Raw genomic sequence first — 144,179 nt, 5'->3', positions numbered from 1 at the left:
AAGATCCCACATAGGAGATTAGTGGGCAAATTTAGGGCACATGGTATTGGAGGGTAGAGTGCTGACATGGATAGAGAAGTGGTTGGCAGACAGGAAATAAAGAGTAGGGATTAACGGGTCCCTTTCAGAATAGCAGGCAGTGACTAGTGGGGTACTGCAAGACTCGGTGATGGGACCGCAGCTATTTACAATAGGATGAAGGGATTCAAAGTAACATCAGCAAATTTGCAGATGACACAAAGCTGGGTGGCAGTGTGAACAGTGAGGAGGATGCTATGAGAATGCAGGGTGACTTGGACAGGTTGGGGGAGTGGGCAGATGCATGGCAGATGAAGTGAGGTTATCCACTTTGGTAGCAAAAACAGGAAGGCAGATTACTACCTAAATGGAGTCAAGTTGGGGAAAGTGGAAGCACAACGGGATCTGGGGGTCCTTGTACATCAGTCTACGAAAGTAAGCATGCAGGTACAGCAGGCAGTGAAGAAAGCGAATGGCATGTTGGCCTTTATAACAAGAGGAATCGAATATAGGAGCAAAGAGGTCCTTCTGCAGTTGTACAGAGCCCTAGTGAGACCACACCTGGAGTATTGTGTGTAGTTTGGGTCCCCTAATTTGAGGAAGGACATTCTTGCTGTTGAGGGAGTGCAGCATAGGTTTACAAGGTTAATTCCCGGGATGGTGGGACTGTCATATGCTGAGAGAATGGAGCAGCTGGGCTTGTACTCTCTGAAGGATGAGATGATATCTCATTGAAACATACAAGATTGTTAAGGGCTTGGACACGCTAGAGGCAGGAAACATGTTCCCGATGATGGGGAGTCCGGAACCAGGGGCCACAGTTTAAGAATAAGGAGTAAGCCATTTAGAACGGAGACGAGGAAACACTTTTTCTCACAGTGGTGAGTCTGTGGAATTCTCTGCCTCAGAGGGTGGCGGAGGCAGGTTCTCTGGATGCTTTCAAGAGAGCTAGATAGGGCTCTTAAAAATAGCGGAGTCAGGGGATATGGGGAGAAGGCAGGAACGGGGTACTGATTGGGGATGATCAGCCATGATCACATTGAATGGCAGTGCTGGCTCGAAGGGCCGAATGGCCTACTCCTGCACCTATTATCTATTGTTTATACTCCTCCCCCTTTCCCCACACCGATATTAAACTTCTCAGGTAAATGACAAGTTTCTTCCCATCCACAAATACAATATTATGTGCACTTAAAAATCAACTCGGAAGGAGCAATCTCAGATTAGGTTAATTTGTTTCACTCAATCCAGTTATTCAACTCACTGGCCAAGAGTATCATTAAACCGAGGATCCAGTTCGATGTGGTATTTCTTGAGGTAGTCAAACAATTCATCAGTTCCTAAAACCTTGGCGATGCGAACAAGCTAGAAGAAAGAAAAGTCGAATGTATCTTAATGGGCACTCATTCACAACAGGATATTGTGATCCATTCATTGATTTTTCTTTAAACAAAGTCACAAGGTCAAGCCTACGTTCACTTTTACTACACTTGAGCATTAATTAATTTTGAAAATTATTAATATTGATTTTTAAGACCTGGATTATACGACTTGAACACAACTCCCATCATTGAGTCAGTACTTGATTCGGAAATCAGACCCAATGCTTTCATTTGGAGAACAGCAAACTTCTTGTTCACTCATGTCTTGAGCAATAAGCAAGTTTGGTATTCCGAAAAACGCAAGGAATCATGGGATTTGTCAAAGGTCACTCCCGATAAACATTCCCGGCAACTGTGCTCCTGCATGTGTAAAGACCTGCGTTTCATCCGTGGTCAGGATTGAACCCGGGTCTCTGGCACTGTTGAATTGCTGCTGGACCGCCCCCTCCGAGTGTCCCACCCTGTTCAGGGCGGCCGGAGATATCCGAGGTGATCCTGGACTGACGGTACATCGGCCGTGGAGTGGAGTTAGCTCGTCTTCTCCGCGCTGGGTGTAAGGCTGGGCCGCCGTTGTCCCGGCCGGTGTCCCGTCAGTCCAGGGTCACCCCGGACATCTCCGACCGCCCCTAGACAGGATGGGACACTCGGGAGAGGACAGTCCAGCAGCAATTCAACAGCGCTTGCAGCACCGGAGACTCTGGTTTGATCCTGACTATGGATGAAATGCAGGTCTGTATACATGCAGTAACAATATTTATCGCGAGTGACCTATGTGACCTGGGCTTGCGTAGTCGGAATAACTAACTCGCTCATACCTCCCTCCATTAGGTAACCAGTTATTCAATGCAGAGATATTCTGAAGATCAGTATGATGTTAGATCAAAAAGTAGGCCAGTTAATTCTAGATTATCTTATTAGTTTCCAAGAAGTTTCCAACGAGACTACCTGCAATTCTGGATTTGATATGATACTAACATTAGCAGTTCAATATTGTGCACATTAACTGTTGACTTAGAATGGAAGAATCTCTGAAATCACAAGATCCAACTCATAATATTGAAAGCACAATTAAATATTTAAGCATTTGCAAAACCATGTGCATGTTGACATTTGAAGCGACAATGGAGAATGTTTAAGGCAGGTGTCAAGTCAGTTTACATAGACATTGGGTTCTATAGCAATGGGTCTCTGCTGACATTGGCTTTGAACAGGTCAGATCAAATAGCCAGGGGTGTCCTGACAGTATAGGAACACATCTGCAGTCAATAATGCTCTAGCCTTTTCTATCCCCTCACATTTTATGTTGAGATTTCACATGTGATTTTTCTTTTGCATATTAAATACTGATATACAATATAAATAACGTAAATAGTTTTATCTTAAATGCACCATTGAGAAGAAATGCACATGCACCAATGAAAAATCATAATGCAAAAATGTAGCATGTGCGCTTTTACATAATTAATGTGGCATGACCCTTGAAATTCTAATATTCCATTTTAATGCTGTCTATTCTGCAAATCAATGTGTCTACCCCATTAGATTATGAGAGTGGAAGAAATCTCTCAATCCCTAATGGCACAACCAGAAATTAATGTGGTCTTTTCAGCATCAATTCTTTGCTTTGTTGATTTTTTATTATTCGTAGCAAAGTGGATCTTTAGCTGCATCACTATTTAGCATATTTCAATCGGATACAAAGCATGTTCAGTCGCACCCCTGACAGAAAATTGCTTCACTTACAGTGCCATCCATAATGTTTGGGACAAAGACCCATCATTTATTTATTTTCCACAATTTGAGATTTGTAATAGATCAAAACATGTGGTTAAAGTGCACATTGTCAGATTTTAATAAAGGTTATTTTTATACATTTTGGTTTCACATGTAGAAATGACAGCTGTGTTAATACATAGTCACCCCCCCCCCCCCCCCCCCCCACCCCAGGGCACCATCATGTTTGGGACACATGGGTTTACAGGTATTTGTAATTGCTCAGTTGTGTTTAATTGCCTCCTCGATGCAGGTATAAGAGAGCTCTCAGCACCTGGTCTTTCCTCCAATCTTTCCATCACTTTTGGAACCTATTATTGCTGTTTATCAACATGAGGACCAAAGTTGTGCCAATGAAAATCAAAGAAGCCATTATGAGACTGAGAAACAAGAATAAAACGGCTAGAGACATCAGTATTTGTAACTGTTTGGAGCTCATTGCCTCCTCGATGCAGGTATAAGAGAGCTCTCAGCACCTGGTCTTTCCTCCAATCTTTCCATCACTTTTGGAACCTATTATTGCTATTTATCAACATGAGGACCAAAGTTGTGCCAATGAAAATCAAAGAAGCCATTATGAGACTGAGAAACAAGAATAAAACGGCTAGAGACATCAGTCAAACTTTAGGCTTACCAAAATCAACTGTTTGGAGCATCATTATGAAGAAGGAGAGTATTGGTGAGCTTACTAATCGCAAAGGGATTGACAGGCCAAGGAAGACTTCCACAGCTGACGACAGAAGAATGCTGTCTATAAATAAAGAAAAATCCCCTAACACCTGTCCAACAGATGAGAAACACTCTTCAGGTGTGGATTTGTCAAAAACCACTGTCTATAGAAGACTTCATGAACAGAAATACGGAGTATACACTGCAAGATGCAAACCACTGGCTAGCCGCAAAAATAGGATGGTCAGGTTACAGTTTGCCAAAAGTACTTAAAAGAGCAACCACAGTTCTGGAAAAGGGTCTTGTGGACAGATGAGACAATGATTAACATATCAGAGTGATGGCAAGAGCAAAGTATGGAGGAGAGAAGGAACTGCCCAAGATGCAAAGCATACCACCTTATCTGTGAAACACGGTGATGGGGGTGTTATGGCCTGGGCATGTATGGCTGCTGAAGGTACTGGCTCACATATCTTCATTGATGATACAACTGCTGATGGTAGTAGCATACAGTGCATTCAGAAAGTATTCAGACCCATTCACTTTTTCCACATTTTGTCATGTTACATCCTTATTCTAAAATGGGTTAAATTCATTTTTTTATCATCAATCTACACACAATATCACATAATAAAAAAGCTTAAACAGGTGTTTAGAAATTTTTGCAAAATAATTAAAAACAAATAACTGAAATATCACATTTACATAAGTATTCAGACCCTTTACGCAGTACTTTGTTGAGGCACCTTAGGCAGTGATTACAGCCTCAAGTGGGTATGACACTACAAACTTGGCACACCTGCATTTGGGTAATTTCTCCTATTCTTCTTTGCAGATCCTCTCAAGCTCTGTCAAGTTGGATGGGAAACGTCGATGCACAACTATTTTCAGGTCCCTTCAGAGATGTTTTATCGGGTTCAAGTCCGGCTCTGGCTGGGCCACTCAAGGACATTCAGACTTGTCACAAAGTCACTCCTGCATTGTCTTGGCTGTGTGCTATGGGTCGTTGTCCTGTTGGAAGGTGAACCTCCACCCCAGTCTGAGGTCCTGAACGCTCTGGAACAGATTTTCGTCAAGGATCTCTCTGTACTTTGCTCCGTTCATCTTTCTCTCGATCCTGACTAGTCTCCCAATCCCTGCTGCTATAAAAACATCCCCACAGCTCTGGTGGACTCCAAACAAGTTGTAGAAACATCTCAAGGATAATCAATGGTCAGATTTTCCTAGGGGATGGGAGTGAAACGGCCTTGGAGCCTTTCTGACGGTGTTGTGGTTAGCAGTGGTCCAAGCTCTCCCCCCGGGGCCACACGGTGTTGTCGTACGGAAATAGTCGTCGGTGTCCGCCTGCGGTGGAATGGAAAGAGCCGAACTCCCGGGGAAGGTAGAAGATGGGCGGCATGAGATCGTCAGGGCTCAGGTCCGGCGAGCAGGAACGGTGGAGGAAAGCATCTTGATATTTCAGGATGCACCGAAGCTCAATTTTGAGGGTCTGAATACTTATGTAAATGTGATATTTCAGTTATTTCTTTTTAATTATTTTGCAAACATTTCTAAATACCTGTTTTCACTTTTTTATTATGGGGTATTGTGTCCAGATTAATGATCAAAAAATGAATTTAATCAATTCTTAGAATAAGGCTGCAATGGAACAAAATGTGGAAAAAGTGAAGGGGTCTGAATATTTTCTGAATGCACTGTAATTAATTCTGAAGTGTATAGACACATCCTATCAGCTCGTTCAAATAAATGCCTCAAAACTCATTGGCCGGCGGTTCATTCTACAGCAAGACAATGATCCCAAACATACTGCTAAAGCAACAAAGGAGCGAGGCAAAGCTAAAAAATGGTCAATTCTTGAGTGGCCAAGTCAATCACCCAAAGCTAAAAAATGGTCAATTCTTGAGTGGCCAAGTCAATCACCCAATCTGAACCAAATTGAGCATGACTTTTATATGCCGAAGAGAAAACTGAAGGGGACTAGCCCCCAAAACATGCATAAGCTAAAGATGGCTGCAATACAGGCCTGGCAGAGCATCACCAGAGAAGACACCCAGCAACTGGTGATGTCCATGAATCGTAGACTTCAAGCAGTCATTGCATGCAAAGGATATGTAATAAAATACTAAACATTATTACTTGCATTTACATGACATTGCTGTGTCCCAAACATTATGGTGTCCTGAAATGGGGGGAACCATGTATAAACACTACTGTAATTTCTACGTGTTGAAACCAAAATGTATAAAAATGGTCTTTATTAAAATCTGGACAATGTGCACTTTAACCACATGTGATTTTTTTTCTATTACAACTCTCAAATTGTGGAGTACAGCAGCAAATAAATAAATGATGGGTCTTTGGCCCAAACATTATGGAGAGCACTGTATGTCACATTTAAAGAAAACTCATGCTTTGCAATTTTGTGTTTTACTTATCCAGGCACAACAACATGTCCGCAAGGATAACCAAACCCAAAACTCACTGAGCAACAGTCAATTCAGGCTTTAATTTAGCAAATTTCCCGTGGAAATTAGAACACATTTCTTTAGAACTATCATGTAGGACCCAAGTTTAAGGTGAGATTCATTACTGAATTCTTCAATGCAACTTTCAATAATGTGGTTCAGTTTCCCAACAATGCTATACTTCACATTGAGAAATGTTTTAAATGCCAGTTACTCAAGATGAACAAGCAATTGCCCAGAAAGTACAGAAGCCATCATTAATTCAGGAAGGTTCCATTAAATCATGGGTATTTGTAATGCCTACTGAAATTGTCAACACAAGTCACACTCAAGACTCTGAAGAGAGAGAAAAGAAAGAAGGGGAAAAAAATCAAAAAAAAAATCGCACGGATAAGGCAATGAAAAAAAAATTGCACCGTTTCTCAAGCTGATCAGAGACCTACATCATCACTCTTACAATCTGTGAAGCAGATCACCTGAAATCACAGAACTTACCACAATAAAGTTCATGAAGCAAGAGACTCATATTCCACTTGGGTAGATTACTGTAGCCGACAGTATGAACAATGAATTCCACAATTTGGGGTAACTTCTTACAACCACCCCCTCCCTCTTTCTCTCCCTCATCTCCCTCACATGCCCCACTTGCATCACATGCCCCACTTGCATCTCACATGCCCCACTCAGACTTGCATCTATTGCTCCCCACCTACATTCCTTCAACTGGCATCATAATTCACAACTCTTCAATCCTTTTGTCTCACACCTTTGTTTTCATCTCTGGCCTTTGACCAACCATCTGCCTATCAGAAACCCCATTGTCTGTCTTCACCTATTAAATGCCCGGCTGTGTTTCTCTCCCCCCCTCCTTCCTCTCTTCTAACCTTCTCTTCTTTTGGATCATTAAAACCTTTCACCACTACCTCAGCCAGCGTTAATAATATTTGTCAAGTTTCCACTGTTTGAGACGTTCCATTTGTTGTCTTCATTCCCCCTCCTTCTCAGAAAGTTAAAATATTTGTTTTTTTAATTTTTTCTAGTTCTAATGAAATTAACAATTTCTCTCACTACAGAACTACCCATCTTGAGATATATTTCCAGCATTTTCTGTTTTCAACAAAACCCTACCTGATCATAATTATCATGTCCATGGAAGAAAGGCTCCTTGCGGAATATCATGCTGGCCAACATGCATCCCAGACTCCACATGTCCAGACTGTAATCGTACATCTGGAAAAAGAAAATGCAGATTAGGGTACTGAGCAGACAAAATGCATTCAAAACAACAGCATTTGGCATGACATGGGTGTTGTATGTGGTTCAATAGATATTTTTTTAATCCAACGTGTCCAATCAAGCACAAAGTTCATCTGCAAATTTTAACTAAATTATAATTATAAAAGAATGCATTTACAATGTTTCTAAATTACCTTCTTTCACAAACAGCACATTATAGAAGCACACAACTTTACAACAAAGCCCTTTTCTTTATTCATGCCAATAAGCAATAGGCAATAGACAATAGGTGCAGGAGTAGGCCATTTGGCCCTTCGAGCCAGCACCGCCATTCAATGTGATCATGGCTGATCATCCCCAATCAGTACCTCGTTCCTGCCTTCTCCCCATATCCCCGAACTCCCCTATCTTTAAGAGCTGTATCTAGATCTCTCTTGAAAGTATCCAGAGAACCGGCCTCCACCGAGGCAGATAATTCCACAGACACAACTCTCTGTGAGAAAAAGTGTTTCCTCGTCTCCGTTCTAAATGGCTTACCCCTTATTCTTAAACTGTGGCCCCTGGTTCTGTACTCCCCCAACATCGGGAACATGTTTCCTGCCTCTAGCGTGTCCAAACCCTTAATAATCTTCTATGTTTCAAAAAGATTCCCTCTCATCCTTCTAATCTCCAGAGTATACAAACCCAGCCCCTCCATTCTCTCAGCATATGACAGCCCCGCCATCCCAGGAATTAACCTTGTAAACCTACGCTGCACTCCCTCAATAGCAAGAATGTCCTTCCTCAAATTAGAGGACCAAAACTGCACACAATACTCCAGGTATGGTCTTACTAGGGCCCAATGCAACTGCAGAAGGACCTCTTTGCTCCTATACTCGACTTTTCTTGTTATAAAGGCCAACATGACATTCGCTTTCTTCACTGCCTGCTGTACCTGCATGCTTACTTTCATTGACTGATTAACAAGGACCCCCAGATCCCATTGTACTTCCTTTTTCCCACAACTTGACCCCATTTAGATAGTAATCTGCCTTCCTGTTTTTGCTACCAAAGTGGATAATCTCACATTTATCCACATTAAACTGCATCTGCTATGCACCTGCCCATTCATCCAACCTGTCCAAGTCACCCTGCATTCTCATAGCATGCTCCTCACAGTTCACACTGCCACACAGCTTTGTGTCATCTCCAAATTTGCTAATGTTACTTTGAATCCCTTCATCTAAATCATTGATGTATATTGTAAATAGCTGCGGTCCCATCACCGAGCCTTGCGGTACCCACTAGTCACTGCCTGCTATTCTGAAAGGGACCCGTTAATCCCTACTCTTTGTTTCCTGCCTGCCAACCAATATCCATGTCAGCACTCTACCCCCAATACCATGTGCCCTAATTTTGCCCACTAATCTCCTATGCCATTCCCTATAATTTGTTGAAGAATCAAATTAATTTTATTAATTAGCCCCTTGACATGCAGATTAGATGCCCTGTTTTAGGATGGCAAAGTTTAAATTAATGATGAAGAAACAATTTCACTTTTACCAGAAAAAAAACCAAGTTTCATTTTAAATGCAATTAGATTTTCTTTAAATCTGGAGAAAAGCCGCTGCCAAGAAAATGATAAGGAAAGTCACTGGGACAGCTCTCAAAATACTTCAGGCAAAATATCAGGGGGGGGGTCGAGGGGAAAGGTGATATTTGGAATGAGGAGCCAAAACAAAAAAAGAGGACCATGGTATAAAAAGAGTTGTTGACCTACACACCCCCCACTACCGATCCTTATAAAATGTAATCTACAAATCACTTTGTTTCTGATTGTACCTGGTAGTCAACTAGCAGCTCGGGACCTTTAAAATATCTGGAGGCCACTCTAACATTGTACTCCTGTTCAGGATGGTAAAACTCAGCCAGTCCCCAGTCAATTAACCGAAGCTGTGAAATAAATGAGACAGTTAAGTATCAGGTAATGTGCTGGAAATGTATTAGTGTTCTTCATATGAAAAGCCAAATATATGGAGAAACAAATATTCACTGGATGGAGCTATGATTCTTTAAGATGACATACATATATAGAGTACCCTCCATTATGTTTGGGACAAAGACTCATCATTTATTTATTTGCCCCTGTACTCCACAATTTGAGATTTGTAATAGAGAAAAATCACATGTGGTTAAAGTGCTTAGAATTATAATGTGTTTAATATTTTGTTGCATATCCTTTGCATGCAATGACTGCTTGAATTCTGTGATCCATGGATATCACCAGTTGCTGGGTATCTTCTCTGGCGATGCTCTGCAAGGCCTGTATTGCAGCCATCTTCAGCGTATGCTTGTTTTGAGGGCTGGTCGCCTTCAGTTTTCTCTTCAGCATATAAAAGGGATGCTCAATTGAGTTCAGATCGGGTGATTGACTTGGCCACTCCAGAATTGACCATTTTTTAGCTGTGAAAAACTCCTTTGTTGCTTTAGCAGTATGTTTCGGATCATTGTCTTGCTGTAGAATGAACCACATGCCAATGAGTTTTGAGACATTAGTTTGATCTTGAGCAGATAGGATGTGTCATACACTTCAGAATTCATTATGATACTACCATCAGCAGTTGTATCATCAATGAAGATATGTGAGCCAGTACCTTCAGCAGCCATACATGCCCAGGCCATAACACCCCCACCACAGTGTTTCACAGATATGAGGTGGTATGCTTTGGATCTTGGACAGTTCCTTCTCTCCTCTATACTTTGCTCTTGTCATCAATCTGATACAAGTTAATCTTCATCTCATCTGTCCACAAGAACCTTTTCCAGAAGTGTGGCTGCTCTTTTAAGTAATTCTTGGCAAACTGTAACCCGGCCATCCTATGTTTGTGGCTAACCAGTGGTTTACATCTTGCAGTGTAGCCTCCATGAAGCCTTTTTGTTCATGAAGTCATCTGCAGACAGTGGACATTGACAAATCCACACCTGACTTCTGAGGAGTGTTTCTGATCTGTCGGACAGATGTTGGGGTATTTTCTTTATTATAGAGATAATTCTTCTGTCTTCAGCTGAGGAGGTCTTCCTAGTCCTGCCAATCCCATTGCGATTAGTAAACTCACCAGTGCTCTCTTTCTTCTTAATAATATTCCAAGCAGTTGATTTTGGTAAGCCTAAGGTTTGGCTGATGTCTCCAACAGTTTTATTCTTGTTTCTCAGTCTCATAATTGCTTCTTTAACTTTCATTGGCACAACTTCCTCACGTTGATAAACAGCAATAAACATTTCCAAAAGTGATGGAAAGACAGGAGGAAAGACTAGGTGCTGAGAGCTCTCGAATAGCTTTATTAAGGAGGCAATTAAACACACCTGAGCAATTAAAAATGCTTGTGAAGCCATGTGTCCCAAACTTTATGGTGCCCTGAAATGGGGGGGACTATGTATAAACACAGCTGTAATTTTTACATGGTGAAACCAAAATGTATTAAAAAAATTCCCTTTAATAAAATCTGACAATGTACACTTTAACCACATGTGATTTTTTTCTATTGCAAATCTCAAATTGTGGAGTACAGAGGCAAGTAAATAAATGATGGGTCTTTGTCCCAAACATTATGGAGCCCGCTGTATGTATGCACAACATAAAGGGCACAACAGACTTCGTAACTTCAAAAATGAAGATGACCTTTCATATTTCAAATCAATGATTTCCCAATCATTTTCCAAAATGAGCTTCACAGCATGATTGGGACTTTACACAGGAATGGAGCAGGTCTAAGTTTCAGAGAAAGTAATTTCGACAAAAATTGAGGGGAAAGATCATGTCTACACATCAACAGCAAGAAAACATTCTCAAAGCATCTAAAATATAATATTTACAAACAAATATTAATTCGCCTGTAGCAAAGTTACGAACAAATAATAACCCTAATGTACTTCCACACAATCAGTTCAGAATTTCAACACTGAAATAATAGTATGTTTTCACGTCGCTAACAATAGAAGATTCCACTCAGAAATAGCACTGACAACAGCAGTCACCTCCCAATTTGATGTTGCAGAAATGTAATCAAGTACTAACATTATAAAAAGTTGAACTGGTTTTTTAAAAAATTGCAGAGTGCTAAAAATGCTTACGTTGCTACTTGAGGTCTGCACATTTTTGTTCCCCTAAGAAACCCATTTAAAAACTTGTTTTACTTTAAATTATATTTCATCTGAAGCTTTGTATAAATGTTCTGACAACAGCTTAATGCCCTTAAATTAAGAGCCACGCTATATACAATTTTTGCAAAAAAAGCATTCGGTTATTACCTTACAGGATATCATTTAGAATAAGGATTTGCAGGTCTCATTTATTATCCTGCAGCTTGCCCACTAGTACCATAAAACCACTAAAGCAGCCAACCTGCAGTCACTCATACCTTTCTCTGGGCATGGTCGATCATCACATTGTGTGGCTTCACATCTCTGTGCATAATACCCATACTGTGGCAGTAATCCAACGCCTATGGGGAAAACAAAAGTTATGCAATGAGTATATTTTCATGCCTTTATTCATTGTTTCTCTACCCCCATTCTTCCACAAGGTATCAAAGACAGCATGCTCCATGTACCTAGTTGGTCACCAGCTGCTCGGAACAGCCACCCTGAGCAACCAATCCTTAGAATGGAATAGTTGTCTTCCAATTATCAAAATGAAAAAGTAGTGCAGATGGAAACACAAAACAAAAAAAGCATCTTCTGGAATTGCTGTGACTTGTGACACTATCCCTCTTCATTATACAACATACAAATTCCCTTAAAGTTTACTTTAATTAAATCTAACCACACAAAAGAGACAACATTGTGGTCTGTTGTTGGACATTATTGTTAAATTAGAAAGGAGACAGTCCCTTTAATATCATTAGCAATCATATTGTTCCTAAACATTTTGTCCAGTGGAAAAAAACAGTGCATTTACTTTCCCTGGTGTGAGGAAAGCACCACATTCCTAAATTGGCAGAGGGCAGGGAAGAGGAGCATCTGCTCTCAGCCTGACCTCCAGATGAAGCACCTAATGGTTTATCCAGAAGTGAGAGGCCTGCCACCACCTGAATGTCAATCACTAGCTGGACACCCACCAAGTGATGCAAACATTGGTGTGGGAGAAGCCTGGTGGCCACGGCAATCTCTGTACAGAATTATTTCCTGCCAAAGAATCATCAGTGAAGGGTAGTGGCGGGGAGGGCACTGACACAGCAAGGATGACCTAAAAAGGGAACAAAAGCAAAGAGAAGCTAAAATTCATAATCAATAAACACCATTCAATTGACTAACTGGAAGAACTTAAGGCTTCCAACTCACCTTGAGAATTTCATACATGTAGAACCGGATGTCATAATCCACCAAGATCTGATACAGTTGCTAGACAAAGAGAGAGAAAAAGGGTGGGAGGGTGGAATGGAATTGGAGGAAAATTCAGCATGAGTGAGTAAAAGGCTGTACACAAATGCAGACCAAACAGAAATATCATTAAATACAATAACTGCTTTGATTACATGTATACAAATCTGCAAGCTCACCTTGAAATCAGTGTTATCGATGTGCTCAAAAACAAGAGCTGGAGTTCTCGACTGTGGAAAGAACAAGATTACAATTTAAGATAGAACATATGTCAGAAACTGCCAGCAATCATAACTTCATTACCTACCACAAAACATATCAACAGGAAATGCTGTAGCCAATGAGGTTTGTAATGTCAGTGGCCACCAAGTTAACCACTGTGAAGTAGAGGTTAAAAATACATTTTCATAAAGTCACATTGAGGCTGTTGCATGTTGTCAAGTCTATGACTGTTCCCTTTAATCAACTGCACGATGGATTCTCTCAGCCCGAGGTGCTCCACAATTCCCAGGATTATGAAAATGATTCATTGTTCCCAAAACAAGCTGCTAGTTAATACCAAAAAACAGCCCAAGATGCTCCTTCCTTATTGCTGCATAAAAGCTGTGCTCCATGTCCAGTACCATCTTTCCTTACTACCCCCATCAGCCATAGCCAAAACTGACCTGCATAATCTTTTAAGCAGTATGCCAGTATACAAAATATAATGCATCATTTTGTTCCTGAACATTAATAAGTTTAGAAGAAATGGCAGAAATCATAACTTGGACATGGGAAGAAAAAGCCGAAGACACAGCCTCTCAGTTTCCCTCACGTTCCGCAAAATTATCAAGTTGGGCTGAAACAGCTCCTGTTGAATATAGTTGGATTGCTAAGATCCTAAGGAACAGATTTGTCAAGGACAAAATATGGATTGCTAGGGCAGGAGGGGGCTGCAGTGGTAAGGTTCACAAAGGGGCATGATTACTTATGGCTCTAGTTTACTATGTGCATGTGAGTTTTTTTGGGCATGCCATCTTTAAAAAGCTCAAATCATTTCAGAATACATTACATACCAACGAATGGGGCAAGTGTATTTTGAAATCTCGAGCTGTCAGGTAGAAGCTACAGTAGAAATTGGTAGTGCAAGGGTTGTGGATTTTGTCAAAGGGAAGACATGACTTGTGCAGCAAGTAATCATATCATGTTTACAACTTGGCAGCTTGACAAACACTATTAGCATTGAATAGTGAGGTCAGTGCTTATAAAACAATAAAATTAAAGCTTCAGAGATTGAACATGTTTAAAACAATCCTGGGATCAATTAAAAGATAAGGCTATTTTATCTTATCTCACAGTGAATTAACATATTATTATATGATCCAATATAGTAGCACTTTTACACACAGCAACAAACAGCGAGAGATTAGCCAATCTATTTTTGGTAGGGTTAATTGAGTGAGGATTACATAAGTGAATAATCACATGTACCTTTGGTTATTAACGAAGGAATGTTAAAATCTGGTGCCAGCACAGTGGTGCAGCAGTAGAGTTTCTGCATTACAGCGACGGAGACCTAGGATCCAGGCGATGTCTGTATGGAGTTTGTATGATCTACCTGTGACTGTGGGTTTTCTCTGGGTGCTCGTTTCCTCCCAAATTCCAAAGATGTGCAGGTTTGTAGGTTAATTGGCTTCTGTAAATTGTCCCTAGTGCTTCGGACTAGTGCTAGTGTACAGGTGATCACTGGTGGGTGTGGACTTGGTGGGCAGAGGGAGGGCCCGTTTCCATATGTAGGAAAGAACTGCAGATAGTGGTTTAAATCGAAGGTAGAAACAATATGCTGGAGTAACTCAGCGGGTCAAGCAGCAGCTCTGGAGAGGAATCTGTGATGTTTCGGGTCGAGACCCTGCTTCAGAACCTGTCCTATCTTTAAATTAAAACTAAATCCATCCAACTGAACCAGAATACACATCCTAGTTTGCCAAATATTTTGCCAAACGAAGATAGGAATAGCACTGCTTCAGAACGTCAGCTCAGATCCATATCGTTAAGTGCTAGTGTGGGAGGGAAACACGTTTTGTAACTTTGAGGAGAGTGCAGTATCAACTGAGCCACTCTAATCTCAGCAAACATGCACTTCCTTAATGTTTGATGGTAAGGCATACTTTAAATCTAGAGAACATACCAACACTGCTACTCACCACAGGGTCCTTTACCACATCCAGCAGCTTGATAATGTTGGGACCCCCACGAAGGTTTTCCAGTATCTTGATTTCTCGCTTTATTTTCTTTTTTTTCACAGGCTGTAAAGTTATAACATCTTTTGAAAACTATCAGTTGCACGAAGAGAGACCGAGATATTACTCTGAGGGTAGTGACAATTATTGACAATATTTTCAAAGATAGCAAGGTGCAAATAAGTAAGACAAAAGTCTGCACTTCTTTGCTTGTATATTTCAAGCCCTATCGTATATTAACTAAGAGGCAGAAAAGCAACCTGCAGCACACAAACTTGTAACAAAATTGCCAGCAGTTATGTCGTGCGACAGACACAATTTATTCTCTGACCCAGAGTAACCTACAAATCTGCCATGCCGTCCTTCTCAAATAAGGCTCCATATAATCTGTGTCCAATCGAGCGTAATCATGGCTTGATTCTGCTGTATCAATTGGCATAGGATAAATAAGGTCAAAGTACTCAAAACAAATGGTGCCTGGGGAATCGAGTTTCATGGAGCACCTATACCACTATAGGGGTAAATGAGCGCTGTTCCACTGCAATGGGCTTCACTCAAGTTTGGCTGTGACCAGTGTTCCAGCAAACCAAATAAAGGGCTAAAGATCAGGCTCTGGTGAGGGAAAATTTGGAAAGTCAGAAGAGGCAGAGAAGCAAAATTATGATAACCAGAATCTGTCAGGGGCAATGCGACGAACACAAGAGTTAACTTCCAACTAGCATCCGGGCAGGGAATGTTAGGAAATTGACAAACATAGCTCTTTATCTGAATGCGCACAGCATTCCTAACAATATGGACAAATTAACAACACAAATAGAAATAAACACAGGCTTAAGGCCATGGTAGCAAATTGAATGTAACTGGGAATTCAAAAATTCCAGGATTGTTACATTTCAGAAGCAACAGAAGGGAGGTAACCCAGAATTAAATAATGTGGTAAAGCAAAAAGGGAAGGATATTAGCTCAGAAAATTAATTAGGACACGCAACTTGGGTGTAGCTAAGAAAAAAACAAGGGGTGAGGGGAAAACATTGGTAGGAGTCATGCATGGAGTTTCCTTCACTCCTCTCTCATCCTGCCCTCACCACCCCAACTCAAAATACTTGTATTGTAAGGCTTTGCATACACCAGAAAATTAGAAGTAACACCTCAACCTAATATGTAATCTGGGCAAACAAAATCAGCATTGTTAAATGTATAAAATATATAAAAGAATGATATTCTTGATCTGCATACCAAGGAACCAACATTGAAACTGACGATTTTATCTGTTGTTGTGTAATAAAAAAAGGTTAATAATCAATCACATTCACAATAATACTTTATTAGCCAAGTATGTTTTGCAACATACGAGAAATTTCATTTGTCAAGTCAGTCATACAAATAAAAAGCAACGGAACACACAAAACACATTAACATAAACATCCATCGCAATGATTCCTCAACATTCCTCACTGTGATGGAAGGCGAAAAAAAGTTCAATCTCTTCCCTTTGCTCTCCCGCGGTCGGGTGCCTCGAGCCCTCCATTGATGGGATGATCTTGACTCGCGTTACCGGCGGCGGGCCCTCCGCTTGAGGCAAATCAGCTCCCCCGTGCCGGGGCTGGTCGAACCTTCCGCGATGTTGGAGCTCCCGACATCCATGGCCTCTCCCGATACTGCGAGCTCCTGATGTAAAGTCCGCAGGCCATGGTTGGAGCGATCCCAGGCAAGGTATCGACTCCGATGCATGTCCACGCCCCGCGGTGGGGCCCAAGGTCAGAAAAAAATAGTGTGGGCGGTTGCCAATCCCCGACAGGAGTAGGTCCGAGGGTCATCGTCTGCTTGTCTCTGAAGACCGGGAACCGGAAGAGGGAGCGAGACGAGCCAACAGATGCTGGACAAAGAGCCGGTCGGAGGAGGTCTAACCTGCACCTTCAACTGTCAGCTGTCGGAGGCAGTGCTGCCTGGGGCACGAAGGCTGAAAGGCCAGAGGAGAGGGACGGCCCACTGTACGAGGGGAGAGGCAGTCAGGCTAAGGACAAGCCGCGCACGGAGAGGCCGTGCCGCTAAGAACAAAGAAGGACCATTGGTACTTTGAGTACTTAGTAACTTTGATGACACTAGATACATGGTGTCTCTGTGTACTTTGTGCATTGTATGCAAAAATCCAAAGAATTTCACTGTACCTAGGTACATGTGACAATAAAGTATCATTAAAACATTGAAAGGGAGACCTGGTTGTCCTTGAACACAATTCAATGGAAAGTTGCCACATGGGTAAAGTGAGCGATTCGGAAGTCAAACTGTATGCTAGTCCTTGTTGCAATAAAAAAAGACAATTTGCTCTAGCTTTGAGAGTTAAAAGCGTGATATTGAGCTCTAGTGAGATAAAATCTGGAATGCATGCAGGTCTGTTCGCTTAAGAATATACTTGCAAGAGGGACCACAGCAACGCTTCATCAGATTGATTCCTGGGAGATGTGTCATACGAGGAGAGATTAAACTGAGCCTATACTTAAAGATGGACAATCTCATTGAGATGAAAAACATGCTTACAGGGCCTGAAGAGCATATGCAGAGTTAGCATTTCTCTTAACTGGGGTGTTTAGAACTAAGAAACATTCTCAAAATAAAGGGGTGGCCATTCAGGGGGGGAAATGAGATGAAATTTCTTCATACCAACTGTAATCAGATAGGCAGCATGTACATGATTATATGGATTAACCAAGTCCACACAGCTGCACCACATCTTTGCAAACCAGGATTGTAGTTATTTCAACTGCTGTGCTGATCCCTGGAAGCCCCATGCAATTAAAATATCACAGTATTACAAAGAGTAGTTAATAACTTTGGTTTATATAAGAGTGCCGAGTTTAAACAGCTATTTATAATAAATTGTCTGTGGATTCCTGGTGAAAGAAGGTCACCAATATCTCCAAGTACATTTTCTAAAGATATAATAGTGACAGCATTAATAAACAATTAGCTGAAGACAAAAAGCCAGTTCTTAATATGTATAAAGTACATGGTAATTACAACGAGGAAGCTGAAATTATATAACCAGGCTGGTTTTCATAGGGGTGCTAAATCTGACTGATGCAAGTAAACCTGCTACTTCCAGCTGCATTATTCATTTCATTTGTCAACCATTTGATGACTCACACATGAACCAATTTCCACAGCATTTAAACAACAGTCATAATCCTGTTCAATAGCAAAACTATGAAAATAGAATAGTTTTTGTACAAAAGTGATCAGAATTAATCGACTTATACCCATGTTTATTTTGGACACATCCGTGAAACTAACTCAAAACATTCAGGACTTCTTGATAATTCAAGGAAAATGGCCCATTGTTACATTGCCAATAAGCATCAGGTGCTAACAGATCTTAGCCAGAAACATTATTCAGCTGCACCTCAGTGCATAAGGCTGAATGAGAGATCACATGAAAGTAAATGGCAGAGTAATACTAATGGGATTGTTCCAAGAGACAACAGATGTGTTGGGCCAAGTGGCTTCCCCCTATGTTGGAAGAAAATGAGAATGGGAAATAAATCCCCTCCAATGATGATCAAGGAACTGCAGGTCAGGTAGCATCTCTGGTGATGTTTCGAATCGACACTCTTCTTCAGTCATGTCAAGAGTATTTTATTATCAATATGTCCCAAAATGGAACAATTAAATTGTTACTTGCATCACAACAGATATGTAAACACAGTATTGCAAAATAACACACACAAAATATATATATTTTATATATACACACACATATATACACACACATATATACATATACGTGTGTGTGTGTGTGTGTGTGTGTGTGTGTGTGTGTGTGTGTGTGTGTGTGTGTGTGTGTGTGTTTTTCTACTTACGTGAAAACACCACGCAGTAGCACTTAAATTTTTACATATTCTGACTCGCATTTTTCCCCTCCGCGCATTAATCAGGTTCACTTAAGATGTCATGCTACATTTCAACGCCACGCTGGAATGTTCTGGAAACCAACCCCCCACCCCGCCTGCCTGGCTCAGTCGCACTGAAGATGTGGCCTCACTCTGGTCGTCCCACGGCCTCGCTCAGGTCCACGCCCACCCGCCACCTCGCTCAGGACCACGCCCGTCCGGAGCCTCGCTCGGGTCCTCAGGTCCATGCCCACCCACGGCCTCTGCCTCCGTCCCTCACACGGTACGGTGCTCCCTCCTCACCACCCCTCCCCCCCTCAGCGCGATGCTCCCTCCTCACCACCCTTGCCTCCCTCCACGCGCCACTCCCTCCTCACCGCCCTTCCCTCACACATACTTCCCATCGCGGACCAAATATGCCTTGAAAGTAATAAGGCCAACTCTCAACACCATGGTAAAGGAATTCAATCCCACTTATACACCCAGCTGTTGATAAAGTTATTCAAGGTCATTTTCCAACTTCACATTCCTGACAACAGCTCAGAAACTATAGCGACTTCAATGCACATAGTTCTGAAATTTGTTCTGAGCAAGAGAAGGACCAACATTGCAAAGTCATAAAGTTATCCCTTCAACACACCCCACCCCCCTACCCCCGCTCCTCACCCACAACCCCCCCCCCCCCCCCCCCCACACACACACACAACCCCGCCCACAAACCCCCCCCCCCCACCCCACCACACACCCCCTTGTCCCCCATAACCCCCGCGATGCGTTGGAGGAACGGGTGAGTGCTGGAATATTGCGTTGGGGGAGCAGACCTAACGGGTCTGCACTTGGCCTTGTATATAATAAAACAAATTATAATAGTGCAAAGGCAAAAATAATGTCCTTTAAGTCGATGTAGTTCGGAGCTTATTTGGACGCTGTAGTGTTTAATAGCCTGATAGCTGTAGGGTAGAAGCTGCTCTTAAACCACGTATAATTTCTTCCTGATAGGAATGAAACGAGAGTGTGACCAGGGTGGTGTGGGTCTCTGATGATGCTTCCTGTTTCAGCCAGTGACTCGTTTAAATCCCTTTGATGGTGGGGAGGTTAGTACCCATGATGGACTAGACAGTGTTTACCACATTTTGCGATCATCTTCGTTCCTGGGTGTTCAAGTTGCTAAACCAGGCCGTGATGCAAATAGTCAATAAATGCTCCCTACCGTACACCTGTAAAGGTTCAAGAGAGTATTCGTTGGCATACCAAATCACCTCAATATCCTCAGGAAGGCAAAGATGGGGTTTTTCATGATTGTATCAATATGCTGGGTGTCCAGGTCAAATCTTTAGAGATATGCACATCCAGGAATGCGAGATCTTGACTCTCTCCACCACCATCCGTCAACGAATACAGGTTTGTGAATCGTCGTCTTTCCTCTTCCAAAGTCCACAATCAGTTCTTGGTCTTACTGACACCGACAGCATTTGGTCAGTCGATCGATTTACCTCCTGTACTCTGAATCATCATTATCTGTAATTCGTCCAACACTGGTTTTGTCAGTGAACTTGAAGATAGACTTCGAACTGTGTCCAGCTACACAGTCGTTGAATATGAAGTGAAGAGAGCAGGAGGCTGTGCACACTGTCTTGAAGTGCTATGATGGTTATCAAGGTGGAAGTGTTGCTCCCAATTTGTACACATTGCGGTCTGTTGAAGAGGAAGTTGAGGATCCAGTTGCAGAGGGATGCGCAGAGATCCAGTTCCCCAAGCTTGGTAACCAGCATGGAGGGGATGATGGTGTTGAACACTGAGTTGTAATCGATGAACAACAGCGTGACGTATGTATTTTTATTGTCCGTGGTCCAGTGCCAGTGAGATCGCATCCTCCGTTGACCTGTTGTGGCAGTAGGCATATTGCAGTGGGTCCAGGTTCTTGCTGAGGTAGGTGTAGATATGTTGCATAACCAACCTCTCAAAGCACTTCATCACCACGGACATTAGTGCCATCAGTCAGTAGTAATTGAAGCATGTCACTTTACTATTCTTGGGCACCAGTATTATTGATATCCTTTTAAAGCAAGTGAAAACCTCAGAACTTAGCAATGAGAGATTGACGATGTCCACAAAAAGTCCAGCCAGTTTGTCTGCATGGGTTTTAAGTACACGACCAAGTATACCATCTGGTCCAGGCGTTTTTCAAGGATTCAACCTCCTGAAGGATCTTCTGACGTCAGCCTGAGTGTGTAATACCATTGGGGGCTTAGGAAGACACATCAGCATTCTCCCATTCAAAGCATATGTAAAAAGCATTTAAAAAGGACCCGACCCGTAATGTCACCTATCCATGTTTTTAAATGTTTACAATTTATCTTCTCATCTATAAGAAGACACCGAGAGACTACAAGTGTTGAAATCTGAAGCAAAAAGAAACAAGCTGCTGGAGGTACTCAGCAGGTCAGGCAGCACTTGATATTGAACTTGACATTTCATCTTTACACAAACAACCGGCTGTACGTTTCCCTCCCGAGTTGCTGTTTCACCTAATGAATTCCTCCAGCGGCTTTTTTTTTAACTTCTAACCTATAACCTCAACCATTGTTTAAGGCGAAATATTTGTCAGAGAGTTCCTTACAATTTTCTCAGTGCTTTAAAATTCACATTGCAACATTTTTCAATTTTTCAATGAAAATACATAATTCCTAAATTTCCAGTAGGTGGTCACTTGATCTAGAATAAAGCTTCCCACACAATCTAGCCACTGCAGAGAAGATTCCAATGTCTCCTACAGTGCCTGCAATCAGGCATCATTCCAACAAGTCTGATGATTAAATTCTAGGTAACTACAGATCGAAAAATTCCCAAACTACCACCCCAGGCATGAAATGCACATTTTAATTAATATTTAATATATATTTCACGTAGCCCAAAAGTAAAAGATGGGAACACACTTTATTAAATAGTAGTTGAAACAGCAAGTAAATAATATTCCAAATACCTTGGTTTATTTAATTTAAGACTTCATAATCCACATATAAAACTCTCTCTTTTGGGAGAAGAAAACATATACTGCATGAAACAAAGGTCATTTGTCAGTTTAATTCACAAATACTTGAGATATTTGTCAATTCTGTTTTACGGAAGACCGTAAAACAGCATAGCCAGTTGGCATGCACTTGCACATTTGAGGATGGGAGAGTTGCAAGAAATGGGACCCTTCATCAGAACAGTAACCTAATTGTTGATTTACGTCTCTCTCCATTAGCACTAGCATTGTTTCTTCCATTATTTTACGAAAATAAACTTTTTTTTGTGGCGCATTGGTACTTTGTTCAATGTGTTACAAATGGGTTTGTAATGCATGAAACATGGAGTTTCCATTACTTTCATGAACAGATGGGCCAGACAGTATTGAAAAAGTACAGATGTCTGCTATCTTATGCAAAGGCACTGTACTTTAAAAAGTACCGTACTTTAAAATAGAGTTGGGTTAGATTTACAGACAATAGTTACTTAGAACTATTTTACAAGACTCCAATTCTGCCTCATTTTCGCACTCTTTCCTATTACATAGAAACATAAAAAATCATGGCTGATCATCCAAAATCAGTATCCCATTCCTGCTTTTTTCCCCATATCCTTTGATTCCCTTAGCCACAAGAGCTAAATCTAACTGTCTCTTGAAAACATCCAGTGAATGTGGCAGATAACTCTAGATTCACAACTCTCTGGGTAAAATCGTTTTTCCTCATCTCAGTCCTAAATCGCCTATCCCTTATTCTTAAACTGTGAGCCCTGGTTCTGGACTGCCCCAACACCGGGAACATTTTTACTGCATGTACCCTGTCCAATCCGCTAAGAATATTATATGTTTTCTACAAATCCCCCTCGCATCCTAAATTCCAGTGAATACAAGCCCAGTCGACCCGCTCTTCCATCATATGTCACAAACGCCATCCCGGGAATTAACCTGGTGAACCTACACTGCACTCTCTCAATAGCAATAATGTCCTTCCTCAAATTAGGAGACCAAAATTGCACACAATACCTCAGGTGCAATCTCACCAGGGCCCTGTACAACTGCAGTAGGACCTCCTTGCTCCTAAACTCAAATCCTCTCGCAATGGCCAACATACCATAGGCTTTCTTCACTGACTGATGTACCTGTCATTCTGAAAAGGACCTGTTAATTCCTACTCTTTGCTTCCGTCTGCCAACCAGTTCTCTATCCATGTCAATACTCTACCCCCAATACCATGTGCTCCAATTTTGCACACTAATCTCTTATGTGGGACCTTGTTTTTGAAAGTCCAGATACACCACATCCATTGGCTCTTCTTTATCCATTCTACTTGTTACATCCTCAAAAAATTCCAAAAGTCAAGCATAATTTCCCCTTCATAAATCCATGTTGACTTTGACAGATCCGGTCACTGCTTTCCAAATGCACTGCTATAACATCTTTAATAATTGACTCCAGCATCTTCCCCACTACCGCTAAGGCTAAAGGGCCTGTCCTACTTGGGCGACCTAAGCTGCGAGTTTAGAAGAGCTTGCCCTGGACTCAAACTCACAGCATGATCGACACGTGGTCCTAGGTCGTATGAGGTGGCTGGAACTCTCCTTCATGCTCGAGGGAGGTTCTCACCTACTTGTGGCCTCAGCTAGGTCGCGGAAAATATTTCAGGATATTGAAACATTTTCTGCGAGTAAAATTTGGTCGACTTTGGTCTTTTTCACTCTTAGTGCAGTGGAGTGGGGTCGCTATTTACTTACAAGCACTCGAGGGCAGCCATAGGCAATCTCCTTCGCTGACCAGCCATTTTGATTGGCTCATTGGAATTTCACGACCTAGGAAGACCTACTGGTAGGTAAAATGCCCGCTGAACTTTATTAAACTTCTTAAAAGTGTCTGCACTCCTTCTCCCCCCCTTCTCCTCCTCTCTCCCCCCCCCCCCCCTCCCTTCTGTCTCCCTTCTCTTTCCCCCCCCCCCACCGCAGCGACCATACTGAGGCTGCGACTAGTTCCCAGAATGCGGGAACTCCTCGCGATCATGAAAGAGACTCACCAGAGACCACCAGCGAATATGTGGCGATCATGTGGTGAGCGCAGAAGTCTCCTGCACTCACCTAAAAAGTTGCCTGAGTGGGACTGGTCCTTTAGACAAGACACAACAATTTTATCTCACAGAAAGAGAAACACAAAATGCGAAGTGAACAAAAAATAGATACATCGCCATTTGAACTGATCTGAACTGGTAAAATGAAGAAAGCATTAACTTTTCCTTTTGATCTCTCCTTCAACCAATCGCTAGGATCGTTAAATGGTTTTGTGCACTGCTAATTTAAAAGACTTCCCACTGCGATCTCAATTAACCTACTACAGTGCATGCCGTGTTGCCCAATGCCACTCCACATTTGTTCTGCATCCTATAATCAGTTGAAAAACATTCTTCTGATGGAGTCAATTGTTCACTGTGGGGTGGCTCCACAGGTGACCGATGCACCCTACTATCTAACATCGCTCAATCATGTGAACCTTCAGTGAATGCCAACAGGCTAAACACTCGGGCGAAGGAGGATCAAACCACACCTCAATTCTATATTTCTTCACACTGCAGCCAAAACTATTCAAACCCTTTGTCTCTTCACCTCAGACCCACAAGACCAGTCATGATGTTTCTTATTGCCCTACATGCTGAGAGCTCTATCATTATATATTGATTAAAAACCATTAGTTTTGCTTTTGGCCCCATTTGCTTTCCAAGCAATAAATAGTAGTCAGAAATAGAAGTTTCATTATTCAAGAAAAATGCACCGCTTTCTACTGGACTGGTGTCATTGTCAAACTGAATCTCCCTTCACCACATTAAATAATAGACATCTGCCAAGACTTATCTCAGATTCAAATATTAGTTACCTTATTGTTTAGATGAGCATTGCAATATATCCAAGTCTGCTGGTTTGTGATGGAGTGGACTACAAGGATAGAGGGAGATTTAACAAAGTTGGAAGTACAATGGAAAATGAAATAACTTTGGAAAATCAAGGCTATTCATTTTGGCAGGAAGCACAGGAAAACTATGTTGGTAATCCTCAAACCATAACTAACATTCATGTACAGCAAGCAATTAGAAAGACAAATGGTATCAGACAGGAGTTGCTATCATCAAGATATCTAAGATGCTGCTGAGGAAGTGAATGCAAAAGCCCGTTTCCTCAGACCGTGGCATCTATAATTGGAGTCAATTGTCATTGGAAAAGAGTCTGCATTTCCAATCTGAAATGGAGCAATTTCTTTATCCGGAGCAATTCATCTTTGGAATTTTATTGCCTCATTGGACTGTAGCTGCTTGGTCATTAAACTTATTCGACACAAAGATGAAGGCATTTTGGACTCCAAGCGAATCAAAGAATAAGAAATAGCAGACAAATGGCAGAAACAGTATATTATTAGTCACAATCTTATTGAACAGAATTAACACAATGGGTTGTATACCAATTCCTGCTCCCATTTATTTTGTGACCGACATAAAAACAATTTGATCCACAGCAAACCAAACTAAACTGCCCCTGCTTGTTTACTCTAAATACAATTAATGCAAGCATGAATACTTATCCTATCTGTCCACCTCAGTTTCAAGTTATTAAAATTCAGCAATACCCAGCCTCCAAACCTAGATTTATAAATGTGAAATTATTAGATTGTGATAACTCTGAAGATTTAAAGACCAAGAATGGAACCAACATATACTTATGCAAAAATGCCCTGCAAGATATATACGGCCAATAAATACTGGAATGCATGGTCAGAAAAGAGAAACTGAACACAAAAAGCTGATACTCACCTTCAGTATTTTGACAACCGTTTTCTCATTGTTCGTTATGTTAATAGCCTCAAATACTTCACTATACTTCCCACGGCCAAGTTTTCGCACCAACTGGTAATCATCCTGGTTACTGTAGCAAAGCAAAAGGATAAACAGGTTTTATTCCTTGATTGCCTGCAACATGCTGAGCATTTGTCAATCTCTATTCATGGTTGATTAGTCAAAGATAACAAGGGAAAGTATTCAGCAACTAATGTCTTTGGCCTACAATTCAACATTCCCCTGCCCCTACGCACCACCTCCTCACCATGCCCACCAACATATCTTTACCACAGGCATGCAGAAACATCTCGTACATCATTGGTACAGTTCATATTCCCAAGAAATAGGAGATTTACTTTATTATCCTAGCTTCACAGCACACAGCACATACCTCAGTCCTCTATCTTACAAATGCTGCTGCTGTATGGTTACTTGTCCTCCAATGAGGTTGCAAGTTAAAGCTACCATTCATCACAACATAAAGATGGCATTGGAAAGAACACTTTAGAGTTTAGAAAAAGACAGTGCAACGTGCACATTCTAATAGATATTTCACTCTACACAAGTGAGCCAACAATTTCAGCCAAATGTACCCATCTTCCTACATTCCTTCTCCCTGCCATTTTTCCTTTACTGATCCAGCAAAACTCTGAATGTTGACATTGCAAAATATGTTTAAGAGCTCTCTCCTGCTCCCATTTCAGAATTTATTTTATATTAAAACATTTTAAACACACCGTGGCCTACGATTTGTTGAAGCTGTTTTAACCAGCTCTGCAGATCCTTCCCACACATTTCATCTACTGAAGCTGTTTGTAGCTCCTTCTCTGGCAAGAAGCTATCAATTGCACTGCAGTTGAACACTCAGAAGATGCACTGAATTTAAGTAATTGCACTCAAATGTGAAGTATTATCTGCAGTGTCAGTGGGCCACAGCTCCAATGCCAGTATGTGAATGGACGGCAGGGGACCTTCACGTTTATTCAGTCCCCACTTCCACCAGAACATTACGCAGTGTAAGCTGGTCAAAAATTCCCGTCGCCGTTTTGGGACTTTGCCGAGTCAGGAAGGGTGGCAAGTTTCTCTTCTATTCAAACAATATAACTCCTGCCTCATGTACCCACCAGTCTTTGAAGACATAACATAGTGGAATGGATTATTTTGGGCCAAAAATAAACTTGAAAGCTTCCCCTACAAGTGAGTTCAAGGATGAGATAATGGTGACAATGATGCAGTTGGTTGAGCCAACCTCAATCATCGATCCTCACTCCTATACTGTTTGCGTGGAATTTGCACATTCTTTGTGATCACCTGGGTTTCCTCCGGGTGCTCCAGTTTCCTTCCACATCCCAAAGATATGCGGAATTATAGATTAATTAATCTCTCTAAAATTACCCCAATATGTTGCGAGTGGATTTGAAAGTGGGATTACATCGACCTATTTTGAATGTTTAATTGATGGGCAGTATGGACCCAATGGGCCCGTTTCCATACTGTATCTGAAATTTAAAGCAATACAATAATTTACCTTAGATAGACACAAAATGCTGGAGTAACTCAGTGGGATAGGCAGGGACAATTTACCTTCTTGGGGAGGAGAAAATGGGAGGAAGAAATCCAGGAATGACTTCTTATGTCACTTCTTGCAACATTTCTCTCAGAGAGAAATAAGACAAAAAAATCTGCCATGTCTGGACATGATAACAAGGGTGTGAAGTAATCTGAAGCTTTAAATGAGCAGGACAGAGATTAACTCCATTTTAACATTTTGTAGTGTAACATATAGACAGCACTAACAAATCTCAGCTTGTATGAATTTGACATATAAACTTTGCACCAGTTCTTAATATTTCCTTAACATTTTTCAAAACAACTAACATCTTGGTGCATTATGCTCAACAGAATCATTTTGAATGCAGATGATGGATTAGCAGAAGGCACGATCCATGTCCAAACCCCCCCAAAAAACACTGATCTCAATTAAAAAATGGTGAACTCAATCCAGAACAGGTAGAATTTACTGTGGGGTTTACTCAACAGTATGGTTATGCACTCTCTCAAGTGAAACCCCATGTCACTGGCCTTTGGAATGAGCACAGGAAAGCATAGTCTCCTTCCTTGTAGGCAACTCCTCATGATTGAGGATGTCTTGCCTCACTCCATTTCTATGCATCCTGAGCCAGCTGACCATGCGAGGGATCCAGACTCTGCTACAGCATAAAAGGTCTTTTTCAATGCGATTCTGCTTGCACCTAAACACAAAAGTTCTGTGCCATTCCAAAGGCTTCCAGCATGCTGAGCAGCCACTGGTCAGCTAATCTCACAAGTAGGTGAAGAGGTTGTATATTTACAAGGAGGCTCTGACAACATTCCAAAATATTTTCTCTCCTTATGGTAATCTTTCGGTGTGATACTGCTCCGAGGAGCTGTTTAAGGAATTTGGCATCTGGCACGTGAACCATGTAGCCTGCCCACATGTGGCGGCCAAGTATAATTCAAGCTTTGATGTCGAGGCATAGCCTGATGAAAATCACATTTTGCTTAATCTGGATTTGGACGATTTTATAAAATCCAGAAAGCATTCCCATTAGGTCTTTGTTGCGCTTGGCACACGAGGCCTACAAGGGCTGTTGACCATGTACTAGGTTTAAGGTCTTCATCTTCAAATGTCTTTTCTCCACCACAGGTTATACAGAGGAGTTTCACTACATTTGCTGAGGGGTAAATACAGAGATTGAAAAGGTCCATGTTTCAAAGGGTTACCATGGAATTTTTCCAACAATGTTATGAATTGGAAGCAGGTGGGTAGGGAAACAATTTTGTGTGTTTCAGGGAACATGTCAATAATGACTTTGGGCTCGACTTCAAACCCAAGTATTATCCATGAAGTGGAGTTCATTGACCAAAGTTAGAGCATGCTTAGTTCTGAAGTGGAGATACAGTGCTAGATTGATAAAGTAGTTGAAAAGGCCTGATGTCATCAATTAAATAACAAGGCTTTCATTGCACTAACTATCACAGGAAGTTTAAAACCTGAAGAACTTCAGGTCACAAATTCACAGCTTTTCTATGGGTTTTAGATGCCATAATCGCCATCATCTTCAATGGGAAAGATTTATTTCAAGAGTCCTCCTCAATCACTTCCATCAAATAGCCAACCGCTACTACAGAGCTTTTGTCGGAGCATTTCAGTATTCTAGTACCTGAAAATCAGTATTTTGCTGAGGAAATCGGTATTTTTACGCGGTGCCATTTTACTGAAATTGTTTTTATATTTTATATACAGTCATACCCCATGTAAGAGTACAAGAATGCATAACGTTGCTACAAATTGACACGTCTTCTATGCACCTTACTTGACAGTGCATTCATTAGCCTTATCTTTGTCTACTGATGTTTGAACAGCTGCTTCCTGCTTTTAGCACCAGATGATGATGTAGAAGCCATTTAGGAAGCCTCCCTCTCCCTCCTTCCTGTCTCTCCCTCCCTCTCTCCTTTTTTTTCTGCCTCCTTCCCCTCTCCATCCTCTCCCTCCTTCTCCTACTCCTCCCCACCCCTCCCTCTCCCCACCCCTCCCTCTCCCCACCCCTCCCACTATCCACTTGAGCCCACCCACCATTCTGTAAAATCAAGGCCAATCCCAATGTAACTGCAATCCCAATGGTAACCTTTCACCACTAGGCTTATCCAGAATTCCACCACTGCCTGAATAATAATCAAAGGCTCAACTTCCACTGAGAAAGAGAATTCCAAAGACTCATTGTTATACGAGAATTTTCCTGAACAGTCTGTGACCCGCAGCACTGTGGCCATAACGCTATGTGTAAAGCCCATAGCGCTCCAGCCGGTAGTGCTATATTTAGAACCCACAGCGTTTTGTTTAAATTCCCACGTGTTAAACTGACATCGCTCTGAAGAAGGGTTTTGGCCCGAAACGTTGCCTATTTCCTTCGTTCCATAGATGCTGCTGCACCCGCTGAGTTTCTCCAGCATTTTTGTGTACCTTCGCTCTGTTTAAACCTGGAGCGGGACAGGCAGCGACTCTGGAGAGAAGGAATGGGTGACGTTTCTGGTCGAGACCCTTCTTCAGACTGAACTGAACTTCGTATTCAAAATCCGTATTTAACAACACAAAATCGAACATCAGTATTCTAATCGCATTTCCGTACGAAATACAGAAAATCCGTACTTTTTAGAAAATAGAAAAGAAAATAGGTGCAGGAGGCCATTCGGCCCTTCGAGCCACTCGGCAGCTCTGCTATTATAATATGGATTCCCTATATCAAAAAAACAATGAACACGATCTTCAACATACAACAAGAAAAATTGAAGAAGCACCAATAATTATTCATTACTTTTAACTTTAGGGACTCCTGTGACTGAGCTGAACAAGAGGGTGGAGAATCCTTCTCAAATTTGTCTCCATTCTACATCTGTTACACTTTTTATATAACTATATATATTTTTTGTTATTTATTGTGGTGTTTTACAGAGTACATATCTGCAGTGCTGCTGCAAGTAAGAATTTCATTGTTTAGGATATGATCATAAAACACTTGATGCCATGCAAGCCATGCTACTATCCAAAAGATTCAACAAATAACTAATCCCAACACACATTAAAATCAAGGCTGTGCCACTGCACAAATTATTTTCTCAATTTTTCTCACCAAAATATTTTACCTCACCTTCCATTTGCTTCCAACTCAAGTAGAGCTAACCCACAAAATAAAAGGGAAACTGCTCTACCTTCACCATTTCCACTCTAATACTATGGTTTCAGTACAAACCAGCCTTTGCAAAAACAAATCACCTATACAGAACAAAGGTAGACAAAAATTCTGGAGAAACAGCGGGTGAGGCAACAACTATGGAGAGAAGGAAATAGGCAACGTTTCGGGTCGAAACCCTGAAGAAGGGTATCGACCCGAAACGTTGCCTATGTCCTTCACTCCATAGATGCTGCCTCACCCGCCGAGTTCCTCCAGCATTTGTCTACCTTCGATTTTCCAGCATCTGCAGTTCCTTCTTAAACACCTATACAGAACAATGTACTTTGACTTCAAAAGGAATCTGCACTCTTTCAATGCAGATTCATGAAAACATTGGCTCTTGAAGAAAATTTTGCGATAAAGTCCATACGACTTTGTTCAGATTCACAAAAATGTGACGGTTTTGATCTTTTTGCCTCCAGACAATTCTGACAAAAGTCAGTCTTTCATGGCTCAAGAAAAACCATCTCTACTTAAAGTTTGTATTCATACAGCCCTTGTACATTTGAAGTGCTGTTTTTTAGTGACAGGAGAGCAAACAATTTACACATGGCATGAGAACAATTAACAGGTAATCTGTTTTAAGATATTGGTGAATGCATATCCAGAAGAGCTTTGCCAGCTATTTTTGAAATCATGCTATGTACCTTTACACCCATCTGCAAGGGAAGATGAAGCCTTGTTTTTACCTCTCAATTTTGGGCCTTTCCCAGGGAAGATTAGATTTGTTTCACTGGGAATGCAGTGATAATTCACTGAGATATATTGTGTGCATGGCCGTGTGTGTGTTTGTCTCAAAAGAAGGCGCAAACCATTTCAGAATGAAGCAAGCAAAAATGTATTAGACAGAGTGACTAATTTTTGGAGTTCAGATTGCTGTATAAGCCCATAAGACCAAAATGATCGACTGCTGTATATTGGCGAAATCAAGGGATTAGTGTAGGGGATGAAAATGGGGCAGAGGTAGATCAGCCATGATTTTGTTGAATATTAGCAGTTTCAAGATTTCTGACCAGGCTACTCCCACTTCCATTTCTTATATTCATCAGAACAATGGCACCTGTGAGTAGCAGCCATGTACCCAAGGACTTAAACCACAAACTTGTAAAAAGAATGCTATATTAAGAACAAATTACATCTAGGAGGGACGAGAATGGGTTTTGATGCAGGGTAAAAGCACAAGCCAATGTCAAATCTGCATTTAATGCTGTGGGACATTCTAAAACATTTCACAAGCGTAAAGCGACATGGAATTAAAATAGCAGAATATTGCATCTTACTTTTTAAAGCACTAATGTTTCAGGAAACTGCATCACTCAATTATCTTTACCATGACACTAGAAAGTTCACCTTTAAATAGAAACAGGAGGGAGCACTCCAAGCAGAAACTTAATGATAACCATCACTTTTTCTAGTGCAGTGGTACACATTTCTAATGAGATCTCAGGCAGCAGATGGAACACCATAATTACCATTATGCTTTGGATCACAGATAGGAAAAATATCAAGCTAGACTATTTGTGGCCGCTAGTTATTAACCACTGCCCAAAGATCCCAGCGGATTGGAGACAGATTATTCTTGTGGACAAAAAGGTGCCGATACACAGCTTTAATAAATATATGCGTCTCGTGGTTGAAAAACAAAATAATGACATTTAACTTAAAGGTACTGGCACATAACATTAAAAAACCCACTGCTTTCTTCTGTCAAAATGATGATAAACACCGACCGTGAACAAAATGAATAGTCCTTGGAACTGGTGCTCAGAACTGCTGGCTCCAATCATGATAATTCAATTTATTAGACCAGGCCTTTAAGAGGGAGCAGAAAATTGAGAACAACAAATCTGATTGTAAACAGAACACTGATATTGGTTGCAGAGTATTATTGTTTTGATTCCATTGGAGGGAGTGGAGTGATGGAACAAAAGAGGTGAATGTCCGCATTGTTTACCAAACATTTTTATTAAAACTCCTTAGGACAGGAGAGAGAAGGAAAGTATACTGCAGATCATGAATATTCCAGTCACAGAGTTAACGCTGGTAAGTATTTATGCACCACTGAATTTATAAACTCTAAACTCCAGGTGCTTGAAGTACACAGCAACAAAGTCAAGGCAGGAATGTGCTACTCCCTACACCATTCTGAGTTATGCTGACGAAGGACTTTAAGAACTGGTGCTGCTAATTAGTGCACTTTCCATTGAATATGGGACTACCGACTGTCTTACAAACTAACATGCAAGTTTCAAATCCACACTAAATAAATAGAAACATAAAAAATAGGTGCAGGAGGAGGCCATTCGGCTCTTCGAGCTAGCACCACCATTCATTGTGATCATTGTTGATCGTCCCCAATCAATAACCCGTGCCTGCCTTCTCCCCATATCCCTTGATTCCACTAGCCCCTAGAGCTCTTATCTAACTCTCTCTTAAATCCATCCAGTCTTTAAGCCCCCACTGTCCTCTGTGGCAGAGAACTCCACAAATTCACAACTCTCTTGGTGAAAAAGATTTTTCTCACCTCAATCTTAAATGGCTTCCCCTTTATTCTAAGACTGTGGCCCCTGGTTCTGGACTTGCCCAACCTTGGGAACATTTTTCCTGCATCTAGTATGTCCAGTCCTTTTATAATTGTATATGTATCTATAAGATCCCCAACATCCTTCTAAACGCCAGTGAATACAAGCCTAGTCTTTTCAATCTTTCTTCATATGACAGTGCTGCCATCACAGGGATCAATCTCGTGAACCTACGCTGCACTGCCTCAATCAAAAGGATGTCCTTCCTCAAATTAGGAGACCAAAACTGTACACAATACTCCAGATGTGGTCCCACCAGAGCCCTATACAACTGCAGAAGAACCTCTTTACTCCTATACTGAAATCCTCTTGATATGAAGGCCGACATTCCATTACCTTTCTTCACTGCCTACTGGACCTGCACGCCAACTTTCAGTGACTGGTGTACAAGGACGCCCAGGTCTCACTGCACCTCCCCCTTACCTAACCTAACCGCATTGAGAAAATAATCTGCCCCCTTGTTTTTGCTGCCAAAGTGGATAACCTCTCATTTATCTACATTATTCTGCATCTGCCACGCATCTGCCCACTCACTCAACCCTGTCCAGGTCACCCTGTAACCTCCTAACATTCTCTTCACAATTCACACTGCCACACAGCTTTGTGTGATATGTCAATTTGAGATAATTTTCAATCACTTACTGGTATGTGCCCATGTGATTAAAGTACCCATCCCTGGCAGCCTCAAAGCTCAAATTGATTTAGTATACAATGCCTTTAAAATTATTAACCATTTCATCCCTATCTCAAGAGCTCAAAGCAACTGGATATGTGGTTCAATACGATCAAAATAAATTATCTCTGTTACTTAACTATTTTCCACACATTGCGTAAAGATAAACAACAACTTTAACTACCACATTTAGCCCAAGATACTTCAAAGCAACAGACAAAGATTGGCAGTGCCAATTTATAATGCCAGGGCGATTTTAGGACAGGTGACTAAAAGCTTTGACAAAGGCAAGTTTTAAGCAGGTTTTTAAAAGAGAAGTAAAGGTTTTTAGGAAAGTAAGAAGAATGAAAGGAATTCTCCAAGGAATTATTCTATTGATCAGATTAGAAAGGGAAAGATCTGAAGATGAGGCTGATTTAAAAATCATGTTGCTGGTTAATCAGGAATCATTCCAGGATAATGAGCACAGGGTGACGGAGAGTAAGATAGTACAGGTTAAAATATCCAACTTTTGGATGTGCTTACGTCTATGGGTAATTACTGGGATCTTCAAAATAAGCTAATACTCAAGTAGATTCACAACAGATATGGAGGATGATCAAGCAGAAGCAAGGAAGCTACCTTAACGCAGGAGAAAGGTGTGAAGATTTGACAGAAATCAACTTTCAATTTAATTGACCTGTGGAATGGAAAATGAAAATGCACACGGGAGGCATTATTGTGTTAGCATTTAATGTTTTTTTTATTAATTCCAATATTCCCTATGTATGAAAGCACTATTATAAAAGGGTTTTAAATATGCCACGCAGTCTGGCTTAGGGACTGCAATTGGCTCAGCATCAGCATGAAACGTATCATTCACTATTCCTGTCACATGACTACCAAGCGTTCACATCCAAGGCTTTTCAGTTTAATCATGACAATAAAACCAGATCTAAAAACAGTCCACCTCAACTCTAATTCCCTTTGTTTGTAATTATTGCAAGCCACTGTGACAATAAATGTCACTGGAGCATGAGATTGCTTCACACCCTCCCTTGCTCTGGCTGTTCAGCAGTTGTGCTTTTAAAAAGCAGGAATTCTATGGCGGAACTACTCTGCATACATTTTACAAATTCCCTCAAGGGAGTTTTCTGTTATTCTGAATGCAGTCTCGAGGTTTATTTTCAAACTATAGAACCATGATACTTTATCATGAAACTCGTGCATATCATGTTTAAGAACACAAGAAACAGGAGCAGGAATAGCTTGGAGACGTTACTAAGAGCAATCGGTGACAAATGCTGAGCTTGCTCTGTCATCAAGGTTGTGACGATGCAGTTTCTTGCAAAGTCCACGTAAACCTTGAATTGCTTAACCACAAAAATACATTGATCGGCATTTTGAATGAACAACAGTATTGTGAAGCAAGTTTCCTTTCAATTAATAATAAATTATTCTCCCAAAACATTAATCTTCCTCTCTGCGATGAACAGCCAGGGATTTCCAACATTTTATTTTAGACTTCACAGCACTGGCATCTTTGCAGTTTTCTGCTTTTACTGCCTTTAAACAGTTCTTCATAAAAACATTATTTTTAATTTCATTAATCAAACCCAATTCTACAAAACTGAATCCATGTAATTTAATTGAATGATAAGAGCATTTTGGTTTAATTTAGCATTGAAGGTGAACATCACCTGATGCCTTGGTATCTGTAAATAGCATCTCACTTAGAAATTATGGGTTCAGCCCCTTCCAAGTAACAACAATGTGGATATGGTGAAGTGTGGATATGGTGAAGAATCTAATGAAAAAAAACCTCCAAAATGTTGGAAATCTAAAATAAAACAGAAGCAGCAGGGAATACTTAACATGTCAGGCTGCAGCTGTGGGAAGAGAAAGGGTTAACGTTCCTGTTGAAAACCACTTATCAGAACCAGCAACATTAACATAGTTTCCCTTCCCACAGGTGGAGCCTGACCTGCTAACTATTCCCTACATTTTCTGTTTTACGTTGAATAAAATCTTAAACCAAGATCATTCCAGTAGATATAAAGGATTCAAGATCCTCTGTTTGGAGTAACAGATGTCCTAGCTGACATTTCTCGCCATTAACTGCTAAAAAGATAGGTAATTTGTCTTTTGGTTCCTTATAGTACGTTCCAAAGTTTGACGTTGGCCTTTAAAATTTTGGCATCCTGCCAAAAATGAACCACAAAAACTGTGACAAAATGCAGCAGCAAATTAATATAAACATCAATCATTCACTGGTTCTTAACATTTCCTCAATTTGAATTTTACTTTTTTGTTGTCCTTTATTTTATTCTCCTGGGAAATTATGAAATACCTTTAGTTATTGGCATGAGTATTTATTGATCAAGAATCCTCTCTGGAATTTCAAAGTTCTACAATCATTCCCGTTAGCTTCATTCCTCTAGCAAGTGTACAAAAAGTACAGAGTAGGATGTCTTTTGGCCCAGCCAGTTCTACCTAGAACTATAGTTCCACCAGAGCTTCTTAATCTAGAGTTTATGCCTCCACCTTGGCTACAATCTAATTTGTTCAAGTTTATACCATGTCCCCTCATCCTATGGTTGTGTTTTAACTTGCATTTGAGATTCAAGTTTCCATTACACTAAGCATCCCGACAACTCAAACATATTTTTAGACTGCTTAAATGTACACATTTCCCCACTATTTTCCTTACAATAGTCTAATCGTACGAGGGATGGACAGTATAGTCCCTTCTTCACCCCAATTTCAAAGTTGGAATTCAAGTCTTTGAGATTCTGTGTCTGGTACTGAATAATACCCCAGTTTATCTGCAGATTAACTTTATAACATCACCACTCCATAAGTATGACCTTCAATTGATAGTGTACCTTATTCAAGATACCACAAAATCCTGCCCAATTTGTACTCGATTCCCTGCAAGATTTGACATGCTGAGTTGAACCTATTATTACCAAATCACCTGGCTTCTCCCTGAGAAGATCTCATTCAATAGGCACACATCCACCCCAGTGTAAAATATCATGCATGTTGAGCAAATTTGTATTTTATCACTCGAGTAGCTACAAAGCAGGTACACATAAGCCCTGCACTAATTAGTAACTGGCTACCGAAAGGTCAAAAGTGGAGGAGAAACGAATTCAATGCTCCTCCTGCCAGCAACAGGAAGAAAATCAAAATGCACAGTGATCACAAATGCTCCATGCCAAATAACCCAAAAAAAGTAAAAGATAATTATTTGGCCTGAGGGAGGTGAAGAAGCAGAGGAATTTAGGAATAGAATTCCACAGCATGGTGTCCAGATGGCTAAAAGCATGTCAACAATGAGGAGAGAGGGGATGAACTGGAGACCAAATTGCATGCAAAGGGAAGGAATGATGCGAGCTGGAAAGAATTTAATAAAGTGAGGACATCAAAAAAAATTAATGGCAAGAATAAAAAACATTTTGGGCATTAGGAGAAAAAGGAAATATCATACATCAACACTGACAGATGAACAGGACTTGGAATATTGTAGCACCAAATATTTGCCCACATTCCATGCAAAGGTTTTACTGAAAGATCTATGGATCCTTACGCTGTTCTTTAAAGGTACATCTCAAAATCAGACACAAGAACCTTTAAGAAAAATCCACCCGAGTGATAGGTTTCCCACTCCCAAGTGCAGACAATTTGAATGGGGGGGTGTTACCATTGCTTGAACAGCTACTGCACCCAAAGTGCTTGAATACATAAAGACCATAAGTGTGCCCAAGATATCAAGCCAATCTATATTTCACAGCAACAAATAATGCAGGAAGTACCAATCTTAATTTTTTCCTTTTGTAGAAAAGAACCTTAAGTTGATGATAGAATTTGAAAGAAAAATTAATTCCTCACTTTATTCAACTCAGGTACGTCTTGAATACTCATACAGTCAGGCTAATCAATTTTGCTGGAATTCCTGCTTTAGTCAAACCCTACCTTTTTCTTACACAGTAACAAGACTTGGCAAGTATTTGTAAATCAATTGACAAGATCATTTTTTATCTCATTAGAAAGTTCTAAACCTTGAGCAAATGTTCTTTTTTTTAATGTAGCCTCATTCACAAATATGAAAAACAGATATTTGTTTTCTCCTTTTTGGCCATTTGAGTGGCCATCGTGAATGCAAAATGGTGATATTGCACTACCAATTACTTAATCAAGTGTAATCAACAAGCATGCCATGACTTTCCCAAAAAAAGGAATTGCCGTACACACCTAAGGTGAGGAATTTAGGCAGAGAGGGGCAAGTGTTTGAGGATAAAGGCCAATGTTAAGTTTTCTGTACTTTGGCCAGCTCGGGATACTTTGTACATTGATCTAGTCTTACAGGACTATGTGAAACAACATAGGAAGCAGCCTCATCCTAGTGTTAACCCTATTTCACTAACCTCAATAAACCACCAAGTAACCACATCTGGAATATTGGCTTCATCAATATTTTGATAAACAAGATACTTAAATATCAAACAGTATCCTATATACTAAATGGCATGATCAGAACTCATAGAACATTCTGCTTTTAAAAATACGAAGTTCATAAAAAGGGTGTGGTTCAAATTACTTACACTACACCATTAATGACTGCAAAGATAAGTGCAAACACCAACCAACAAATGGATTTATGATGTTTGACAATTCATAATAAAGGATTGAAATCATATGATATGATGCGGAGATTTCAGAAATTAGTCAAATTCATTACTCAAGAGGTTCCAACAAATATTGATAACCCAACAACGGCTCATTCCTTTGGGAACATACTTTAGATAAATCCACTCTGCACAAATTGTTATTACCTACATTTCTACACATTCCTATACACATTTCCACACCTCTGCTTTCCACGTTCTTGTTTATATATAGACCAGTATTAATCCATCCTATAGATGACTATTCGTCCTATAAATAGATGTCAACGTATTCAAATAATATTAACATAATTACTACGCGTATGTCTCTTACCCCCATTCAGGAACGTGCAACTCGTAGTCCCAGTATTCGCGGGGTTTCAGGCTGTTTACCTCGGCATACACGCGGGCCCTGCTCCCGGTAGCCGGACCCGGCATGACAGAGCCAGGGCTCAGCTCAGGGATAAAGGGGCGAAATCCCCAGCGGGGTACCGCGGGGGTGAGAGACAGGACGCACTGCCACCGCACACACCGACTATCAGGAGCCAGGCCCGGCCACAACCCGCGCACCACCTCCTGGGATAACTTCAGCAAAGGGGTCCGGGGAGCCAGCGAAAGGTTCGCCGGGGCGGGGTAGGTAGGAAAAGACCCAGGCAACTAGAGCGGGCCCCGGCTAGGGAAGGTAAGCAATGCCCAAGCAGCTGTGCAGGCCAAGCGGGGCGGAAGGCCGACGATAACGATGCCAAGATAGGACCGCCAGGGAGAGGCCCGCTGCGACGGAAACTGTTCGACCGGGTGCAGCAGCAAGAAACCGGTCGCAAGCCCGGTGTGTCAGCGAGAAGAGACCGAGGGCCGGGCGCCCGCGGCAGCGGCTCCTAGCGGCGCCCAGGTGTATCCAGGAGGCTCTCCAGCCACAGTGCTGCCTAGCGGCACCTGACTAAAATGCCGACGACAGCGGTCCTCTAATGGCGTCACACTCAACCCGCCATATACGCCGCTGCACACTCCAGTGAGCAGCGCTACCTAGGGGTACCAGACAGCAGCAGTGGCGGCTAGCGCTCATGTGGATAAATGTGAGGTTATCCACTTTGGTGGCAAGAATAGGAAGGGAGATTATTATCTGAATGGTGTCAGATTAGGAGACAGGAGGTGCAACGAGACATGGGTGTGCTTGTACATCAGTCACTGAAAGTAAGCATGCTGGCACAGTAGGCAATGAAGAAAGCTAATGGCATGTTGGCCTTCATTGCGAGAGGATTTGAGTTTAGGAGCAAGGAGGTCCTACTGCAGTTGTACAGGGCCCTGATGAGACTGCACATGGAGTATTGTGTGCAGTTCTGCTCTCCTAATTTGACAAAGCACATTATTGCTATTGAGGGAGTGCAACGTAGGTTCACTAGGTTAATTCCCGGAATGGCGGGACTGAAATATAATGAAAGAATCGGTCGGCTGAGCTTGTATTTGCTGGAATTTAGAAGGAAGAGAGGGGATCTTATAGAAACATATAAAATCCTTAGAGGATTGGACAGGGTAGATGCAGGAAAAATGTTCCCGATGTTGGGGGAGTCCAGAACCAAGGGTCACAGTTTGAGAAGAAGGGATAGGTGATTTAGGACTGAGATGAGGAAAAACCTTTTCTCCCAGGGAGTTGTGAATCTGGAATTATCTGCCACAGAAGGCAATGCAGGCAAATTCACTGGATGTTTATTAGATACATTTAGATTTAGCTCTTAGAGCTAAGTGAATCAAGGGATATGGGGGTAAACGCCAGAACGGGGTACTGATTTTTGGATGATCAACCATGATATTGAATTTCGGTGCTGGCTTGAAGGGCTGAATGACCTACTCCTGCACCTATTTTCTATGTTTCCATAACGCAATTCTAAAAAGGTAATCTAGAACTCTGATAACATAATCTAGATGGACTAAATGGCTCTGTGATTGCAAATTCCACATGTTCACCACCCTGCCAGTGAAAATATTTCTACTTCACAGTGCTCACTCACTTGCCCTGTAGTCACATGATTTAGGGAAGTACCCCCCCTTCCTATCAATCTCTAACAGTCAAAAATGTGTAGGTTTCAAATAGAATCCCTCTCATTCCTTTAAACTATAAACAAGCCTAATCTCTCCTCGTGTAGCAATTGTGCCATCCCTGGAATCTGACTGGTGAACTTCCACTGCATTCCCTCCATAACAAGAATATCCTCCATCAGATAAGGAGAACAAATTGCACACAATGCTCAAAGTATAATCTCACCAAGGACCTGGATAAGTGTAAAGACGTCCTTGATCCTATACTCAAATATTCCCATCATAACTGCTTGATGCATCTTTAGGTTTGTTTACACTGACTGGTGTACAAGGTCATCCAAGTCTCCTTGAACATCAACAGTTAAATAATACACTGGTTTTCTATTTTCCTGCTGAAATAGATAACTTGACATTTATCTATGTTATACTGCATCTACTATGTTTTTGCCCAATTGCTCCGTCCAAGCCATCACAAAGCCTTTTTGCGTCCTCCTCACAGTTCAAAATCCCACCCAGGTTAATGTTTTTTAAATATTACATTATGTTTTCATGGTCATATAATGTGGAAACGCCCTTTGGCCCAAGTTGCCCAGACCAACAAACATGTCCCATTTACACTAGTCCCACCTACCTGTGTTTGGCCCACATCCCTCTAAACCTGTCCTATCCATGTACCTGTCCAAATGTTTCTTAAACCTTCTGATAGTACCTGCCTCAACTACTTCCTGCAGCAGCTCGTTCCATATACCCACCACTTACCACTGAGTACCAAGCACTCAATCCTAATGTACCTCACCTAATCGTCATCCCCAAGAAAGACCTATTAATTCCTACCACCTGTTTCTTGTTTTACCATCAGTTTTCTATCATGCCAATACATTACCCTAATCCCATTCACTTTAATTTCACAAACTAATCTTTTATGTAGGATTTTATCAAAGGCTTTCTGAAAGTATAAGTACACTATATCCACTTGTTCACCCTTATCGACCCATTACATCCTCAAAAAACAATCCGGTAGGTATACTAAACACAATTTCTCTTCCTGATATCCGTTGACCTTCTCTAATTCTGTCGATATTATTCTTGATAGTAGCCTCCAGCATTCACTGCACTACTGATGAAAAGCCAACTAGACTGTTGTTTTCTTTCTCCACTTTTTTTTAAAATAAAATGGCATTACAATTACCACTCTCCAAATTGTGAGAATGATTCTATATTCTAGGAATTCTGGGAAATGAAAACCAATGCATCCACAGTTTACCAAGTTACCTTTTATTTCAAAAATAAACTTTATTTGTAATTTAAAAATATATACATAACAAAAACAACATAAATCTCTAAACACATTCTGTATGCTCTCTTTATACATTAAATATTGCTAGTTTTATACCCAATGGTGCTAGCACCCCCTCTTTTTCCTAACACTAAACACTACTGCCACACGTGGATCCGTGGGCTGATATCCGTTCCCTTGTTTGAGGGGTGTAATCTTTGGACAGCCCCCCAAAGTCCAATATTGTGGTCCTTTCATACAGAGCCTCTGAATTGGTTGTACCAAGCTTCAATGTGTTCCTCAGCATGCACTCCTGCAGGGTGGAATGAGCGAATTGGCATCATTCCCTTCTGGGTATCTCACTGTGCTGAAAGACCAACAACCTTCAGATCGTCTTTCACCGAACTAATGGTCTTCTATCAGCACCTATGTCCGCCGCTGCATATGTCCCTGGGTACAGCCCGTAAATCAGAAAGTCTTTACTCTCTGCTACACAAATGCTTGGGATGAACTACGACAAGGATCCTTGCATCTTTTGCCAAAACCACATTCACAAGAATCCCCAAAGATGGGTCCCATTGCCCTCATCTACAAGCAGAACGGGGAGCAGGATAAAATTATACAGCAAAAGATTGGAGACCAACTCTAAAATGTGGAATGTATGATTCTCTCCAAGGCCATCATCTGGTCTGCTAGGTCAAGTCCCAACATGTCATGTGCCTGCTGGGGTGGGGCGGCCGACCCAGTCCCCAGCAGTCCGTCTGTCTTTTGTGCCTTTTGTCCCGTGGTAGTTTTTTTTTTTGGGGGTCTGTGTGGTGTGTGTGCGACTCACGTCCCAGTGTGTGTGTGCAGTGTGTGTGTGTGTGTGTGTATGTGTGTGTGTGTGTGTGTGTGTGTGTGTGTGTGTGTGTGTGTGTGTGTGGGTGGTGGGGTGGGGGGGGGGGGGGGGGGGGGGGGGGGGTGGACTTTTAAAATCTTTCCCCTGCACGGAGAACCCGACCTTTCCCTGTCGGGTCTCCGTTGCCGTTGGGGCTGCAACGTGGAGCGGCCTCCAGCAGGAACGTCCTGGGGCTCCAGTCGCGGAGCTGCAGAGCTACTCACCGTCGTAGAGCTGGCCGAGTCCGGAGCGGGAGGAGCGGTGGTGGCGCGCTGCTGCGACCCGACCCTCGGTGATTCGGAGGCTTACCGCAGGTCTTGTGGACGGTGATATCGGGAGCCCGCGGGTCCCTGCTGGGAGACCGCTTTTCGGGGCTTCCGCAACAGCGACTTCTCCCGCCCGAGTAGTGGGGTCAAGGATGACCTGGAGCGGGGCCTTACATCATCGCCCGGCGCGGCTTCAACGGCTGCGGGACTTTGCCAGCGCCCGCCGGGGGCTCCAACAACAAGACCCGAAGCGCGGTCTTGCATCACCTGGCGCGGCGTTAATGGCCGCGGGACAATTGTCATCGCCCGCCGGGGCCTCTGACTTTGACTCTGACATGGGGGGAAGAGAGAAGTGCAGGGGAGAGATAAGTTTTTTTTGCCTTCCATCACAGCGAGGAGGAGATGCGCTGTGATGGATGTCTGTGTAAATTGTGTTGTGTCTTGGGTCTTTTTTTCCTGTATGTATGACTGTAGAAACAACATTTCACTTGAGTCTCTATGAGGTTCAAGTGACAAATAAATTGTGTTGTGTATTGTGTATTGTGGCGTCGAGGATGACACTAGGTTCGGCAATGACCACACCGACACTCGCCGTAGGGTGAACTCACATGATATATTTATTCACAGGGAAAATAAATTACAGGAACATTTGGGGGGCACTGTCCCTTGTCATTAGGGTCCCTTGTTGTCAGTATGCGGCTGTCCCTTGTCGTCAGTATGCGGTGATCTCGACTTGTCCCAGCAGCTCAGTCCTGGTCTTGAAGGAGGAGGCTTGGCAATCTCAGGCTTCTCCCTGCAGTTCATCTTCGCCTCGAGAGGGGGGAAGCTGACAGTCCCAGGCTTATCCTGGAAACTCAGCTTTGTGGCGTGAAGAGGTGCTGCTGGCGGTCTCTGGATTATCCTGGTGGCTCACTCTTTGCCTCAGTGTGTGGGCCCAGTTCCTCCATGTACGTGAGCAAGAAGAAGCACTGGTGTCTCAGGCTTAGAATCATAGTCCGAGTGATAAAGTCAGAGTGGTACAACATGGAAACAGGCCCTTCGGACCAACTTGCCCACACCGGCCAATATGTCCCAGCCACACTAGTCCCAACTGACTGTGTTTGGTCCATATCCCTCCAAACTTGTCCTATCCATGTACCCATCTAACTGTTTCTTAAACATTGGGATAGTCTTTGCCTCAACTACCTCCTCTGGCAGCTTGCTCCATAACCCCACCACTCTTTGTGTGAAAAAGTTATGCCTCGGATTCTTATTAAATCTATTCACCTTCACCTTAAACCTATGTCGTTCCTCGATTCACCTACTCTGGGCAAGAGACTCTGTGCATCAACCCGATCTATTTCTCTCATGAATTTCTCTCATACATTTCTCATGAATTTATGAATCTAAAAGATCACCCCTCATCTTTCTGCGCTCCCAGCCTACTCAACCTCTCCCTATAGCTCAGATCCTCTGGTCCTGGCAACATCCTCATAAAACTTCTCTGTACCCTTTACAGTTGTACAACATCTTTCCTATAACAAGGTGCCAAGAACTGAACACTATGTGGCCTCACTAACGGCTCATACAACTGCAACATGACCTCCCAACTTCTATACTCAATACCCTGACTGATGAAGGCCAATGTGCCAAAAGCCTTTTTTGATAACCGTATCTATCTGCAACTCCACCTTCAAGGAATCATGCACCTGTACCCTCGATCCTCTGGTCTACAACACTCCCCAGAGCCCTGCCACTCACTGCCGCTTACCCCGGCTACACAGTCTTAGCCTCAGTAGAACCACTGGCTGTCTAGGGCTTCTTCCTGGCAGACCAGTCTTGACCATCTGGTGCCACTGGTCGTCTCAGGTTTGTCTCAGTCACTCAATCTTCCTTGAACCTGTGACGGGAACACAGCTAGCAGGGAGGCGCCCCACATTCTCTCCTTTCCTGTCCCTTCCGTCCGTCCCTTCCCTGCCTCCCCCTCCCTACTCTCGTCCTTCCTCTACTCTCATCCTTCCTCTCCTACTTCCTCTCCCCACTTCTCTACTTTCTCCACTTCCTCTCCCTTCTCTCTCTCTCTCCCCCCTCCCCCCCCCCCTCTGGCTAGAATGCTTGGGTTTTATAGGGAGTAGGCTGACAAGGTTCGGGTGGCCAAACCAATGTCAGCTAATTGGTCCCAGCTTTTACCAATGATGCTGGGGATTGGCCTCTACTGGCCTGTCGGCCAGAGATTGGGATCAGGAAAAACTGACAGCCTTGCATTGCTCAGTGATGTCATTGTCTATGTACAGTATAGAGGGGTGGATGTCGGCCTGGTTTGCTTGTACCAGGCGAAAGCCTTTGACAGGACGTCACACTTGTATATGGGGGGCTCTCCAAAATGGGCTTTGTGGTGGGAAACAATGGTCATTGGTTGAGGAATTTCAAATGTAATTATACATTGGTCAATCATCAGTGAACATACATACCCATAACCTTATGATAGAAGGAAAGTGCTATCGGTATACACTGCCTTAGGAAAACACATAGAGCAGTACAGCATTGGAAAAGGCCCTTTGGTCCACAATGTTCGTGCTGAACACTACGCCAAGTTAAAGTAATCTCATATTGCTACATGGGATCTGTATCCCTCCATTCCTTGCAACCTTCACCACAAAATGATTAAGGGCAATAACTATATGGGAACACTGCCAGCTTCAGGTTCCTCTTCAAGTCATGCACCATCAACACTTATTATTGTTCTTGATTGTCTTTCGGTCGAGCTCCGGAAATCCCAACCAAGCAATACTTTAGGGGTACCTTCACCAGAAGTATATATCTATTATATATGTACCTTTTAATTCATCCATCATTTTGTAATGGGTTACTAATGGGTTAGTGATAGCACCCTATTGTTTATTTTCAAAGTTTTGGATTCAAGCACCATTCCAGATTTGGGAATATTATCTCAGTGAAACTTCAGTAGATCACTCAGACACCGTTGCATTGTTGGAGAAGGTTTTTTGTTGACATTAAATAGAGGCCACGATTGTCATTCTTAGTGTGTGCAAAATGAAGCATGCACATTTCAACAAAATATTGGTGTTTTTTTATTTTATTGTTGTTTTGTGGATTTTGCTTTGTTTAAAACTGGTGAGTGTGTTTGATCCATTACAGTACTGAGCATACAAAAACACATTTCATTAGTGGCAATACACTGGTAATATTCAATTTTATCTGGTGTATAATTAAATTAATATCAATTTAACTAATTTGTTACATTTTATATACTAAAATACACCGGTATTCTCAATTTCATCAAATATTCTTATGCATAATGTTCTTTATATTAATGCACATAATTTAGGGATTACAGCCCTGAAATTTTCCCACAATGCTTACAATTAAACATAATGTAACTACTTATTCAACTACATAAATTAATCAATCTGGTATTGTTTGTCTGATCAATCTCATTTTCTGACTCACCCTAAACGACGCCAAAGCTGATCATCAAGCACATATAAGAGTCTCGCATTTAGGCTATATCCACTGCTCTTCAGGTATTCTACTTCAATGCGTAATGAGAAAAGAAAGAAAACTGGTAATTCTGTGCTAGTTTTTGTAACATTTACTATCAGTTTGGAATTCACAAACAAAAATAATCAGACAGAGAATTAATTAACCCCCAATGACTTTAGCTTTTAATTAACTTTATGATGTCCCTATTGACACCAATTAAGCACCGTGTTCTAAAGAAACAGGCCAGTCTATACACAGACTAAACATAGCAGTAGAATACGGCATTATACTTTGTGATACAATGCATTTGTCCTTACATAATTATTATTCTGTCAACTTAATATTGCCATCGCCAGAGGGAATCTTCTGGGACTGAAATATAAACAGAAAATGCAATTTTAAAAATTTATGTTGAGTGATTTTATCCAGTATGTTGCTAGATCTTATAAATGAGAAAGGTCAAGATTTCCATTCAGTTGCTTGCTGCGTTAATTAATCTGAGATGGGTGACAGCTCCACAATCTAGTCAGGGGAGCTGGTACTCATCCAGTTGGAAGCATATTTTATCATTCTACGATATCGCTCCATACAACCTCAGGCCTCTTCAATCACCATTCCCTCCTCAGTTACATTTCCATGAAACTCACTTTCTGCTATCCCACTCTTCTCTCTAACTACCTCTGCTGTTCAACTCCATTTCATTGTCTCCATGCACAGTGGCGGACTGGGTCTAAAAATATTGGTTGCCAGGAAACAAAGGGGGCCCACTTCATCAGGGGCCCACTTGCCATCGGGCAAGCTGACACCCTGTCCAGTCCGCCAATGTCCATGCACCCCAAAATCATAAATGCTAGGTATCATCTTAAAAAAAAAAGACCAGATTGAAAACTTCCTTCTTCACCATACCAAGTAACTTTATTTTCTTGGAAATATCTGTTAATTTCCATGGCTTTATGCGAATTCTGTAAATGTATCTTTCCCCCCACCCAATACTTCATGGTAAAACATACTAAAGATTGTGAAATACATAGCATCATACTTTTTGTCTATTATGTTCACCCAATCATGTAGATTTCCTGGGCGTGAATCCTAACATTCTAACTCCAGAGACAATGGTGGTGGTACCTTTAAACCAAGAATGATACCAGTATAAATTTCTTAATCACTTGACTTCTCCACCCCAATGAATTTTGATATCTCAGTTTTCACATTCTATTAATTCAAAATCTAAAATACTACTACCCAAACCCTGGTTTGTGGTACATCTCATTTGCTCATCTACCAATCCTCAATTATCGATAGTGTACTCGGAGTACCAATGTACACCCTTGTCCTCGCTTACAAATCTAGCCATATCCTACTATGTGATGTTTGTACCCCATTCTGAGCACATCCAGATTCTGGACTTTTTGCATCTTCCATTATGTTCCTGTATTTCTCTTTGATGGTTCCATCTTTCTACTTAAAATGCAGCCAGCACATTTTGAGAAAAGACTTCTCCTACCGCAACAATGTAATTTTGTTCCAACACACACTTTCTTCTTTTGCCTTCCATTCCCACATTTACAGATTGTTCATTGTTGACACTGAAGCGGCGCTTGCTGGCATACGCAGAGATCGAACCCGGCATTTGGAAGCCGCGGTCACGTGACTCGGGAGGGGCCGCTTGTTTTGCGCGGTTTTTACTTGCGCGTGTTAGTTCAGTATTGACCACCGTTGTGGGCAGACATGTCCGAAGAACCTGTAAACTGGAAATCGAACTTTTGAATAAAGATCTGTTGAAAACTCCAGTAGTCGTTTCTCAGACCGCCAAAACATCAAGAATAGGCATGAAGTATTTCCCCTTGTATAATAATACAGCACAGCTTTGAATAGATAACAATTTCAGTTGTAATGCTGACTCTCCAACACAAAGCCATATATCAAACAGAATTCACTCCAAATCGATCACGGTAAAGTTAAAACCCATCATTTTTGGTTCCATTTCTTCCCATGCCTTTCACAATCATATAACTACAATTAGTTTCACCTGCATTCAATACATTAGAAATTTGAAAACATAAAAAAGGCCTGGGAAATATTTCCAGGTTCAATTCATTAACTCAGCTAAAAGAACTCTTCCTTTGAGTAAACAAAATATCTGCACACTCGAGATCCCATGTTCTGAAGATGAACATGAGAGTGCGTTTCAATGTCCGAGAAGCAGTGGCAGATTTCAAAAGGTAGCCATTGAGTTGGCTGTGTGAGCGCATTTCAATGTCAGAGAAACAGTGGAAGATTTCAAAAGATGCTGCTGCTCTTATCGAGTTCCTCCAGCAATTTGTGATTAGCTCAAGATTCCAGCATCTGCAGTTTATTGTATATACATCACTATGTTCCCCAGCACAAGATTCCAAACAGATCCAGAACCAACTACCTTCACCAAGGGCCAGATGTGGCTCCCTCTTATTGTCTCAGTGACCCTCCGTTGCTGAAGCATTATATGAGCAGCATGGAGTGGTGGAGCAGTGATGAAGGACACCAACAGCATTGCCAGATCAGGCTGACTCCTACTCATCAACCCAGTTGACGCAGCTGCCAGCAGGACTTCAAGGCTAAGATAAGACTCCATATCTTTATAAGAATTTGGCGATTCATTGTATACCGCCTCAGCGAAGTCTACTATTCTTATACTAGAAACATAGAAAAATAGGTGCTGGAGTAGGCCATTCAGCCCTTTGAGCCAGCACCGCCATTCGATATGATCATAGACAATAGGTGCAGGAGTAGGCCATTTGGCCCTTCAAGCCAGCACCGCTATTCAATTTGATCATGGCTGATCATCCCCAATCAGTACCCCGTTCCTGCCTTCTCCCTATATCCCCTGACTCCGCTATTTTTAAGAGCCCTATCTAGCTCACTATTGAAAGTATCCAGAGAACCTGCCTCCACCACCCTCTGAGGCAGAGAATTCCACTCTCACCACTCTCTTGAGAAAAAGTGTTTCCTCGTCTCTGTTCTAAATGGCTTACTCCTTATTCTTAAACTGTGGCCCCTGGTTCTGGACTCCCTAACATCGGGAACATGTTTCCTGCCTCTAGCGTGTCCAAACCCTTAACAATCTTATATGTTTCAATGAGATATCCTCTCATCCTTCTAAACTCCAGAGTGTATAAGCCCAGCTGCTCCATTCTCTTAGCATACGACAGCCACGCCATCCCGGGAATTAACCTTGTAAACCTATGCTGCACTCCCTCAATAGCAAGAATGTCCTTCTTCAAATTAGGGGACCAAAACTGCACACAATACTCCAGGTGTGGTCTCACTAGGGTTCTGTACAACTGCAGAAGGTCCTCTTTGCTCCTATATTCAATTCCTCTTGTTTTAAAGGCCAACATGCCAATTAAGAGGGAGTTAGATGTGGCCCTTGTGGCTAAGGGGATCAGGGGGTATGGAGAGAAGGCAGGTACGGGATACTGAGTTGGATGATCAGCCATGATCATATTGAATGGCGGTGCAGGCTCGAAGGGCCGAATGGCCTACTCCTGCACCTAATTTCTATGTTTCTATGTTTCTATGTTTCACTTTCTTCACTGCCTGCTGTACCTGCATGCTTACTTTCATAGACTGATGTACAAGGACCCCCAGATCCCGTTGTACTTCCGCTTTTCCCAACTTGACGCCATTTAGATAGTAATCTGCATTCCTGTTTTTGCTACCAAAGTGGATAACCTCACATTTATCCACATTAAACTTCATCTGCCATGCATCTGCCCACTCTCCCAACCTGTCCAAGTCACCCTGCATTCTCATAGCATCCTCCTCACAGTTCACACTGCCACCCAGCTTTGTGTAATCTGCAAATTTGCTAAAGTTACTTTGAATCCCTTCATCCAAATCATTGATGTATATTGTAAATAGCTGCGGTCCCAGCACCGAGCCTTGCGGTACCCCACTACTCACTGCCTGCCATTCTGAAAGGGACCAGTTAATCCCTACTCTTTGTTTCCTGTCTGCCAGCCACTTCTCTATCCATGTCAGCACTCTACCCCCAATACCATGTGCCCTAATTTTGCCCACTAATCTCCTATGTGGGACCTTATCAAATGCTTTCTGAAAGTCCAGTGGCTCTCCCGTCCATTTTCCTAGTTACATCTTCAAAAGCCATGATCATAGCTGATCATCTAAAAACAGTACCCCATTCCTGCTTTTTCCTCATATCTCTTGATTTCTTCATCCCTAAAAGCTAAATCTAACTCTCTCTTGAAAAGTGAGTTTCTGCAAAATTACAGCTACTGCACTTTTTGTACATTTATGATTGTGCTTTGTATGGTATGATTTTACTGATTTATATGCAAAGCAAAGAATTTCACGATACAAGTGACAATAAACATACCATTGAACCATATCCTCAGAATCATGAACGTTAGTCATAAATTCATACACCAAAACAGGTCATTCAGCCCAACAAATCCAGTGTATTACACCAGGTATCCATTCACACTAATCCTACACCAATCCCAATCCATTGTCCCCACATTCCACTCAAGGTCGATACTCAGTGATCGCCAGTTAAAATATTTATCTGATCATTGCCAGATTGTGGTTTATGGGACCCTTTTTTGTATCGTGCGTTCAACTATTCACTGGATGTATTCAGGAATCAAGGGATACGGGGGGAAAGCAGGACGGGGTACTGATTTTGGATGATCAGCCATGATCATATTGATTGGCAATGCTGGCTCGAATGGCCTATTCCTGTACCTATTTTCTGTTTCTATTCCATGGTCTGTGAAGGGGCAACCTGGGGTCATCAAATATGAAGAACATTCCTTCCAATCTAAACATAGAAAATAGGTGCAGGAGTAGGTATACTTGCATTATTCACGCTAATTTTAGAAAACATCTCGCTACGTAATATAAATTCATTAAATTCCTGGTTTTACCCCTTCTTCTTCTTGCGTATGGCGTGCACAGCCTAAAGTTGTAGGACAACGTGTTCTATTTGATCTTATTTGACTGTGCACACCGGGTTGATTGCATTTGTCGAAACAGGGTGGACCACGTGAAGGTTGCAATCTCCCACCCCGGTTTTACTCCTGAAGGAAGTACATAATATGAGCTAACTACAGCGAAGCCTCCGCCGCCGGGAGACGCTCCGCGCCTGACTGGAACATTCTTTGGGCGGGAGTTAGAACGGTTACGCCTGCGCAGTCAGCGCCCGACGGTTTCCAAGGCAACGGCCGAAAACACTTGCAGCTCCGGGGAAACATGGCGGGCATTATGGACACGGATAGTCTCGGTACAGTGAGTGACATTCACAAGGTCCAAAATATCCACCAGCTGAGCGACGAGGGGCTCATGGAGTTAATGGATGAAATAAGGTAGTCTGGAAACTTTACGTTAAAGTATTAAATCTGATAATTCGTGCGACGCCTGGCTGGGTTCCGGCGCCGATGTGCTGGCGATCCTTCTCTCAAATGTCGGGCCATCTCTCAACGTAGCACAATATAGTGCTCAACATGCTGGAAATGTGAAATGAATCACACATGTGGGGAACGTCTGGCACGTCAGGCAGTAATTCTGTTGGGATTCCACAGATGTTGCCTGACCTAAACAGTACAAGATACCTCTGAGAAATGGCGACGGAGAAAAGGTTGTTCATTAACAATGGTTCAATGGTGCGCATTGTCACCTGTGACATTATTTTTGCATAGATCACACATGCACGAGTCGCCATATTTTGGCACAATTTACAAAAGGTTCAGAGTCCGGTCTACGCGCTCGATGTACTTATCACATTTAGTGCACATGAACAGTACACATGAACACTGCCATTCAATAAGATGATCGCAAATGTGATTGTTATCTCAACCATCAAACCGCAGTAACTTTTCACGCCTTACTTATCAAGGTTCCAAGTCATAAAAATATTGCTTCCTCCGTTTTTGCAGAAATGAAAAGCCTGTCAAGGCAAGTTTATTCGTCACATACACATACGAGATGTGCAGTGAAATGAAAAGTGACAATGCTCGCGGACTTTGTGCAAAAAGACAAACAAACAAACAACCAAACATACTACAAACAGAATGGAACAGAATAAGTTAAAAAGGAACATGAAAGTTAAAAACACACACAATTTTCGCGGAGCTGCCATAACGGCGACTGGACAGGGCCGCGTCGTTTTTTTTCTTCTACTTTGCTGTGTAGGACAACAACCCATTATTATGAAGATAGACACAAAATGTTGGAGTAACTCAGCTGGACATGTAGCATATCTCTGGAGAGAAGGAATGGGTGATGTTTCAGGTTGAGACCCTTTTTCAGAAATGTCACCCATTCCTTCTCTCCAGAGATGTTGCCTGTCCTACTCCAACATGTTGTGTCTATCTTCGGGTGTAAACCAGCAGTTCCTTCCTACTCATTATTATGGATGGTTGACTTAAGGGCAGGAAATAAAAAACTAGAAATAAATTGTTTTACTTATCACTGGACCCTTAACTCTTTGCAGACGCTATTAATTAGCAAACAGCATGTCATGATAGAATAGAATAGAATAGTTTATTTATTGTCATTGTAACATGAACCATGTACAACGAAATTTAAAAATGTCAGCCAGTCAGTGCACCATTCAAACATTTCTAAAAGCTAACGATACATACAAGGTAAAATATTAAAAGATAAACAACTAAAATAAATATCACGAAAATAGCACGCATAAACACCCAACCCTCCATCCTTCTGTCGATTTCACAGTGTACCACAGTCCCTTAGTATGTCTCGCCCCTGCGTTCCTTGGCGGCTACATTTAGTGCTTTTATAGCAGTGGGGTAAAAACTGTTTTTTAGTCTGTTCGTCCTTGTCCTTGTAGATCTGTACCGTCTGCCTGACGGCAACAGTTCAAACAGGGAGTGTCCGGGGTGGGAAATGTCCTTTATGATACTCTGGGATTTTTTGGTGCAGCGGGAACTGTGTAAGTCCTCCAAGGTAAGGAGAGGGCAGCCGACAATCCTCTGGGCGTTGTCAATGGCCCTCTGGAGCGCTTTCCTCTGAGCCGCTGTGCAGCTGGTGTACCACACGCATACACAGTATGTTAGTATGCTCTCAATGGAGCACCGATAAAAGGACAGCAGCAGTCTCTGAGTGATGTTATTCTTCCTGAGCACCCTCAGGAAGTGCAGTCTCTGCTGGACCTTTTTCAGCAGCGCAGTGGTGTTCACGCTCCACGTCAGGTCCTCCTCAATATGGATTCCCAGGAAGCGGAAATCCGCCACCCTCTCCACACAGTCCCCTCTGATAGTCAATGGTACCATGTCCGTTTTATTCTTCCTAAAGTCTATTATTAATTCCTTTGTCTTTAAGGTGTTGAGGAGCAGGTTATTTTCTTCACACCACACTGTCAGCTGCTCCACCTCATCCCGGTAGGCGTACTCGTCCCCCCCGGAGATGAGTCCCACCACCGTAGTGTCATCCCCAAATTTGACAATGGTGTTGCTGTGGTGGGCGGGGGTGCAGTCATGTGTGTAGATGGTGTAGAGCAGGGGGCTCAGTACGCAGCCCTGTGGAGAGCCGGTACTGAGGCTGAGGGCCGTGGATGTGTGATGGCCCACTCTGACTCTCTGGCTGCGACCCGACAGGAAGCTATTTATCCACGTACAGGTGGAGTGTGGAAGTCCCAAGTCCCCCCAGTTTGTCCACCAGTTTGTGGGGAAGGATGGTATTAAAAGCAGAGCTTTTCAAGTTTGCTGATAATACACAATCAGATGGAAAAATGAGCTATGAATAAGATATCAGAAATCTACAACGAGATATAGACAAGTGAACGAGAAAGGCATTCAGAAGATAATGTAACCTATTTTACCAAGGAGATGTCTGCACATCACTCATTGAATAGCAGTAGCCACTTGGTGACAATTGATGAGGCAACTTAAATGAGTTTGGCAGGTTGCGTAACTGACCATAATGAATGCTGATGACATTTCTAATATTTCTAGTGCTGATGGAATGTCTAGTATTTGACATTTCCACCCTGGGAAAAATGTTCTGATTATCTAACCTATCTATAATTTTCTAAACATGTATCAGCCTCAATCAGCCTCTGTTGTTCCAGATAAAATACAATCCATGCTTGACCAATTTATCCTTATAGCTTGTACCCTCTAATCCAGGTAGAGTCTTGGAAAAGCTTTTCTGTGCCCTTTCCAAAGCCTTCATATCCTTCCAGTAATGGGGCATCCAGATCTGCACACAATAATCCAGATGCGGCCTAACCAAAGTTACATAAAGCACTAATATGACTTCCTGACATATACACACTGCCCGAACAAAGAAGGCAAATATACCATATGTTATCTTTACCACTCTATCTACTTGTGTTGCCACTTTCATGGAGCTATGGACCCCGATCCCCAATGGGTCATCAAAGACCCCTCACACCCCAACCATGGACTGTTTGCCCTCCTCCCATCAGGGAGGTGGTACAGGTGCCTCAGGTCACGTACTAGTAGGATGAGGAACAGCTTCTACAACAACACAATCATACTGCTGAACTCGGAGTCCCGACGATAGATTTCTCTGGTCCCTCCGTCCCCATTGTTTAATTATTCCGTATTTCCTGATTATTCTGTATCTTCCCTCTTTCTATTTTTTTTTGTTTTCTTCATGTACAACTACTACGGACTGACGCAAAACTGCATTTCGTTGTACTGATACTTGTATTTGTGCGATGACATTAAAGTTGAATTGAATTGAATTGACATCATTGCTTTAAAGGTTTTTCCATTGACTATCCAAATCTCCCAAGTTTGTCCAATTTCTGCCTATGGTTAGTATCCTTTAATCCAGCTAACATCATGGTAAAGCGGTTCTAGACGCAAAATGCTAGAGTAACTCAGCGGGACAGACAGCATCTCTGAAGAGATGGAATGGGTGATGTTTCGGGTCAGACTCTTATTCAGACTGATAAACCTGTATAATTCCTGTAAATTATCAATCAATTAACTGTGAGTGGTTCATTTTGTTATACTGTAGTTTATTTCCTGGAATAAGATGTGTAGTAACTTATAATATATTGCCCATCTGTCTACAATAATATATTTTTTGCCTTTAATTCAGTGTTTCCAATGTAGCCATGCAGAGAGAGAATGTAATGTTTGAGAAGTACTATGACCGCATGGTTCCCAAGGAAGAGGTTGAAGAACTTCAAATTGTGTCACAGGACGTTGCACAACTGGCACAGGTTGTACTCTTGCCACACCATTAATGCTTCCACAATAGCTTCTGAAGTTTAGAGTAGAATGAAATTAATCTTTCAAATATCTTTGACACATAAAATGTTTATGTAGGGCTCCTGTGTGGCAGCATAGTGGTAGCTGTCTTTTTCCTTTATTTTGTAAAAATAATCATACTTTCCAGTGAAGATGGAAAGGAAATTAGCTCCAAGGTTACTAGAGCTCTAAGTGATTCAGCTGAAAAGGGATTGAATTGGAACAGGACCTAGCAGACAATGGGTCCAACTGAAGTTAACGGTAGATGATATTAACAAGTGTGAGGAAGATTCTGAAACTGGGCTACACTCAGATCAGTTGTATTTCACAATTGCTCTTTTTTTAAATCATATGAATACTTAAACCTAAACGGGGACTAGAATTTAAATAACACAGTTATACCTTAAGAGCAGATGGGGTGGAGGTTGTTATTAGATAACATAAAGGCAGCAAAGAACCTAACTTACTGTGAATAGCTAATCGGTACTCCAATCAACCCTCAAGCTCTTGATAATAGGTTTAATAGATGTGTATTTTATTTTCTCCTGGTATGCTTTTGATTACATTTTTATAACTATCTATCACATAAAACTAGTGACTGTCATTGATTGTAACTGAATTTGTGAATTGAGGTTTGAGTTGCCAAAAGTTCTTGATATGTTTGCAACATAGTTTCTGAGGCCGTGGACTGGACTGTGTCTGCGATTCCATTCCAGTTATGGTGCGTTCACAGTGGGCAATAACAATCTAACACCAAGTAAGAGTTTTCCCAGTGAGCAACAGGAAAACTCATAAATGAGCTAGATCAGGGCACTTTTATACAGCATTTGTTTGCTGGTTTTTGAAGTCTGGGAGAATTCAAATTGTAGCTTCTTTTTGCCAAATAAATTAAATCTACAACAGGCAGTTGTAGAAAAGATATGCAGAAAACAGTGATCGCATATTTTTATTATGAATTGAAAAGTTCATAACTCAAATATTTAACTTTTGGTCTTTGGTGAATTTTGTAGAGCCGTACAAGACATCGATCTAGGTCTCGTATTTCAACAATTGAACGCCTTTTGACCTTAACGGCAGACCAAAAGTGCACCATTGCATATAGAGAATTAGAGGAAACAAAAGAAATGTTAGCAAAGCTGAGACATGATTCAAGCCACACGGTCCGGAATCTACAGGTAAGAAGCAACGAATGCCACCCTTTCAGGCTTCGGATATTGACGACTTGACTCTAACTGGATAATGTAGGCAGTTAGTACTAGTTTTTAAGTAGTCATACTTTTGCAATGGAAGGATGCCATTGCTCAATGAGGCTGTTGTTTTATAATTTTCACAAAAATATGTAGAATCATGGAATGTAATTCTAAACCACATGCAAAATTTCTAGAATACCATGTAATATGAATGAGAATGACCATATTCCAATTGGTATGACTGCTTGATGGAGGAGGAACAATCTGTTTGCTATGTCAGTTATTATTATCATCATGCAATGAATCATATAATAATTGCATAGTAGGAGGCTTATTGGCCCAGTGAGCCAATACTGGCTCATTGAAGGACAGTCCAGTCAGCCACATTCCTATGTTCCACCCCTGCGACCGCCCAAGCTTCCCTGAAATTTCCTTTTAAAATCTTCTTCAGCCACTTCCATGGCAATTGGATTCAAAACCATTACCATTCACTCACTTGAAGTCCTTCCTCACACCCTTTCCCGTATCTCAAGACCAAATTCTTAAACATGTGTCTCCCTACTCCTTGCACCATGGTTACAGCCCATATCTTTTGTCTGCCGTGATATCTGACATAATTTTATACCACATTGAAATCTCTCGTCAACAAAAAGCTTTCAGTAATGTTTTTTGTAAATATCGCATAAGACTAGTGATTTTCGTTGACCGGAAATTAATTTGTAAACTGAAGTTTGAGATGCCAATAGTCCCTCATACAATTGCCATGTTTTGTGAAGCTTTGTGTGTCTATAATTCCATTTCTGTTATGTTGGGCCAGCTTCTCCAATCTAACATTGTGGCTAAAATGTCATACCAGGAACCATTCTAGTAAATTTCCGCCTCAGTCTCTTATGTGTAAATTGTGTGTATGTCTGTAGGAAATTGTCTTTGTTTGTATGGGTGTGGAAACGGAATTTCGTTTGAGCCTCACTGAGGCTCAAATGACAATAAATGGTATTGTATTGTATATTGTAAAAATCTTCAAATTGTTCTCAAAATGTTATGAACAGAAATGAAAGCAATACTTCTGTTATCCCCTAATCAGTTGTATATAAAGGTTCAGCATATGGGTTTAGATAGATATGGGCCAAATGCAGGCAGATAGGATTAGCATAGTCTAGAATCTTGGTCGGCATTGATTAATTAGCTTGAAGGGCCTGAATCCATACCTACTTCTGTCCGTTAACTGTCAACTACCATTTTTTCTGCCATTTTCCTAATCTGTTTTAATTCATTGGTACGCACTATGATGCCATATCTCATTTGCTGTATCTCTAAGTATTTTTAAAAACTAGTTTACTGACCTAATATATGAAAAATAACAATTGATGACAACTTGCTATTTTCTATCCTTAAGTCATTTTTTGTTTCTAGCTGGTAGTGACTCTACTATTCTATGTATTTGTGTTATTAAGCAGTCTTTTACGTGGAAATTTCTTGTGTGCTTTCCAAAAATCCATATGGATAACATGCCTTCATCCATGTCTGATAATTTTTACCCCATCAGTTAACTCTGATATCTCATCTCTACAAATACTTTGTCAGCAGAACTTTTAAAAAATTTTCAAGAAGAGGTAGATGTACTCTTGATATTTTTAACAGAATAAAAAGTTACTGTGGGTAGGTAGGCATACATATTTGTGGTTAAAATCAGATCAGCCATGATCTAATTAAATGGCAGAGCAGGCTTGAGGAGTCAAGTGGCCTACAATTCAGACATTTTTCCACTTCTTTTCCCTTTACTTAGATATTATCCAAAATTCTACACATCTTGCAAACCTCACACATTCTCTGCAGTTTTACTACTCTGTCTAACTATTTGGAAACCTGCAGAATACACCAAATGTAATTCCACCCTATTGTGTCACTTAACTCTAACCAAGTAGATTCTATCCATGAAAGCGCATCCTTTTCATCAATACATTGCACTAGGCAAGAATATGTCAAGCAAAATAAGAATCAAGAGAACAATAAAATATGCCATTGATTTATTGCATTTTATGCTATCACCCAAAATCAAGCCAATGTTAATCCTGGCCAAATTGGAGAGGCTAGGACACTACAATTGAGTAAAGGCTTCGGGCTGCTAGGCCATTTGGTCAATTTAAAAGTGCTCTCTGTACAAATAGGACAAGCTGCAGAATGGTGCCAGTTTGTCTAGAGCCTAGATCAGAGCTGCAGGAAGAGAATGGGAACATCTGCAGAACCTGACAATTAGGTGCAAAATGCATAGAATGGATTGGATGAATGCAAATCATCCATACACATTGTAAATAATGTTGCAAAGCTTTACTTTGCTGGATGTTGATTGGATTAAGTATTGAGCCTTGTCTGGTTTTCTTGCATATCAGGGCACATGTTGCGATGTTCGTTTCCTCTGAGAAACACTGTTTGAATACAATGTATTAGCCACTGTATTATTGGGTTAGGGAAATGTTTGTCATGTATGGGGTTAATCGATATCTGTTATTGGATGGTAAAGAGACCACCCCCATGTGGTTCGGCTCCTCAAGATCTGGGGACCTATAAAAGTCTTCTACCACGAGGTCCTGTGTCGATCTTCTGGGATCTACGGTCGCTTACCTCCGTCATTAAGCCCGGCTGGCCAGACAAGCACTACAACGTTCCGCTGCCAGCCCGGCCTTTCTTTGCTGTCCGTGATGAGGTAGTGCTGCAGGATGGCATTGTTTTAAAAGGACACAAGGCTGTGGTCCCTGCTTAGCTGTGCAACAAGTATTTTAACGCTGTCCATGCAGGGCACCCAGGCGCTGAAGCTACTGTCCTATGGTCAAGAAGCATGTATTACTGACCTGGCATGGCTGACTACATCACCGAGAATGTGGCATCCTGTGCAGTGTGCAACATTTTGGCACCTCACCAACAAAAGCAACCACTTCTTTCACATCCAGTTCCTGCACTCCCGTGGTCTACAGTGGCAGCTGACATATTTGAGTGGCATGGCAAGCAGTACCTGGTACTCGTCGATTCTTATTCAGGAAGGTTTGACATTGATTTTCTCAGCAGAGCCACTTCTTGCGGGGTGGATTCGAAGTTATCTCACCATTTTCCAGTCCACGGATCTCCGGATAGACTGTTAACTGACAACGGTAGTCAATTCACCAGCCAACACTTCAGGGAGTTTACCACACGCTGGAATTTTCGCCACATTACTAACAGCCCTGAATATCCACAGTCGAATGGCTGGCTGAGCGGGCTGTCAAGAGTGCCAAACAGCTCATGGAACGTTCACACAGAGCTAGTTCCGACGTGTGCAACTTATGCAACATCTCCGGTGACCACATTTTGGGTTCACATGCTCAACATTTATTTCGAGGCAAACCCGTGCCACGGTGCCTGTGGCGGATCAGGCATTGATCCCACAGGTGGTTCCACCTGAGGAGATTCAGTGCAGATTACAACAAAAGCGTGACATTCAAAAACAATGTTTGACAAAACAAGTAGGCCACTGCCACCATTGACAAAGAGGCAGGTGGTTCGTTTACAGACCGACAAAGGCCATGACCGTATTGGTGTGATTTCTGGAGTTGCTTCTGAGCCACGCTTGTATATGGGCAGTGCCAATGGTGGCACATACATGCATTACAGACAACATATCCTGCCTGTAAACGAGCCAGTTCCACCTCCATATTATCCAGACCATACAAGTGTACTTCCATCTGTGTCTAGCGGCACTCCTCCGCCTATACCAGCACAACAACCCACCCCTACCACGGCTCGTCTGCCAGTGACGACTTCGCCTACCCCACCCCCACTGTCTCCTGTTTCCTCTCCGGGATTGCTGGTTCAGTCTCCCTCACCTGTGAAGCCACCTGCTCTGTCCCCGGGGGGAAAGAATGGAGATGGTCTTTATCGTACATGTGATGGTCGTGTTTGCAAGCCGGTTGAGAAGTACCCGGGCTATGTTTGGCTTTCCTCCAGTTTATTATCAATTGCTATGCATGCTTTACTTAGTTAATGGTTTTGTACTGATGTTAATTCTTTAAGAGGGAGGATGTAGATCAGTGTCATTCATGTTATGAGTCATACTTTGTAGTTATGCCCACTAGGTTTACAGTAACCCTCCCTGCCTGGTTCCCACATTATTAGAGAAACGTGCTAGCATGAAGTTACCGATGCTGTAATCTTAATAAAGTATTTGGACCTTTACCACGGTGTAAGGCTTCAATTATTTGAACAGCAACATCACAACAGATTGGGACCCTTCTTCAAACAGATTGAGGGGGGGGGGGGGGGGGGGGGGGGGGGGAGAAAGCTGGAATAGATTTGGGGCAGGCCAAAGCCTGGCAGGTAATAGGCAGATACAGGTGAGGTTTTTTTTATAGGAAGATAATTGGACAAAGGCTGGAGATGAAAAGACGGATAAAGGTATTGAAGAATTGCGAATTGTGAAGTTAAAGGAAGCAATGTAGGCGGGAGGGGTGGGAAAGGGGAGAAGTGGGTCCAAGTCCAGCTAGGGCACAGGGGAGAGGGAGGGAGGGGGGAGGTGGAAGAAATGGGAGTAGTAGAAGGGGGAGGGGAGGTTGTAGTTACCTAAAATTGGAGAATTCAATGTTCATAGAGTTGGGTTGTAAACTACTCAAGCAGAGTATGATTAAGAAAGAACTGCAGATGCGGGAAAAAAATCAAAGATAGACAAAAATGCGGGAGAAACTCAGTGGGTAAGGCAGCATCTATTGAGCGAAGGAATAGGCGACGTTTCGGGTCGAGACCCTTCTTCAGACGGTCTTGACCCGAAACGTCATCTACTCCTTTGCTCCATAGGTGCTGCCTCACCCACTGAGTTTCTCCAGCATTTTTGACTACCTTCAAGCAGAATATGAGATGCTGTTCCTCCAATTTCCATATGGTCTCACTCTAGCAATGGACGAGGCCAAGGACAGAAAGGCCAGTATGGGAATGGAAAGAGGAGTTAAAATGTTTTGCAATCGGGAGATCCAATTGGAGAAGTTATCCACCAAGGAGGCCTTGGTGGATAACTTCTCCATATTCAAGTTTTCACGCCAATTCTGCTACATATCAACATGGAGGAAATACTTGTACAAAATTTGCAGTCAGTATTTTTGTGACCTCTCAAAATAGAAAGATCTCTAAGTGTTTGTTTTCTTTTAGGCTACCCTTGAGGAAGCTGAATGTGCACTAATTGAAGTAAAAAAAGCTGTCTATGAATTTGAACGAGACATTGCAACCTTCTCACAAGGAAAGAAGGAGAGCACAATTGTAACAGAAACGCTCTTTAAATACTTTGAGGACAAGATCCATGCAAAAGTGAGTGATATTTCAAGCTAACTTTCTCCTATGGAAAGCACCATGTATCAGTACAATCAACCAGAACAGTGGGGAGAAGACCCAACATTGCAAGAGAGCATCAGCTGAGACAATGGGCTAGTTTCCTGAACACTGGGCATGTGTCAGGAAATTGTAGATAAGCTGAAAATGATCATCTGTATTCATTTGGACAGCATGACCTTCATTTTTTAAAGAAATGGTGAGGTGATAGTAGTAGAATTCAAGAGGGTTTAGATAGATCAGTGAAATGGCCAAACACATAGCAGATTGAATTTAGTGTGGGGATGGACATGTTACAAAAGGAAACAATGATACATTGTCAATTCAAAACTAATACCGCTATCTCTTTAATTCTAATCATTCTGCTCTTAACTTGCATTTACCAAATTTTCCGTTTTCATTTTTATCTGTTAAATTAGGTGATCAAGCTTCAAACGTCATAGTTGCTTCTCACTTAGATCGAGGCTCTCTCCGTTAAGCAAACGTCATAGCTTCCAAGATCACCTTGTAGTTAATATTCCCAGTAGATGCTTTTGAGGGCTTTAGCTAATGAACATTGGCATTTGTTGTACATTGATCTGCACAATATCTTGATTATTTGTCTTTCTTCTGCCAGGAAATACTGATCGATAAACTACAACTGAAGAATCATGCATGGAAGATGCTGAAGGCTAAAATGCACCAACAGCTCAGATTGGTTTGTAAAGGGTGAGGGGTAGGAAGGGGCAGGCTGAAAAATCACAGCCACGAGTCTATCATCTCTAAATGGTGCCCTGTGTCATTTGATTGTTTTGTTACATTTTATTTGAATCCCAATTTTCAATTTAAATGTAGTGGTAAATGAAACAATGGGTTTTGTTGAGCAAGGAATTGAGTTAGCCATGTCATGTAAAATGTTATCCCACAACACCAACAACTCAGAAATTAGAATTTGTAATGAAGCAGGTGCATACAGAATAACACCAATTTTATATAACACTAACATAGTAAAATATCCCAATTGATGTTGCAAAGATTTTATCAAATTAAAGAAAACAAGCTTTAATTTAAATAGTGCTTTTCAATTACCTTGGGGTATTCCATGTTTTTCAGGGTATGAAGTACTTTTTAAAGTATAATCGGTGTTGTATTATAAGAAATGGGGTCAGACAATTGGTACATATCTGAAAATAATAATGTAGACATGGCAAGATGAATTAAATGTCATGATGTTGGTTGTGGGATGAATATTAGCCAGGATATTGTGGATGACTCCCTCCTGCTTTTCTTTAAACTAAAGACATAACAGTTTCATTATTGAGCAGATGGAACCTTGGTTTGATATTTCATCACATGATTTATTACCTCCGCCAGCAATCCTTTGATACTGCACTGGAATGTTAGGGTAGATTTTTCAATTCTTCCCTGGAGTTGGCCAAGAATGCATAACTTTTTGACGGAATTGAAAATTTAACATCAGGGCACTTAAAAAAATTCCAAGAAGGGCTCCTAACAGATTACGCAAAGATGTAGGGTGTCTTAATGGGGAAAGTAGAGGGGTGATGTCGGGATAGATTGCCAAAGTAGAGCGCCAAAGAATATGCAACAGAAATAAGTGAGTCCAAAGATCTCAGAGGGTGGTAGAGGTGGAAGAGATTGCAAGGACAGGGTGGGGTGAGGATGGGTAGGGATCTGAACACTGTAGTGATCACTTTAAATGTTTTGTATTTCTGGGCCAGGAGCCAATATAGGAAAAGGTAACAGGTGACTATTGTATTACAGTCTGTAATTGAAAAAAAGTATGGAAATGGATTTCAGGAAGTGTTGACGAGAAAATTATGTTTTTTTGCAATTGGACATATAAAGTGGAAGGAAATACACTTTATGATATTCTGGACACTGAAAATTCATTAGAATTTATTTTTTTAATGGATTGCTTATTGATGGATTATAATTGGCATGAATGATGATGAGGTAATTAGAGGGAAGGATAGCACAAGGTGCAAGGCAATAATATGGAGGAAGAGAATGGTGCAGAAAGAAATTATCAGATGAAAATAAACTGAATGATACAAGCACCAATCGTATCTTGGTGAAGAGCAAATGTTTGCGTTTAGCAGCCAGGGAGAATGGACATTTGCCTGATACTGTGTTCATCATATTTTATTTAAGTTTCCCAGCTGCAGTCAGCCTGATTGAAAGGTTGCTTGCTGCCTTGTGGGAGGGTAAGCCTTCAGCACTAGGGTACATCTGGTGAGCTGAGAGGAGTCAGGGGAGGATTCAGTAGGTGGAGGTAGTAGAAGCAGAGAAGGTGGGGAATTTGTAAGTCTGCATCTGAAGATCAGGCTCAGGAGTAGATGGAATAGAAAAGTCTCAAGTTGGGTAAGTTTAGAGTCCAGAGGAGAGAGCAAAATCATTGGAGCAAGAGTTCTGAAAGATGAGTTGTCCTAAGATGAGGGTGGGGAAAGAAGGTAGTCTAGATTTAATAGTAAGTGAAAGGAGGTTTGTTTCCTGGATCGCAGATTCTTTCAGTTACAGGGTACATTTCACATTTAAAGTAATAATTGAATGCGAGGTATATTACCTAATTAAATAAGCGTCATAGAGTCATACAGCAGGGAAACAGTCCCTTCGGCCCAACTCATCCATGCCAATCAATATGCTCCATCTAAGCTAGTCCCATTTTCCCGCCAATATGTTTACCCCATTTCTCTCTAAACCTTTCCTATCAATGTACCTAACTGTTGTCAAAGTATCTGCCACAACTATCTCCCATGGCAGCTCATTTCAAAAACTCACCATTTTTTTCTGAGTGATAAAGATGCCCCTCGGGTTCCTATTATAACTTTCCCCTCTCACCTTAAACCTATGTCCTCTGGTTCTTGATTCTCCTACGCTGGGTAAAATACTCTGCATTCACCTTAACTACGAAATAACTAAATAACTAGTATGCTTTGTGACATTCTGTATATTTACTGGCTACTGAAATGCATTTTTGCATTGCCATGGAACTGCAGTCTTGGAGCTTTGCTGCCTTGGACAGCATCTACTGATTTCACAACTAACTTCTCTTGATTTGCACATAAATTGTGCTGAGCTCCGTTAGCCTGTGTTCATGGAAAGATTCAGTCCAAAAGAATAATATTAATTTCACATCCTTTTTTTTATTATGCTCTAGTTTCTTTTTTTTTTGCAAATGCGTCTCTGAATAAGGTAAAGATTCTCTGCACCCTATGTCACCTGTGGAAAAACATATGGTGCGGAGAGAGGGGGGAAAGTAACAATACCAATCAGGAAAAAATTGACAATTTTCTAGTATTTGCATTTGTTTCCAGAAAGAAGAGGCAGGAGAGATGCTGCGTGAGGTTGATTTCCACCAGCTGAAGATTGAAAACACCCAGTTTTTGAGGCAGATTGAGCAGTACAATCAGGACCTCCTCCAACTCAAAGTCATGACAGGGCAAACGCAAATTGTTCTCAACGCCTATAAAGTACGTTTTCATTGTTTTGATTATTAGATGTGATTATTGCTGACAAGGTAAACATTTATTACTCATTTCTAATTGTCTTTGTGAATGTGGTCTTGAATCATTTGAACATTTTCTACTGAAGGCATTCCCATTGCTATTGACTGGAGTACTCCACAATTTAGATCCAGCAATAATGAAGGAACAGTGATACTTTTCCAAGTCAGAATGGTCTGTGACTTGGGAGGAATTATTCCTATCCCTATAACTCCTCCCTCGCCTACATCTATGGACCCCAGCAGTTCTTCCAGGTGAGACAGAGGTTGACATGCACCTCCTCTAACCTCATCGGCTGCATCTGGTGTTCCCGATATGCTCCTTTATATTGGTGAGACCAAGCATAGATTGGGAATCCGCTTGCTGAACACTTGCTCTTGGTCCATCAAGGCCTACTGGATCTCCTGGTTGCTAATCATTTTAACTCACCTTCCCATTCCCATACTGACCTTTCTGTCCTGGGCCACCTCCATTGTCAGAGTGAGTCCACACAGAAAATGGAGGAGCAGCACCTCATATTCTGCTTGGGTAGCTTACAACCCAACGGTATGAACATTGAATATTCCAATTTTAAGAAACCGACTCACTGCAACCTTCTTCCTCCTCCCCTTTCTCCCCCAAGACACCCCCACCCCTTTGTTTCCCTCTCCTCCTCACACAGAAGAAGGGCTCCAACCCAAAACACTGCCTATCCATGTTCTTCAGGTATGCTGCTTGACTCACTGAGTTCAACATTTTGTGTTTATTTTATCTATCTTTATTTCGTATTTACAGATAATTCCAAGTAATAATGCTAGCAAATATATTGTAATTATTCTCATCAATTGCAATCAGTGCTCCCGATGTTGAGTCCTTGCAAGATAAGGGGAAGGGGGAACACATAATTTTTCCGGGCACTTGATCCTGTCATTGAGGATTCAAAGTCAGAAGATATTCAAGATCAAATGGGAGTGGATGAATAAGGGAAGTAATCTATTTTTAAAATACTAGCTTAGGCTTTAGATGGTTGGCAGGAGGTAAAGGAGGTTTGTAGAAGAGGAGTGGTGATGAAGTTGGAGATTCGTTCATTCAGAGACAGAATGACTATGTAACAGACTGGTAGAGGATTACGGTTTCCTCCCACACTCCAAAGACGTACAGGTTTGTAGGTTAATTGGCATGGGTTTGTATACTTGGTATAAGTGTCAATTGTCCTTAGTGTGTGTAGGCTTGTATTAACGTATGGGGATCGCTGGTCGGCGCGGACTCGGTGAGCCGAAGGGCCTGTTTCCACGTTGCATCTCTAAACTAAAACTAAAAAAGTAAAGTAATAACATCTTAAATGTTGGTAAAGGAAGACATAGGACCTAATTTTAGTATTGTTGAAATGTCTGTTATACTTTCTAATCCTGTGATCACGTACCCCTTTTAGAGGAAATTACAGAAAATGCTTGCAGAGACAAAGCAACTTCTCAGTGAAATTAAATCAAGACATGAGCTGCTTCAGAAGATTGAACTTGAGACCACAGAAGTAGAAAAAGTAGGTGGTACTGAGCATGGTCTACCGAATCTATTAACTTTGCTTTTTCTTTAAAATTACAATGATAGTCTCCATTCTGCATGAATTGTGAGTCCAAGGCATCTACTTTCCTCATTTAGGTGCTTGCTTTATCTTTCCATAATTGAAGCTCACTACTGCCTTGCAGATGAATGTCCTTGGCCCATTACCTACATGATCTGAGCTTCCCCTCTAATTTTCTGGTTGACTTAACCACCATTTATCATCTGCCAACCAGACTTCCCCCCCATGTCACCTACCCATTCAAACCTCTCCCACTATCTACCTTCCTGACCTAATTTCCAGCCCTCATCCCAATTATCTACCTGATTTACAGTCATAGTCATACAGCACGGAAACAGGCCCTTCGCCCCAACTTTCCTATGCCAACCACAATGCCCCATTTACACTCGTCCCACCTGCCTGTGTTTGGCCCATATCCCTCAAAACATTTCCTATCCATGTATCTGACCAAATGTCTTTTTAATGTTGTTACAGTACCTGCCTCAACTACCTTCTCGGGCAGTTTGTTCCATATATCCACCACCTTCTGTGTGAAAATGTTGCGCCTCCTATTAAATTTTTCCCCTATTACCTTAAACATATGTCCTCTGGTTTTTGATTTCCTTAATCTGGGTAAAAGACTCAGTGCATTCACCTTATCTATTTCCCTCATTATCTTATACACCTCTATAAGACCACCCCTCATCCTCCTGCATTTCAAGGACTAAAGTCCTAGCCTGCCCAATCTCTCCCTGTAGCTCAGGCCTTCAAGTCCTAGCAACATCCTCGTAAATCTTCTCTGCACTCTTTCCAGCTCAACAACATCCTTCCTTTCGCAGGGTGACAAAAATTGAACACAATACTCCAAATGCACTCACCAACTTCTGACTTCTGCCACACTAGCGACAGGCCGAGTATCCCACAATTATTTTCGCAATGCTCTCCACCTCAGCACAATTTTGTCCTGATATTCTCCCTATCAACCAGTTTTAGCAGTTAGCTTTTGAACTCCCCTCCAGCCCCAATCATCATCTTCTCCTCAAGTCAGTAACTACACAATGGAGGATGATCAAGGAGAAGAGGCTAATTGTACCATGCATGGGTAGTTTGGGCTCATGTAATAGGCCTCAGAATATGTTAGGTATGGGATATAATTAGCATATATAATTAGTATATGTCATGTCTTGTGGTTGTATGCATGTGCGGGGGAGTCTCAAGGTGGCATCCTGGAATAAAGAAGCATGTTAGTTTACTCCCGTGTCCGAGCCTTATTAAAGTCTGTTCCAAGCATCCAAATACATAACAGAATATTTAAACACTGCTCCCCCGTTTAGAAATGTTCCTGTTGCTGAGAGATGCCACGTGTCAAACCATAGCTAAGGGATCGCAATTCTAGATGACGCAGAACACAGGTTTGAGAGCTGTTGCACTGCTTCTTTGACAGAAACATTCATCACTTCTATTTCTGAATTCAACTGACAGCACAGACTGTGCGTGAATTGTAGCAAGCTCCAGCTTGATGAATTTGTGAGAAATTGAATCAATATTTGAACTGAGTGATGAAGAGAATGTTCCCAGTCTTTGAAGCATCAGAATAAAGGCCAGTGATTATGTATATGGCACTGTCGGGCACTGTCCATAAGCTTGCCCTTGCTGAAACGCAAGACAAATAGATTATTGTCTCACTCATGTCACAAGCCTTAGGGCTTTACTTCACTGACAAAATACCAATGCCCACAAGCACATATCTGACATTTATTTTTGAATGATTAAATCAATGTCATTTTTTTACAAAGGATAAGGCCACGGCAGAGGAGCTAAACAAGAAGTTTCGAAATGACATTTCCAATTACAAAGTACCGGGCATTCTTGAATATGTTCAGGAGACCTGGAATCGTTTTGACTTAGAGAAAAAAGTGAAAACCTGGGAACGCAAAGTGGACATTGCAGAGGTGAATCTCACAATGCTTAGCTTTATGAAGTAATGGGGAAGGTTACTGCATATAGCTTGGAGACTTGTCACGTGTCTCTAATTAACAGTTGCAAAGAATTAAAACTATGTCACTATCGTAAGTTCACAAATGATGATGCTAAGTGTAATGATACCTCCAGTGTAAAATTGTTTCTCATATAGTAAAATTTATGTGATGCAGAAGCGTGGTCAGTAGAGCTGCGCATCACAGCTCTAGAGACCTGCGTTCAATTCAGACCTTGGGCACGCTTTGTTAGGCGCGTGTGCAATTTTGGTCTCCTAATTTGAGGAAGGACATTATTGTTAATGTTGAGGGAGTGCAGGAAGGGTTCACGAGGTTAATTCCTGGGATGGCAGGACTGACATATGATGAAAGAATGGGTTGATTGGGCTTGTATTCACTGGAATTTAGAAGTATGAGAGGGGATCTTATAGAAACATATACAATTCTTAAAGGATTGGACAGGCTAGATGCAGGAAAAATGTTTCCGCTGTTGGGCAAGTCCAGAACCAGGGGTCAAAGTTTAAGAATGAGGGGTAGGCGATTTAGGACAGAGATGAGGAAAACCACCCAGAGAGTTGTGAATCTGTGGAATTCTCTGCCACAGAAGGCAGTGGAGGCCAATTCACTGGATTCAAGAGAGATTTAGCTCTTAGGGCTAAAGGAATCAAGGGATATGGGGGGAAAAGCAGGAACGGGGTACTGATTTTAGATGATCAGCCATCATATTGATGGCTCGAAGGGCCAAATGGCCTACTCCTGGCACCTATTTATCTATGTTTCTCTGAACAATCCCATTTAATCTGTATTAAAACAATATCACGACTAATGGTACCATTTGTTATGTTTTATCAAGGATGCATGTGAAAAATGTTAGAGCATCAATGAAATTGAATAAAAATGTGTATTTTTATGATGGCTATATATGTAAATAATAACCCCCCAGAAATGTGTAATTTTTGGGCCTTTAGTCTTATTTGTTTTCCATGCCATCAAAAAAAAGGAACAAAACACAAAGGGCAAATGAGAACTGAGTTAATGTTGCAACAAGTTACTGCTAGGTGAAGCCAACCATATGGCATCAGTAAAGTTATTGTTAAAATAGTTAAGAAAAGGAACCTGTAAAGATACAGAGAAAGCAGGGGACGATTTGGATCATCACTGCCTTTTGAATTAGTCTGTACATACAATTGCTACTGCATGTGGTTGCGTGATTAGTCAGACTCTCAAAGTATGTGAGTTGCTTTGAAATGTTTTTGTACAAATCTTTTTTTGACATAGGTGAAGGTTCTGTCTGTGGTTTTTATAAAATGATAAATTCACTTATGCGGCGACACACGTGCAAAGAAAGAGTGGAGAATAAACAAAAGAGGCAGAAAGTAGAGAAAAATTCCTTGGGGACTGAAATAAATGGTTTAATTTTTGTTTCCACTGCCATACACAAAATGGGTTTCACTGAATTCCTGATATTCAACACTGACGTCACTGGTGTATGGGATTCAATAGGATGTAAAATTGAAGCGCAGTCCATTTTTCATGTAGTGGTAAAAGTGAAAGATTACTCCAGAGTGACAACTTTTCAGAAATAAAATGAGAGATTTGAGTGGTTGTCAAAATAAACATGTTGTTTACAGAAGCACCACATATTTACAACATTTTGTATACATAGTTGTGACCTACAAACACTAATTTATTTTAATTTGCATTTCAGCTTGCACATAGATCTTACAGTAATACCTGGGAGAAAATAAAAAAGTACAATGATCACGATCAAGATCAAGACATAAATATGTTGTAATCAGGTCAAGTTAGAATTTGTCACATGTAAAAGGGCAACATTCACAAAGCTCCACTAAAACAAAAAGAATTCAAACTTTCTACGAATCATAATCATATTTTATGGTGTTATGCTATTTGACTATTGGCTGTATTATTGTGTCAAAAAAATAAATTCAACTTTTAATACTGTGTCCTGTTTCCTGCTTACGGGCTCTAAAACGATTGTTATCATCAAAGAAGCTATTGGAATTATTACATGAACACATTATACCGTTTTAGGAGGATATGACCAAACTAAGGCAAATGGGACTAGCTCAGATAGACATCTTGATTGGTATGGATGAGTTGGACCAGGCCTTGTACAATATGGTTCCTTTTGGCAAGCCTACACCATTACTAATGAGAAACCTACCTGATATCCCGGTGGCTCAGCACTTCAACTCCTCCTCCCATTCCCAATCTGACCTTTCTGTCCTGGGCCTCCTCCATTGTCAGAGTGAGGCCGAGCGCAATATGGAGGAACAGCACCTCATATTTTACTTGGGTAGTTTGCACCCCAGCAGTATGAACATTGACTTCTCTAAGCTCCGATAGTCCTTGCTTTCTCTCTTCATCCCCTTCCCAGTTCCCCTATTCGTCTTACTGTCTCCGCCTACATTCTATCTTTGTCCCCCCCTCCCCCTTCCTCTGTCATCAGTCTGAAGAAGGGTCTTGACCCGAAACGTCGCCCATTCCTTCTCTTCAGCGATGCTGTTTCACCCGCTGAGTTACTCCAGCATTTTGTGTCTACTATTGAGAATATTGAGAAATCGTTGACCTCACTATCTCCATTGCAGGTGATAGACTTCTGACCGACATCCACTATAAACCTACTGACTCCCATGGCTATCTGGACTACACTTCTCCGCAACCTGCTTCCTGTAAGGACTCCATCCCCTACTCCCAATTCCTCCATCTACGCCGCATCTGCTCCCAGGATGAGACGTTCCCCTCCTCCACCATAGATGAGGCTCGCACCAGGGTCTCTTCCATACCCCGCAACATTGCTCTCTCTCCCCATCCCCCCACTTGCAACAAGGGCAGAGTCCCCCTAGTCCTCACCTTTCACCCCACCAGCCGTCACATACAACAAGTAATCCTCCGTCCGTTTCGCCACCTCCAACATGACCCCACCACTCACCACATCTTACCATCTCCCCCCATATCTGCCTTCCGCAAAGACCGCTCCCTCCATAACTCCCTTGTCAATTCTTCCCTTCCTTCCCGTACCACCCCCTCCCCGGGCACTTTTCCTTGCAACCGCAAGAAATGCAATACTTGTCCCTTTACTCCATTCAAGGACCCAAACCATCGTTCCAGGTGCGACAGAGGTTTACCTGCATCTCCTCCAACCTCATCTATTGCATCCGCTGCACTAGATGTCAATAGATCTATATCGGTGAGACCAAGCGGAGGTTGGGCGATCATTTCGCCGAACACCTCCACACGGTCCGCAGGAACCTACCTGACCTCCCGGTGGCTCAGCACTTCAACTCCCCCTCCCACTCCGTATCCGACCTCTCTGTCCTGGGTCTCCTCCATGGCCAGAGCAAGCAACACCGGAAATAGGAGGAACAGCACCTCATATTCTGCTTGGGGAGTTTGCATCCTGGGGGCATGAACATTGAATTCTCCCAATTTTGTTAGGCCTTGCTGTCTCTTCCCCTTCCTCAGCCCTCCTGCTGTCTCCTCCCATCCCCCAGCCTTCAGGCTCCTCCTTTTTCCTTTCTTCTCTCCGCCCCCCCCACCCCCGATCAGTCTGAAGAAGGGTTTCGGCCCGAAACGTTGCCTTTTTCCTTCACTCCATTGATGCTGCTGCACCCGCTGAGTTTCTCCAGCTTTTTTGTGTACATTGAAAGTAGGCATGCAGGTGCAGCAGGCAGTGAAGAAAGCAAATGGTATGTTAGCATTCATAGCAAAAGGATTTGAGTATAAGAGCAGGGAGGTTCTACTGCAGTTGTACAGGGTCTTGGTGAGACCACGCCCGGAGTATTGCGTACAGTTTTGGTCTCCTAATCTGAGGAAAGACATTCTTGCCATAGAGGAGTACAGAGAAGGTTCACCAGATTGATTCCTGGGATGGCAGGACTTTCATATGAAGAAAGACTGGATAGTCTCGGCTTGTACACGCTAGAATTTAGAAGATTGAGGGGGGATCTTATAGAAACTTACAAAATTCTTAAGGGGTTGGACAGGCTAGATTCAGGAAGATTATTCCCGATGTTGGGGAAGTCCAGAACTAGGGTCACAGTTTAAGGATTAGAGGGAAGTCTTTTAGGACCGAGATGAGAAAATCATTTTTCACACAGTGGTGAATCTGTGGAATTCTCTGCCACAGAAGGTAGTTGAGGCCAGTTCATTGACTATATTTAAGACGGAGTTAGATGCGGCCCTTGTGGCTAAAGGGATCAGGGGGTATGGAGAGAAGGCAGGGATGGCATACTTAGGTGGATATCGAATGGCGGTGCAGGCTCGAAGGGCCGAATGGCCTACTACTGCACCTATTTGCTATGTTTCTATGTTAATCCAGCATTTTGTGTCTTTTTCTTTTGTCCATTTACGAATGCATGTGATCCTCAGGGACCTCCAGTTTGCGGGCATTGATGTGAGCCACTAAAGTTGAATACATTTCGTATTAATCTCCTCCGTCTTGCAAAATGTTATTTGGGCATGACGGAATGTCTTACACATGTACTTAAGTGATGTTTTATACAACACTAGCGAAGTGTTTATGGCTCAGCCGTACAAAGAATGTAAGGCTGTATTCATACAAAAGAACCACCTCTCTTAAAATCAGTCTGAAGAAGGGTCGACCCGAAACGCCACCCATACCTTCTCTGCAGAGATGCTGCCTGTCCCGCTGAGTTACTCCGGCTTTTTGTGTCTATCTTCATACAAAATTGATTGTGTTCAAACAAACTAATTGACAATGTAAATACATAACAATCAAACAACAACATATTTTTACAGCCTTCTCGCTGACTGCGGTGATCTAAACCTATGAAAGCAAACGCGGTAAATGATGCTAGAATTATGGTTTGCACCTTGGACCAAGTCCGAGTTGAACAACGGCCGACGTTCAGTCTCTGCTGCACTAGATGTAGATGTGGATGTAGGTGAAGGCGGTGCTGAGAAGGTGTCATCTTCTCAGTCCGCTAGTTTACCATTTCACCTCTCTCTCTCTGTGCGTGAACTGCATGAAAATCCATCATCGGACCCTCCTGAGTGAAGAGGGGAAAAAAAAGACCGGAGAGGATGCTAAGTGCGCGTTGTTTTACCTCTGTTTCTTCTCAAATTCTGAAAAGTGGAAGTCAACATGAATGGACCGCAACGTCTGGGAACTGCCAGTGTGCAATGAATGAGCGGTAGGTAAAGTCAGAGGGTAACCAAGCTATTGTTAGTGCCTGCCCGGTTGCTTGGTAACGGTTACGCGCGCTTCCTACAGGCATGGCCAGGTGGCCACCGCGCTGTGACCGTGGGACAGAGCTGCGCGCCATCCCGCACACTGATGCAGAGCACAAATGTGTCGAAAAACGACATGGCAGAAAAGCGGAGAGGGCCCGCCAAGACGAAGAGCATCGGGGAGGTGATTTTGCCTGGGGGCCCTAAGGGTCCGTTCTCGAAGTTAAGTCAGGCCACGATGAAAGACAATGATGGAGTGAAGCGGACCAGCGTGGCTTTGCTCAAGTATAACCCCGGCTTGGCCAAGTCGCGCCAAGCCGACAAGCAAAAGCGTAACTCAAAGAAAGCTTCAGAGACGGAAGAAGAACAGTTGTGGAGCACCATACCCGGTGGCACAGGTAACATTCATTACTGGGAGAGGCTGATGCACCGCCACATACAGGCAGGGTACCTCTCGTTAAATCAATAACGCCGCCCTAAGAGAGAGGGTCGACTTTTGTAAAATATTACTCGGGGGGAGAGAGAATCCATGTGTAACCTTGCACACCAGAACACCACAGAGCGCGTTTAAGAACTTTAATTATATTCACTGTAGAGTGTGATTTAACTAATAATAATTTGCAACGGACATACAACATTTTCAATGGTTAACAGAAGGAGATGATAGAACATCGAACAGGACAACCCGTTCTTCGTATCGTGTGGTATTTTACTCCACAAAGACTCAGTCAGACGAGAAATCAATTGATATTCCACCAAACTGTAGTCCGACAGCGCAGCAATGTTCTGGAGGAACAATCTGGATTATGTGTTTAGGTTTATGAAATAAGACTTGAACTGAGTATTTTGTCAGAGGTGAGGATGCTACCAGCCGAATCGTAAGAGAGATATTAATGGCCATTAAGGAGCGAGGGACCTCAGACAGAGAAAAGCATTCACTGGGAGGAGGGGGCTACAGATGATGAAATTTGATTGAAAAGGAAGATGGAGTACTGGACCATATCGTGGAGGGGGTGGACAGATGGTAACAGTGAGGGAGAAGGGACCCGATAGATGTGCGCGGATGCTGGTCAGATGGTGTGGGTGGGTGAGATGATGTGGACTGTTTTGGCAAAAGGAGGATTAGGGTAGATAAGGAGGAAGAGAGAACCCAAGCACAAGCAGGTTACCTGAATTTAGAAAATTCTATGTTCATTGTGTTGGGGTTGTAAACTATCAAGGTTGAATGTGAGGTTATTTTCTAGTTTGCATTTGAGCTCACTCAGGTAGTGGAGGACACTGGATATAGACAGTTCAATGCTGGAATGGGGAAGGAAATTAAAATTGCGAGCAATCACGAGCTCCAGGTGGTCATGTTGGACAGATCACGGCTGCTTAGCCAAGCAGTCACGTAATCTCCATTTGGTCTCACCGATGTAGAGGTGAGACCAAATGCCCGGGGGCCCTAATGTAGTAAGCAGAGAATGCGGTAGAAGCGAGACACAAGGAACTGCATTTGCTGGTTTACAAAAAAGAAAGACACAAAGTGTTGGAGTAACTCAGCTGTCAGGCAGCATTTCTGGAGGCCATGGATGTGACATTTCGGGTCAGGACCCTTCTTCCCAAAACATCACCTATCCACATCCTCCAGGAATGCTGCCTGAGCCGCTGTGTTATTCCAGTTTTCTTTGATGCTGTGGAACAGGTTGGAGGAGGTGCACGTAAATCTGGTTCACCTGGAAGGGTCCAACAATGGTGCTGAAGGTGGAGGTGGAGGGACGTGGGCTGCACCTACTACATTTCCAGAGACAGGTGCTTCAGAAGGGGAGGGATGGATGAACCAGGGAGTCACAGAGAGAGTGATTCCCATGGAAAGTAGAAAGGGACGCTGATGGGAAGGTGTGACAGGTGGTGGAATCATTGTAGCTGCCAGAAATTCCACAGAATGATGTGCTGGACGTGAAGGCAGGTGGGGTGAAAGGTGAGGACCAATGGGGCTCTATCCCTACTATGTCTAAGAAGACTCAGGGTGAGAGCAGAAGTGCTGGAAATGGATGTTATGTAGATGAGGACTATCAACCACATTGGTCAAAAGCTCCACTGAAGGGCTGATGGAAGGCCTCATCTTAGGAAATCAGAGGAGGGGAGGAGAAGATAATGTCAAGCCATGAGGGGATGAGGTAGTACAGCAGATAGAAACATTGGGCCAGCCAGGGCTGTCATGTTTATAAATGTTACGTGGGAGATATAAATGAGCAGTTGAGGGTTGGTTCTTCTGTAGGTTTGTAGGCTTTGGTTGGAAGATCTCCTGAAAATATGAAGTCTGTGGTATATCAGACAGTGGCCTGGTGCTGGTAAAGGGTAGGAGGGAGATATGAGGAGGTATCAAAGAGCTGTTGCTTAGTGTCCACCAGACTACAATGGCACTGATCTTTTCTGCTGTTTGATGATGAGATTGGGATTGGTATGGAGCGAGTGGAAGGTTGTGCCACCTCCCCTTGACCCACTGTTAGTCTCGGACATCTAAAATCAGCCAGCCTTTCCTCGATCTGCTCTGTCCTATATGGAAAGTCCACCCTATTAATCTTTCCATTCCTTACCTAAAAGCCTTCTTTATAATACATTCCTTTACTCAGACTAGTTAAACAGAATGATTTTGGGTGGGGTTCCTATCATTTAATACAAGGAATTAAAATTGTATAGATTCAGATTCAGATTCAATTTTAATTGTCATTGTCAGTGTAAAGTACAGAGACAACGAAATGCATTTAGCATCTCCCTTGAAGAGCGACATAGCAAACGATTTGAATTAAAAAAAAAAAAAGTGTCCGGGGGGGGGGGGGGGGGGGGGGGGGGGGGTGGTGATTGGCAGTCACCGAGGTACGTTGTTGAGTAGAGTGACAGCCGCTGGAAAGAAGCTGTTCCTCAACCTGCTGGTTCGGCAACGGAGAGACCTGTAGCGCCTCCCGGATGGTAGGAGGGTAAACAGTCCATGGTTGTGGGTGAGAGCAGTCCTTGGCGATGCTGAGCGCCCTCCGCAGACAGCGCTTGCTTTGGACAGACTCAATGGAGGGGAGCGTGGAACCGGTGATGCGTTGGGCAATTTTCACCACCCTCTGCAATGCCTTCCGGTCGGAGACAGAGCAGTTCCCATACCATACTGTGATGCAGTTGGTAAGGATGCTCTCGATGGTGCAGCAGTAGAAGTTCACCAGGATCTGAGGAGACAGATGGACCTTCTTCAGTCTCCTCAGGAAGAAGAGACGCTGATGAGCCTTCTTGATCAGAGTAGAGGTATTATGGGTCCAAGAGAGGTCATCGGAGATGTTGACTCCCAGGAACCTGAAGCTAGAAACACGTTCCACCTCCGTATCTCCATATTAAAATCTGTGCCTGGCTTGGAAATCCCACACATTTTACTATTGGAGTCAAAGTCAGAAATTGTAAGATATTTTGACTTCAGCATGTAGATAGAAATAAGCACAGGTGTTCAGTATATGCTGTTGCCAGTGTGAGTCTTCTTTATTTCACAAAACACACCCTTGCTCATATGACAGTTCATGTTGTCTATTGTGATAGGTTTTAGTTCATTGGTACGTGGTTTTATTTCTGTCCATCCACACAAAGTTTGTATAGTTGTTTTAGCACTGTGTCCTATTGAGTTTCAGCAGCAATTTCAGCTGCTGTGACTGGAAAGTCATTGTCCACTGCTTCTGTAATGTAGATAGCACCTTCAGTGCCCCCAACTGATTCTTCATGAGGCAAATGTGATAAATCATCAGCGATAGCATTTTCTTTTGAGCTGCGGTACTCTATGCTGTAGTCATACTATGACAGGAGAACGGCCCAACGCTGCATCCTCGAGGCTGACATTGTAGGTATTGCTGACCAAGGATCAAGAATAGCGAGAAGTGGCAAATGATCAGTAACCAGGGTGAATTTCCAACCCAATGGATACTGATGGAATTTCTTGATCCCAATGATGATACCTCGATTTGTGCATAACTAGGCTCACTCTTGGTAAGTGCGCGTGATGCAAATGCTATTGGCTTCTGTTGTCCATGTTCTATTACATGTGAAATCACAGCTCCTACCCCACAACTAGATGCATCACAAGCTAACTTTAATTCCCGATTTGTATCGTAGTATACAAGTAATGCATCACTGGTCAAGCTATTCTTACATGCACCATAAGCTCTTTGGACCATTCACATTTTTTATCCTTGTGCAACAACTTGTGAAGAGGGGCTAGCTTTGTTACTAACTCGGGTAAGAAGTGTGAGTAATACTGTACCATACCCAGGAAGGAGCGGAGTTGAGACACATTCTGTGGTGTTGGTTCGTTTGCTATAGCGTCAATCTTTTCCTTCACTGGTTGTAGTCCATGTTGAGCCACTTTCAAACCAATATACACTACTTTGGTCTGTAAGAATGCACATTTGCTTCTTTTCAACTTTATATTGTGATCATCAAGCCATTTCAAACACTTCACTGAGTGTCTCTAGATTCTCCTTCTCATTAACAGTCGCAATCAGCAAGTCATCTTGATTGCTCAAACCATGTGATGTTCCTTGCAAAATCTTGTCCATTGTAGCTTGGAAGATTTTTGGTGCTGACTTCACACCATAGGGTAGTTTTGTGTAGGAATACAACCCCATGTGCGTGTTCATCGTGAGGTACTGCTGGCTCTTACGATCAATATTTAGCTGAGCATATGCATGTGACAGATCTAACTTAGAGAATACCTTGGAACCAGCAAGTTCAACGTAAATCTTGTGAGGTTGGTAGTGGATACTGTTCATCATCTACTGCCTGGTTGATACTTACTTTGTAGTCCCCACACAATTTCACTGCGTTGTCTGCTTTGGGAACCACTACCATTGGAGTAGCCCAATCACTGCAATCTGTTTTAACCAGTACACTGTTTTGTTCCAACTTTTTGATTTCATCTTCCACTTTACTTTTCAGCGAATATTGCACTGGTCACGGTCTACAGTAGACAGGTTCCACATCGGGTCGAATCCAGATATGTGCTTGCTCACCCTTTTATGCCATCAAAGCTGTCATTGAACAAAGCATGATGTTTCTGCAATAACTGATCAGGTTGTGTTTGCACTTCGACTTGGAATACAGATTTCCAGTCCAGTTTCAGTAAGCGGAGCCAATTTTACCCATCAACGTTGGCCTATTGACATAACTTGCGACAACTATTGGCAACTTCAAAGTCTTGCCTTTGTGTTGTACATCACAAACATCTCTCCACGTGTCTCCAATACCTCTCCAGAGTACGTTTTCAGCTGAATGTTGTTTCTGTGATAGGCATATTGCTAAACTTAGATTCATAGGTGTCTTTGCTTATAATTGTGCAATCAGCAGCGGTATCAACACACATAGTAATGTATTGATTGTTTACTTTGACCTTTGTCTGAAAGTCTTCCTTTCCAGACCCACCATTCATAATATAGATGCCGTACAGTCCAAGTTCATTACTCTCTGAGTGTTCTTCGAGGTTGTGAATCCCACGCAGTTGGTTTAGTCGAGCCTTTTGTTTTGCTTTGTCCTGTGATGGTGCTCTACATGCTGATGCAATATGGTCATTCTTTTGACAGTTGTTGCACCTAGAGTCTTGAACTGGCACGTATTTGCTTTGTGTTGACCATTGAATCGATAGCACATATCTGCGCTTTCCCCAGAACTTTGGTGGGATGGCCTTTTCCCTGTCTTGTCAAACTTGGGCTTTGGAACTGCCTTTTGACTGTTGGCTGTGCCAGCATGTGCTGGTTGAAACTCACGTGCACTTTGATATGCCATCTTCATGGCCAAAGCAGTTTTGCATGCCAAAACAAAGGTAAGGGCTGATGTGTTCAGTAATTTTGCTCGTCCAGCATTCCGCATACAAATCTATCACGCAAAGCTCAATCCAGAAATGTGGCAAAATTGCAGTGTAGAGACGACTTCTTCAATGAGATAATGCGTTCACTCACAGTCTCACCAAACGTCTGGTTTCTTGTGTGAAATTTGAAATTTTCTGCAATCCCTATGGGCTTTGGGTTGAAGTGAGCATCAAGTTTTCAAAGAACAGTCTCAAATGAAAGATTCCTTGCTTTCTCTGTGGCTAGGATGTTGGTGAGAGTTTCATAAACTTCATGACCAATCTCAGTTAACATAATGGCTTTCTTTTGTTCCTGGATGGCCTTGTTTTGTGTTCTTACCTGCACTTAATCATCATCCTCTGTTTCCCCAGCTTCAATAATGTAATTTGCAATAAAAACATTTCCATTCTTTCACAGTACGAGGTAAAGGTTTCACAGTTCTTGTCGAAGGTCTCTAGTCGCCCGATGTATCCCAAGGACAACATCTTGCCCCATAGACATAACACAAAGATATCCTGACAAACTCGAGTTGATTTGTACATCTGCTGTTTTAAATTATAGTCCCATGCATCGAAGGAGCTGCGGCCTATCATATCCAGTTCGCAAACAATTGCAACACAGCTTCGCATTTGCTGTATAAGATGTTAAACTATACAGCATATTGCAAAACTGTCCTGCACTGTATTTAAGGGTTGAGTTCACAAACCCTATCCGATCCTTGTCGCCATTGTAAGATATTACGGCTTCAGCATGTAGATAGTGTGGGTCTTCTTTATTTGGCAAAAGTACACTGTGCATACTCACACATATTCATGAGACTGATAAGATATTGAATATATCACGTCACAATTCATACCTTTCCAGTACCCTGTTCTTAAAGTTACATTTACCATTGTATACACTACAGAAATATATATTTCTTTGTTTGATAATGCACATGTGAAGCATCGTGATGATGTCAGAGTATAGGAGGGAGATCGATCGTCTGACGGAATGGTGCCAGAATAACCATCTTGCAGTCAACCAGTAAGACCAAGGTGCCGATAGTTGACTTTAGAAGAGGAAGGCCAAGGATCCATGAAAGTGTCTTCATTGACGGGTCGGTGGTGGTGGAGAGAGTCAACAGCTTCAAGATTCTGGGGGGGTGTGCATTTCTCTGAAGATCTGTCATCGATTGCATTCATCAAGAAAACCCATCAATGCCTCTACTTCCTTAGAATTTTGAGGATATTGGGTATGTCGACAAATTGTCTCTTCATCTTCCACTGTACGGTAGAGAGCATATTGACTGGATGCACCCTGGCCTAGTTCGGCAATTCGAGCACCCAGGAATGAAAGAGATTATAAAAGTGGTGGACACTGCCCGGTCCATCACAGGGACCGACCTACCCACCACCGAAGGATGTATAGGAGGCATTGCCCTAATATTCTTTTTTTTTCAATTTATTTAACTTTTTGTTTGTATTATTATGGTATGTATTGAGTACTGTGTTTACAGATCAGTTCTATTGCTGCATGTAAGAACCTAATTGTTCCATTTTGGTACATATAACAATTAAACACTCTTGAGGTGCTTTTGGTACATTAAACATACTGTACAAATGGTTGGTGTTGAAATTCCGCTAGTTTGTACAAAGCAAGCACCCATAAACAGTGATGTGATAACGACTTGACAATATATTTTGTTGATATTGGTTGAGGGATATACAGGGCCACATCACCAAGGATAACTTTCCAGTTGTTCTTCAAAGTAGTATCATGGGAAAGAAGTTATGAGTAGATACTGCTGTTTTTAATATATAACTTTCATCAATAATTGACTCGGATGGTCGGAAATATTCAGCAGGTTAAGTATCACCTGTGGAGACAGAAACATAATTAATCTTTCAAGGTGACAACCTTGTATTAGAACTAGGACTTCTTATGGCATTGTTTGCAGAATATCTGAGAACAATGGCAAAAAACATTGGAAAAAAATGATGTTGGTAACGTGACTGTTGATTGACTCAACAACTCAAGCAGGACTATTGGACAATGTGAAATACTTAATGAATGAATGCTTAATATGTGGTTTGCAGAATGCATGCATCCTCAAATGTATGGTGGTCAAACTCTCAGAATATTGCTGCTAAAGTGCTGAAGAGTTTGGTGTTTAATGAGGATCTGAGGATTTGGAGACTTAATTAGGAATATATACGTTAATCCCGTGAAATTGATCAAAGAAATCTAAGTGATTCAAAATTGGATAAGGGTATATATTATATTTGTACAACTGTATTTAGAAAATAATTGTACAATTGCATTTAGAAAAATAAAATAAAACAAGACAAATTAATATATAAAATATAGATGTATTTATATGAATCCATACATTTGCATTATATTGTATATAAAATATGTATAGTTTAAATATAATATATCTATACAGACCATTAAATAAAAATAACCTGAGAATTTTATATGTGTGCCAGAATTTTTTGTTGGCCAAATGATGAAGTTCACATTGCAGTTGGTATAAATTATCAAACTTCAGTATACAATGGAGGGGGTGCGAAACATCAGAGAAGGAACAAATTGGACTACAGAGCTTGGTGGCATTGAATGCCAAAGAGTTTGTAACAGCAGCTGAGATTTAGAGTTAAGTGACACAGTGCTATGCTGTTTGAGAAATGTGAGCAACTGGAAGTAGCACTAAAAATAGAAACCAAGGAAACAAAATTAGTTTAAAAAAAACATCAATTGAAATAAAGACAAAAATAGGTGTAACACAGAAAAGTACACGCAGTACCAAGAAGTAAAGACGAGAAAGTGAGAAAAGTACTATGGCTACATCTATTTCCCATCCGTATGCAGCTCTCAGTGATATCTTTCAAAAACACAACATGGAAGTCGACAATAGTTACAAAAAGCTGGAGTAACTTAGCTGGACAGGCAGCACCTCTGGCGACCCTTCGTCTCGACCTGAAACGTCACCCATTCCTTCTCTCCAGAGATGCTGCCTGTCCCACTGAGTTACACAAGCTTTTTGTGTCTATCTTCGGTTTAAACCAGTATCTGCAGTTCCTTCCTACACATAAAAGTCTGTAAAGACACCCTTAACCCATCACTTTTCTCAACCATGAAATTGATGTTTATCTGACATTGAGTGTTGGGGGAACAGATATTTAATTCAATTAAATATTGTTTTGGTTACCCTACAAACTGTTATCTCGATCATAGTCTGAAATAGGTTTTTCAACTTTCATGCCCTAGATGATGATCAGCTGAGTTTCTGACCCTATAATACCCTATCACCAACTTCCAGCTCTATAATATTGCATATATCCACTCCTTTTTCTGCTCAGCTGCTAAATCTTCCTAAATTTTTAAACTTTCATAGTTAACTATTTCACAACTTTGTTGGTGAACTCCCACCATACATATACCAGAGTCGAGCAAACTGCTGACTGCATCCTAACTTGCATCAAGTTCCATTCAATCTTCACTCTTACATGTGCAAACCTATGATATTGCCCACTGCACAGACATTGCAAACTTAAAATTATCATCCTTGATTAAAACCTTCCATTTTCTGGATCTCCTCTAAATCCCTGATCTCTAATCCTAAAGATCTCCAAGGTTTTTGCAATCAAATTTTGACCGCCTGCCCATCCATAATTTTCATTGTTAGCCGTGTCTTCCACCCGGGCCTTAAGATATGAAATGTCTTCCATAAACATAGATGTCCATCCTCCTTTCTTTAAGATGCTCCATGAAAGCCGCACCTATCATTCCAGTCCTCAATGTCTCTTTGTGGCAGGGTAAATTTGTTGGTAGCACTTCAGTGAAGAGTTGCTATGTTTTATGATGTAAGATCCTTTATGACACACTTGCACTTGGTGTGATGAAATGTGGTATTAGGAATGATGGATTTGAATCATGGATTGGGAAAGGCATCAAATAGCACAGAACAAAATGCTATTGGGGCATGGTGGAGAATATATGATCATCCGGCATTTGTCTGTCATCGCTAAGAGTGCAGCCATAAGGATATAAGAGGAGCAGGACATCAGTCTTGTGGAGTTTACTCCACCATTCAGGATCACAAGTGATCTTGTATCTCATCCCCACTTTATTGTACTACCTCATATTCCTTGATGCCCTTTATAGTCCTCAAATGACAAATCCACCATTCCTGGCACCATCTATGGTGCATCACATCTGTGGCAAGTTTATCCCATCTAAGAAGAGAAAAGCTGTACACATGACTTGAGGTGCACTCTCATAGACAACTGTAGAATTGCACAAAGACTTCAACTATATTTAGATCCAGTGCAGCATTTAGCACTGCTACTTCACATCTAAAGGGATCAGGTTTGATCCTGACCAAGGTGGGGGTTGGAGGTGCAAGGGGGATGTCTTTTTACCTCCATTCCCCACCAGGAAGATTTTGGGGCTCTTCAGTGATCAGAGACCCAAACAGTTCCCTTTACTCACACTCTTCGCCTGGTGGAACTTGTCCTCAACCTCGATAACTTCTCTTTTGACTCCTCTCATTTTCTTCAAGTCAAAGCTGTAGCCATGGTCACTCATATGATATAGCATCCAGCCATGCCTGCCTTTTTGTTGGTTTTGTCAAACAGTCCTTGTTTCAAATATACACTGGCACCATCCCCGAACTCTTTCTCCACTACATTGACAACGACATTGGGGTTGCCTCCTGCACCCGTGCAGAACACATTGCTTTAGTTAACTTTACCATTAACTTCCAATCTGTCGTGAAATTCTCTTCTCATGACTGCGTGGAATTACTCTGGTACTCTGGCTTTCTACCAGCTTCGGCTTCTTTGTATTACTGTAGAGACCAACACTGAAGACTGAATGGAAGTGGGACATCAAGTTAATATGACAAATAACCAGTAGTTAGCAATCACTGTATCCAACTGAAAATGTGGCCATCAATTCATATTTACCAGTGGAGCCAATGACATCTAGACTGTAAATACTGTACATTAAAATTAAATTAGTACAAGTAAATTGGCTTCTGATTTTTAATGTACAGCATGGAAGCAGGCCATTTGGCCCAATTTGCCTGCACTGACCAGTACAAACTCTTCAATATTAACCCCATTGCCCTGCACTTGGTCCATATACAGTATATATATGTCTAATTGATTCACATGCTCATCTGGATGCTTCTTAAATGGTTTCACAACTCAGCTTCAATCACCCATTCAGGCAATGCATTCCTTGTCTTAATCTCACTTTAAACTTTATGTCCTCTAGTTTTATCTAAGCTTTATATCTCGCTGGTATGAGTAAACATTTCCTGCAGTCTACCTTATCTATATCTTTCATCATTTTCTATACCTCAACCCCTCAGTTCCAGGGATAAAACAGTTTACAACTGTTTGTTATATAAATTAACAATTTGGTTGACACTAGTTAACACTTGCAGTAAATTTGCCGATAGTACATATAGGAGATAGTGAGGAAGATTATCTAAGTTTACACAAAGATTTGGATAGGTTGGGAAGGTGGGCCTAGGAATGGCAAATTAAAATTAATACTGACGTGAGAGGTGATGCAGTTTTGTATGTCAAACCAAAAGAGGCCATACACGGTAAAAAGAGTCATAAAGCATGGAAACTGGTTCTTCGGCCCAACTCTTCCATGCTGACCACGATACCCCATCTAAGCCAGTCCCATTTATCAGCATTTGGCCCATATCCCTCTAAACCTTTCCTACCCACGTATGTGTCCAAGTGACTTTTGAATGCTGTTAGAGCACTTCCTCTGGCAGCTCATTCCATTTTCCCACCGCCTTCCGAATGAAAAAGTTGCCCCTTAGATTCTTATTAAATATTTCACCTCTCACTTTAAATCTACAATGCCTTCAGAAAGTATTCAGACCCCTTCACTTTTTCCACATTTTGTTACATTACAGCCTTATTTTAAAATGGATTTAATTCATTTTTTTAAATCATCAAACTACACACTATACCCCAGAATGAAGATGCGAACACAGGTGTTTAGAAATTTTTGCAAAGTAATTAAAAATAAATAACTAAAATATCACATTTACAAAAGTATTCACACACTTTGCTATGACACTCAAAATTGAGCTTAGGCTCAACCTGTTTCCATTAATTATCCTTGAGATGTTTCTACAACTTGATTAGAGTCCACCAGTGGTAAATTAAATTAATTGGACATGACTTGGAAAGGCACACACCTGTCTATATAAGGTCCTACAGTTGACACTGCATGTCAGAGCAAAAACCAAGCCATGAAGACGAAGGAATTGGCCGCAGACCTCCAAGACAGGGTTGTGTCGTGACACAGATCTGGTGAAGGGTATAAAACAATTTCTGCACCATTGCAGGTCCCGAAGAACACGTTGGCGTCCGCCATTCTTAAATGGAAGAACTTTGGAACCACCAGAACACTTCATAGAGCTGGCCGCCCAGCCAAACTGAACAATCGGGGGACAATATACAATAGACAATAGGTGCAGCAGTAGGCCATTCGGCCCTTCGAACCAGCACTGCCATTCAATGTGATCATGGCTGATCATCCACCATCAGTACCCCGTTTCGGCCTTCTCCCCATTTCCCCTGACTGCGCTATCTTTAAGAGCCCTATCTAGCTCTAGAAACATAGAAAATAGGTGCAGGAGGAAGCCATTCGGCCCTATGAGCCAGCACTACCATTCATTGGGATCATGGCTGATTGTCTTCAATCAATAACCTGTGCCTGCCTTCTCCCCATATCCCTTAATTCCACCAGCCCCTCTCTCTTGAAAGTATCCAGAGAACCGGCCTCCATGGCACTCTGAGGCAGAGAATTCCACAGACTCACAACTCTGTGAGAAATAGTGTTTCCTCGCCTCCGTTCTAAATGGCTTACCCTTAATTCCTAAACTATGGCCCCTGGTTCTGGACTCCCCCAACACCGGGAACATGTTTCCTGCCTCTGGCTTGTCCAAATCCTTAACAATCTTATATGTTTCAATGAGATATCCTCTCATCCTTCTAAACTCCAGAGTGTACAAGCCCAGCCGCTCCATTCTCTCAGCATATGACAGCCCCGCCATCCCGGGAATTAACCTTGTAAACTTACGCTGCACTCCCTCAATAGCAAGAATGTCCTTCCTCAAATTAGGGGACCAAAACTGCACACAACACTCCAGGTGTGGTCTCACTAGGGCCATGTACAACTGCAGAAGGACCTCTTTCCTCCTATACTCGACTCCTCTTGTTATGAAGGCCAACATGCCATTTGCTTTCTTCACTGCCTGTTGTACCTGCATGCTTACTTTCGTAGACTGATGAACAAGGATCCCCAGATCCCGTTGTACTTCCCCTTTTCACAATGACGCCATTTAGATAGTAATCTGCATTCCTGTTTTTGATAACAATGTGGATAACCTCACATTTATTCACATTAAACTTCATCTGCCATGCATCTGCCCACTCCCCCAACCTGTCCAAGCCACCCTGCATTCTCATCGCATCCTCCTCACAGTTCACACTGCCACCCAGCTTTGTGTCATCTGCAAATTTGCTAATGTTACTTTGAATCCCTTCATCCAAACCATTGGTGTATATTGTAAATAGCTGCGGTCCCAGCACCGAGCTTTGCGGTACCCCATTAGTTACTGCCTGCCATTCTGAAAGGGACCCGTTAATACCTAATCTTTGTTTGCTGTCTGCCAACCAATTTTCTATCCATGTCAGCACTCTACCCCCAATACCATGTGCCCTAATATTGCCCACTAATCTCCTATCTGGGACCTTATCAAATGCTTTCTGAAAGTTCAGGTACACTACATCCACTGGCTCTCCCTTGTCCATTTTCATGGTTACATCCTCAAAAAATTCCTGAAGTTTAGTCAAGCATGATTTCCCCATCGTAAATCCATGCTGACTCGGACAGATCCTGTTACTGCTATCCACATGTGCGGCTATTTCATCTTTTATAATTGACTCCAACATCTTCCCCACCACCGATGTCAGGCTAACTGGTCTATGATTCCCTGTTTTCTCTCTCCTGCCTTTCTTAAAAAGTGGGATAACATTAGCTACCCTCCAATCAACAGGAACGGATCCTGAGTCTATAGAACATTGGAAAATTATCACCAATTCATCCACGATTTCTAGTGCCACTTCCTTAAGTACGCTGGGCTGCAGACCATCAGGCCCAGGGGATTTATCAGCCTTCAGTCCCATCAGTCTACCCAACACCATTTCCTGCCTAATGTGGATTTCCTTTATTTCCTCCATCACCCCAGGTTCTCTGGCCACTACTATATCAGGAAGAGATGATTGTTTGTCCTCCTTAGTGAAGACAGATCCAAAGTAACTGTTCAACTCATCTGCCATTTCCTTGTTCCCCATAATAAATTTGCCTTTTTTGGTCTTCAAGGGTCCAACTTTGGTTTTAACTAAATTTTTCCACCTAAAGAAGCTTTTACTATCCTCCTTTATATTCCTGGCTAGCTTACCTTTGTACCTCATCTTTTCTCCCCGTATTGTATTTTTAGTTATCTTCTGTTGCTCTTTAAACATTACCCAAACTTCTTGCTTTCCGCTCATCTTTGCTTCGTTGTACTTCTTCTCTTTTATTTTTATACTGTCCCTGACTTCCCTTGTCAGCCATGGTCGCCCCTTCTCCCCTTGGAATCTTTCTTCCTCCTTGGAATGAACTGATCCTGCACCTTCTGTATTATTCCTAGAAATACCTGCCATTGTTGTTCCAGTGTCATCCCTGCTAGGGTATCTTTCCAGTCAACTTTGGCCAGCTCCTCCTTTATGGCCCATAGTCCCCTTTATTCAACTGTAACACTGACACCTCCGATCTACCATTCTCCCTCTCCAATTGTAGATGAAACCTGACCATATTATGGTCATTACCTCCTAATGGCTCGTTAATCTCAAGTTCGTTTATCAAATCCAGTTCATTACATAACACTAAATCCAGAATTGCCTTCTCGCTGGTCGGTTCCAATACAAGCTGCTCTAAGAATCCATCACAACACTCTACAAAGTCCCTTTCTTGGGGTCCAGTACCAACCTCACTTTTCCCAGTCTACCTGAATGTCGAAATCTCCCATAACAACCACCGCATTACATTTGGTACATGCCAATTTTAACTCCTGATTCAACTTGCACCCTATGTCAGTGCTACTGTTTGGGGGCCTGTAGATTAGGGTCCTTTTACCCTTACATTTCCTTAGTTCTATCTATACTGACTCCACATCTCCTGTTTCAATGTCACCTCTTGCAAAGGACTGAATTTCATTCCTCACCAACAGAGCTACCCCATCGCCTCTGCCCACCTGACTGTCTTTTCGATAGGAGGTATACGCTTGGATATTCAGTTCCCAGCCCTGGCCCTCTTGCAGCCATGTCCCTGTAATTCCCACAACATCATACTTGCCAATTTCTAACTGAGCCTCAAGCTCGTCCACTTTATTTCTTATACTTCGCGCATTCATATACAACACTTTGACCTCCGAATTCACTTCCCCCCTCGAACCGCTCGCAATTGGCCCTGACCTTACTCTTTTATCCCTTCTCGAAGTTTCCTTCCAATTAATTAGAGAATCTTTTGTAATTTTTCCTGTAGTTACTTCCCCTTCAACTCCATCTTTATACTCCCAATTTGTCAATCCCTCCCCCCCACTATTTAGTTTAAACCCAGACGTGTAGCCCTAGCAAACTTGCCTGCCAGAATGTCAGTGCCCCTCCAGTTAAGGTGTAACCCGCCCTTTTTGTACAGGTCACCCCTACCCCAGAAGAGATCCCAGTGGTCTATAAATCTAAATCCTTGCTCCCTGCACCAGCCCCTCAGCCACACATTCAGACCTCCTATCTCCCTGTTCCTGTCCCCACTAACACGAGGTACTGGAAGCAATCCAGAGATAACCACCCTAGAAGTCCGGCATTTCAGTCTTCTTCCTCTCTGAACTCATGTTGGAGAACCTCCTTCCCCTTCTTCTCGATGTCGTTTGTGCCTACGTGCACAACTACTGCTGGTTGTTCACCTTCTCTCTGTCTCAAGGATGTCACATGGCTTGTGACATCCTGAACCCTGGCACCAGGGAGGCACAGACCATCCTCGCGTCTCGTCTGCCACCACAGAATCTCCTGTCTGCTCCTTGGACAATGGAGTCACCCACCACTATGGCTCTGCCCGTCGCCGGTCGAGTCCAATCTCTAGGATTGGAGCCACCGACGTGTCTGCTGCTCAGACTGGAAGCATCGTCTCCCCCGACAGCTCCCAAGAGGGTTTACCTGTTTTCATTAGGCACAGCCACCTGGGTCTCCTGCACTCCCCGGTTACCACCTGTTCTCTCAGTCACACACCTTCGTTCTTCCCGTATTCTCGGCGTGACACGACTCCAAGAAGGGCCTTGGTCAGGAAGGTGACCAAGAACCCGATGGTCGCTCTGACAGAGCTCCAGAGTTTCTCTGTGGAGATGGGAGAAACTTCCAGAAGGAGAACTATATCTGCAGCAGTCCACCAATCAGGACTTTATGGTAGTGTGGCCAGACAGAAGCCACTCCTCAGTAAAAGGCACATGACAGTCGGCTTGGAGTTTGCTAAAAGCGTCACATCTAGTGGAAACCGGGCACCGCTCATCACCTGGCCAATACCATCCCTACGGTGAAGCATGGTGGTGGCAGCATCATGCTGTGCGGATGTTTTTCAATGGCAGGAACTGGGAGACTATTCAGGATTGAGGGAAAGATGAATGGAGCAAAGTACAGAGAGATCCTTGCTGAAAACCTGCTCCAGAGCGTTCTGGACCTCAGACTGGGGCGCATGTTCACCTTCCAACAGGACAATGACCCTAAGCACACAGCCAAGCCAATGCAGGAGTGGTTTCATGACAAATCTGTGAATGTCCTTGAGTGGCCCAGCCAGAGCCCGGACTTGAACCCGATCAAACATCTCTGGAGGAACCTGAAAATAGCTGTGCATCGATGCTCCTCATCCAACCTGACAGAGCCTGAGAGGATTTGCAGAGAAGAATGGGAGAAATAACCCAAGCTAGTAGTGTCATACCCAAGAAGAATTCTGGCTGTAATCGCTGCCAAAGGTGCCTCAACAAAGTACCTGTACTGACTGAGTAAAGGGTCTGAATACTTATGTGAATGTGATATTTCAGTTACTTATTTTTAATTTGCAAACATTTCTAAACACCCGCTTTCATTACTTTATTCTGGAGTATTGTGTGTAGATTAATGATAAAAAATGAATTTAATCCATTTTAAAATAAGGCTGTAATGTAACAAAATGTGGACAAAGTGAAGGGGTCTAAATACTTTCTGAATGCACTGTATGTCCCCTGTCTTAAAACTACCCAATGTCTTGGCCTTCACGGCTATCTGGCAATGAAGCCCACAGATTCACTACACTCTGGCTAAAGACATTCCTCATCTTTATTACGAAGGTACGTTCTTTTATTCTGTGGCTGTGCCCTCTGGTTATAGACTCTCGTTACTGGAAACATCCTTTCCATGTCCACTCTATCTACTCTGTTCATTATCTACTAGGTTTCAATAAGATCTCCCTCTCATCCTAAACTTCAGCGAGTGCAGGCCCAGAGTCTTAAAACGCTCCTCATATCTTAACCCAATCATTCCTGGGATCATTATTGTAAACCTCCTCTGGCCCCTCTCCAAATCCAGCACATTCTTCCTCCGCTATAGAGCCCAAAATTGCTCACAAGTGCCGAAAGTGGACACATCAACACCTGATAAAGCCTCAGCATTACATCTTTGCTTTTATTTAGCAATCCCAGCAAAATGAGGGTTAATAATGCATTTGACTTCTTTTCCGCTGATTCAGCTTGCAAATTAACCTTTTGGGACTCCTGCCCCAGCACTCCCAAGTCCCTTTGCACCTCCAATTTCTGAAAAGTAGTCTATGCCTTTATTTATTCTACCACAGCCCAACACCCGGACTTCCATCTGTATATATGTATATAGCGCCGCAGAATTGTGCACCTATCCCCCCCCCCTTCTCCCTTCTGTTTTTGTTTTCTGTTTCTTGTTTTTTGTACTAAATTATATGTATGCACTGAGTACGAGCAGCTTTTAATTTCATTGTACATGTATAGTGACAATAAATGGCATATCTATCTATCTATCAAGTGCCTCACTGTACACTTTACGATGCTTTATTCCATTTGCCATTTATTTTCCCACTCTCCCAATTTGTCCAGGTCTTTCTGCAGCCTCCTTGCTTGCTCAACTCTACCGATCCCATTCACTTATCTTCGTATTGTCTGCAAACTTAGTCACAAAGTCATCAATTACCTAAACCAGGTAATTAACATATAACGTGCAAAGTAGCGGACCCAACATAGACCCCCCGTTGAACATCTCAGTCACTGGAAGCCAACCAGAAAAGGCTCCCCTTGTTTCCACTCTTTGCATTCTGCAAGTCAGCCAATCTTCTATCCATGTTAGTACCTTGCCTCTACTACCATGGGGTCATATCTTGCTTAGCAGCCTCACATGTGGCACCTAAAGCCCTTCTCAAAATCCAAGCAAACAACATCCACTGACTCCTTTATTTATCCTGCTTGTTACCTCCTCAAAAAACCTCAACAGGTTTATCAGGCAAGATCTCTCCTCAACAAAGCAATACTGGCTTTGGCCTATTTTATAATGCCCTTCAAAGTACCCTGAAACCTCATCCTTAATAATGGACTCTAAAATTTTACCTACCATAGAAGTTAGACTAACTGGCACATAATTTAATTTATTTTGTATCGCTCCCTTCTTAAACAGTTAAGTCACGTTTGTGATTTTCTAGTCCTCTAGGACTGTTCCTGACTCTACTGATTTCAGAAAGATCACTATTAATCCCTCTGCAATCTCTACAGCTACCTCTTTCAGAACCATGGGGTGTAGTTCATCAGGTGCAGGTGACATATCCACCTTTAGATTTTTCAGTTTCCAAAGCAACTTCTCCCTCTGTAACAGCAACGGAACTCACTTCTGCTTCCCCCTGACTCTTGAATTTCTGGGACATTGCTGGTGTCTTCCACTGTGAAGACTTACGCAAAATACTTATTCAGTTCATCCGCCATTTCTTTGTTCCCAATTGCTATTCCTTCCAGCATAATTTCCATAATGTCCAATGTCCACTCTTTCCTCTCTTTTACTCTTTATATACAGTATCAGTAAACATTTTTGGTAGCCTCTTTTATTTATCCTCATTATTATTGGCTAGCCTACCTTCAAATTTCATCTTTTTTTGTTGCCTTCTGTTGGTTTTTAAAAGCTTCCCAATCCTCCAGCTTCCCATTAATCTTTGCCATGTGAAATGCCTTCTCTTTTGCTTTTATGCTATCTTTGACTTCCTTTGTCAGCCACGGTGGCCTCATTCTATCCTTGATATGTTTCTTCCTCTTTGGGATAGAAAGATCCTGTGCATTCTGAATTATTCCCATTGCTGCTCCACCGTCATTCCTGCTAGAGTTCCCTCCCAATCAACTTTGGCATGCTCCTCTCTCATGCCTCTAGAGTTACCTTTACTCAACAGTAATACTGAAACACCTGATTTCAGCTTCTCCTTCTCAAATTGCAGATTGAATTCTACCATATTATGATCACTGCCTCCTAGGGGTTCCTTCACCTTAACTTGCCTCATAGAGTTTGGTTCTTTGCGCAATACTAAATCCAGAATTGCCTTTTCTCTAGTTGGCTCGAACACAAACTGCTGTAAGAAGCCATATCATAGGCATTCTACACATTTCTTCTCTTGGGATCCAGTGCCAAACTATATCAGTATCTATTGAGAGAAGGAATAGGCGACGTTTCGGGGCGAGACCCTTCTTCAGACATCCCTTTGTCCGCAAATATCCAACACCAATCAACTTTTGCAAGTTCCTTTCTAATATTGGTTGTTCTTGCTCCAATTTAGAACATCAACTTGTGGACCAAGCCTTTCCTTTCATATATAATATTTTAAAGCTAAAAGAACTGTAGTTGTTGGTCCCAAAAGACTCACCCACAGAAACTTCAGTCATTTGCCCTGCCCAATTTCCTAAGAGTCGGTTAAGCTTTGCCCTGCCTTGTAGGGGTTTCTCATATTTCCTGAACACACTTGACAAATTCCACCCCATCTAAGCCTCTTGCACTTTTTAAAAGACATTTGGACAGATATATGGATAAAAAGTGTTGAAAGAGATATGGGCCAAATACAATCAATGAGACTGGCCCAATACAGACAAAGTGGACCGAAAGGCCAATTGCCATGTTGTATAAGCCCAGTGACTAAAATACTTAGCTTCTCCACTCTTTCATAATAACTGAACTGTTTCACCCCAAACAGCATTCTGGTGAACCTCCTCTGCACCCTTCTCAGCACTATCACATCCTTCATATATTTTGGTGATCTGAAATGCCAGCAGTTCTCCAACAGAGATCTGACAAATGTCTATAGCATCCCTACCTCAGTATTCAATGCCCTGAGTAATGAAATCAGTTTTCCTATGTCTTCCTACCAAGGTGTTTATCTGTATTGCAACCTTCAAGGATCTTTGGACTTCTACTCTGCAGTCCCTCAATACATGCCCTGGCCTCATTATCAATCTGAATTCTGGCAGAACCTCAGAATGATCCTGAAGCAAGGAGCCCGAGCATGATGGACATTCTGACAGGCACTGGTAAATTGTAGCAATCAGATCCCCCTGGCAGCATCTTGTTTTGTCAGGCTGGGTATATATGACACCTCAGACAGTAATATGTTTCCAGCTGGCAGGCTGTGACTATTGAATTTCCACCGAATTTCTGCTTGGGTCCCTGTTATTCACTATGTACATGGATGATTTGTCTAAATATCCAAGTTTACTGGTGAAACAAAACTACAGTATGGATTGGGAGTATGAAGAGGATGTAAAGAAGCTACAAGATAAAATAGACAATTGAGCAGGTGTGAACATGGCAAATGGAACATATGGGAAAATGTGAGATCCACTTTGAAGCACAGAACGGAAAAGGAGAGTATTTTTAAATGGTGACAGATTGGGAAATATTGATGTTCAAATGGATTTAGAGTCCTTGAACACGTCAGTGAAGGTTGACATGCAGGTAAGACAAATGATTTGAATGGAAAAAGGTTTATCGATCTTTATTATGAGAAGATTTGATTTTAATGATGTGTTACTGCAATTCAACAGGGTTTTGGTGAGAATGCACCTGCAGAATCAAAAACTGTTTTGGTTTGCTTACCTAAAACGTATATCTATGTCATGTTGGGAATGAAGCAAAGATTCAGCAGATAGCAGGTTTGAAAAAAAGGATCACAGTCTCAGAATGAGGGGTGACATTTTAGGACTGAGATGGAGAACATTTCTTCATCTATTTATGAACCTTTGGAATTTTCTAGCCTGGATGGTTTTGAAGGCACAATCATTGAATTGTGAATTTCCCTGAAAAGGGGATTAATAAAGTATTTATCTATCTATCTATCCATCTATCTATTGAGTTTGTTCAAAGCAGAAATCAAGGGATTTCTGGATAATAAGGGACACACGGAATATGGGGATAATACAGGAAGAGTAAACTGAGGTAGAAGATCAGCCATTATCTTGATGAATGATGAGGCAGGCTTGAAGGGTCAGGTGATCAATCTATGTGCCTAATGTGCCTATTTCAATATGTCAAGGATACTTACTCACCGTGTGTATTGGACTGTGAAGGGTTTCTCCTGGCTGATTCCATCCTGTGTGCAGGTATATTCTTGTGTGGGGCAACCTGTTGCTGTTTCTGATGGTTTTTGCTGTCGATCAGCATGGTTCTCCTCTCAGTCCTATCTTATTGCATCATAATCCATGGTAATGTTGCCGTGGATAACTGGAAACAGTTCAGAAGTGGTCACTTTAAAATTTGCAAACTAAACTGGAATGTTCATGAACACAATACCTATCAAAACACCATTTTCTCTGAAGTAACTCAGAACATAATTTTTCTTCAATATCTCTATTATTGTTTTGCTATCAGTTTTATGATTCACAGGTTACTGATGAATGATTTCATCTCAAAGTAGTCATAGACTCATCTAGCAGAGACATAGGCTCTTCAGCCCACTGTGTGCACATTGTCCTTCTAATACCCACCAATTCTACTACCCTTTTCCAACCAACAGCTGATAGCTTCTTGCCTATATTGTTCAGACTAGTTCTTGAGAGGATAATTTTGAGTTTCCTTTCTAAAACAATAATAGACCACGACAAAATATCTTGCATAATTATTCTGCCTCTGAAAAATCCATTGCGAGCTTTACAAAAACTGAATATTTTAAATTTACAAAAATAAATAGATCCATCCTTAAACTATTTTGCCATCTTTTTGTTCTTCCCTCCCATCTCCCTACTTGCCAAGGCCCCACATCCAGAGCATCTTCATCCAAAATGCACTTCTACCTTTGGAGACTTGGATATCAGTCCCCAACCCCATCTCTTGATTATCAATTTCTAAAATCCATGCACTTTTAGTTTAAATCAACAGCTCGACCAACAGCTGGAAAGAAGGAAAAATTTATTTTACGAGGAATATTTCATTTTGGGGAAATAAGAGCCTTTTAGCCAAGGAGTGGCGGTCAATGAAAAGGTGCTAATTAGTACGTTGCTTAGCTGCTAGAGGAACAAAAACACAGAATTAATCCAATAGTGACAAAGGTGGAAATCACATTAATATCAAGGATGATGGATACCTGGGCCTGGTACAGGAAGAGATAAGGTTGGCTTGGACTTTATTCCTTGGAACGTAGATGAATGCTCAGAGCATTTTTCCTGGAGTAGGGGAATTAAGAACGAGATGGTATATGTTCAAGGTGAGAGGAAAAAGATTTAATAGGATTCTGAGGGGGAACTTTTTCATACAAAGTATATGGACGAGCTGCCAGGGGATGTAGCTGAGGCAAGTACAATAACAACATTTGGACTGGTATATGAACAGGACAGGTTTAGGGGATATGGGCAAAATGTGAGTGAATGGGACTTAGCTTAGATGGGACATCTTGGTCAGCATGGATGAGTTGGGCCGATAGGCCTCTTTCCATGCTGTATCATTTATAATAATAGGTTGCATATCTTGAATAGAACAATAAAAAGAGAAGTAATTAATTTGTTTTAAAAAGAAAAAAATGAGGATTTAATTCAGATTCAGATTCAGATTCAGAGTCAGATTCAGATTCAACTTTAATTGTCATTGTCAGTGTACAGAACAGAGACAACAAAATGCAGTTAGCATCTCCCTGGAGAGCGACATAGAATATGATTTCAATAAATAAATCTATTTACATAAGATTATTTAAGAAAAACAACTTCCACTGGTTCTGCAATTCCAAAGAAAGGAACATAATACTGAAATGAGTCAAACTTATCAATCAAACTGGGAAAACCAATGTGTAGAAGGAATCTGTTCTAGTTTTCCAAAGTTAGGTATGGATTCTGGCATATTTGTAAATTCAAGACTGAGATCAAATGTGTTTGGATATCAAGAAATGTGCAATGAATGAGCTTGCATGATTCACAGCAAATAAAGATGCAACACAGACATTAAATTAACTGATTTGCAAAATCCAAGAGACAGAATGAGCTGTTACTGTACTGACATTTATGAAAGATTATTAGGAATAGGATTTAGTTGCATTTGGAAAAGCATTTTTTTTGTTAAAAATAATCAGTTTTTTGTTCGGGAAATCCTGTCTGACAAATTTGAGTGTTTCGATAATTGAACGAGGGCAAGGCAGTGGATGTAGTTTTCAGGGTCTTGAGTGCAGCACTTGACTAGATCCCTCATGGTTGGCTGGTCCAGAGTTTGTTACATGGGATCCACAGTGAGTTAGCAACCTGGTTCCAAAATGCCTTGGTTGTAGAAGACAGAGGTAGTTGCAGAGTGATATTTGTCTGACTGGAGGTACATGACCACTGCTGCATTCTGAAAGGTCAATGTTGGGACCTTTGTTGTACGTAATATATATTAATAATTTAGATTAAAATGTATGTGGTCTGGTTAGTAAAATTGCAGATGACACAGAAATTGGTGGAGTTGTGGATAGTGAGAATGGTTTGTCAAAAGCTACAGCAGTTGGAAAATTGGGTGAAGAAATGGCAGATGTAATTTACTGCAGACAAGTGTGAAGTTATGCATTTTTGGAGTTCAAATGAAAGAGAGATGTAGTAAATGGCATTCCTCTGTGAATAAGAGCACTTATCCACAGAGGAATCGAGGGTTGCAAGTCCAGAGTTCCTTGATAGTGGCAACATAAGTGAATAGGATGGTTAATAACGCATATGGCATGCTTGCCTTCATTGGTTGGGGCAATAATATCAAATTTGGAAAGTCAAGTTGCAACTGCAAAAAAGACGTTGATTTGGCCACATTCAGAGCATTATGTGCAGTTCCGCTCACCACATTAGTGGAAGGATGTGGAGGCTTTGGAGAGGGCACAGAGGAGATTCACCAGGATGCGGCCTGAATGCGGCCTGAGTAGGTTAACTTTAAGGTAAACTTGGTGCGTTTTCTCAGGCATGTCTGCAGAGACTGAGATGCGATATGAGGCAAGTATATAAAATTATGGGAGACATAGATAGGGTCTTTTTTGCACGATGGAAATGTCAAATCAGTAGCACAGTGACGCAGTGGTAGAGTTGCTGCCTTACAGCACCAGAGATCTGGGTTTGATTCTGACTATGGGTGCTGTTTGTATGGAGTTTGTACATTTTACTTCTGAACCATGTGGTGTTTTTTCAGGTTCTTCAGGTTCTCCGGTTTCCTCCCACACTCCAAAGACGTGCGTGTGTTTGTAGGCTAATTCCTGATTCCTAATTTCTAAATCCTGATCCTCACCTACAAAGCCCTCCACCATCTGGCCCCCCCATATCTCACTGACCTCCTCTCTCCCTACCAACCCTCACGGTCTCCTCTCCATCCACAAGTCCAACCTCCGCAGTTTAGGGGACAGAGCCTTCTCCAGGGCAGCTCCCAGGCTCTGGAACTCCCTCCCCCAACTGATCCGCAATTCCATGTCCCTCACCATCTTCCAGTCCCACCTCAAGACCCATCTCTTCACCTCTGCCTATCCTTAGCCCCACGTCCCCCTCCCTTTTCATCTCTGCATTAATTGCCTTATTATTGTGTTTTGTATTGAATTCTGCCTTTACTTTGTGTACTAGTCATGTCTCTACTATTTATTTCATTCCCCTTACATGTTTTTCCTCTACCTGCAAAATTTTTGTAAGGTGTCCTTGAGACTCTTGAAAGGTGCCCATAAATAAAAAATTATTATTATTATTATTATTAATTGGCTTCTATGAATTGTCCCTAGTGTGTAGGATAGAACTAGTGTATGGGTGATTGCTGGTCGGTGCGTACTCGGTGGGCCAAAGGGCCTGTTTCCACACTGTATATCTAAACTAAACTAAGGATTCAAGCTAAGGTGAGAAGGAGAAAAATTAAAGCAGATTTTCAAGGGAAGTTTTCCATTTTTACAGGGAACAGCAGGTGCCTGCAACACACTACTGGGGTGTTGAAAGAGGCAAATAAGATAGCAATGTTTAAGAGGCATTCAGAGGGAGTCGTGAACAGGCAGAATATACAGGGGTACAGACTTTGTGCAGGAGGATGGAATTAATTTAGATTGACATCAGACAATGTGGGTAGAAGGGCTCTGTTCCTCTGTTCTAATCCCATGTGCTAAGGCATTAGTTTAGTAAATCAGGCATTGTGCAAAACAGACTAAAAACATATTTATGTTGAAGCTTTTGTAATGCTGTTTCTTTTATTCTTTTGGTAGAAGTACACTTCTCTGGCCATGCCATCAGACATTTCAAACCACCCTCTGAAAGGTTGGTAAGGATTATTTCCCTTTTCCTCTTCTATTTGATTTTGTTTTTGGCAATTACATTATATGAAAGAACATGCTCTCAAAACTGACCAGATATTCATTTAATTCAAGTTCTCCTAGTAAAAAAAGTGTGGAAAGGAAATCCTCGTTGGATTATTCAATGAAACAAGTGGATTATCCAATGAAACAAATGGATTATCCAATGAAAGAAATAAACCAGGAAATTATGAGGACATTTCCTCAGAGGAAACCGCCTCAGAAGCAATCCAATTCACAACACAGCCCAGGTCCGTGGATGGAACCAAGGAAAGCAAGTAATATTCCATTAATTTGTGGTATTAAACTGTTGTCATTTATTTCATTTCTTCTCTTATTTAATGAGATTTTCTTTTCTTAGGTCAAAATTCTGCTTCATCAATGGGTGAGCATATTCTGTTTTTACACCATGTGCTTCTTTAGTATTTGACATTATATATAGCTTACTTTTTCCAAAAATACAGTAGATCAAGGGGGACCCGTTGGATCACGTCCCTTTAACGCACGGTTGCGGGAGTGGGGCCTGCAGCATCACACGCACACTAACCACCCCCCAAACACACAGGGGGAGGGGGGGTAAGGGGGGAGGGAAGTGGAGGTGAGAGGGGAGGAGGGGGAGAGGGGGGGTAGGGGGGGAGAGAGTGGGGAGAGTGGGGGGGGGGGGGGGGGTAGAGGGGAGGAGGGGAGGGGGGAGGGGGGGGGGGGGGGAGGGGGAGAGAGAGAGAGGGGGAGGTGAGTGGAATGGGGAGCGGGCAGAGGAGGGGGGGGGCAGAGGGGGGAGAGAGTGTGGGGTATAGGTGGGGGGGGGGGGGGGGGGGAGAGGGGAGGGGTCTGTTATCTTTTTTTTTCATTTCCTCTCTTATTTAATGAGATTTTCTTAGGTCAAAACTCTGCTTCATCATTGGGTGAGTATATTCCGGTTTTACACTGTGTGCTTGAGTTTTTGTAGTATTTGTAGTATTTGACAATATATATAGCTTATCTTTTAAAAAAGACACTAGACCAAGGGGGACCCAAGGAGGTTGGATCCCGTACTGTCAACCTGTGGTGCGCGGGGGGGGGGGGGGTGCATCGGCATCACACACTACACTAACACCCCAAAACCCAAACACACAAGGGAGGGGGAGGGGGAGGGGGGATGGGAGAGGGGGGGGGGGGGGGGGGGGGGGGGGGAGGGGAGAGGGGAGCAGAGGGGAGGGGGGAGAGAGGGGGGGGAGAGAGGGAGGGGGAGGGGGAGAGAGAGGGGGGAGAGAGGGGGGGGGGGGGGAGGGAGGGAGAGGGAGAGAAGGGAGAGAGGGGGAGGGGAGAGAGAGAAGGGGGGAGGGGGGAGATTGAGAGGGAGAGGGGAGAGAGAGAGAGGGGAGGGGAGAGGAGAGGAGAGAGGAGAGAGAGGAGAGAGGGAGGAGAGAGGAGAGGAGGAGAGAGAGGAGGGGGAGAGGGGAGAGAGGAGAGGAGAGGAGGAGAGAGGAGGGGGGAGAGCGAGGGGGGAAAGGGGGGTGAAGAGAGAGAGGAGGGGGAGAGAGAGAGAGGGAGAGGGAGAGAGAGGAGGGGGAGAGAGAGAGATAGAGAGGGAGAGAGAGGGAGTGGGGAGAGAGGAGGTACGGAGAGCGGGGGAGAGAGGAGGGGGGGGTAGTGAATAGGCGGGTAGAGGGGTAAGGGAGGGGGAGCGGGAGGGGTGTGACTTAACTCGCTGTGCAGGCCGCGAGGAGAAAGTTCTTCAAAAGTAAGCCAGGAAGCTCGTGAGTGCTCGTGAGCGCCAGTGACCTGCGGTGACCTGCGGTGACCTCGAGATCTGCAGAACAGAGCCCACATGCATGTTCTTTCTGCGCCGTTAGAAGATGTAACTCGTGGAAATCAGTGCCCCTGTACATTGACAGCAGCTGCTTTAATCCAAAGCCGGGGGGGGGCACAAGCCAGGTGGGCCACGAGCAAAGACATTGTGACGGCATCAGCTGGCCAGCAGTTAGATTTGAAAAAAATGTCAGATTGGTGAACAATTTTAGGAGAAAACTCAGGAAATAATGAATCAAATTTACAGATGAGGGGATTTTTGATCTCTACCGGAATATTTAAAATTTCACCGTTTCCGCATCGGGTTTTCGAGGAGATGTGAATCAAAGTCGAAATCACACAGGCACACACACACACACACACACACACACACACACACACACACACACACACACACACACACACACACACACACACACACACACACACACACACACACACACACACACACACACACACACACACACACACACACACACACACACACCGACACAATATGTAGTGCCAATATTGTTTTCTTTGGTTTGCATTGAATTTATCTTTCTTGGGATGATTAGGACATTACCATCTATCATATCTATATTACTAAAAGTCTGATCTTGACCACTTCCTGTTATTCTGCATATTGATTATAGAAAAACGCTGTCCCTTACGGCTGTGATCTTTGGCCATCTTACTCAGAGTCTCCCGCCGCTGCGCAGAACAAGAGGATTTTTCCCATCGATGAAAAATAAAAGAGTTATTAGTGTTTAAAAAATGTTGAGATTCTCTCTCCTGTCAATCACGCTGAAGGCCACGCCCCTTCTGGTGGGAGGAGGAGGGACTATAAAACCCTGAAGTGTGAGCGTGGCTCAGTCTCTGCAAGATGGAGGAGGGAGAGGTCACGACTCGCTCTTTAGTGGCTTTGAACCCTGCTTGAAATGGCATGAAACTGCACTTGAGTTTGGTTGCCTTGCACCCTGCTTGAAATGGTAGGAAACTGCACTTGAATTTGGTGGCCTTGCACCCTGCTTGAAGTGGTATGAAACTGCACTTGAATTTGGTGGCCTTGCACCCTGCTTGAAATGGTAGGAAACTGCACTTGAATTTGGTGGCCTTGCACCCTGCTTGAAGTGGTAAGAAACTGCACTTAAATTTGGTGGCCTTGCAACCTGCTTGAAATGGAATTTCAAGGAATAGTCATGAGTCAACTGCCAGCCCACCAGCCGTGAGTGAGCTGCCAGCACAACAGGCTTGAGTGACTGAGCGGCAAGCCCAAGAATCCATTCGGCCCACAATGTCCATACTCGCCCTCTGGAAACCAGTCCCTTCAGCCCGCAACACCCATACTAGCGCCACGCCCCCCCCCCCCCCCCCCCCCCCCCCCCCCCACCCCCCCCCCCCTGTGTGTGTGTGTGTGTGTGTGTGTGTGTGTGTGTGTGTGTGTGTGTGTGTGTGTGTGTGTGTGTGTGTGTGTGTTCTCGCCTTTGAATCACATCTCCTCGAAAACCAGCTGCTGAAACAGGGACATTTTTACATATTTCAGTTGAGATTTACCTTATGATTTCAAAAATCCACTCCTCTGTAAATTTGGTTAATTATTTCCCAAGTCTTTTACTAAAATTGTTCACCAATCTGACTTTTTTTTCAAATATAACTGCTGGCCAGCTGCTGACGTCACAATAACAGTGACATTTTTTTATATTCTGGTAGAAATTTACCTTATAATTTCAAAAAATCCACTCCTCTGTAAATTTGGTTAATTATGCTATGAGGATGCAAGGTGACTTGGACAGGTTGGGTGAGTGGGCAGCTGCATGGCAGTTGGAGTTTAACGTGGATAAATGTGAGGTTATCCACTTTGGTGACAAAAACAGGAAGGCAGATTATTATCTAACTGGTGTCCAATTGGGAAAAGGAGAAGTACAATGGGATCTGGGGGTCCTTGCTCATCAGTCACTGAATGTAAGCATGCAGGTACAGCAGGTCCCCCTTGGTCTAGTTTTCTATAATATTGTAAGATGTACAGATGTTAGTTCAGATCTATATCACAGTACAGAAACTTCAATGTATATTATTATTTTGAAACACTAACTGGTAAATAAAGGTAACACCGCATCAAGAATTTATGATACAATTTTTCTTAAAAAACTGAAACATCTTTAAAAAGAAAAAAGTTTATCAGAAATATTTATTGATGTGGAGGTTTTGGCATAATCTGAATGAATAGTCTGCAGCATTTGCATATTATAAATCAAGAAAGGCAGGAAACTCCAAGGAGCTCTAAATTGTAACCTTTTTGGGATTGCAGGTAATGTATGCAATCCACCAACTCAAGGGGTTCAAGTTAATCCACTTGGTAAGTAGTTCCGTCAACTGATACAGTGAGGTCATGTCATTATGCAATGAAGTGAGGTAGGTATCGACACCATCTGTGACATTGTCTCCACCCAGGGGTGTTAAGGGCTTCTGAACTTTTTGTTTTTAACAGTTAATAGAAGGCAATTTGAGGAGGCTTGACCCTGTTGATGTTGTGACACATTACCACAGAATAAAAACATGTTTTTACCGGTAAATTGTTTCTGGAGTGGCGATTTAAAATAATAAATATAATTGACACCTTTTAGCCAATTCTATGGAATTGAAATTTGCATAAAATGTATAAGAATAGACAATAGACAATAGACAATAGACAACAGGTGCAGGAGTAGGCCATTCGGCCCTTCGAGCCAGCACCGCCATTCAATGTGATCATGGCTGATCATCCCCAATCAGTATCCCGTTCCTGCCTTCTCCCCATATCCCCTGACTCTGCTATTTTTAAGAGCCCTATCGAGCTCTCTCTTGAAAGTATCCAAAGAACCCGCCTCCACCGCCCTCTAATGCAGAGAATTCCACAGAGTCACCACTCTCTGTGAGAAAAAGTGTTTCCTCGTTTCCGTTCTAAATGGCTTACTCCTTATCTTAAACTGTGGCCCCTGGTTCTGGACGCCCCCAACATCGGGAACATGTTTCCTGCCTCTAGCGTGTCCAAACCCTTAACAATCTTTTATGTTTCAATGAGATGCCCTCTCATCCTTCTAAACTCCAGAGTGTACAAGCCCAGCTGCTTGCTCCATTCTCTCAGCATATGACAGTCCCGGGAATTAACCTTGTAAACCTACGCTGCACTCCCTCAATAGCAAGAATGTCCTTCCTCAAATCTGGTTTCAGTTATTTTACCTTTTAGCGTAAGATATTTTTTTACTTTTGCATTTGTTTTTTATTGAATAATGCCCTCTAAACAGGGCTCCCGGAGTTATGAACGGCTGACATCGACATCCCATACATATGAATGAGTTTGCATTAATATTATTAAATTCAAATGAGAGTTTACCTGTAACCTCCCTGCATAACCATAAGATACTGCATTGTCTCTTAAGAACATAGGCTACCAGTTTCACCATAGGAGGCCACTTAAGAGAGTCGCTTTGGAAATTAAACAAAAAAAAAAATCCTTTGAATAGCAAATAATCTATTAAACAATCGAACATACATTGAAACTTCAAGTCCATTCAAATCATCCATTGAGCATGGGACATCCTGATTCTGGAGCTAGATGGGGGGGAGACAAATGTTCATGTGAATTGTCTCTCATCAACACCATTCATCACAATACTGTGGTGGTATGGTTACTGTACTGACTGATGTGTATTTTCTGACATGGACAATATCGACTTATGTGGAACGGTCTGTGTGCTCCTGCAATATAGAAAATGAATGTTGGTTAACCAAGTGTCCCATGATGAAAGTAAGAGTGCATTTGCTCTACTCTCACGTATGAAGAATGAGAGACAATGTCATTGAACAGATAAGATTCCAAGAGTGATTAAATGGGTAAACTCTACTTCTTCTGACTTAAGACTCCAGAACTGACAGCATATTTCACAATTAAGGGTTAGGAGGAGGAAAATGTAATCATGCCAAGTGTTGATCTTTGCAATATTCCATCATGCTGGCTTTTGTATGCTCATTCACTGTGTGCATACAAGGCTGGCATTTATATTGATATTGATGAAAATAGGATAGGAAAGTGGACAATACAACAGAATGAATGACAAAGTAGACTTGAGATACCTTTTGACTTTTGGTGGCCGATTAGGAAAAGGGGAGATGCAACGAGACCTGGGTGTCATGGTACACCAGTCATTGAAAGTAGGCATGCAGGTGCAGCAGGCAGTGAAGAAAGCGAATGGTATGTTAGCATTCATAGCAAAAGGATTTGAGTATAGGAGCAGGGAGGTTCTACTGCAGTTGTACAGGGTCTTGGTGAGACCACACCTGGAGTATTGCGTACAGTTGTGGTCTCCAAATCTGAGGAAGGACATTATTGCCATAGAGGGAGTGCAGAGAAGGTTCACTAGACTGATTCCTGGGATGTCAGAACTTTCATATGAGGAAAGACTGGATAGACTTGGCTTGTACTCGCTAGAATTTAGGAGATTGAGGTGGGATCTTATAGAAACTTACAAAATTTCTAAGGGGTTGGACAGGCTAGATGCAGGAAGATTGTTCCGGATGTTGGGGAAGTCCAGGACAAGGGGTCACAGCTTCAGGATAGAGGGGAAATCCTTTAGGACCAAGATGAGAAAAACATTTTTCACACAGAGAGTGGTGAATCTCTGGAACTCTCCGCCACAGAAGGTAGTTGAAGCCAGTTCATTGGCTATATTTAAGAGGGAGTTAGATGTGGCCCTTGTGGCTAAAGGGATCAGGGGGTATGGAGAGAAGGCAGGTACGGGATACTGAGTTGGATGATCAGCCATGATCATATTGAATGGCGGTGCAGGCTCGAAGGGCCGAATGGCCTACTCCTGCACCTATGTTCTATGTTTCTATGTTTCTATGACTTACTCCTGCATACAATCTTGTGATTATCTCTCTTAACCCATTTTCAGATGTTAGCCAATTTCTTCCCAGTAATGCTTATCTTTGAATTTGGATTACTGAGATAGACCTGTCACAGAGTCCACTTTTTCAGTTACTTTTAAATAATAGAGTATTTGAGCTACTCAGCAGGTTAGTCTGTTTCCTTGGGAAGAGAAGCAGAGTTCATGTTTCAGATTGATAACCTTTTTGCGATATATTACCTTCCAGATGAAAAATTACAATCTGAAATATTAACTTTCTCTTTCTATAGATGCTCGCTGACCTGCTGAATATATCTAAAATTTCATATTTCCAACCTGTAGTTTTAGTTTACTTTGTAGCAACTGTGACTGATTATATTACAACAAAATGAGTTGGCATATTCTTTGGATAATTCTGTATTGCTCAAATGCATAATTCAAAGCAACTGTACAATGTTAAGATTTCATTTTTGAAGTCTTCTCTCAAATCAGATTAGTATAGCTATTTTATCTCAAATGATATAACACTCTAGAACTCTATGCAATGACACAAACACTCATAGATTGCAGCAAGGCTTGCGCGCTATAAGGGACTACAAAGCGAAGATGGGCAGTATCAATGGCAATCGATCCCTCAAACTCAATGCATTATATGCCTGCTTAGAACAGAAGGTCAGTGGAGGAATGTCACCTGTCTCACCAGTCTAGTGTGTGCCTGTACCAACAGTTACTGTGGCAGTCGTACGATCGGCCTTCTTGAGAGTGAATCCGCCTGGGAGATATGTCTATCTTCATACCCGCCAGTACCTCCAGCACTTCTGAGATCGTAATACTGACTGCTCTCAAGCCACTTCCAGTGACTACCCCAAATTCCGCTGTCCTCCTGTCTTTCTCCACGGTAAAAATGGAGGAGAAATACTCCTGGAGGACCCTGCTCATCTCTTGTGGCTCCACGCACATTAGACTGCTTTGATTCATTAAGGGTCCCACTCTCTCTCAGGGAATTATAGACCAGTTAGCCTGACATTGGCGGTGGGGAAGATGCTGGAGTCAATAATAAAAGATGAAATAGCAACACATTTGGATAGCAGTAGCAGGATGGGTCCGAGTCAGCATGGATTTACGAAGAGGAAATCATGCTTGATTAATCTACTGGAAATTTTTGAGGATGTAGCCAGGATAATGGATAAGGTAGAGCCCAGTGGATATATTGTACCTGGACTTTCAGAAAGCATTTGATAAGGTCCCACATAGGAGATTAGTGGGCAAAATTAGAGCACATGGTATTGGGGGTAGGGTGCTGACATGGATAGAAAATTGGTTGGTAGACAGGAAACAAAGGGTAGGAATTAACGGGTCCCTTTCAGAATGGCAGGCAGTGACTAGTAGAGTACCGCAAAGCTCAGTGCTGGGACCGCAGCTATTTACAATATATATTAATGATTTGGATGAAGGGTAACATTAGCAAATTTGCAGATGACCCGAAGCTGGGTGGCAGTGTGAACCCAAGCCATCACAGGGAGAACGCACAGCACCCGTAGTTAGGGACGAACCCAGGTCTCTGGCACTGTAAGACAACAACGATACCACTGCGCTACTTGGGATAAAAGTACCCAAATTGCTTTAAATTCTTCTGGCAATTATAGTCTTAGCTAGACAGACAGATAGACAAAGAGAGAGGGAGATAGAAAGATGTGCCTGGAATCCATAATAAAAGAAATGCAGTGCGTTTTGTTGACACAATTTACTTCACGTTCAGTGAGTGGCAAGAAGTTGCAGCGTATGATATGTTTCCAGTCATTAAAAAAATAGCTGATATAAATAGATGAAACAATTTAAGTCTGCATCTTGAATGGAAAACAGAATCAATACTTCCTTTGGTGTTTAAGATTCTGATCAAAGATATTAAATCTGCTAGATAAAAAGAATAAGTGTCATAGATTATAATTGTGCACAACTTGCTGGTTAAAATATTAAATCATTGGTAGTCTGAGATATACTGTGTTGATAATTGTTTCCTTTGTTTGCGCGTAATAACTCTGATTCTTCTAGAAAGTCGCAGTTGTAAAATTAGTTTCAATTTGTGAATGATTTAAATTATTAAAAATTATTGTCTTATCTCCACAGCAGGTTTCTAAACATCTATATTTTCAGTCTTCATTATGAGAGACCTTGGGAGGGAATATAGTCAATGCCTATAATACTTCTTCTATAAATGACCCATCAGCCGTAGCATGGATGCTGTGCTGAAACCCCGTATACTACATTTCAGTAGATTTGGTGGAATCCTGAGTGGCAACATCCTGGCAAATTGAGAAGGAGACCTGGTGAGCAGTTTAGCTAGTATGGCAAGTCAAAAAGATAAATGGGCTGGATATAAAATGGGTTGCCATTACATCTTGTTCAAACCCCCTTTTGTGGCATGATAATTAAGTCCACCAAACTGAGCTTTGCCACAGGTTTCATACAAAGCCAAGATGTTGAGATGCAGGGCAGCTTCATATATTTTGGCAGGTTCTTCCAGTATAACCTCCTTAAATTTAATGTCCTAGCCAGAGAATTTGCTCAAAGTTACACGGTAAACAATGATCACAGCAGACAATAGCTGGTCCTTCATAACTAAAGAAACTCAGATAATGCAAAGCAAAAAGAAAGCAATATTTCAAAACCTATGGCCAATTAAACATTCCTGTGATATCATACAATGATGTTTCATGCCAAAGAAAACTAATAACATTGACTCAATTCATTATGATTGACTGAATTCAGTTAATGAGCAGGTTAGTTATCTAGCTAAAGGACACAAAGTGCTGGAGTAAATCACCAGATCAGGAGGCATCTCTGGAAAACATACACAGCTGATTTGTCAGGTTAAGACCCTTCGTCAGACTGATTGTAGGGGGGGTGAAGAAAGTTAGAAAAGGGGAGAAGAGGGATAAAGCATGGCAGATAATAGGTTGATACAGGTGAGGTGTTATTCTTGTTCAAGAAGGAACTGCAGATGCTGGAAGATCGAAGGTACACAAAAATGCTGGAGAAACTCAGCGGGTGCAGCAGCACCTATGGAGCGAAGGAAATAGGTGACCTTTCGGGCCGAAACCCTTCTTCAGACTGAAGAGGGGTTTTGGCCCGAAAGGTCACCTATCTCCTTCGCTCCATAGATGCTGCTGCACCCGCTGAGTTTCTCCAGCATTTTTGTGTACCTTCTGAGGTGTTATTCTTGATAGGCAAATGGTTTGAAGTTGCAGATTGTAAAGCCAGAGGGAGGAAAGTAGCAGGGGAAGGAAGGGCGGAAGAGAGAGGGTGTAGGGAGGGGGGGGGGGGGGGGAGGGGGGGGAAAAGGGGGGAAGAGTTAGTTAGGGGTTACCTAAAATTGGAGAATTCAATGTTCACACCAATGGATTGTAAGTTACTCAAGCAGAATATGAGGCGTTGTCCTCTAGTTTGCATTCGGCCTCACTTTGGCAATGGAGGAGGCCCAGGGCAGAAAAGTCAGTGTGGGAATGGGAACTGACCCACACTGTGTGGCTAGCAACAAATGTTCAGCAACTGGAAGATCCAGTAGGCCTTGGCGTACAGAGAGTAAGTCTTCTGTGAAATGGTGGCTGAGTCCAATGACGAGACCAAGCTTAGATTTGGTGTCCTTTTCGCAGAACACATGCGCTTTGTCCTCCAAGACCCAATGGATCTCCAGATTGCTAACCATTTTAAGTTGCCTTCCCATTCCCATCCTGGCATCTCCTGTCCTGGGCCTCCTCTGTGGCCAGAGTGAGGCCACACGCAAACAGGAGGAGTAGTACCTTGTATTCCACTTGGATAGCTTACAACCCAACGGTATGAACATTTGATTCTCCAACTTTACGTAACCTCTAACTAACCCCTCACCCCTTTCCCCCCTATATCTACCACCCTCTCCCCCCACCTCTGTGCCACAACTAAACTCTAGAGTGTATTTCTCCCTTCAACCACCAATGCATCCCTTCCCTTGCTACTTTCCTCTTTCTGGCTTCACAATCCTCATCTTTTTAAACCTTTTCACAACTTCTGTTCTTATCTCTGGCCTTTGATCCAACCATCTGCCTGTCAATCACCCCCCCCCCCCCCCCCCCCGCTCCTCTCGCCTGAGTCGACCTATGACCTGCCACGCTTTGTACTGCCTCTCCCATTTTCCAGCTTTCTGCTCCCCTACAATCAGTCTGAAGAAGGGTCTTGACCGGAAAAGTTATCTGTCCATGTTCTCCAGAGATGGTGCCTGACCTGCGGAGTTACTCCAGCACTTTGTGTCTTTTTGTGCATTAACCAACATCTGCAGTTCTTACTAGTTAGAGACAATGGACAATAGACACTAGGTGCAGGAGTAGGCCATTCGGCCCTTCGAGCCAGCACCGCCATTCAATGTGACCATGGCTGATCAGCCCCAATCAGTACCCCGTTCCTGCCTTCTCTCCATATCCCCCGACTCCGCACTCTTTAAGAGCACTATCTAGCTCTCTCTTGAAAGTATCCAGAGAACTGGCCTCCACCGCCCTCTGGGGCAGAGAATTCCACAGACTCACAACATCTCTGTTCTAAATGGCTTATCCCTTACTCTTAATCTGTGACCCTTGGTTCTGGACTCCCCCAACATTGGGAACATGTTTCTCGCCTCTAGTGTCCAAACCCATAATAATCTTATATGTATCGATAAGATCACCTCTCATCCTTCTAAACTCCAGAGTATACAATCCCAGTCTCTCCATTAAATTAGCATATGACAGTCCCGCCATCCCGGGAATTAACCTTGTAAACCTAAGTTGCACTCCCTTGCTAGCAAGAATGTCCTTCCTCCAATTAGGGGAGCAAAACTACACACAATACTCCAGGTGTGGTCTCACTAGGGCCCTGTACAACTGCAGAAGGACCTCTTTGCTCCTATCCTCAACTCCTCTTATGAAGGTCAACATGCCATTCACTTTCTTCACTGCCTGCTGTACCTGCATGCTTACTTTCATTGACTGATGAACAAGGACCCCTAGATCCCAGTGTACTTCCCTTTTTCCCAACTTGACACCATTTAAATAATAATCTGCCTTCCTGTTTTTGCTACCAAAGTGGATAACCTCACATTTATCCACATTAAACTGCATCTTCCATGCATCTGCCCACTCACCCAACCTGTCCAAGTCACCTTGCATTCTCATAGCATCTTCCTCACAGTTCACACTAGCACCCAGCAAATTTGCTAATGTTTTACTTTGAATCCCTTCATCTAACTCATTGAGATATATTGTAAATAGCTGCGGTCCCAGCACCGATCCTTGCGGTACCCCACTAGTCACTGCCTGCCATTCTTAAAGGGACCCATTAATACCTACTCTTTGTTTCCTGTCTTCCAACCAATTTTCTATCCATGTCAGCCCCCTACACCCAATACCATACTGAACATTCTGTGACTGCATAACAGAGCACAGAACCTCCAATGGAACGTTCAAACTGAGACCTCAACTCCAGGTTTAATGCAAAGTCACACGTGGCTGAGGTTGAGTTTCCCTGTTGGCAGATATTACAGGATTTCAGGTGAGGCTGCAAATGCCATAATCATTTCATTGTGAATGCCTACCAACCTTTTTTTATTGGCTGCATTACCAAGGTCTTGTTCTGAGCACATGGCAGGAACTTGGCCACTATGTGGGTCCTGTGCTAGGTCAAACAGGTGCCTTGGGGTTAGTATCGTAGTATGATCCTGATGTTCATTTTCCAACTTTATCCATTTTAACTACCAAGTCGTCTTCTTGCAGCGCCAGGTTGTTGCCATTCAGCAATGTATCAAATCGATTGATGTTCCATGTATGGAGTGTCAGCGCAGCATCCAATTTTCCTTGGGTTAGGGTGTAATCAAAACAAAAGCCTGTAGATTTAGTTTCAAATGGTGGTTATTTGAAATCTCATTAAAGGTTTTTTATATGTCAAGGATGTTTTCAGTATCAACCATTTTACATTTTATACATAAGCATTCATCAAAATCAATGCTCCAATGCTGAATGACAAAGCAATCAACATATACAAAAATAGCATAAACAAAGAACTGCAGATGTTGGTTTACATAAAAAAGACAGCACAAAATGCTGGAGTAACTCAGTGGGCCAGGCAGCATCCCTGGAGAACGTGAATAGGGACTCACACCTAATTCTCCCTTCCATCTCCACCTACATTCCTTCATCTGGTTTCACAATTGCTTCAATCCTTTTGTCTCACACATTCTGTTTTCTCATCTCTGGTTTTTGTCCAACCATCTGCCTACCAAATGCCACCCTCTCCTGTGTTTACTTATTATCTGCCATGCTCTGTCCTGCTCCTCCTCTTTCCAGCTTGCTTCCCCCGCAATCAGTCTGAAGCAGGACCCCAACCAAAACGTCATCTATTAATGTTCTTCATGGATATTAAGGGGCTGTCCCACTGTGGCAACCTAATCCGCGAGTTCAGAAGAGTTTGCCCTCGACTCATACTCGCAACATGGTCGACACGAGGCCCTAGGAGGTCTTTGTAACTCTCCTTCATGCTCGAGAGTAGTCCCCGCTTACTCGAGGCCTCAGCTAGGTCGCGGCATATTTTTCAACATGTTGAAAAATGCCTGCGAGTCAAACAAGGTCGCCATGGAAAAAATCGATACTTTTTTTACTCGTAGGTTTAGTCGAAGTAGGTCGTAGTAGGTCGGCATGTTATTCGTAGGCAATCGAGGGTAGTCGAAGGTAGTCGAAGGTAGTCGTAGATAATCATCAACATTGTCGAAGGGAGGTCGAAGAGAGGTCGAAGGAGATCGAAGGAGGTCGTCTTCACTCTCCACTATTCGGTGTCCAATTCTCCCGAAGCTAGTCGAAGCTAGCCTTCAACATAGTCGAAGGAGGTCGAAGGAGGTCTTCTACATAGTCGAAGGAGGTCTTCAACATGACATTTTTTCAAACTCTCCTAAACTTTTCTAAACTTGCCCATTAGGTCGCCGCAGTGGGGGGCAGCCCCTTAACCTGACCCGCTAAGTTACTCCAGCACTTTGTCATCTTTTTTGTACAAAAATAGTGTAACATTAAATTAGCTATAAGCCATATTGCATGTTAAAATATAAGTTCCCACAAGTCATAGAGTAACTAAACACTGCAAATTTTCATTCCAAGGTTTGGACTTCAATCTCTGTTCCGAAGTGCTCACTTTTCTTATTTATGATAATCAATATTCAATCTATATGCTCACATTCTGAGCTACAAGAGTAGGTTCACATTTATGAACATATTCTAATTTCACAATTATGCACAACCAACTTTTAAAATCTTTCCTGTCCCTAAACAATAAAACTACAAAATGATTTTGTCAGTTCAAATCAGGGGTGGGAGTTGTTCTTGGATCTGATGGCATGTGCTTTCAAGCTTATGCATCTTCTGCCTGATGGAAGAGAGAGAAGAAACAATGACTGGGATGAGAATGATCCTCGATTATGATCCCTGCTTTCCCAACAAAGCGTGAAATGTAGATGAAGTCAATGGGTGGGGCTGAGGGAGGACTGTTTTTTGTGATGGGCTGGGTTGAATTCACACCTCTCTGCAATTTCTTGCAGTCTTGGTCAGGGCAGTTGCCATACCAAGATGTGGTGCTTTCTATGGCAAGAGTCGTTGGAGAGATGCCAAGTTTTCTTAGCCTTCTAAGGAAGTAGAAATGTTGCTGTGCTTTCATGACCTCGTTGCACCAGGACAAATTGTTGGCAATATTTACATCTGGGAATCTGAAGCTCTTAATCATCTCCTCTTCAATGCCATTGATACAGATGAAGAAGGTGTGTACACCACACTGCTTCAAGAAGTCAATGACCAGCTCCTTAATTTTACTGTCATCGAGGGATTGTTGTCTTCACACAATGCTACTAACTAAACTCTCCACCTCCTTCCCGTGCCCTATCTCATTGTTGCAGATCTGGCCTACCACAATACTGTCATCTAAACACATGTAAATTGAATTAGAGCAGAATTTGACTGCATAGTCATGAGCGTTAGAATACCAAGACTTGGAAAAATGCATCAAGGAACTATGCAATGGTATTCGCTGAGGCATGATTTGATTTATAAATCTGGCTTAGATATTTTTTAAATTGTAATTTTATCTTGACTTTGTTGGTGTGGATGATAGTAACAGAGAAACGCAATGTAAACTTAATTGGAATTTGGAGATTTGGTTGCTGACATTACATTATGTGAACTCTTCCTGAGTAGTCGAGGGAAAAAATATGTTGCCTGTTTCTTTCTCCTTCAGCTGCTCACTGGAGTATCAATCACAAATTTTGACACCAGCTCTGTAATTTGCCATCAGAGTAAATGAACCAGTATTAATGCTGATTCAGCAGAATGTCTGCTCTACCAAATTCTACACAGCAACACTTTTCCATTCAAAGTAAATCGCAAACACATACATGGATTTCATACTGATGAAGTATCAGTAATATTTCATATTAATATCAGCAAAACAGAAACATAGCAAACTGGAGAAAATCAGCAGGTTAGATGCTTGAATCTTGAGCAAAACAAGTGTTGGAGGAATATAGTTCAGTGTCACTCATGTTATGAGTCATACTTTGTAGCTCCGCCCACTAGTTTAACAGACATCCTCTCTTCCCTTGCTTCCTCAGAATGAGTAATGTGTTAAGATGAAGTTACCTATGCTGTAATGCTAATAAAAGTATTTGGATCTTAATCACTGTACGTGAGTTAAGTTATTCCAACAACAGCGCTCAACATGATGTCAGAATACTTGGACTCACTCCTTGCCTAATTATATTGTTTTTATTTTAGTTTGTTCTTTTCTCCGGTGTATCTTATACTATGGCTTCCGCTCTCAGAAAACCAGATCCTGGTGTTTGACGAAGATCTCGCAGAATGGTGGCGCATATTTGAAGAAGATTTCACCATTTACATAGAAGCATCTCACCCTGCTGCTGCTCCAGGTGTTCCTGCCTCAATTCTCCTTAATAACCATATAACCATATAACAATTACAGCACGGAAACAGGCCATCCGGCCCTACAAGTTCGTGCCGAACAACTTTTTTTCCCCTTAGTCCCACCTGCCTGCACTCATACCATAACCCTCCATTCCCTTCTCAACCATAATCAGGCAGGCACAGATGCTGCTCGGCTTGCCAGAAGATTTGATTATGAACCGACTAGGTTTGACCTGGCTGGTGGCCAGATCGCTCCCGCTGAATCCATCTGGGACCCTGACTGCTTGCTATGCAAATTCCGACAGTTATGTGAGTTAAGAACTAACTTAGTCATGGAGATGCATTTGTTTTTTTCATGACGCCAGAGACCTGGCAAACCTGTGGAAATGTATGTTAGTGCTTTGAAGCACATTGCCAGATGATGCGAGTTTAGAAATTTATGTGACAGCTTGGTCTGTGACCGCCTGGTCTATGGTGTCTGCAATGATAGATTACGGGACGAATTACTACGAGATACTGAGCTCACTCTAGAGACTGCTGAAAACCGCTGCCGCTTTGCTGAAATGGCTGATGCTCATACAAAAGTTTTAGGGCATGGCCCCCACTCTGCTCATGACATTAATGTTGCCGGCACATCTTATCAAATCTCTCGTGCCCGAAAGCTCTATCGTTAGACTAACAGATAATTGTTTTAACTGTGGAGGTTCGCATGCTGCACCTCGTGACCGATGCCCTGCGTATGGAAAATGTTGTCGTTTTTGTAACAAAAGGAACCATTTCTTCAGATGCTGCCACTCGCGTGGCAACAGAGTTCAAACAAGACAATCTGTTAATTCAATTGGCCATGAGAACCTGCTCTCGGAACGCTCTCAATCAGCTCCCACGGATTTGCAGGCTGCTAGCGAAGATTTTGACCTGGATGTTCATTCCCTGTCTGATTTACTGCACAAGCCTCAAGATCCCAAGGTCGCTTTGCTCGTTAATGGCAAGAACTTTTAGCTGAAAGTTGATACTGGAGCCAGGTGTAAAGTAATGTGTCTAGCTGAGTTGAAAAAGATACATAAAACAGAGACAATCACTGCTATGGCTGCCTCCCTTCTCCCATTTGCAGGAGTTCCAGTGCACCCTATCGGTCAAGTCGAGTTAAGGGGCTGTCCCACTTGGGCGACCTAATCCACTCGACCTTCAAGCTCGAGGGCACTCACCTGGAAAACCTCGAGCTGGATCGACCGTCCGCATTGAAACCACAAGCTGGATCGACCAACCACACACACAAACACATCACAAAGGCGGGGGCCAGGGAATGCCTGAAATTCGCTATCTGAAATTCACACCTGCGATGGAGAGGAAGGTAAAAGATGGCTGCACAGTGTACTGTAAACCCTTTAGAGAGCATGGGGGGGGGGGGGGGAGAAGCGGAGAGAGGGGAGAGAAGGGGAGAGAGGGTGAGAAGGAGTGGAGACACTTTTAAGGAGTTTAATAAAGTTTAGCTGGCATTTTACCAACCGGTCGGTTTTCCATGATCATGAAAACTCCAATGAGCCAATCAAAATACCCGGTCAGTGAAGAAGATTACTACGGCTGCCCTCGACTGCCTGTAACTACATAGCGACCCCACTCCACTGCACTACGAGTCAAAAGGAACCATGCCGACCAAGCTGAGGCCGTGAGTATTTGGGAACTTCCCTCGAGCATGAAGGAGAGTTCCAGCGACCTCATAGGACCCCCTAGGACCACGTGTCGACCATGTTGCGAGTTTGAGTCAAGGGCAAACTCGTCTAAACTCGTAGATTAGGTCGCCGCAGTGGGACAGCCCCTTTACGCTGCTGTCTTAACTCACGTGTCCACAACCTGAGTTTCTGTTGTTCGTGAGAATGTGCCATCCCTGCTGGGTGTCAACACTTGTCACGACCTGCGGCTTGTCTATTTCAGCCCTTCTGTTTGTCATCTGACTACAACCTGTGACTTTACTCAACAAATCCTGACACAATACAAAACTTTGTTTGACGACAAGCTGGGCAGGTTGCCCGTTAAGTACACAATTACCATTAACCCTGAGGTATTTCCAGTTGTCCGTCCAGCACACAGGATTCCCCATGCTATGCGGGACCGTGTTCAAAGTGAACTCAACAGAATGGTGTCTCTTGGTGTAATTTCCCCCGTCGCTGACCTCTCGGATTGGGTCTCGACCATGGTTGTGGCAACAAAGAAGAATAAAGACGAAATACAGATTTGTATCAATCCCAAGGACTTAAACAGAACCATTAAACGACCTCACTATCCCATGTGCACTGTGGACGAGATTTCAGCGCAGCTGGCTGAAACAACTGTATTCACGGTACTAGATGCCAATAGTTCATTCTGGGAGATTTTGCTGGAACACAACTCCTCTAAGTTAGCTACCTTCGGGCGATACAGATTTCTTTGCATGCCTTTTGGCATAAGCTCTGCTAGTGAAGTATTTCAACGAGTTATGGAGCAATTGTTTGCATGTTACCCATGCTCCATTGTAGTGGATGACATCCTTGTTGCTGGACGAACTATCGAAGAACACTATGCTAATCAAACAAAGGTCCTGGATGGTGCCAAGACCATCAACCTCAAGTTAAACCCTCAAAAATGCAAATTCAGGGTAAGTGAGGTGAAATACATAGGCCGTGTGTTCACTAAGGACGGCCTAAAAACTGATCCGGTGAAAACCAGTGCCATCAACGAGCTCCCAGCACCCACAGACGTGCTCGGTCTGCAGAAATTCCTTGGCATGGTGAACTACCTGAGTAAATTTATTCTGGGCTTCAGTGAAATATCAGCCCCGCTGCACCAGCTTACCCACAAAGACATTGCTTGGGCAACGCACAAGAACAACCGCTAGCAGCTCTTTTTCAATTTGGGCATAGCATTGTTCTGTGTCAGTCATGGTGCGCGAGGCATAGGCAACAGGCTTATTGCTGTTACCATAATTCTGAAGACTTGCTGCGCCTAGTCCGTATTGTGAAGCGTCACGAGCCACTGTCATTCGAGCAAAAAAAATGTTTTACTGGCCTGGTATGGCTGAATACATCCTCGAGAATGTGGTATCATGTGCAGTGTGTAACAGCAGACCAAGGAACTCCTTGCATACAGCTATCTGATAACGGCAGTCAATTTACCAGTCAACACTTCAAGGAGTTTGCTGCTAGCTGGGGTTTTTGGCACATCACCAGCAGCCCTGAATATCCACACTCAAATGGACTAGCTGAACGGGCTGTCAAGAGTGCCAAACAGCTCATGGAACGATCCCACAGAGCTAATTCCGACGTGTACCTGGACCTGCTCAACCTACACATCTCCCGCAACCCCATCTTGGGTTCACCTGCTCAACGTTTATTGTCAAGGCAGACCCGAGCCACAGTGCCTGTGGTAGATCAGGCATTGATCCCACAGGTGGTCCCACCATTGGAAGTCCAGTCCAGGCTGCAACAAAAGCATGACATTCATAAACAGTGGTATGACAAAGCAAGCAGGCTGCTGCCACCATTAACCAATTTGTTTGCAAACTGACAAAGGTCATGACCGTATTGGTGTAATTTCTGGAACTGCCTCAGAGCCATGTTCATATCTGGTCAGTGCTGATGGCGGCACCTACAGGCGTAACAGACAACATATCCTGCCTGTAAATGAGCCGGCTCCACCTCCGTATTATCCAGACCGTACAAGTGGACTTCCGTCCACATCCAGCGGCATCGGTCCGCCTGTACCAGCACATCAGCCCACTTCTGGAGCGGCTGCTCTGCCAGTGGCGATGCCCCCTCCGCCTGTGCCAAAGTCCTTTGTTTCATCACAGGGAATGCTGTTTCAATCTCCGCCACCAGTCATGCCACCGATTCTGTCCCCGGTGGAGAAAAACGGAGACGGTTTATATCGCACACATGATGGTCGTGTTTGCAAGCCAGTCGTGAAGTACCCGGGCTATGTTTGACTTCTCCAGCGTATTATCAATTTTCCTCCATCTTATTATCAATTGCTATGCATGCCTTATTTAGTCAATGGTTTTGTACTGACATTTAATTCTTTAAGAGGGAGGATGTAGATCAGTGTCACTCATGTTATGAGTCATACTTTGTAGCTCCGCCCACTAGTTTAACAGACAGCCTCTCTTCCCTTTCTTCCTCCGTCTTCAGTTATGTGTTAAGATGAAGTTACCTATGCTGTAATGCTAATAAAAGTATTTGGATCTTAATCATTGTACGTGAGTTAAGTTATGCCAACAACAGAGCTCAACAAGGAACTCAACTGGTCAGATGCTGGAATCACACTCTGTTCGCCAAGGCCTACTAGATCTTCAGGTTGTTGACCATTTTAATTCCACGTCCCAATCCCATACCGACTTTTCTGTCCTTGGCTTCTTCCATTGCCTGAGTGAGGCCACACACAAACTAGAGGAACAACACCTCATATTCCGTTTGGGTACCTGACAATTCAATGATAAGAACATTGAATTCTCCATTTTCAAGTAATACCCTCCACTGTGGTATGCACACATTTTTCTCCCATCATCTCCCAGCTCCTTTCCTCTCCTCCATACCCATATCCCCAATTTTATTTTTATTTTCCCTCATTTACCCATTCCCCTCTGTCCCCTTCCATCCATATTCCTCTTTCCAGCTTTACATTTCATTTTTTTCCTTATCTGACACAATTTTATCTTCATTTCACATCTATCATTTGTCAATCACTCCACCCATCTGCCAATCATCTCCCCTCTTACATATCCCGCTACCACTGCCAGGCTTTCTTCCACCCCCATCTCTCTTTTCCAGCGTTCTTCCCCCTTCTTCAATCAGTCTGAAGAAGGGTCTTGATCCTAACTTCTTATGTCCCAGATGCAATATTATTGAAGCGTGCGAGTACACCATAAGGATTCAGGATTAGATTATGGATTCAGGATTACTTTACATTGTTGTTTCCTTTTTGTGATTGGTGGCTGTTTCCGAGTTTAACAATGTTTAACATGTGAATATGCAAATGTGAAAATGTGTTTACATGGTATCAGACAACTCCAGCTGTTATCAGGAAACTGGACCATCCTATCACCAACTAGAGAGCGGCTCTGACCTATTGTCTCATTGGTGATCGTCAGAGTATTTTTAATTGGATGTTACTAGGCTTTATCTTGTACTAAATGTTATTCCCTTTATCCTGCATCTATATGCTGTGGATGGCTTGATCATGTTTGTAATCATGTATAGTCTTTCCGTTGATGAGATAGCATGCAACATAAAAGCTTCTCACAGTATCTCGGTCGGTGCATGTGACAATAAACTAAAACAATGTACAGTGAACATTGGGATATATTTGTTGTAAACATGCATTTAATTCATAAAACCAATGTGTCCATTGATTTTCATAAAATGTGCATAATTCGCTTACTTTTGTAAGAATAATTCAATTTGTGGGAAGAAGTCCCAAATGTTCCAAATTTCTGGGTGGTATATTTAAACTGCTGATCTCATTTAGGAAGTGAAATCTAGCTCATGTAATGTTTTTTTTTGTTATTCTATAACGTATTCAGATTATCTCACAGTTACTGATTAACAATAAACCTCTCTCTTACAAATACAGATGCCAACCAAGATTTTAAAATATATAGAGGACCTTGGGCTTGTCTACAATATCTCTGCGACCTGATGTGCTGCCAGCCACAGAAGAAAACAATTATTTTGCAAAGTGATAATTAAAATTCAATATGAAGAGTATGCAACTTATCTTCAAGTAAAAAACTGCAATGCAAAGTTTCTGGTTGTGCTTTTCCTTTAGTGATCACTAATTTGACATTTAAACTGACATTTGAATCTCTCATGGTCCAATAACTGCAGCATCAAGATTTGCACCCATGCTTTGGATCTTTGATAGATGGTAGATGGATAGATATGAAAGACATTTAACTAAGAGTCCTGTTCTAGGAGGCTAGTAAATAATTTCAGAAGCAAAACCTCAAAGGCATAATTCTTGGTGTTACGACCGGAACCATCTATTCTCTCTGGGCAGTTCCTCGGGATTGTGGTTGAAGTGTCTGAGGAAGTCAATATGCGAAAAGCAGCCTCGTCTATAGGGCAGAAGATCCCCGATGGGGCAATGTGGTGGTAATTTATGTGGGGGTGTCCTCCTTCTGCCATATACAAATCCCTTCTGCATGTTCCTGATGCATGTAATCTAAGTTCTCGATAACATCCCAAATGCTCCTGAGCAGTCAAGCCATATATTTCCAGGAGTCATAGAACATAAAACAGTAAAGCACAAGAACAGGCTCTTTGGCCTACAATGTCTGATCCAAATAAGATGCCAAGACCATCACTATCTATCTTCAAATAACCCATATCTTACAACTGAGAGGGGAGAGGACAGACCAGAGATATGGTGATCAAGGAATGGTTCATTGTTGGCAGAGGGGAAGGTTACAATGAGACATACAAACATTAAAATTTAATCGGGAAGACAGACTAGTCGGAGAACTAGGATAGGGGAGGAATGGAGAGGGAGGGAGAGGCTATTTGAAGATAGAGAAATCAACATTCATACCGCTAGGTTGTAAGTTACCCAACAAAAATATGAGGTGCTGTTCCTTCAATTTGCATTGAGCCTCACTCTAACAATTCCTTGACCATCGTCTGCTTTGATCTGTCGTTTTCACACCTTGCCCTTCCATATTTCTAGTCTCCCTCTCCCCTGAGTCTCAGTCGGAAGAAGGGTCTCGGCCCGAAACGTCACCTATTCTCTGTCTCCAGCATTTTGTGTCTATCTTCGGTGTAAACGAGCATCTGCAGTTCCTTCCTACATGTAGGGTGGCCCCATTGCGCTTTGTATGACCCAGTGAGGTTGCGTGGAACCTGGAGCCCCAGGAGCGAGGAGAGCTCTAACTATGGCCATCGGGGGAAGAGGACTGGCCGGGAATATTTCCTTGGGGTGCATCTTCGGGAATGATGGCAACGACCTATCCAATGAAACAGGCATAATATTGAGTTGTGAAGTCAGAAGTTAACTTCCCAGAGGCTGTCAGATCTGCTGAATATTTGCAGTCTTATTTCTGATTTTGATTTTTAATTTTAATTTCAGCTTAATCATGAATGTGATCCAGAAAAGAAAGTTAAAATCTGTGATTTGTTAAGGTCAATCTCATGGCATCTCAACCCAGCACATTTGCAATATAGGAGATTTTAATCAGAAACATATTTTTCTGCTCCAGCATTTGGAGAATAGTTGTAATCTATAATCTTTTTACTTCAAACTTCAAATTATCCCATTGAATAATTACTTTAAACTATTTCAAATCCAAGTACTAATTAGTTACCTGTGTACAAGTATACATTTGGACAAAACATATTTTAGCCATTTTTATTCAACTGTTTATTGGTTTCCTGTTATGCATTAGCACGACATGCACAGTTATTTCAACCCCCTGCTGTACCAGATCCATTTGTTACACCTGTTTCCTTCACTAATATAATTGAATTTGATTGTAAATAGCTGCAAGCTTTTTAGGTTTATTATTGTCACGTGTAACGAGGTACAGTGGAAGGCTTTTGTTTTGCACGCTATACAATAAAATTAGATAATGCTGTACATAAATACAACCAAGTCAAACTCAAGTACAATGGGTAGAGCAAAGGGAGAAGATTCAAAGTGTATAATATAGGTCTCAGCGTTGTGGTGCATCAGTTCCATAGATTAAGTCCAACATCCGCAATGGGTAGAGAATGCCTCATTGCTTGTGGTGCTCTGCTTGTCTCAGCTTCCCAACCTTAAGCTCCACTGGCTGTGCCACTGTGCCGTTTTCTTCATCATACGCTTGTGTTTTGCTCAATATTCCAGTATCTGCAGTTTTGTGTGTTTCTGCAGTCCTTCCACAGATGCAGTCTGACGACCGAGTTCCTGCAGCGCTTTGTGTCTTGCTCAAGATTCCAGCATTTGCAGTTTCTTATGTCTTCAACCTAAAAACAACCTATTTGTGCCTTCTCCTTTTTTTCTGATTATCCTAAACCGACACTGACACGTTACTCTCACAATCCAATGTTTTGCTTAATAACTCCTTTTGTGTGGCACCATCACAATGTCCTTATCCATTCTACCATTCTCATATTTCCTCTTTCCTGACTTTGACTCTTGGACAAAGTTGCTATGACAACAACTGTTTCTTACAAAAACTTATAGAATGAGGAGTGTTGAAAGAATCTAGTGCCCCTCACTTTCTGACCCTCCTCTTCTTTCCCAGCTGGTCCAGCAGATCAGCCATGATTGAATGGCAGAGTAGACTTGATGGGCCGAATGGCCTAATTCTATTCCTATAACTTGTGAACTTGCTTCATGTAACTTCATCTTCTCCCTCCCTTTTCTCTTGCAGACTAATAGAGGCTACATTCTTCCGGAATTTTTTGAGGATGTAACAAGTAGAATGGATAAGGGAGAGCCAGTGGATGTGGTGTTTCTGGACTTTCAAAAAGCCTCTGACAAGGTCCCACAGAAGAGATTATTGTGCAAATTTGGTATTGGATGTAGGATATGACATGGATAGAGAACTGGTTGGCAGACAGGAAGCAAAGAGTAGGAATTAATGGGTCCTTTTCCGAATGGCAGGGAATGAAATGTAACATCTCTAAGTTTGCAGATGACACAAAGCTGGGTGGCAGTGAGTGCTGCGAGGGAGGATGCTATGAGGCTGCAGGCTGACTTGGATAGGTTGGGTGAGTGGGCAGATGCATGGCAGATGCAGTATAATGTGGATAAATGTGAGGTTATCCACTTTGGTGGCAAGAACAGGAAGGCAGATTATTATCTGAATGGTGTCAGATTAGGAAAAGTGGAGGTGGAACGGGACCTGGGTGTGCTTGTACGGCAGTCACTTAAAGTAAGCATGCAGGTAGAGCAGGCAGTGAAGAAAGCTAATGGCATGTTGGTCTTCATTGGAGAGGATTTGAGTTTAGAAGCAAGGAGGTACTACTGCAGTGGTACAGGGGCCTGATGAGACCGCACCTGGAGTATTGTGTGTAATTCTGGTATCCTAATTTGAGGAAGGACATTATTGCTATTGAGGGAGTGCAACGTAGGTTGACCAAGTTAATTCCCGGGATGACGGGATTGACATGATAAAAGAATGGGTCGACAGGGCTTGTACTCACTGGAATTTAGAAGGATGAGAGGGCATCTTATAGAAACATAAATTCTTAAAGGATTGGACAGGCTAGATGCAGGAAAAATGTTTCCGCTGTTGGGGGAGTCCAGAACCAGGGGTCACATTTTAAGAATAAGAGGACGGCCATTTAGGACCGAGATGAGGAAAAACATTAAATTCTCTTCAACTTTCCAAGATCCTACCGCTCATCTATGTATTAGGAGTATTGAACCGGGTTTCTGGCGCCATAAGGCAGATGCGCCGCTGTGCCGTTGAATTCCACCGGTGTCTTCATTTGGCGCCAGTCCCTGCCCATTTATTTGAGTCCAATTCCTGTTTTCCTTTGTACCGGTTCCATCTATAATCTTTATCTAGAATAGTGGGTGAAATGAAACATCGTGTACTGCAGATGAGTATGGACCACTAAAAGTCCAACCACCATGCATAGGAATCCAACCCTCTTCCTTCGGGTGTGCCTCTGTGATTCTTCATAATTAAACGTTATTATGTTTTCACAGATGTGGATGAAGTTTCATCTTTAGTTGAAAAGGTGGTGGAGAACAGCCTTCTTGACATCGGTGTACTCTAGCTTCCTCCTTCCATGTTCTTCGTTCTACATCCAATTCTTAATTATTGGCTGTGGGAATCTAACATGAAATACATGAAAAGGACGAGCCACTAAATGAAGGTCTGGGATTTGCAGAATCAAGAAATTAAGATTGCAGACTGCCTGTTGGATGGTAAAATTACAAAGTCACCAACTAGGTAATAGTGAGCGTAACTTCGTTGCTAAGTAACTGAATGACCGACCCCCTGGATACTGATCGGTGTGGGTGGGCAATGAGTCAGTCGGTGAGAAGCAGGTGGGCTGAGACCTTGGACAGAGGCTTGCAGTCCGATGGAAAACACGGCGGGAAATGTCGGCCAGGGACCTGGTGTCCCACGGGTGCCTTGTCGGGTTAATCTGGCCGCCCGGAAAACAGACCTGTATCGCCCCGACCTCCCTTCCCTGCGCCGCATGAAGATGGACGACGAAGCCAGCAAACTACCGGGGGAACACAGCCGGAACACCACTAAATGCAGTGCAGGTACCAGTGTGCCTCGACAAGGGGCGGCGTGCAATGGGGAGAGGGAGGTGGTGTAGGTATCCTGGAACTAAGGGAATTGAGAATAAGGCGGTCTTGATTTTGAGAGGAGGGATGGGTGGATGGTGATGTTTTGACGAAGATTTCCAGAGAACACGAGAAAACGCAGAGATGCATATATGGTTATATGGCTATATAACCACAGAAAACGCAGCGAGGGGGGAGAAACAAGAATTGTTTACGGAAGACTAAGGGTTAATTAAAATGAAAAATGCAGCTGGCCCACGATGTAAGGTTCAACAATTTGTGAAATCTAGTATAATAAACCTCCCATTGTAAGAACATCGAGCGACATTTAAACAGTGCCTGTAGCATGGGGAGAATAAAAAGTTAGCTGCTAAAGCGTGCCTATTATTAACATGTAAAATACCACGAGAGCCTGTTATAAACTGGTTGATAGTATGCACATGGAGCTCAGGATATTGCGACATACTTATTATGCCCCGCCACTTGGTATCCAACCACAAGTTTATTGATGCATTATTGGTCCCATTGCTATCTACAGTTTACAGTGTATGTTGCTTGCTGGTCTCCTACAGTGGTGGGTTGGACATGTATATTCACAGCAAATTACCAAGGCTTATCTGTCCCAATGTATCTATACACTGTAAATGGCTCGATTGTAATCATGTTTTGTCTTTCTGTTGACTGGTTAGCACGCAACAAAAAGATTTTCACTGTACCGCAGTACACATGACAATAAACTAACTGAACAAATTTGAAACCTACACCATCTACAAGTTTAAAAGCAGCAGAAAAGTAGAAACACCACTGTCCACACGTTGCACATTGTTCTGATTTAATCGTCTATTGCTGTTCCTTTATTGCTGCTGAGATTTCCTACATGACTGCAATTTGGAAGTACGTTCATCATATAGCTGCACCTGATGAGGTAGCTCATCCACTGTCTCAAAGCAGTTTGTGTTAAGCAACATATGCTGGCTTTGCCAATGATACCCTTATGGTTAGAAGAATACAGCAATAGCTGTTATTGAGAATGTATATCACATGTGCCATGGCAGAATGTTCAGTTTAGGTTTATTATTGTCGCATGTATTGAGGTACAGTGAAAACCTTTGTTTTGTATGATATCCATTCAAATCAGATAATATTATGCAGGAATACAATCAAGCCAAACTTGAGTACATTAGGTAGCACGAAGAGAAAGATATATAGTTCTCAGCATTATTTCATAACAGCTCCAGAGAAAAAGTCCAATGGCCATGATGAGGTAAGGGTCGTTGTTATTAGTCACATTGAAACAAAATAAGTGAATGAAATGAATTAAAATTCACTTAAATCAGTGTGAGAAGCTGATATGCTTTGGAGCTTCTACAGATGCACCGTTGAAAGCATACTATAACCATATAACAATTACAGCACGGAAACAGGCCATCTCGGCCCTACAAGTCCGTGCCGAACAACTTTATTCCCTTAGTCCCACCTGCCTGCACTCATACCATAACCCTCCATTCCCTTCTCATTCATATGCCTATCCAATTTATTTTTAAATGATACCAACGAACCTGCCTCCACCACTTCCACTGGAAGCTCATTCCACACCGCTACCACTCTCTGAGTAAAGAAGTTCCCCCTCATGTTACCCCTAAACTTCTGTCCCTTAATTCTGAAGTCATGTCCTCTTGTTTGAATCTTCCCTATTCTCAAAGGAAAAAGCTGGTCCACATCAAACTGTCTATCCCTCTCATCATTTTAAAGACCTCTATCAAGTCCCCCCTTAACCTTCTGCGCTCCAGAGAATAAAGACCTAACTTATTCAACCTTTCTCTGTAACTTAGTTGTTGAAACCCAGGCAACATTCTAGTAAATCTCCTCTGTACTCTCTCTATTTTATTGACATCCTCCCTATAATTGGGCGACCAAAATTGTACACCATACTCCAGATTTGGTCTCACCAATGCCTTGTACAATTTTAACATTACATCCCAGCTTCTATACTCAATGCTCTGATTTATAAAAGCTAGCATACCAAAAGCTTGCTTTACCACCCTATCTATATGAGATTCCACCTTCAAGGAACTATGCACGGTTATTCCCAGATCCCTCTGTTCAACTGTATTCTTCAATTCCCTACCATTTACCATGTACGTCCTATTTTGATTTGTCCTGCCAAGGTGTAGCACCTCACATTTATCAGCATTAAACTCCATCTGCCATCTTTCAGCCCATTCTTCCAAATGGCCTAAATCACTCTGTGGACTTTGGAAATCCTCTTCATTATCCACAACACCCCCTATCTTGGTATCATCTGCATACTTACTAATCCAATTTACCACATCTTCATCCAGATCATTGATGTACATGACAAACAACAAAGGACCCAACACAGATCCCTGATGTACCCCACTAGTCACCTGCCTCCAACCCGACAAACAGCCATCCACCATTACCCTCTGGCTTCTCCCATTCAGCCACTGTTGAATCCATCTTGCTACTCCTGCATTTATACCCAACAGTTGAACCTTCTTAACCAACCTTCCATGAGGAACCTTGTCAAAGGCCTTACTAAAGTCCATATAGACAACATCCACTGCTTTACCCTCGTTAATTTCCCTAGTAACCTCTTCAAAAAAGGTTACTGTTGGGTTGCATCACAACTTTGAGCCATAACTTATGGAAGAACCATTCAAAAGCCTGATTACAGAGTGGAAGAAGCTGCTCCTGAATCTGGTGATGCCCGCTTTCAAGCTTCTGTATCTGCTGCCGACAGATGTGAGAGAAGAAGGAATGACTAGGGTGGGAAAGGTATTTGACTATGTTGGCTGCTTTCCTGAGGCAACAGGAAGTGTCAATGATGGGGAGTCTGGTCTGTGTGATGGATTGGGGTCCATCCACAACTCTCTACAATTTCTTGCGACCTTGGGTAGAGCTGGTCCAAAGCCAACCTATGATGAAACCCGACAGTATGCTTTCAATGGTGCATCTGAAGAAGCTCCAATGCATATCAGCACACTGATTTAAATGGATTTTAAGTGCATCTTATCCACTTCTTTTATTTCAATGTGACTCACATAATGTAATCAGCTCTGTTGAGAGAAAACTGTGGTACTATCCTAACTGCTAGTCATTCCTATGTTCCTGTTGTTATATGATTGGGCTAGAAACTGGTATTCTCAATGTAGATTTATGCACAATCCAAATAAATGTCTCTCTTTTCTTTGTATTAGATGATTTTTCAGATACGTCCTTTACGCTGTTTGATTATCCCAAAGCATCCCATGCAGCATTGGTGAGTATTTCTCATTAGAGTCCAAGGTGGGTTTTCTGTGACATTGTTATAAATGATAAATTGACATTAGAGATCAATCACTGTCCAAATCCAAGGAATTGACGGTAGCATCAACCTTAGTCTTTGCAAATGGGATAAGGTGACTCACAAGTGGACATATCAGTCTCCTGAATTAATCACCTATTTCCCACCCGTTCCCAGAGGTGCGGCCACGTTTACTCTTAACTCTACCTCATGTGGTTAGTCTGACATTGTATTTTTTTGGTACTATTTCAGATTGCATTTCAATCTTTGCATCATTCAGCTGTTTTGCACTCATATTTATTATTGTATCTATTATTATTATTATTATATTGTTTATTCTATGATCATATAAAAAGGACTTTCATATATTAGGGTACCCCCTTAGTAATAGGCTGGAAAATGTTCTTATTCCTTCGTTATTATCGATTTTTTAACAAACATCCAGGTTGATTATATTACTTCTAACCCCATGATCCCTTAACATATGCAACCATCTTTTGAATTATTTTGTCAAATACAGTCACAGTTGGACGATACTTTGCTGAAACCACACTTGGAGTAAGTACTGCATTCAGTTTTGGTCATCCTGCTATTGAAAGGATGTAATTAAGCTGGAAAGAGTGATTTACGAGGACATTGCCAGGACATCCTCGTAAATTCTCAGCACTCTTTGCAGCTTAATGGTAACTTTCCTATAGCAGGGTGTCCAAAACTGGACACAATACACAACTGTGGTCTCATCAGCTTCTCTCATAACTGCAATATAACATCCTGACTTCTATACACCATTGCCTGACTGATGGTCAACATGTCAAAAGCTTCTTTCACCAGCCTATTGACCTGCATTGCCACTTTAAGGGAGTGAAATACTTGTACTCCGAGAATCCTTTGCTCTACAACACTTCCCAGAGCCCTACAGTTACTTTGAAGGTCCTTTCCTGGTTTGAATTCCTAAAATTCAACTCCTCACACTTACCAGAATTAAACTCCATTGGCCATTCCTTAACCTGAATGCCCAGCTGATCAATATGGGAAAGATGTAGAAGAGAAATGGAGGACATTTAAAGGGGAAATTTTAAGAGTACAGAATCTTTATGTTCCTGTTCGGTTGAAAGGAAACAGTAAAAATTGGAAAGAGCCCTGGTTTTCAAGGGAAATTGGACATCTTGTTCGGAAAAAGAGGGAGATCTACAATAATTATAGGCAGCATGAAGTAAATGAGGTGCTTGAGGAGTATAAGGAATGTAAAAAGAATCTTAAGAAAGAAATTAGAAAAGCTAAAAGAAGATATGAGGTTGCTTTGGCAAGTAAGGTGAAAGTAAATCCAAAGGGTTTCTATAGCTATATTAATAGCAAAAGGATAACGAGGGATAAAATTGGTCCATTGGAGAGACAGAGTGGACAGCTATCTGCAGAGCCAAAAGAGATGGGGGAGATATTGAACAATTTATTTTCTTCGGTATTCACCAAGGAGAAGGATATTGAATTATGTGAGGTAAGGGAAACTAGTAGAGTAGCTATGGATACTATGAGGTTCAAAGTAAAAGAAGTACTGACACTTTTGAAAAATATAAAAGTGGATAAGTCTCCAGGTCCTGACAGGATATTCCCTAGGACATTGAGGGAAGTTAGTGTAGAAATAGCCGGGGCTATGACAGAAATATTTCAAATGTCATTAGAAAAGGGAATAGTCCCCGAGGATTGGCGTACTGCGCATGTTGTTCCATTGTTTAAAAAGGGTTCTAAGAGTAAACCTAGCAATTATAGACCTGTTAGTTTGACTTCAGTGGTGGGCAAATTAATGGAAAAGATACTTAGAGATAATATATATAAGCATCTAGATAAACAGGGTCTGATTAGGAACAGTCAACATGGATTTGTGCCTGGAAGGTCATGTTTGACTAATCTTCTTGAATTTTTTGAAGAGGTTACTAGGGAAATTGACGAGGGTAAAGCAGTGGATGTTGTCTATATGGACTTTAGTAAGGCCTTTGACAAGGTTCCTCATGGAAGGTTGGTTAAGAAGGTTCAACTGTTGGGTATAAATGCAGGAATAGCAAGATGGATTCAACAGTGGCTGAATGGGAGAAGCCAGAGGGTAATGGTGGATGGCTGTTTATCGGGTTGGAGGCAGGTGACTAGTGGGGTGCCTCAGGGATCTGTGTTGGGTCCTTTGTTGTTTGTCATGTACATCAATGATCTGGATGAAGGTGTGGTAAATTGGATTAGTAAGTATGCAGATGATACCAAGATAGGGGGTGTTGTGGATAATGAAGAGGATTTCCAAAGTCTACAGAGTGATTTAGGCCATTTGGAAAAATGGGCTGAAAGATGGCAGATGGAGTTTAATGCTGATAAATGTGAGGTGCTACACCTTGGCAGGACAAATCAAAATAGGACGTACATGGTAAATGGTAGGGAATTGAAGAATACAGTTGAACAGAGGGATCTGGGTATAACCGTGCATAGTTCCTTGAAGGTGGAATCTCATATAGATAGGGTGGTAAAGAAAGCTTTTGGTATGCTAGCCTTTATAAATCAGAGCATTGAGTATAGAAGCTGGGGTGTAATGTTAAAATTGTACAAGGCATTGGTGAGACCAAATCTGGAGTATGGTGTACAATTTTGGTCGCCCAATTATAGGAAGGATGTCAACAAAATAGAGAGAGTACAGAGGAGATTTACTAGAATGTTGCCTGGGTTTCAACAACTAAGTTATAGAGTTAGGTTGAATAAGTTAGGTCTTTATTCTCTGGAGCGCAGAAGGTTAAGGGGGGATTTGATAGAGGTCTTTAAAATGATGAGGGGGATAGACAGAGTTGATGTGGACCAGCTTTTCCCTTTGAGAATAGGGAAGATTCAAACAAGAGGACATGACTTCAGAATTAAGGGACAGAAGTTTAGGGGTAATATGAGGAGCTTCCAGTGGAAGTGGTGGAGGCAGCTTCATTGGTATCATTTAAAAATAAATTGGATAGGCATATGGATGAGAAGGGAATGGAGGGTTATGGTATGAGTGCAGGCAGGTGGGACTAAGGGGAAAAAAAAATTGTTCGGCACGGACTTGTAGGGCCGAGATGGGCTGTTTCCGTGCTGTAATTGTTATATGGTTATATGGTTATTAATATCTAAATCTTGAGAGCCCTCTTCACTGTCCACGCTGCCACTTATTTTAATGTCATCTGCAAACCTACTAATCAGGCCTTACACATTCTCATCCAAATCATTAATATAGACGACAAACAGCAATGGCCCAGCACCAATCCCAGAGGCACACCACAAATCATAGAATTCCAGTCTGATAAAGAAGCTCCCCCCACCCTCTGCTTCCTACCATGAAGCCAATTCTATATCCAAATAGTTAGCTTGGGAAAGAAGATGGAGTTTCAGTTGAGCAAATCACCTGAAAGATTATATCCACAATATGGCACTGAAGTGCCGTCCAAAGCTGATGCGATCAAACATCTACAGTGGGACTTGAACCTATGACCTCCTTGCTCTGGGAGGAAGATTGATGTTGCTGAACAGCTAAAACTTGACGAGAGAGTGTACCTCCATTATTGCAAAGAATTGAAGAAGATTTGGGATTGTTATTCATGAACAACTTTGATAACCCTTTATTTAGCAAAGATATTTGCTGCAGTAACTGCAAAGCAAATAAATGCTTTCTTAAAGAAAATCTTACCACATCTTAAAGCAATGTAAAATACATTATCTTTCCATTCCTCGGAATGTTTAGAATTGTTATGCTTGTCTTACCCAGTTATTCACCCATGCCGGAGGATCACTGAGAATAAGTGACAAGTTTTCTCCTGATGGAAAGCGATATACAATTCCTAGCATTCATATTGAGAAACCATGGAGTCACTACAAGTCTTTGATCACTGAAACCTCAAAGGACTGGTCTCGCTTTGTATCAGAGTGTGGGGAATTTGTGCTTCCCAAGAAGGACCCTAAAGGTGAGCTTTAGATTGTAGTTATTGTAATGTCATTTCCTTTTAATCTGCAGTCAATTTAAACTTTAGAGTTACCATCATTACCGAAATCCTGAGAAGCTCAAAGCTCTACATTATTTATACTAGCTTATTAGTGTGCTGCGTTAGAATGCTTAACTGTAACCTTCAGTGACACACTACATCATGGGGAGCCGCAGTAGCTGTGGCCAGCTCCTTATACAGATCATTCGCCCTTTATTTCACTTCCACCAAGTCACTGAGCTTTAATTCATTACACCTCATAAACTAATTTTACATCTCTTTTCTCCCAATGGTCAAATCTCATCCTTTGCCCTGATATCTCCAATCCTTAAACCCTTTGCTATTCTGATTTCTATACGCAATTCCCTGACTGATGAAGTCCAACATGTCAAAATCTCCTTTCACCACCCGATCTGCCTGCAATACCATTTTGAAGGAGTTATATATTTGTACTCTGATTCCTTTGATCCCTTAGGAACACATATTGACTTTTATTACATAGGACTCAACTGGAAAAGTGGGTTAGTGTTCCAGAAAATAGAAATAAAAATGGCTTACCAAGAAGGCAACCCTTTTGTAATATGGATGTCACCTGAATTTCATTCTTTCAATTTTGGATCAGCTATTTTATTGCTAGACTTCAAGTTCTAAAGACAAATCCAGGATTGTAGGGGTCATCATCCATAAATGGAAAGGAGCAAAGGCATTGATCCTGACAAATTATCTTGAGCATTGTTTGAGCGTATTTTGTGCTCAACCTTGAAAGATATAATTTCCTCTGCAGCGTTCCTCAAATCATAAATCATAGTTTCATTATTAATTAATTATTATTAATTTCATTAATCATTTCATTAATAATTAGTTATTAATTATAATGATTAATCTACAAGGCATTGATGAGAGTACATCTGAAAGATTGCATGTCCTATCTGAATAGCAGATCCTTCCTTATCTATGGAAGGAAATGCTTTTCAGAGAAGGTACACAGGTTCAGTTCATGTGATACAGGGGTTGTTCTGTGATAAAAGACAGCAGAGCTTTAGATAAATAAGATCTTAATTAATGAAACATATAAGATTCTAAGAATGGTTTGACAAACAGATGATGAAAGGACGTTTCCTTTCTCTGAATAATCAAGTCTGGTGTTAAGAAATGGGATTGGTCATTACAGCACTACACAATTTTCTCGAGAGCGAAGAGTGATTTATCACTATTTCAGATTATTTTGCATCACACTGGAAGCACGACAATGCAATTTCTGACATGAGTTGCACTGAGTGTTGAAAATGATTGATGTCTCAGATACATATCAAGCCACATCATTTCCCAAACAATGTATTGCAGAGAAAATTCAACGTTATTTTGAGTCATTTCCAGAACAACTAACTTTTACTTGCATTATGCTGAACCTCACTGGGGTTAACCAAATTACCATCTATCCTATCTTAGTTCTTGTTAGCCTTGCATGGCAAAATCCTTCCCTTCAAACTCGATGGTTGTATTGTATTGTATATCTTTATTGTCATTTCCTGAGTATTCGCATACCCAGAGGAAACAAAAAAACGTTGCTCAACCAGTGTCCATTCAGTGTGCATGAAAAATAAATAGAAATTAAAAAAAATACATGTATCATGAACAAATTTAACACTCTACTAAACATTCAACAGGCGTTCCGACCGGCAGCGGCACAACAGTGGCTCTGCTGCAGTGTGGGGGTTTGTGCGCGATACTTGGCAGGGGGCAAAGTCCATTTAGCAGTCTTATAGCCTGTGGGAAGAAGCTGAGGAGCATCCTGCTGGTTTTGCAGCTAATGCTCCTGTACCTCTTCCCAGATGGCAGGATGGAGAAAATGTCATGCGATGGGTGGTAAGGGTCTTTGATGATGGAGATGGCTCTGCTGATACATCTCTTCCTGTATATGTCCAGCAGGAAGGGGAGTGGAGCACCAATAATCCTGCTGGCGGTCTTCACTATCCTGTCTAGTTGGTGCCGTTCGTACGCCTTGCAGCTCCCGAACCAGGAAGTGATGCCGTAGGTCAATGTGCTCTCGACAGTCCCCCTATAAAAAGTCCGTAGGTGTGTAGTGGGGAGGCCTGCTTTACGTAGTCTTCGGAGAGGGTGAAGTCGCTGCTGGGCTCTCTTGACCAGAGCTGTGGTGTTGGCCGTGGACGTCAGGTCATCAGACAGATGTAGTCCTAGGAACTTCATGCTGCTGACCCTTTCCACATCAGCTCTGTCGATGTGCAGAGGTGTATGGTGTTGTTTCCCCGCCCTCCTGAAGTCAACCACCATCTCCTTAGTTTTTCCCACGTTAAGAATGAGGTTGTGGGATTTGCACCAACCTGTGAGCAGCTCCACCTCCATCCTGTACGCCGATTCTTCATTGTCACTGATGAGACCCACTACTGTTGTGTCGTCAGCGAACTTGTTGATGAAGTTGTTATTGAGTCTGTTGTTGGTGTGGAATCGCAGGACTGAAGGACCTGTTTCCATGCTGTATCCCCCCCCCCCCCCCCCCCCCCCCCCCCCTCCCTTCAAGCTCTCCAATGGCTGAACTCCTTTTCCAGGCATTGAGCCTCGACCACCTCATCAAACCCCGATCTTCTGATAGCAAGGGCCCGCTACTTGCTGACCCTGATCCTCATGCCAAAGCACCTCAACATCCTAAGCCCCAATGGATCCTCTGATGGCCAGTCCTTTTGGCCCCTGCCTACTATTCCCTACCCCATGGACCTAGCCACATTTTGCTTCAATGTGGTGTGGAACAGTAACTCTGGTAGCTGTAGTTTTGGGCCTTGAACCTTGGAGGCTGTTGATGTTGCAGCAGAAGGGCCACTGACAGTGAAATCCCCAACAGGGTTCTATATAAAATCCGGTAGGCGGCGCGACTCTGGTCAGCAGCGGCCTCTGCAGCCTGTCCGCGTTTTTCTTATTTTTTGTCTATGTTTATATGTAGTTTTTGTTATTTTATGTTGGGGTGTGTGTGTGGGGGGGGTGGGGGTGGGGGTGGGGGTGTGGGAGGGAGGGGGAAACTTTTAAATCTCTCCCTGCACTGGAGACCCGACCTTTTCTCGTCGGGTCTCAGTTGTCGTTGGGGCTGCAACGAGGAGCGGCCTCCAACAGGAAGAAGCCGGGGACTCTGGTGCCGACTCACCTCACCGAGACCGGAGCGGGTGGAGCGGTGGAGGAGCGTTGCCGCTGCCGCTGCCGCTGCTGCTGCTGCTGCTGATGCGGAGGCTGCCACTGCGGGTCTGCGGGCGGCAGCACCGGGAGCCCGCGGGTCCCTGGAGGGAGACCGCTTTTCAGGGCTCCTGCAACGGCGACTTCTCCTGCCCGAGTTGCGGGGTCGAAGAGCTCCTGGAGCGGGGCCTACATCACTGCCCCGCGCGGCTTGGAATGGCCGCGGGACTCTGCGAGCGCACGCCGGGGGCTTTAACATCAAGACCCGGTGTGCGACCTCGCACCACCCGGCGTGGCTTTAATGGCCGCGGGACAATCGCCATCGCCAGCCGGGGGCTTTGACTTTGACTCTGACATCGGGGGGGGGGGGGGGGGAGAGTGCAGTGGAGAGATACGTTTTTTTTTGCCTTCCATCACAGCTATGTGATGGATGTTTATGTAAAATGTAAATTATGTTGTGTCTGGGGTCTATTTGTGTGTAATGTATGGCTGCAGAAACGGCATTTCATTTGGACCTCCAGGGGTCCAAATGACAATTAAATAGACTATTGACTATTGACTACACTACTTATAGCATGCTTTAAATGGTGCATTACAATTTTAGCTTTCTATTTAATGAATGTAGCATTTGAATTATAATAGTCAATGCTATTTAATAAAGATATTATATATTTATAGAGAGGCTGTCTACGAGCTATGAACGTCTGAGTTATAGACATCATTACATATGAATGAGTTCCCATAGCATTATTAAATTAAAATGTCAGAAGTAAATATATATGTTCACTTTTATGATGGCAGAACTACGTAGTTTCCTTTCTCTGTCCACTTTTAATAATTGTTCTTTCTTCTCAGTCTTATGTACTTTTTATGTAATTTGTAGAATACCGTGGAGGTATGCTTACTATATGGAGTGATTCTTGTGTATTTTCTAACTTACTTATGGACATACATAAAAACAGAATCCCTTTGTTATCCAGACTCGGTCCATATTGATGCTCTATAAAAGTTAAATTTACTTAATACATCAGTGTGCTTACATATAGTATGCTTAATATTTTGGATTGTTTATTGACAAGCTTTTCCCCCCCTTTTTTTTAGATCTACACTACTCTGGCTACGCAGTCAGATATTTGAAACCAAACATTACACAGTCCTGGAAGGTAGAATCAAAGTTCATTTATTTTCTCTTTGATTACTTGCTAATCCCTTGATGGTATTTAAAAGTGTCTATTGCACATCTCCTTTCAGTGTTATCTTCAATCGGAGCCTTCAATCAGCAATTATGACCAGAAGCCCATCTCAGTCAATACTCTGTAAGTTTTGATAAAGCCTATTCCTTCAAAATTGTTGACACGTACTCGTATTAATTATATATTTCTTCTCACCTTCAACAGTAATCGATACAGAAAATGGTCCACTCCATTCAGGTACTTGTGTTTGTTCTTTACTACGTATCACTGTCATTTTTCATTTACATTCTTCACTTTGTGCTGACTGTACTTTGGTGCATCAGAATGATGCCTCAATTATATTAACATGATATAACACTTCAGACAATGGTAAAAGTTTATTATTTTTGGAAAGATCGAGGAAAAAGAAAGAGGAATCACATGCATTCAGAGAATAGTAATTGTAGGAATTTGGCTGGAATGACAGTTACATCAGCAACATATTTACTACCTTGTACATCCATGTACTCCACAACCAGCACAGCATCTAAAAGATATATATAGAATGCTCTTATAGAAACTTACAAAATTCTTATAGAAACTTCTTAAATTCTTAAGGGGTTGGACAGGCTAGATTGTTCCCGATGTTGGGGAAGTCCAGAACAAGGGATCACAGTTTAAGGATAAGGGGGAAATCTTTTAGGACCGAGATGAGAAAAACATTTTTCACACGGAGAGTGGTGAATCTCTGGAATTCTCTGCCACAGACAGTAGTTGAGGCCAGTTAATTGGCTATATTTAAGAGGGAGTTAGATGTGGCCCTTGTGGCTAAAGGGATCAGGGGGTATGGAGAGAAGGCAGGTACAGGATACTGAGTTGGATGATCAGCCATGACCATATTGAATGGCGAATGGTGCAGGCTCGAAGGGCCGAATGGCCTACTCCTGCACCTATGTTCTATGTTTCTATATAATGCAGGACCTCTTATTGTGCAAGTGCATTTTGGTTAGAGTCGGCGCTGGCAGATCTAGAAGTGGATCCGACCTGGAAGTATGGAAAGATGGTACAAAATGGGACAGACTAGGTACCAGGGTGTGTAGATGCTGTGCTAGAAGCTTTGATAGTGCAGCAGCAAAGTGGAAGAGATGGCTTGCCTTCACCTCCCAGACGTCTATTATCCACCCGACCTTTACTTTGGCAGCCTTTGTACAGAGTGCAGTGCATGGCTGGGTATTTTGCTTTCCTAGCCACCTGCGGACTTTTAACTGAAATTAGTACTCTTCCACTAACCATACCATTGAGATAACATTGCACAATAGTAGGAAGAGATACAAAGTTACATAAACAAAACAAAAACATTGACGAAATAATGATTAAGAGACTTTTTTCAAGAAATATATATTTTCAAATATAGTTTGTAATATTTATGTTGTGGAGGAATTTACTTTGCATTATGGCTAGGTAGATGTCCTGACAAGGTGTTGAAGTGGTGAGGGACAGTTGGTGAAGAGAGAATCGGGGTTCTGGTTTCTAGTTTCGTACTCTAAATTCTGCATGGGCAATCTGGGCAGGAAAGGGCTGCATTGGTTGCTTCCTCCTTTCCTTAATTTGCTCCTCATGCTCTTGCTCCAGATGTATTCATCTCATTGGGATAGCAAAAGGCATCTCCGAGGATGGCAAGATTAAACAGCATAGAGCTGACCATGGAAAATGTTGATCATCATAAAACTGAGAATGTTGGAAATCAGAAACAAAAGCAGAAAATGTTGAAACTCAGCATACTTTGTTAGAGCTAGAAAGTGAGAAAAAGATAGTATTCAGTTGGAGACAACTTGGAGATGGGGTAGCTAGAAAAGATGAAAGCCATTTAATATGGTGAAATGGAGGATGCTTTACCCTATCAAATGGTGATAAGCTGTGATGATTTTATTAAAGGTTTTTTTTTAAATACATTTTGGTTTCATCATGTAGAAATTACAGCTGTGTTTATACATAGTCGCCCCATTTCAGGGCACCATAATGTTTGGGACACATGGCTTCACAGATGTTTGTAAATGCTCAGGTGTGTTTAATTGCCTCCTTAATATAGGTCTCAGCATCTAGTCTATCCTCCAGTCTTTCCATCACCTTTATAAACTTTTATTGATGTTTATCAACATGAGGACCAAAGTTTTGTCAATGAAACCCAAATTAGCCATTATAAGACTGAGAAACAAGAATAAAACTATTAAGAGACATCAGCAAAACCTTAAGCTTACCAAAAATCAACTGTTTTGAACATCATTAAGAAGGAAGACCTCCACAGCTGTTGTTAGAAGAATTCTCTCTATAATAAAGAACCCCCCACCCCCAACTGAGAGATCAGAAACACTCTTCGGGAGTCAGGTGTGGATTTGTCAATGACCACTGTCCACAGAAGACTTCATGAACAGAAATACAGTCGCAAAAAGAAGGGTTTCGGCCCGAAACGTTGCCTATTTCCTTCGCTCCATAGATGCTGCTGCACCCGCTGAGTTTCTCCAGCTTTTTTGTGTAACCCGCAAAAATAGGATGCCCAGTTTGCCAAGAAGTACTTAAAAGAGCAACCACAGTTCTGGAAAAAGGTCTTGTGGACAGATGAGATGAAGATTAACATATCAGAGTGATGGCAAGAGCAAAGTATGGAGGAGAGAAGGAACTGCCCAAGATCCAAAGCATATCACCCTATCTTTGAAACACGGTGGACATGTATGGCTGCTGAAGGTACTGGCTCACTTATCCTCATTGATGGTACAACCATGGGTGGAAATCCCGGGGGGGGGGGGGGGGCACGTCCTCCATATTTTGAAAGGTGGGGGACAATCTCCCCCATGTTTTGTGAAACGGATTTTGCAATTAGTTCCCATCCGACCGCACGCTGCGTAGTCGCGGCCGCCTGCATGGTCAGCTGGCTCAGACTCTGAAAATAATTAAATGTCATCCGTTGGTAATGATAAACGCTGATCAATTCCTCATACGATACACAAAATAGATTGCAGCAAAAGCAAAACCGCCTAAGAATTTTGCATTTTTAAAAAGCTCTCAGGTTTAATGAGCACTGCAGAACGATTGGAGTCGTTTATCATTTCATTCCTCCGAGACAAAAACGATGTGCGAACTGCTACTGTTAACATCGTTAACTTACTGTTAACACTGTTATTTCAATGTGTCACCAACCTATACATCGATATGGATTCCTAAGTAAATATAATTGTGTTTTGACCTTCAAGTATTACTGACGCGTTCCTTTGAATAAAATTCATGGGAGAATTTCCTAGAACTGTCTGATGCAGGTATAATTACCGTTTGAACTTAGGAGGCAAACAAAAAATGCTGGAGGAACACAGCGGGTGAGGCAGCATCTATGCAGAGAAGGATAGGCAACGTTTCAGGTCTCGGGCCTTTTTCAGATCCTCTGTGAACTTTGGATGTGTGGGTGGATGGGAAAGATTTAAACGGGTATCGGAGGGTCATTAAGGGATCCAGCAGTCGAGCTGGTGTGCAGGTATAGCCCCTCATTCACCCAGGTTATTTAGTAATTTTTACCCATGAATTAGGAATGTTATATGAAATTTTTTTTAAAGTATGTTTATTTTTGTTAGTTTATCAAAAGTTTATTTATGTGTGTTGTTAGTTTGTAAAAAGTTTATATGTGTTTTCTCTCTCTCTCCTCCAAAGTTAGTTCTTCTGTTTGCCTTGATTTGCTTCAGTTTTATTTAGTGTTATTTATCACATTGTAGCTTTTGAAATAATTAAACGGGTATCGGACCATTCGTACGGTCATTAAGGGCTCCGGACCGCGAGCACGGGCTTCCTGGCGTGCAGGTACAGTCCCTCATACACCCACATTATTTAATAGTTTTTACCCATCATTTTCCCTAAAGGAAGCCCGTGCTCACGGTCTGGACCTTTAACATCCGCCCGATACCCGCTTAAATCTTTTAAAAACTACAACGTGATAAATAACACTGAATAAAACTGAAGCAAATAAAGGTAAATAGAAGAAATAACCTTGGAGGAGGAGAGAGAGAGAAAATAACGAACGTAAACTTTTCACAAACTAACAAAAACATATATAAAGAAACTTTTGTTGGGAGGAGATAAAATTGTTAGTTGTCATGCATACTTGTCATCAGGCCACCAGGCAGTTGTGTCCGTCCCCCCGTCCCCCCCCCCCCCCCCCCCCCCCCCCCCCCCCCCCCCCCCCCCCCACCAGTCCCCCCCCCCCCCCCCAAAATCAAGCATAAGCTAAAGATGGCTGTAATACAGGCCTGGCAGAGCATCACCAGAGAAGACACCCAGCAACTGGTGATGCCCATGAATCGCAGTCATTGCATGCAAAGGATATGCAACAAAATATTAAACATAACTACTTTCATTTACATGACACTGCTGTGTCCCAAACATTATGGCGCCCTGAAATGGGGGGGACTATGTATAAACATCGCTGTAATTTCTACATGGTGAAACAGAATTGTATAAAAATGGCCTTTATTAAAATCTGACAATATGCAGCTTAACCACATGCGATTTTTTTCTATTACAATTCTCAAATTGTGGAGTACAGAGGCAAATAAATAAATGATGGGTCTTTGTCCCAAATATTAGGGGGCACTGTAGGATGTAACTCATTGAGAAAAATTAGACCTTACCTTACCTTAAATGGTTGAATTCAATATTGAGGTCTGGTAGGCTGCAAAATGCCTAGGCACAAGATGAGGTTCTATTTTTCAAACTTATGTTGGGTCCCGTTGGTACAGTGCAGGAGTCCATTGAACTATAGTTCTGAGTGAGATGGAGAATTAGGATGGCAAGCACCATGGTATTCATGGATCCTCAAGGGGTGCAGAGAGGTATGAAGGATATTTGATATTGATTTGGACTGAGAAATAGGTTTTCATGGTTACTACATAACTGCTCAGGCTATGGGAGGCCCTCCTTAAAGCTGTAGGTAAACCAGCAAAGTGACCCTCTACCCTCTGTAGCTGTGATCCATACTTGCCACCAAATGATCACAATCACATTGAATGTCGGTGCTGACTGGAAGGGCTGAATGGCCTACTCCTGCACCTATTGTCTATTGTCAAATTGCATCTTAGTTTAAACATAGAGACAAGAGCTGCTGGATTGTGGAGCCAAAAACAAACTGCTGAAGCAACCCAGCAGGTCAAGCAGCATCTGCAGGGGTTAATGATAAATTAACATTTCAGGTCGAGTCCCTGCATCAGTCCAGCTTCTTTTTTAATCTAAGCAATAGTAAGCATTACTTATACAATCATGCTTTTATGTCTATTTTTGTAAATGTAATGGTTAATTTTGTTTTATAGCCGTTCTTCTTCCCAGCGACCTTGGTATTAAAGTACATCTTGAATTTGGAAGCTTTGAGCAGAAGGTATCGGCAAGGAATCTGACCAGATTTGCTATAGGATCTGAAGCTGTGAATACAACTTCAAAGAAGTAAACAATTCTCATTCAATGAGCATATTTTGCTTTTCACTGAGTAAGCAGTGTAATGGAAGTGACCTGTGCTTGTAATTTCTTTTACAAATTATGCATCTCAATATTTTGTTTGTGCCTGATACAATATGTTATGTAAATTGTTTTCATGGTGATCTATGCAGCTTGTCCTACCTTGACCATAACTATCGTGTTAGATTATTAATATTTTTAATCTAACAAATATTTAATCTTTCTAACTGTACTCCTACCAATTAATCTTGTATCCTCTAAGTGATGGAGGAAATACCAATTAAGTGTGCTTCTTTGTACTGGACGGAGTTGACTTTCAGGGGTATCATCTAGACAAGTGGAGAGTATTTAATCACATTATTGATTTGACTTGGAGATGATGGCATGATTTTAGAAAATCAAGAGGCAACTTTGTTCCTTTTTTGGCAGCCACAATTTAAGAAAATCGACAGTAGGTGCAGGAGTAGGCCATGCGGCCCTTCAAGCTAGCACCGCCATTCAATGTGATCATGGCTGATCACCCACGTTCTGTACACCATTTTTGATAATGCCAAGGGGAAGCAACAATGTGAAATAGAAGGGAAACAAAGATAATTATTTTACCATGCCCAACACAAGAGTGTGCTTATGGGTACAGAAGACATGATTATAGATTGTCTGCTTATCAAACAAATAGATAAGAAATTAACTAAGCAAGTACTATCCACAGGTCAGAGTGGACAGGCTGTAAGCAGGAAAAAAATAATGGCTTTTATCTTAACTATTTTAGTACTAACATAAGTGTTTGGTTTAACCTTCTTCTGTTGGGAGATGATTGGTGCCTAACATGGGTGGAGCAAATGTTAAATGGCACTCACCAGCTTAAGTATGGACTTTGTACTGGTCTTGCTTCATCTGGGCACAAAAAGCTTCATTGGGAACTTGCAAATGGAATTGAATGTTGTTCTA

The 144,179-nt window shown here is 42.2% G+C and overlaps 4 protein-coding genes and 1 long non-coding RNA gene across 6 annotated transcripts in view; 3 read left to right on the top strand and 2 right to left on the bottom strand.

The window, feature by feature from the left end:
* csnk2a2b (casein kinase 2, alpha prime polypeptide b) overlaps window positions 1-39,400 on the bottom strand; it is a 44,310-nt gene extending 4,910 nt beyond the window's left edge. The window contains exons 1-9 of one of the 2 annotated variants that reach the window (XM_055648656.1): window positions 38,875-39,400; window positions 25,841-25,952; window positions 15,085-15,186; window positions 13,081-13,131; window positions 12,863-12,910; window positions 11,941-12,024; window positions 9,365-9,475; window positions 7,436-7,537; window positions 1,283-1,383 (exon numbers count right to left, since the gene is read on the bottom strand). In XM_055648656.1, the coding sequence (XP_055504631.1) occupies window positions 1,283-1,383; window positions 7,436-7,537; window positions 9,365-9,475; window positions 11,941-12,024; window positions 12,863-12,910; window positions 13,081-13,131; window positions 15,085-15,186; window positions 25,841-25,952; window positions 38,875-38,978 (815 nt within the window). In that variant the 5' untranslated portion in view covers window positions 38,979-39,400. Of the gene's footprint in view, window positions 1-1,282; window positions 1,384-7,435; window positions 7,538-9,364; window positions 9,476-11,940; window positions 12,025-12,862; window positions 12,923-13,080; window positions 13,132-15,084; window positions 15,187-25,840; window positions 25,953-38,874 lie in introns of both variants that reach the window. The other variant, XM_055648655.1, reaches the window with a different exon arrangement.
* Window positions 39,401-45,350: 5,950 nt separating this feature from the next.
* Window positions 45,351-51,565, bottom strand: LOC129705194 (uncharacterized). Its single transcript, XR_008724863.1, has 3 exons — window positions 51,402-51,565; window positions 46,794-46,848; window positions 45,351-46,525 (listed from the first exon to the last, which is right to left on the bottom strand). It is a non-coding gene; the product is annotated as an uncharacterized LOC129705194 (long non-coding RNA).
* Window positions 51,566-51,666: 101 nt separating this feature from the next.
* ccdc113 (coiled-coil domain containing 113) lies at window positions 51,667-71,236 on the top strand. Its single transcript, XM_055648654.1, has 9 exons — window positions 51,667-51,839; window positions 55,570-55,693; window positions 56,732-56,896; window positions 62,081-62,236; window positions 62,874-62,954; window positions 65,572-65,727; window positions 67,172-67,279; window positions 69,097-69,252; window positions 70,985-71,236. The coding sequence occupies exons 1-9, from the start codon at window positions 51,727-51,729 to the stop codon at window positions 71,069-71,071; spliced, it is 1,146 nt and encodes a 381-aa protein (XP_055504629.1). The 5' UTR covers window positions 51,667-51,726; the 3' UTR covers window positions 71,072-71,236.
* A 3,256-nt stretch (window positions 71,237-74,492) lies between these two features.
* Window positions 74,493-121,616, top strand: LOC129705192 (uncharacterized). The gene is made up of 7 exons (XM_055648653.1): window positions 74,493-74,891; window positions 100,149-100,200; window positions 100,311-100,513; window positions 100,597-100,620; window positions 101,117-101,140; window positions 104,317-104,364; window positions 121,453-121,616. The coding sequence occupies exons 1-7, from the start codon at window positions 74,600-74,602 to the stop codon at window positions 121,566-121,568; spliced, it is 759 nt and encodes a 252-aa protein (XP_055504628.1). The 5' UTR covers window positions 74,493-74,599; the 3' UTR covers window positions 121,569-121,616.
* Window positions 121,617-124,826: 3,210 nt separating this feature from the next.
* On the top strand, window positions 124,827-143,225 carry LOC129705190 (testis, prostate and placenta-expressed protein-like). Its single transcript, XM_055648652.1, has 7 exons — window positions 124,827-126,084; window positions 129,330-129,391; window positions 133,179-133,374; window positions 137,674-137,735; window positions 137,824-137,888; window positions 137,970-138,002; window positions 143,090-143,225. Exons 1-7 carry the CDS (start codon window positions 125,895-125,897, stop codon window positions 143,118-143,120), a joined length of 639 nt encoding a protein of 212 aa, XP_055504627.1. The 5' UTR covers window positions 124,827-125,894; the 3' UTR covers window positions 143,121-143,225.
* The last annotated feature ends 954 nt before the right edge of the window (window positions 143,226-144,179 follow it).

The sequence above is a fragment of the Leucoraja erinacea genome, chromosome 17, assembly GCF_028641065.1.
Source record: "Leucoraja erinacea ecotype New England chromosome 17, Leri_hhj_1, whole genome shotgun sequence".
Classification (NCBI taxonomy): Eukaryota; Metazoa; Chordata; class Chondrichthyes; order Rajiformes; family Rajidae; genus Leucoraja; species Leucoraja erinaceus.
Note: the sequence above shows the minus strand (reverse complement) of the source record. Positions and strands in the feature narration are given on the sequence as shown.

Excerpts from the sequence above, each read along its gene's own strand:
- ccdc113 (XM_055648654.1), top strand. The coding sequence starts at position 51,727 with ATGGCGGGCATTATGGACACGGATAGTCTCGGTACAGTGAGTGACATT. Across the intron at positions 62,237-62,873 it reads AGGACAAGATCCATGCAAAA|GAAATACTGATCGATAAACT; the intron begins GTGAGTGATATT and ends TTCTTCTGCCAG. Across the intron at positions 67,280-69,096 it reads AGACCACAGAAGTAGAAAAA|GATAAGGCCACGGCAGAGGA; the intron begins GTAGGTGGTACT and ends TTTTTTACAAAG.
- LOC129705190 (XM_055648652.1), top strand. The coding sequence starts at position 125,895 with ATGGAAAACACGGCGGGAAATGTCGGCCAGGGACCTGGTGTCCCACGG. Across the intron at positions 133,375-137,673 it reads TCCCAAGAAGGACCCTAAAG|ATCTACACTACTCTGGCTAC; the intron begins GTGAGCTTTAGA and ends CCTTTTTTTTAG. Across the intron at positions 138,003-143,089 it reads AAATGGTCCACTCCATTCAG|CCGTTCTTCTTCCCAGCGAC; the intron begins GTACTTGTGTTT and ends TTTGTTTTATAG.
- LOC129705192 (XM_055648653.1), top strand. The coding sequence starts at position 74,600 with ATGCAGAGCACAAATGTGTCGAAAAACGACATGGCAGAAAAGCGGAGA. Across the intron at positions 100,201-100,310 it reads TTCAAACCACCCTCTGAAAG|TTCTCCTAGTAAAAAAAGTG; the intron begins GTTGGTAAGGAT and ends ATTTAATTCAAG. Across the intron at positions 104,365-121,452 it reads GGTTCAAGTTAATCCACTTG|ATGCCAACCAAGATTTTAAA; the intron begins GTAAGTAGTTCC and ends TTACAAATACAG.